Source organism: Euleptes europaea, chromosome 8 (assembly GCF_029931775.1).
Source record: "Euleptes europaea isolate rEulEur1 chromosome 8, rEulEur1.hap1, whole genome shotgun sequence".
Classification (NCBI taxonomy): Eukaryota; Metazoa; Chordata; class Lepidosauria; order Squamata; family Sphaerodactylidae; genus Euleptes; species Euleptes europaea.
The window spans coordinates 97,670,452-97,803,404 of NC_079319.1; the positions used below are offsets into that span (position 1 = coordinate 97,670,452).

At 46.9% G+C, this 132,953-nt stretch overlaps 2 protein-coding genes across 2 annotated transcripts; both read left to right on the forward strand.

Moving 5' to 3' along the window:
* Nucleotides 1–13,109: 13,109 nt before the first annotated feature.
* TNFRSF11A (TNF receptor superfamily member 11a) lies at nt 13,110–55,814 on the forward strand (the record flags this gene model as incomplete). Its single annotated transcript, XM_056854989.1, has 16 exons — nt 13,110–13,135; nt 19,757–19,842; nt 23,461–23,586; nt 25,224–25,367; nt 26,139–26,232; nt 27,270–27,364; nt 28,353–28,460; nt 35,470–35,522; nt 38,247–38,831; nt 38,943–39,069; nt 47,191–47,594; nt 49,688–49,794; nt 53,414–53,441; nt 54,028–54,179; nt 54,671–55,064; nt 55,650–55,814. Coding segments are annotated over 16 exons (2,694 nt in total), but the record flags the coding sequence as incomplete, so codon positions are not given.
* Nucleotides 55,815–87,894: 32,080 nt separating this feature from the next.
* ZCCHC2 (zinc finger CCHC-type containing 2) lies at nt 87,895–130,886 on the forward strand. Its single transcript, XM_056854990.1, has 14 exons — nt 87,895–88,707; nt 91,685–91,790; nt 94,452–94,528; nt 100,653–100,724; nt 102,252–102,364; nt 103,638–103,732; nt 105,422–105,505; nt 107,103–107,160; nt 107,912–108,044; nt 108,172–108,236; nt 117,680–117,774; nt 122,220–122,348; nt 128,327–129,790; nt 130,731–130,886. The coding sequence occupies exons 1-14, from the start codon at nt 87,895–87,897 to the stop codon at nt 130,796–130,798; spliced, it is 3,372 nt and encodes a 1,123-aa protein (XP_056710968.1). The 3' UTR covers nt 130,799–130,886.
* The last annotated feature ends 2,067 nt before the right edge of the window (nt 130,887–132,953 follow it).

Sequence of the window (132,953 nt, forward strand, 5' to 3'; positions counted from 1 at the left end):
TTCCTGGGATAGTTCTGAATGTCCCCATTTAACTGCAGTATCGTGGCATTCAGCCCACATGTAATGGGGTGCGATAGCCTTCTTCCAGCCATGACAGCCGTGCTTCTGATTCGCGTTTCCTCCTCCTTTCAAAAGGCTCAATGACGTGAGCTCCAGAACACAGAGAATATGCTCCGCCTGCAAAACATGGCATCACCACAGAGCAGATTAGGATTTGGGAGGCCCCAAGTTCAAACCCCCCTTTCTGCTATTTGACTCAGTGGATGGCCTTGTGCCAGTTACCTCACTACCCTGAGTTCCCTGGAGGAAGAGTGGGGTAAAAATGCACTAAACAGGGGTTATGTATGTACATAGTTAGGATAGTAAGCAGGGGGAAACCTAGGAGCTTGAGTTCCAGGCGAAGGCTCCAGGTATGATAAATTAAAAATTTATAAGGCTTTTCAGCATCATATTGTTAAATCTTCATTAATTAAAATTTGGCTAAAATATAAACATCTTTTGGAACCCAGAACACCACTATGGATCTCTACGCAAGAGATGTTGACACTGAGACCATTGAGACCAGCACAATTTTTTATCTATCAAGATTTATTGGTATGGAAGGATAATAAATGTGCCCTAAAAGAATATGGAGAATTGAAGGAATATCACTTGGTTTCAATATCATCAAATACAGTCTGTATTTATACAAGATATGAAGCTAGGTTTTATTAAAGATAAATCACTTTTTCAACTAATGTTGTTAGGCAATAATGAACATTTAATATTGTCGTGGTGCAGGCGAGGAGCGAGGGCTGTAAACTGTGGTCTGGGGAACAGTCCAAGGTCATTCACAGTGAAGGCAGAGTCCGAGATAGCAATACAGGCAAGGGAAGTCCAAGACGTTAGTCAGAGCCAGTCGAAGAAGTCAGGATACCAGGAATCCAAAGGATAGCAGGGAAACAAGGCCGGTACACAAAAGGTTGGTGACAAGTTGCTTGCACAACAGCCAAGCCTAACTGATGGCTTAAATCCCTTCCCCTGCTGCTGTAGCAGAGCCAGCTGATGCTGATGAGGCTGAGTTCACAGGTGGTGCTTCAGCCCTGCTCTTCCTCATCACTGCTACTGGGGAGGTTCCTCTGTAAAGCCTTCAGTCTAGCACTCTGCCGTCTCTGCTGCATTGCCAGACGGACCTGTTTTCTTCTCTGCTCCAGTGGCCTTGGCGAGGCCTCTGGAGACACTGCATGTTGCAAGGTGTCAGGTCCAACTGGAGTCCTTGAGCTGGCAGGCTGCAGGCATGGTGAGTCATCTCCTGACTTTGGCTGATCCTCTACTCTGGCAGGCTGTAGGCCCTGTGGTTGTTCCTGTGGGACTTCTGCCTGAGGATGTCCCTCTGTTCTGGCTTCTATTTCTTCTTCGTCAGAGGAGGTCTCTGCAGGCTGAATCATGACACTAGGTTGGTATATGCTAAGAGATGGAAAATGACTGAGACACCAAATAAGACTGAGTGAATAGAAAAAATGATGGAACTAGCTAAAATGGCAAAACTTACAGCATTAATAAATCAAAAAGAGGAAATTGAATTTTTGACAGAATGGGAGGCATGGACAAAATACTGTATGAATGAATTTAATTGTGATATTAAGGGATATATTTTGATCTAATTCAGACTTGTTGAAGTAGATATGAATGATTTGTTATACAGAATTAGACAATAAATACAAAGAGAGTAATAATGGCAATAAAGAGACAGAGGAGGGGAGAGGGGAAGTTAAAGAAACATATATTAGATACGATAAGAAAATGTTGTTATATTAATGTTATATAATGTTATTAATGTTATAATGTTATATTAATGGACAAATGTAATTGAATATGAATGAATTTGAAAAAAATAAAAATTTTATATAAAAAAAAGAGTTCCAGGCGAAGGCTCCTAAGCCCTGCTCGCGTGATTGGCCTGAGCCAGCGCGCCCCATTGGCCCTAAGCCGGGTCGCACTATTGGCAATCCGGGGGTTGTTCCCCCCTATCACGGATCAGGGGGGAGTGGCCACACTCGGCCAGGGGGAATATAAGCGGGGCCGGTTTTCACAGTTCTCAGTTCTGTACGACAATAAAGTGTTGTGTTGGAACTCCATCTTGACCTCGTGTGTCCTCCACAAGCGGACTTAACATTGGCGACGAAGGCTGGTAGGCAGTCCGGCTTGCTACCGAAATCACTCTAGCTGAAATCACCTTCGATTCTCCGCAACCTCGCAGTGCCCGGTAGACAGTCCAGCTCGCCTTGCTGAAATCCCTCGACACACGAGACACAATACTTTGCTGCAATGGCCCCCCGCAGATCACTGGAAGTGTTCGACTCCGCCAACCCCAGCGAGTGGGAGAGCTACGCGGATCGCGTTGCCTGCTTCATGGACGCAAACGACATTGATGACGCCGGCAAGCAGCGATCGATCTTCCTAAGCATGTGTGGGCCACGGACCTTCCAGCTCGCGCAGTCCCTGATGGCCCCCACCAAGGTGCTCGAGGCGCCTTTAAAGAACATTCTGGCCACTCTGGGGAACCATTTCATGCCCCAGCCGACGCGCCTCACTCGCCGCCTGCCGTTCCACCTCCGTGACCAGGAGCCGGGTGAATCCGCTGCAGACTACCTTGCCGCCCTACGGCAGCTGGCCCGTTTCTGCGAGTTCCAGAACCTTGATGCCCTCCTTGACAGGTTCGTCTTCGGCCTCCGTAACGAGAAAGTACGCCGCCGCATCATCGCCAGAAAGAATGCGACCCTGACCTCCGCCGTCGAGGAGGCCACGGCGGCTGACTCTGCCTCCAGGGGCGACCGGCCCCAGGACCGTGGCGCTGCTGCACCGCCTCGCACAAAAGCCCCCGTCCATTTTGGGAATGCCAGTGACTCCGACTCGGTGGACGAGACACACAAAATGTCCGCCAGTCCGCACCGGTCGCAGGGCCCCATGGCTTGCCTGTGCGCCAGCTGCGGCGACCTGCACAACCATTTTCGCGATGCCAACTGCCGGGCTTGCGGCCGGGTTGGCCACATTGCAAAGGTCTGCCACTCCACACAGAAGGGCCGGGCCAGGAAAGATGGTGTCGCTCAGCCCGTCCATGGCATGGCTTACGACAAGTTTCCCACCTCCTACCGCTACCGGCACGACTCCAAGCTGCGCAGCATCCACGTGCACCGGGTCCACGGCGTGGAGAAAGTGTCCATCTCCGTAAGAATTGAGGGCGCCCCCTGCAACATGGAGGTCAACTCGGGCTCGGCCCTCTCCATGGTTTCCTTGGACACCTTCCGTGCCCTGGGGCGCCACACTTCCTTGCCCAAGCTGCAACCAACCGGCGTCCTGATCTCTGACTACCAGCGTCGTCGGGTGCTGGTCTGGGGCGTCGCCTACATGAATGTCCAGTTCAAGCACCACTCCAGCCGTCTCTGCCTCATCGTGGTCAACGGGCTCCATGCCAGCCTCCTGGGCCTTGAGTGGTTCCAGGCCCTTGGGCTCCACATTGGGGGCATTCACCACATCTCCCAGTCCGCCCTTGACTCCGTCTGGTCCGAGTTCGAGGACGTCTGGAAGGGCCCGCTCGGCTGCTACAAGGGGCTGCCTGTTCGCCTGCGCGTCGACCCTGCCACCACCCCCATCTGCCTCAAGCCATGCCGGGTCCCCTTCCCATTCAAGTGTCGTACTCAGGCAGGAGTGTAGCGTGCAGGCAGTGACCAGGCCCAAGGCTTGGCCTCTGGTTTCAACAACAGCAATGGGAGTACTGCGTTGACCAGAGCCTGACGCAGGCTTTTCTCTTCCCGTGGACCGGGCTAGACCAAGGTAATTAGCAGGTAAAGGAGTAGAGGCACTTACCAGTCCAATCTCCTTGTCTCTCAGATCAGGCATCAGCTTGCACGCCGGGGTTGACTGGGATGACTTCGGTTGCTGGAGCTTCTTTCAGTCAGTGGCCTTCAACATGTGTTGAACCCACAAGAGCTCTGGCAATCTGCCTGGCCTTTTATCAGCCTTGCGGTTCCAGCATTTTCCACTCCTCCCTGATTAGGCTTGATTGTCTTTGCTCTATCTCTCAAGGCCCACCTGGCCTTTTGCCTTCGTTCCCTTAATTGAAGCCGGGCCCTGATTCTCTGCTTCTCAGCCAGCTTGGGAGAACTTGCAGGCGAGGAGTCCTGCTCTTCTTGCTGTTCTGTTTGCTGCCAGAATGAGCAGCCCTCATCCCCTACCATGGGCCTTGGTGGCTCTGATGCCCGTTCCTGCTGTTCCAGTGCAGTCCTTGGAGGAACGGGCCCAGGTTCCCACTCCTCCTCTTCCTCAGAGGAGGAGGGCAGCTCAGGTTGGCCTACGACATCAAGGACCGGATCGACGCAGAGCTCGACCGTCTCATCGCCCAGGGCGTCCTGGTGCCGGTGCCCAGTGCCAAGTGGGAGACCCCAATAGTGATGCCGTTGAAGGCCAACGGGGACGTCCGCATCTGCGTGGACTACAAATGCACCGTGAACAAAGCGCTACAGAGCCACACATACCCTGTTCTGGTCGTCAGTCATCTCCTGGCTTCCCTCGCCGGGGGCCGAGTTTTCGCGAAGCTGGACCTGGCCCAGGCGTACCAGCAACTGCCTGTGGACTCTGAGTCGGTCGAGGCGCAGACGATCGTCACCCACCAGCGTGCCTTCCAGGTGACTCACCTGCAGTTCGGGGTCAGCATGGCCCCGGGCATCTTCCAAAACTTAATGGAAGACCTACTCAAGAGCTTGCCGGACGTCGTGCTGTACTTTGATGATGTCCTGGTCGCTGCCGGCTCCGATGAAGAGCTCCTGGAACTCGTCCGCCAGATGCTCTGCTGTTTCCTGGACGCCAGCCTCACGGTGAAGTGAGAGAAATGCCAGCTGGGCCTGCCACAGGTGGGGTTCCTGGGGTACTTAATAGATGCAGACGGTATCCACCCACTCCTGACAAGGTCAAGGCCATCCACAGTGCCCCGCAGCCCCGTTGCAAGCAAGAACTCCAGTCGTTCCTAGGGCTCCTCAACTTCTACCATGCCTTCCTGCCCAACAAGGCGTCGGTAGCGGAGCCTCTGCATCGCCTGCTGGACAAGTCCGCCCCGTGGTTCTGGGGCAAACCGCAACAGCAAGCATTCGATGCCGCAAAGGGTCTTCTGTTGTCTTCGTCCACTTCGATGAGCGTCTACCGGTGGTTCTGACCTGCAACGCCACTACGGCGTCGGAGCTGTCCTCAACCACCGGATGCCGGATGGTCGGGAGGTGCCCATTGCCTTCTACTCTCGGTCTCTCATTGCAGCAGAGCTCAACTACGCCCAGATTGACCGAGAGGCCCTCGCTGTCGTGGCCGGCGTGAAGAAATTTCACAACTTCGTTTACGGGCAGCCCTTCAAAATCGTCTCCGACCACAAGTCGCTTCTGGGCCTCTTCGTTCCAGACCGGCAGACTCCGCAGATCCTGTCCCCCCGCATGCTCTGCTGGTCGATCTTCCTGAATGCTTACGACTTCAGGCTCCTGCATCGCCCTGGGAAGAGCATCGCGAACGCGGATGCCCTCAGCCGCCTGCCGCTCGAGAGTCCCGACCCCGATCCCACTCCGGCCCACGACGTGCTCCTGATCGAGACCCTGTTTCAGGCCTGCTCGCTGTATCTGAGATGGTTTTGTTTTCTCACAGACTCTTCTTCAAGGACTGTTTATCTAACCGCTCGCATTCCTATTCCCTTTGAAGCTAGTAGGCGCCCGTGGGAGCCTAGGGGTTTCTAGACTGTTTGAAGTTATGTCCTGAGACTGTACTGCTGCTGCTTTTCTGGTTTCCCATATAATCAAATGCTTGCCATTTCCCCTCAATTCCTGCCTTTGGACTTCTAAGCTCTGCTTGCCTCTGTTACCAGTAAACCTACTCTTTTTGACTACTAAGTCTCCTGGTGTGGTTTTTGGATTTCTATGGACCAAGTGCTCACACCCTGCCGGAACCGCCCCTGCATGCCGCTGACGTCGCCGCTCACACGGCTAAAGACCGGACCCTTGCCCATGTTTTGAACTGGGTGGGGAAGGGGTGGCCGGCTACCCAGCCGGACGGGAAGTTCGTGCCGTTCACAGCCCGCCATCACGAACTGTCTCTGCACAAGGGCTGCCTACTCTGGGGAAACCGGGTCATTGTCCCACCCAAGCTCCACACGAGGTCCTGGAGACTACATGCTTCCCACCTGGGCATTGTGCATATGAAGGCGCTGGCAAGGAGCTACGTGTGGTGGCCCAGCATCAACGCCACCATGGAGGAATGGGTCAAGCACTGCCGTCCCTGCCAGGAGTCCCGACCAGAGATGCTGTGCATGCCGACCCAGCACTGGGAGTTGATGCGCACACCCTGGTCCCGCGTCCACATAGACTTCGTGGGACCTTTCCAGGGCAAGACATTCCTAGTTGTCGTGGACTCCTCAAAATGGCTGGAGGTCGTAGCCGTGTCCTCCATGACATCCCAGGTGGTCATCCGGGTCCTGAGGCAGCTCTTCGCAACACATGGGCTGCCAGACACTGTGGTCTCGGACAACGGGGCACAATTCACGTCGGCAGAATTCTAGGAGTTCATGGTGAACAACCTAATCCGTCACTTGACCTCCGCTCCGTTCCACCCTGCCACCAACGGCCAGGCTGAGCGTATGGTGCGCACAACCAAGGACGCACTGGGGCGCATTGTCGGGGGTGACTGGGACGCGAAGTGGAGATGGCCGAGCTCTCGGCTTTGTGCGCGGGACCCGATATCAGATCGGGGATTTACACGGGTGGGTCCCAATACAATTGTAAATCCCTGGCCGGAGCTCGTGTGCAAAACGGGGGGGGAGGAGTGCACGGAGAACTCCATCTTGTTTGCGGGGAAACCATCTTGTTTGGGAACGGAGCTGTCAGAAGCCCTATCTGGCATTCCGCCTCTCCAAAGACCCCCTCGCCGGGTTCCCAGGTTTGTCGGGACAAAACTGATGGAACTTGATGATCAGAGAGGGAGCGTTCACGGGTTCTGCAGCTACCCACTCATCATGAGTTGATTTCAAGTGTTTCCAGCGCACCAGGTACTCCAGCTGACCTCTCCGCAGCCTGGAGTCCAAGACCCTGGAAATTTCAAAATGCTGTTCCCCCTGCACCATGATAGGTGTCGCCGCCGGGGGTTCGGGGTGCCAATCGGGAGCGGGAGAAAAGGGCTTCAGAAGGCTAATGTGAAACACAGGGTGTACCCCTTGCAAGGTTTTGGGGAGGTTCAGTTCAGCAGTAACCTCAGTGATCACCCGAGATATAGTAAACGGACCCACATACTTTTGACAGTTTCCGACAAGGACGCAAAGACTTTAAATTCTTGGTGGAAAGGTACACCTTCTCCCCGACCACCAGATCCCACTGGGGCGTTCTGTGCTTGTCAGCCTGCACCTTGTACCGTTCCTTAGCCTGGTCCAACTGTTTTACTAGCCCCGGCCAAGTATTTCTGACGGTGTCGCGGTCCGTTCCGTTAAGGTACCCAGCTCCTAGAATTGACCCCTTCATAAAAAGTGATCTGTATCTATTCAGCCCGCTACCCACTAAGCAGGGATCAACACTTTCCATCTCTTATGAGATAGACTTTCTATTGAATTGTTCCAGTAAAAATATGAAAAGATATTTGAATAAAAATACTATTTATTTCACATAAAGTATATGCATGTAAACAGTTACAGAAATAAAAACTATATTAGTTAGTTCAACAGGAACAATATATGCAAGCAGTATTAACAATCTCTATGAGAGTTTCCCAAGTATATATTTCATTCAAGAAATAATACAGTTTACAGAAATCTTGTAAAATAATGGTTAGTGCATTGAATAAGTATTCATTTTATGTAAATATAAGACATACTTTACCCAGTTATGACATTGCAGAGTTTCTGTAAGGAGTCTATAAGTTCATTTAGAATAGTTAGATTTCCTTCAGGTATCCTCTAAGTATTATTCTGTTATTTCATTGAGAGATCTCTTTGGTTCCATAGTTTCATGTTAGAGCTGGTTCTATAACTCTTAACATCAGTCTATTTGTGACTGAAGGCATAAAACCATAGAGTCTCTATATGTTTGAGATTATAAAAGATTCTGTGAAAACCATACTCAAAGATGGCTTTACTGTATAGCTGAGAGCCACTTTGATGGTTTAACTATACTGTAATTAATCAGTATTTGAAGCTATGTGTAAAGCTTAACATTATGTGTAGAGTATAAGCTCTATTCTACAATCTCTCTGGCAGTGCCAATCTTTAGAGAGTATTGAATATAGTTCAGTTTAAGAGCTTAGAGCTCCATGGATCTCCATCCATGTATTTCCAATTATATGTATTTCAATTGGAGTAATTCTATGTGTTAGCCATTGTTGGCCGTGATGCATGTTCATGTATGCATGTATATGTTAGACAGTTCTGTGTGAGATCTTAGTCTTAGAACTGACTGCAGAGTATATTCAGGGGGGAAGGAGTGCACAGAGAACTCCATCTTGTTTGCGGGGAAACCATCTTGTTTGGGAACGGAGCTGTCAGAAGCCTTATCTGACACTATCACGGATCAGGGGGAGTGGCCGCACGCGGCCAGGGGGAATATAAGCGGGGCCGGTTTTCACAGTTCTCAGTTCTGTTCTATATGACAATAAAGCGTTGTGTTGGAACTCCGTCTCGACCTCATGTGTCCTCCCCACGCGGACTTAGAATCAGGTACCAAAACACTGTCAGAACAAAGCCTGAAATCCTCACTTTGCCAAAGAAGCCAGCTGAGTGACCTTGGGTCAGGCCCTGTCTCTCAGCCTACTTCACTGGCTTGTTGTGAGGGTAAAATAGAAGAAGAGAGAACAAAATTTGGAAGCCCATTGAGGGGAAAAGCAGGGCACAAATATCTAAAACAAATGAAATATTCCTTTGTCAATTTCATGGGCCCTTTCAACCAAAATCTTACTGCGAAGTATGGAGATTGGTTGTTGTTAGATACTAGTTGAGTAGAAAATGGACAAACTGCTTCTCCCTACCTGGGGTGGCTTTAAAATTGATCCCTGGCCTTGGGAAAGCAGCGTGGCTGTCTTGGGCGAGGAAGTGGTGCGGCTCACCATTCGTGGTGTCACCAGCACTGATATTTTGTGCTGCCGTATTCCATTCTCAAAGAGACTGTTTCCTGCAACACCACAGAAGAGACAAAAGAATGGCATTTAGCCAGCAGCACTATGATGGGGAAGGCGTCATTATCTAGGAATTCACATACTTTCTTGAAGGAAAGACATAGAAGCAACAGCTATACTATTGGTTGCACCATAAACCAATCACCTGGCCCTGTATCTTGTGCTGAAAAGCAGGATTATGATCAATAATAAGATGATTTAATAAAATACTTTGGTTCCATTAACTTTCTGCGCATTGCCGCAGTGTCCTGGCGATAGGCAGATTTTGAAAAAAGTGAAAGACTAGGTTTCCAAGAAAGTAAGCTGAAAACCTAGGGTCTCATCCGTCCTGGCGAATTGCTAAAAAAGAGAAGGGCATTTGCTTGTGGTTCTCAGGTAGCCACACCTGGTGAACGTTGGAGGCTGTTGCTCCTAATCCCAGGTGGTTATGGTTACCTTCATGCATTTTAAACAAATGTCACCTTTCAAAACAATGAAATTGTCTCCATGGGATAATGCACAAGAGGTTTCTGGCTATTGGTCAGAATGGATATGCCTAAAGGCCTATGGAAACCCCCTATGGAAAGCTCTCACAGCTTTCATTTTTCTTCAAAAAGAAAGAGACCTCTGCAACTCTATCCTCCGTCAATGATGTGTGTGTGTGTCTCTCTCTCTGAATAGTCACTTGAGCGCAAAGTAATTTTAGCAGTCCATGACACACAATTTCTGGTGTAGTTGGGTTGCTCAATAGCACCATAAATGAATGTTTCTCAAAACCACACTTAGAGGGAAGCCGTTTGAATTCTGCCGCTCCCTTCCAGTATACTTTTCTGTCTGTGCTTGGTAGTCTGTATACTAAAGTGAAGGGGATGCATGAGTGATATGCTTCATCTTTTTCTGGCTGTGGCTGGAGCCAGCAAAGAATCTGACTGCAAGATGGTGCAAATGCACGTGCGCGCGGAGTATCAAGCATATTACTGGGACCGTGGAAGGCAGCGGGGCTGCCGTTTGCAAGGGTGCTGCCAACTTGGGCAGTTTTGACCTTGGCAATAAAAGCGCCTTCGCATCTCTAGTGAGCTGTATTTGTGTCCATGTGTTTCGTGCAGATTTGAATTAGGGATGCCAACCTCCTGGTGGGACCTGGGGATCCCCCAGAATTACAGCTCATGTCCAGTCTACAGACATAAGTTCCCCCAGGGAAAACAGATGCTTTGGAGGGTGGACTCTGTAGCATTGTACCCCACTGAGGTCCCCTGTCCTCCCCAGGCTCCATCACCCAAATCTCCAGGAGTTTCCCAACCTGGATCTGGCAACCCTATCCTCCCCATTCCCTGCTGGTGGTCGAGGGGGGCCTAGCAACTCTAGATTGAATGCAGAAGAAAATAATGTTAACCGCCGCCGCCACCCCCCCAAACAACCCAAAACCAGTATGGCCGTGGCAAGTGTAAGAGGCATGGGAGCTGGGCAAGATAGAAGAAGGAGATCTTGGCAGTCTAGTCTAAGAATCATTTAAACATTTCAGTTAAATCACTAAAGTGCATGAAATACTTTTAAAAGCAGCCTTTCTGCAAGGCAGTATACGTGGGCCATCCCTGCCCCTTTTACCCACACGACAACCTTGTAAGCTAGGCTAGGCTGACTGAGCGTGACAAACTCAGTAGTAAAGTCTCCCCATTTGGGTGCTCTGACCACTGCACCACTTCTGTTTTGAAATGGCTCTGGTGTGCCCTCATCTTAACATTAACTTTCTCAAGCACGATGCTGACCTTTCCCTAAATGATTGCGTTTGAACTGGGTCCACCCCATGTCGGGAAGAAACTGCAACTTGTTTAAAGTATTGCTGATGTCGTAAGAACACAAGTCAAGGTCAACAAGTGCTGATTGCTGACTTGTATTTGCCGCACAATAAAAAGAAGAAAGTGGTGTTTTATTGCTTTACCGCTAGATCCTTATCCAGGAGGTGGAACAATATGGCTATACAAAGCACTCCCATTGTGGCTGAAATTGTGTCGCAACAGACTTTCCTGTTGTTATAAACTCTGAAGGATTTATAAATGTGTGTATTAGCATTAGAATTCTCACAAGGTAAGAGGAAGTGTCATGGGGTTTAAACGTATAGATTTCCTGCTTTTCTGTTCAATTTGGCACTGTGTTCTGTGACGGATTTGCATACCATTCCTTAAAAGCTGGGACTTTGCCCCTTTTGTAACTCTTAACATTTCAAATCTAAAGAAGAACTGACAGGCTGAAGCCAAAAAAGAAAGAGCGTGGCTTTTTTGTCCAATATGCGTGGGCCTTTTGACCAGGTGCTGAGTATTTACAGAGGACCGTTGGCCAAGAGCTAACTTACCGTGGTGTTTATATAACCGCTTGCTAAACCAGTTCTCTGTATGGCCCTGTCAAGCACCAGGCCTAATGTTACCACACTTTTTGCAATTGATCAGAAATCCTGGGAAGCAAGAGAAAAGTTTGCTTCAGTAAAAGATTTCCATACGGTAGGGATCTCGCACAAAATGATATCTGCAGTTAAACTCAAGAGAGGTTTAGTGGCTTTCCTTCAGTGGTCTCAAGTTACTTGCAGGGTTAAAACCCCTTACTGTATTATTTGCTTATCGGTATAATTAATCATTGGTCAGAAACCACTGTTTTTGATAAAATGTGAACATCACAATAAGGTGCCTATTCCACAAGTCAGCCACTGGACAAATCCAGTGATTATCAGCCATGAAAGCCACAACAATAGCAAAAACCCTCTCCATGTTCAGAAGCACAGTGCAAACTTACAGAGCTTCTCACCTTCAGACCCTCCTTCTGAATTTCCAGAGGTCACCTGGCTGGCTGCTGTTGCTAACAGGAAGCTAGATTAGACGGACCTTTGGCCTAGTGCAGCAAGGCGATCCTTGAGCCCAATCTTGGTTAGAAAAGGCAGGGTTAAACTGTGAAGTAGCCAAGTTTGCAGATGACACCAAATTATTTAGGGTGGTTAAAACAAAATCGGACGGTGAAGAGCTCCAGAAGGATCTCCGCGTACTGGAAGAATGGGCATTAAAATGGCAGATGAGATTCAATGTGAGTAAGTGTAAAGTGATGCATATTGGGGCAAAAAATCCCAACTTCACATATACACTGATGGGATCTGTGCTGGCAGCGACAGACCAAGAAAGGGATCTTGGGGTGGTAGTGGATAGCTCAATGAAGATGTCAACCCAGTGTGCGGCTGCTGTAAAAAAGGCAAATTCCATGCTGGTCATAATTAGACGAGGAATAGAGAAGAAAACTGCTGATATCATACTGCCCTTGTACAAATCTATGGTGAGACCACACTTGGAATACTGTGTACAGTTCTGGTCACCACACTTAAAAAAGGATATTACAGAGCTTGAGAAGGTGCAGAAAAGAGCAACCAAAATGATTAAGGGACTAGAGCAACTGTCCTATGGGGAGCGGTTAGGACGCTTAGGCTGTTTAGCTTGGAAAGAAGGCGGCTAAGGGGAGACATGATAGAGGTCTATAAAATTATGCATGGTTTGGAGAGAGTGGACAGGGAGAAGTTTTTCTCCCTCTCCCATAATACTAGAACGCGGGGTCATCTGCTAAAGCTGGAGGGTGAGAGATTCAAAACAGATCAAAGGAAGTATTTTTTCACACAACGCATAGTTAAATTGTGGAACTCCCTGCCCCAGGATGTGGTGATGGCTGCCAGCCTGTAGGCTTTAAGAGGGGAGTGGACATATTCATGGAGGAGAGGGGTATTCATGGCTGTACGTTAGAATGGATACTAGTCATGCTGCATACCTATTCTCTCTAGTATCAGAGGAGCATGCCTATTATTTTGGGTGCGGTGGAACACAGGCAGGATGGTGCTGCTGCAGTCGTCTTGTTTGTGGCTTCCTAAAGGCACCTGGTTGGCCACTGTGTGAACAGACTGCTGGACTTGATGGGCCTGGGTCTGATCCAGCAGGGCCTTTCTTATGCTCTTATGTTCTTATGGTAGAAGTCTAATAAATAATATTAAATAATAAATAATAATATGTTCTCAAGATAATGGGTTGGATCCAGAGTAAATGGGCAATTGCTATTCCTTCCCCCTTCCAGCGTGAGAAGCCAGTTTGGTGTAGTGATTAAGAGTGGTGGTTTGGAGCAGTAGACTCTAATCTGGAGAACCGGCTTTGACTCCCCACTCCTGCATGTGAGCAGCGGACACTAATATGGAGAACCGGGTTTGATTCCCCATTCCTCCACATGAGTGGTGGATGCTAATCTGGTGAACTGGGTTGGTTTCCCCGCTCCTTCACTTGAAGCCAGCTGGGTGACCTTGGGCTAGTCACAGTTCTCTTAGAGCTCTCTCAGCTCCACCTACCTCACAGGGTGTCTGTTGTGGGGAGGGGAAGGGAAGGTGATTGTAAGTCGGTTTGATTCTTCCTTAAGTGGTAAAGAAATTTGGCATATAAAAACCAACTCTTCCTCCTCCTCCTCTTCCTCCTCCCCCTCCCCACAGTGGTGGTGGTGGTAGGAAAGTGCCATCAAGTCACAGCAAACCTGTGGCGACCCTGTAGGGTTTTTTTTAAGTAACTAAAAATATGGCTTTGAAGTGTTCCTGTATTACTTAGCAGCCAATGATCAGCAATACAGTCGGAGGTTGGAAGATTAACGATCTGTTTATTGAGGCCAAAATAAATGCAGTCGGGTGTGTTTACCTCAAACAAGCAGGTAAATTCACACACCAGAACAAAAGATTGCAACAACATTTATAACCTCTGGTCAGGGGTGTTACAATACACGCAATACAGAGCATAGACATACAAAGACCCAATAATGGACACCTTTGGATTAGCAGACGCCCATCGGTGGGGGTTGAGGCGGGCACTTCGGTTGCTGCATGATCTGGGACAGGGAACATTCCTTCGGCCGTAGGTAATTCCGGGCCGTGTCTTGGTGGAAGGCTGTACCAGACGCAGAGAGCCTGATTTCCTGACTCAAGGCTCCTGGGTGCCACCTTCCCAAATCCCTCATGTGTGTGTGCACATGAATGCATAGTGTTTCAAACCTGCTCTTATACTTTAGGCCTAGCCTTTCCATAAGAGCAATTATGCAGACTGAACCCAAAAGCATACATTCAGATAATAATAATGATTACAGGCATTACAGCTTCAGTCTTCTGAACCCTTAGAGTTGTTCTAGACGAGTGGTTCCCAAACCTTTTGGGCCACCGCCCCCCTTGGTTCCACAAACTCAACCCCAGCACCCCCTACCCTATCCTGTGCATTATAAAAAATAGGGGTTTGCGTGACTCACTAAAGAAGATAATAACAATAAAATTTCAAACAGTGACAATTAATTGCACATTATTCAAAATCAAATTAAAACGTTTTAGTTGAGATTTATTCAACAAAACTGATGAACTTGGTCCAATGGTACCAGCTCTTCAAAGTCTGGGGGGAAAATCAGATAGTTTCCACCAAATTTGCCAGGATGGTGCCATAGCTTGATCTATTGTAAATTAGCGAACAACACAGTTGAAGGGGCCCACCTCTAGCACCCCCCTGCTGCCCCCTTGCCTATTAGTGCCCCCCTAGGTAATCCCACTGCCCCCCAGGGGGTGGTACTGCCCAGTTTGGGAACCACTGTTCTAGACAGTCTTCAGAGGATTGTTCTCTTTATTTATCAAATTCTGGTTTTGATGCATTGTTCTACAATTTTGTAATCCTACTCTATTATTGGTTCTTGTAGGTTATCCGGGCTGTGTGACCGTGGTCTTGGTATTTTCTGTCCTGACGTTTCGCCAGCAGCTGTGGCCGGCATCTGTCCTTCAGTGTTCCTCCTCTGAAGATGCCTGCCACAGCTGCGGGCGAAACATCAGGAAAGAAAATACCAAGACCACGGTCACACAGCCCGGATAACCTACGAGAACCAATGAACTCTGAGCATGAATGACTTCGACAATATTTCTACTCTATTATATTACACTTTCTTGTGTGTTCTCTATGTGGGCAGTGCATCTTTGTTTGTCTGAATTATACTGTTTCTATTAGGTAACCAAGAGACTGAGAAAAACCAAACCAAATGAACAAAGTACCAAGATTAATACTGGAAAAAAATACTGCATAAATTTAATGGAATTTAGAGTAGTACATGGCAACGGCCACACTGGTTTGCCCTGATCAGGCCTGGAAAGGTACATGGGACATTAGAAATATCACCACCCCTTTTTTCACAGCATAAGCATACCTGTTGATACAGATATTCATTATATGTGGTGGATATCATTTTAACCCATTCCATGACAGCTTATAGTATATTTGATTGATTCTACACCTGGTCAGATCTATTGATGTCTATATAATAAATAGAAAAATGGTGTATAGCAGTTTATCACTGACCACTGAATAAGGCTTTAGAGGCCAAAATGCATATGGTCTATTGATTACAGAATTTGTTCTGGCCATTTGAAAAGTAACTTATTAGATATCCTCATGTTTGTCATTATCCTATTTAATAATTTTTCAACATAAGAGGAAGATGCCATATTGAGGTGCTATGTATATGTGGCTTTTTAAAAAACCTTTACTTTATTGCTCTGTATTCCATTAAAATGTATGCATTTTTTCCCCAGTATTAGTCTAGGTATTTTGTTCATTTTGGTTTGTTTTTCCCCAAACTCTTGGTTACCGAATTCATTTCAAGGTTGGTTTCCCCCCCTTAATTTTTCTTCATGGTCTTTATATTTATTTATTTATTTATTTATTTATCGTTTAAAACATTTATTAGCCTTTCTCCCTTGCAAAATTCAATGTGGCTTACAATATAAATAAACAATTGTAAAGCACACAATACCAACCACCATTTTTATTAACCTTGAAAAGGGCAACCAAAAAAGGTGGCCAAGCTCTTGCAAAGAGCAGGAATCCGCAAGGGTTGAGGGAACTGGCGTGCATGGGTGGCCATACAGCTGTTGAGATTGCGGGACAGTGTGGAGGTATGAAAAATTATCTCTTCTGGCAGGGGGCAGTTTTTTGGCAGAGGGCAGGATGAGAGTAGGGTTCCCACCACTGTCTCAGCAAATGCTGGCAGATTTTGAGGGCAGAGTTTGAGGAAGATGTGATGTCACTTCCAGGTGATGCTCTGTGTTGCCTCTCCTAGTCTCTCTGGTCTTTACCATAGAGACTAAGGGAAATTCCTAGAGTGTTACTATGTGGAGGCCATTCCTCCTGCTTCTCAGTTCCTGGGAGCAAGAAATTGAAGCTGGATGCTGGTAATTCCTCATCCCAGGTGGGTAAATGGGAGGGTGCCATCCCACCAAATCTTCAGCCCAAGGAAAGTCACCTCATTAGAGAGCCAGCCATGCAGATGGTGATGTGCTGGAGCTATTGCCACAGGTGATGTATGCACACTCCTAGCTGGAAGCCCATTGTTTTCCCTAGCTCAGTGGATTTTACAAGTTTCTCATACTTTCACAACAACGTGGAGGAAAAAGCTGCTGGAAAGGTGATCCAGAACAGAAAAACAACAGGCAAGGGAAGGATTAAAAATACATACACACTGCTTTTCCTTGAAAAATCACAACCTCCCAACGCCATTTTTGAGAACAAAACTACACTGGGGCATTGTTACATGTGTTTCCATGTCATACGTTGTTGGCCATTGACTGTGACTTGATCTGCAGGTCTTAGCAGGTGATAAATACTTATGAAAATAATTATAAATACTCATTAAAAACTTCACTGGTTGATTTCTACAGGCTGTTTAAAAATTCAAAAGGCCAAGGGGTTTTTGTTGTTGTTGTTTTTTGCCTTCAGCTAGCTGGCAACCTTTGCTGCCAACGCTTCAGCTATTTTTATCAAAATGTAAATGACATTTTGACATATAAAGGCTTCTCTGGTGTTCTTATTCTTTCTTGGAACATCCGTTTTATGCCTTCATGTCTCAGACCAGGTGCTCTAATTACTTCTTGGGCTGTGCTGGCAACCTCTGAGCAAGTCAATATACAATAATCTAAAATGTCACAAATGGATAGTTTAGTTATCAAGCTTAAAAAGGAATAGATTGGATTGCTTCAAAGTGCTGTGAATTCCTCTTAAGATATCTCCAATTGGATTGTTTTAACTAATCTTTCTTAGCGTGGAAGCCTCTCTTTGGAAAGAAAGTTTGTCTGTAAAGTGAAACAGCAGTTGAAGTATGGTTGCATATGTGGTCTTTCGATGAGATACCAGAGACAAGAAGTTTCTTGCTTCGTGGTATGTACATTGTGCCCACCTTGTTTTGCCTCTAGTGCAGGGGTGGGTGATGGAAAGGGTTGTCAAGTTGCAGCTTGCTTATGGCAACCCCATAGGGCAGGGGTGGGGAACCTCTGGCCCACGGGCCATTTAAGGCCCGCGACATCTTTGGCTGCAGCTTGCGGACTCTCCCGTGGAAGCTGCCGCCATTGTTGCCACAGGGCTGCACACATGTGGGGGTGGGGGAAAGCCGGGAAGGCTTCCCCCGATCGCGTGTGAGCGTGTGTGTATGTGTGTGTGTGTGTGTGTGGGGAGGGGAGAAGGCGTGTGTGCACGTGTGTGGAGGGAAGCCTCCCTCCCTTTCCTTCCTTCCTTTCTTTCCTTGCTTCCTTCCTCCCCTCTCTCCCTTCTCTGCATAGCCTCTCCTAGGGTTGCCAACCTCCAGGTGGTGACTGAAGACCTGGCAACCCTATCCTCTCTTCCCCCCCGCCGGGAGATCTACTACTGGTATGTCCCCTGAATGATGTTATAAATGTGCAAATGGCCCTTGGCAGGAAAAAGGTTCCCCACCCCTGCCGTAGGGCTTTCAAGGGAAGAGGCCAAGTAAAGGTGGTCTCCCATTGCCTGGCTTTGTGTGTTGACCCCTTGTACTTTCTTTGTGGTCTCAAATCCAAATGTTAACCAGGGCCAACCCTGCTTAATTTGTAAGACCTGATGAGACTGGGATGGTCTGGGCCATCCAGATCAGGATGGTACAGAGTTACCAACCTTTCATTTACTGAGAGCTACTTATGAGTAATTTTCAAAATCTCAAGCTAGACCCCCAACCCCAGCACATTACCAAGTTTTTTCTGCCTAAAAACAAGACTAGGAAAACCACTAGAAATTGTTGTTGTTTTTAAAAAAAACTGTAAAACCCACTTAATCAGAGTATTAGTAGAACAAAATGAATAGCTGTTTTAAAGCTGTTTTAAACCACTTCCAACTTGGCTGCTGTAAAGTCAGAGACATGGAAGAGATATCTGGCTTTATGGTGGCCAAACCATTAGGGTTGCCAACCTCCAGGTGAAGCCTGGAGTTCTCCTGGAATTACAACTGATCTGCAGACAACAACATTCAGTTCGCCTGGAGAAAATGGCAGCTTTGGAGGATGGACTCGGTGGCATTATACCCCGCTGAGGTCCTTCCTTACCCCCAAACCCTCCCCTCCCCAGGCTTCACCCCCAAGTCTCTAGGAGTTTCCCAGCCGGTAGTTGCAACCCTAGAACTATACATGGTGTTAGAGACTCAGGATCAGATCTCCTGATAAGGCTCTTGATCCTAAAATGCAGCCGCCAAGGAGGATTTCAATTGGGGGGATACAGCACCAGGCATGAGGGAGTTTTTCATTCCCCGTGCCATTTCCACAATTGCACCTACTCACTTCATTGCAATTCCACCACATGGGCCAACCTGCCAGGGGTAACCGAAGGTAGTTTCATTTGGGAAAACAGCACAGGAAACGATTTTCTTAGAAATTTTTCTCCAATACCTCAGCCACAATCTGAATCAGGCTTCCTACTGGCTGTTTTTTAAGCTTAGAAAAAAGGCACACTGAGAGATTTGATTGTGTATTTCCAGTGTAGCATGAAGTACCGCAATTCAGCTCTAGCCTTTACTTCCAGGGTACAAAGCAGAAATTCAGAGCAAGAGGGGTGGGAGGTGGCTCAGTGGGGGAGTGCAGCAGACCAGGGGTGCGCCAACCTCTGGCTCCAGGACCATTTGTGGCTCAATAAGGAACCAAATATTCTTTCTTTAAAAAGAAAATGAAATATTTAAGGCATACTGAAGGGGTAAGTGGGATGCAAGAATAAGCAGTGTGTGAAAATAATGGCAGGCAAAGATTTTTAAGGTACTAGAGGCCTTCTTACAGATGCTTAATGGAAATGGAAATTGTACAGGTAATCCAAGGGTGCCCGTGTGCAGATTTACACCCGTCCGTGCACTAAAGCAAACAGGATGCTCCTGGGTAGACGTATAGCTTTTTGTGAGACCGCGCGTGTACCACTGCTGAAAAACCAGCATGTGGGCTGAGGAAACTGTGGATTTATTAATGCATGTGTCAGTTATCAGTAATGTGAAGCTGTATATCTACAGTTATGCAAATGGCTCTTTTTAAACACTGGCTTTTGGTAGAACTCTTGCTCTGAACTTGGACGAAGTTTGGATGTATAAAAAGGATGCTGACCCAGGCAATAGAATTTTATATCCCACCTTTTATGTCTGTCTTGCCAGAAATGATAGGAAATGTCCTTTGCCAGTAGTGAAATATTTATTAAAACCATATCTTTATAGCCGCTGTACAGCCACCGTCAAGCAGAACCCAGGGGGCACCTTCTGAAATGCTTCTCTTTTTCTGTCCTCCAGTTATCCCTCCAAATCACCCCTCCTTGTAGCAACGAGCAATATTATGAATATTTGGGGCGATGCTGTGCGAAATGTGAGCCAGGTAAATGTTCTAGAATATTCTTCTTATTCACTAGTCCGAAATCTTGTTATGAATAATTAAATGTCTCTGTAGCTGGGAAGGTCCGGGGTGTGTGTGTGTGTGTGGCCCGCTCTGGGTGGGGAGCAGGGGCGGAGAGGCAGGCACCAGGACCTCTGGGGTTGCCAGGAGAAGCCCGGAGAAGACCAGTAGCGGGGCAAAACCTTGAAGGACAATCGGCAGCCCTGTTAATGGGAGGCATGTGGCTGGACACCCATGTTGTTGAGTTGGTTGGCAGTGCTGGCAGCAGTTAGGGGCGAAGGTGTGCCCTTAGGCTTGAGGAGAGCCTGGAGGTTGGCAGAGGGTGGAGTGAGGCTCAGTGGGGGGGTGGGGATCCGCATGTAGGGGAAGGCATTAAACGCAGTGATCAGCAATGCCATAGGGTGGGCAGAGGAGGAAGGCGTGGAGAAGGAGTCTACCAGTGGGGAAGAGTAAAGGAAAGCAATTCCCTGGAAGGCTGGTGAGGCAAGCCAGTGTATCTTGCCCCGAATGAAGGCTACTTTGAATCACATGTTGGCGTTGCATGTGTGCTTTTGGGGCGAGTAAAGGCCATGAAGATAAGACCTCTTCCCAGTGGACCTCCAAGTGACTTGGGAGGCACTGACTACACCTACATGAACGTTGTGCCCCCCCCCAGACTGTTGCTTTACAGTTTTCTGAACATACATTATGATTTTACATCAGTCAAGAGAATTCTGTGTGGTAGGTGAGATATAGCAGTAAACAACATGTACATTGTCTGAGAATGATGTTCTTTCCCGTCCATAATGATGTGAAAGTCATAGAATCATAGAATCGGAAGGGACCACCAGGGTCATCTAGTCCAACCCCCTGCACAATGCAGGAAATTAACAACTACCTCTCCCCACATCCCCAGTGACCCCAACCCTTCCCCCACCATGCAGGTTCCCACAATCAAAGCACTCTCGACAGATGGCCATCTAGCCTCTGCTTAAAGACCTCCACCACCCTCCGAGGCAGCACATTCCACCGTCGAACAGCCCTCACCGTCAGAAAGTTCTTCCTAATGTTTAGGTGGAATCGCTTTTCTCTTAGTTTAAATCCATTACTCCGTGTCCTAGTCTCTGGAGCAACAGAGAACAAGCTAGTTCCCTCATCATGACATCCCTTCAAATATTTAAACATGGCTATCATGTCTCCCCTCAACCTTCTCTTCTCCAAACTAAACATACCCAGCTCCCGAAGTCTCTCCTCATAGGGCATGGATTCGAGACCTTTGACCATTCTGGTCGCCCTCCTCTGGACACGCTCCAGCTTGTCAAGATCCTTCTTAAATTGTGGAGCCCAAAACTGGACACAGTATTCCAAGGGAGGTCTGACCAATGCGGAATACAGTGGTAGTATTACTTCCCTTGATCTAGACACAATTACTCCTATTGATGCAGCCTAGAATTGCATTGGCCGCCATATCACACGGTTGCCTAGTTCTCGCTGAGGTGATAAACCTATATCTGAGCTGTACCATTTCAAACATTTTTAGTTGTCAACAGCAACTGAAGACCTGAGGCATGGCAGAGGTTAACTCCCTCCCCCCCCCACACACACACCTTTCCCCCATCTTCAGTTGGCCCCAAGGAACTGCTGTTTTCCCCATAATGGAAAGATGTAGGTCACCTATGTACTGCCTATATGTTTTCCCCACAGGGCAAATAGCAGCAGTAAGATCAAGTAAACGGTACAAGCAGAAATATCTGCATTAGGGGACACCCATGGCTGCTACTGGAAATAAGAAATACTGGCCAGGCCCAGTCATAGACCTCCCAGCGTCTCCTCTGGTTTTACCTGTAGAAATCCCAGGGATAGGGTGCCAGACTAGATCTGACATGCCAGTTTTTTAATCATAAGAAACGTTCTGTTCTGCCTGCCCTGATCTGCAGATGGCACAGCTCAAGACATGCTCGGCCAGAAGCAGATCTCCTCCATACAGCACTTTTAAGTGTTAAGAATGGAGAGGATCAAGACAAAGGAATCAGAGGACCTTTGTGACACATGGAAAGGGTGGTGCTCAAAAAGAACGCTTTGCTTTACAAAAGCGAAGGAGGGAATAGGTTACGAAGTAAAGGGAGAGAGGAGAACACAGTGGGAATCCAGGGCCGGCACCCACCGGTTCTGTCAAGGTTAACTCACCGAAGAAGGCCATGCAGGCTATGGAAGGAAGAATTAGGGGAGTGAGTGGAGCATTTAGAAATCACACTTGCTCTTTTTAGTCTGAAGTGGAACGGTCTGTGGCCCCAGAAGGCTGGACCAGAACCAACGGGTTGAAATTAAATCAAAAGAGCTTTCGGCTGAACATTAGGAAGAACTTTCTGACAGTCTGAGTGGTTCCTCAGTGGAACAGGCTTCCTGAGGAGGTGGTGGGCTCTTCTTCTTTGGAGGTTTTTAAGCAGAGGCTAGATGGCCGTCTGTCAGCAATGCTGATTCTATAACCTTAGGCGGATCATGAGAGGGAGGGCAGAAGGGTTACATCACAGTTTTTGAATCTCTTGGCCCTTCTTACATACCCTGGGGAATGCTGATTGCCACTTTGGGGTCAGGGAGGGATTGTCCTCCAGGACAGATTGGCCAGGGATCCTGGAGGTTTTTTGCCTTCACCTGGGCTAAGGAGTGTGTGTGTGTGTGGGGGGGGGGAAGGTAGCTGTGAATTTTCTATGTTGTGCAAGAGGTTGGACTAGATGACCTTTTAAGTCCCTTCCAGTTCTGTGTTTCTATGTTAGTCTGTTCAACTAGCCCAGAATTCTCCTTTCCTTTTATCCCTTAGAAGCTCCTTGATCCATTGATCTTGAGCAGCATATTACTAGTGTTTGAGGGATATAAGGACTGAAACAAATCTTGCCACTGACAATGTAGCCTTGGGATTCCTATCGCTTAGTAGAAAAGGCATTATGTCAGACACAGAGGCATTAGATTTGTACGTTAAAAGGGGGGAAATAAGCCCAGAATTCTGTCTCCTAATTCTGCTGCTTGCGCAGACCAGGATTTATACTCCAGGAACAAATAATATCTATCTCACTACCTCCTGTATTAGTACCTGAGCTTCAGAGGTCTGTCTGTTTGCAGTCCCCATTACCTGGCCACCACAGGCTTCGTGTCAGAGTATACCTTGCAAGACCAGGGCCATCTCCCTGTTTCTTTTCTGCATGGCAACTGAATGCATACCGTTTTCCTTTTACAGACTGATGGAGACTTGTGCTCTTCATCACATCTGGTTTGGCTGCCAGAGGTAGTCCCACAAAGACTTTCTGGTATCGACCCCACTCTCTGTGTCATTCAGGCACCACTCGTGAGCAGCTATATTCTGTCAGCATAGTGTACTGGTTTAAGAGCAGTGGATTCTAATCTGGTGAATCGGGTTGGTTTCCCCTCTCCTCCACATGAAGCCTGCTGGGTGACCTTGGGCCAGTCACAGTTCTGTCCGATCTGTCTCGGCCCCAACTACCTCACAAGGTGCCAGTTGTGGGGAGAGGAAGGGAAGGCGATTGTAAGCCACTTTGAGACTCCTTAAAGGTAGAGAAAATCAGGGTATAAAAACCAACTCTTCTTCCCTTTTCCTCTTTCTCTCAGGAAAGTACATGTCCTCAAAATGCACTGCCAGTTCAGAGACTAAATGCCAGCCCTGTGGCCCCAATGAATACATGGACATCTGGAATGAAGAAGAAAAGTGCTTGCTGCACAAAATATGCGATCGTGGTAAGCCTAGTGCACAAAGGTGCTATGCAGACTAAGCTTGATCCACATGGTCAGATTAGTAGTACTAAGTGTTTATTTATGTATCTGTTTACTTCATTTGTACCCTACCTTGCCTCCAAATGGGAGCCCAGAGTAGCTTGCATTATTCTCCTGTCCTCCATTTAATCCTCACAAATACCCTGTGAGGTAGATTGGGCTGAGTTTGTCACCCAGAAAGCTTCCATTGCAGGGGATTCGAACCTGTGTCTCCAAGATCCTGGTCTGGCAATCTGCAGGACTGGCTTTGTATTACTTGTTTACGGCGCCTGGCCCTGTATGGACTTCAGAAATATACCAATTATTCTTATATAAACCAGGCTCTTTGTCTCACTGTAGCAACATCACAGTTCCACCCGTAAAACTGAAGTCAAGAAACTGGCTTCGTGGTGGGTGTAAGGAGACGATGTGTCATCACACCCCATCTTAGAAATTAGCTTTGGACAGGGGAGGCATAAGCAGAAGGCAGATAGTCAGGGGGGCGGGGGGGTGAGGCGGGAAGAAGAGTCCCGTCTGCCTCTAAAAACACTCCCCAGCCCTGCCTGGGGAGCAACCACTGCCGTCTGCATGTCTGGAGCAACCACTGCATGTCTGGAGCAACCACTGCCGTCTTCCCAGGCAAGATGAGCAGCGGCATACCCAGGTGCGATTTGGGCCCCATGGAAGAGTTCTCCATCCAGGGCACATACTACGTTCTGCTCAGCATCCAGCATCCATGGGGTGAGGTGGCATTTATAGCACGGCTACTATGGCAGAAGCTTTCAAATACTTTAATTGTGGGGTGGTGGTTAGGGCATCAGACTAGGATCAGGGAGACCCAGGTTCAAATCCCTACTTGGCCCACAGAATCTCGCTGGGTGACTTTGGTCTGGTTGGGTCACACACTCTCAGCCCTGGCCTACTGCGCAGGGTTGCTCTTCTGAGGAAAAAATGGAGAAAGGGGATACGATGTTTCGAGCTACTTTGGGTCCCCATTGGGGAGAAAACTGGGGTTTAAACCGTTAAATAAATATATATATTTACTCGTTTCTCTATAATCTCCTCTATAGCACTACTGATAACCAGCGTTAGGCGGAGGAGGGGGAGTGTTGCATTGTTCCTCACGCACAGAGAGAACTTTCCTTGTTTTGTGTCAGCGGGAATCACAGGGCAGGTGTGTTTCAAACTCAGACACAAATAGGGGACTGGCCACGCAGTGTGAGCAGCAACCGACATGGATTTTCAGGCTGGCGTATCTGTGGTGTGGAGACATTTTGCATCATGCTGTGCATTCTGAAGGAAGGAGGGCACACGACTCTCTAGTGTCTCTCTAGCTGAGAGCCAGCATGACGTGGCGGTTAGGAGCTGCTGACTCTAATCTGGAGAACTGGGTTCGATTCCCCACTCCTCCACATGAAGCCTGCTGGGTGACCTTGGGCCAGTCACAGTTCTCTCTGAACTCTCCCAGCCCTACCTACCTCACAAGGTGCCTGTTGTGGGGGTAGAGGAAAGGAAGGTGATTGTAAGCTGTTTTGAGACTCCTTAAAGGTAGAGAAAAGCGGAGTATAAAACCCAGCTCTTCTTAACATCTTCTGTTTGTTTTTTGTCATTTTTTTTTAAAGGAAAAGCTTTAAGAGAAGTGCATCCAGGAAACAGCACGTTCCACCGACAGTGCGCCTGCACAGCTGGCTACCACTGGAATGAAGACTGCGACTGCTGTCGGCGAAACACAAAATGTCCTCCAGGTTTCGGAGTGAAGTATCCTGGTAAGACTTTGATGCTGTTGTTGACATACAAGGTGAAGACAGACGCGGAGAGAAGCATTTTCAAGTGTGAGAGAGCTGGTTTGGAGCAGGCAGCCACTGCCTTCCGTTGCCGTGGTTTTCAGAGCAGAGGATGCATGTTCAGAACTCTTGCCTCACGCTCCAAAACGTCTGTCTTCAACTGGGAACTCAACAAAACAAAACAAAATCCCACAGTTACCTCTAACTTGTAAAAAGTCCCGGCTTCAGTTCATGCATTGAATAGGCTTTTGTACCACTTTGCATGGTGGAGGAATTTTCGTTGTGGAATTGGAAATCACCTGGAAGTCTACTAGTGGTCTCTAGACCGCTGTGAACATAGCTGGGATGGTGGGGGGTAGGAGGAATCTCATGCAAACTGATTGTCAAAAAGCAAAGCCAGGTTTGCCACTGCAGTATAAGTAATGCCTTGCCAGTATGTGGAGGGGCTGTGGCTCAGTGGTAGAGCATCTGCTTGGCATGCAGAATATCCCATTAAACAGATCAGGTTGTAGGTGATGTGAAAGACCTCCACCTGATACCCCAGGCAGCGGCTGCCAGTCTTGGTAGACCATAATAACCTTGATGGGCCAATAGCCTGATTCAGCATAAGGCATTTTCAAGTGTCCATGCGTGCAGAAAAGCTCAATAACAATTTATTTATTTGAGGTATTTCTTCACCATCCTTCCTCATGGTGCGAAACATTTTGTCTTATCTGTTCTACTCATCACTGTTGTTTATCATTTTTCTGACAGTACAAGAGGGCAAGGATGCCGTCTGTCTGCCATGTCCCACAGGGCACTTTTCTAATATCACTTCCTCAACTGATGAATGTAAACCCTGGACTAAGTAAGTGTAATGACCCAGACCAGGAGTCCCCAGCGTGGTGCCTGTGGGCGCCATGGCATCTGCCGACACTATTTTTTTTTGTTTGCACCCAGAAAGAGGGTGGGGCCAGGTAGGGCTTTTGCCCAGGAAGGCTTCTGTTTGACTGTTGGAGATTTAATTGGCTGTGCAGATTTTTTAAAATGTTGCTTTGGCAGCAGGTGCCACCAGACGACAAGGATCGGCACTGGGTGACGGACGTTAAGCTGTGGCAGCCGTTATTGTGGCTGGCTCCGCCTCCTGTCGTTGCGCCCACCGTGCTGGGTCAGAATTCCAAATGTGCCTGCAGGCTCAAAAAGATTGGGGGCCCCTGACCTAGACCTCATGTACTAAAATAGCAGTTGTTAAACATGCTGAGCAAACTTCACCATGTTGGGTTCTCCCCACCCCCCATGTTATATTTTGAGGCTGCGTGTAGAATATCTAATAATCTGCCATTGATAGTTGATGTTAGAAAGGTAAAATGCAGAAGGCAGTATTTTGCATTAATCTTGCATATTTAACCCATGGGAATTTATGCAGATTTTAAATCGCAATGTCTGTTCTCCATAATCTTGAAATAAATAACATACAGCATGACGACATCATGTCACAAATTGCATTTATCTAGACATTAGCAAGGAAAAAGAGATTAACAAGATTCATGTGCCTTGTGTCAAGTGCTGTCAAGTCTCAGCCCACTTATGGCAACCCAGTAGGGTTTTCAAGGCAAGTGACAAACAGTAGTGGTTTGCCATTGCCTGCCTCTGCGTAGCAACCCCGGACTGCCGTGGGAGTCTCCCACCCAAATACTAGCCAAGGTCGACCCTGCTCAGCTTCGGAGCCGTAATGAGATGAGGCTAGCCTGGACCATTCAGGACCAGGCAAGGAGATGCACGTGTCCTTCAGTTAAAGGACACATATCCAAGAGGCACCATCTGTTCTCATATTTCAGTAGCCCTGTACTGTGTGATTCATCATGGTATTTCTTTCTCTCTCTTCTTTCTCCATTTCTTTCTAAGCTGTACAGCACTTGGAGCTGAGGAAAAAATTCCTGGCAATGATAGGTCTGATGTAGTTTGTGAGAAGCTTCTGAAGATCATAGATTCACAAGATGGTAAATTTAATAATATATAAGCATCTGTTGGTCGGTAGTAGGAAGTGATAGGTAAAAAATAAAAGCTCTGTGTTATTCATAAGATTTATACTAATTTGTCTTAAATGGGAGCAGAATTTATGTCGGATCTGCAGTAAGATTTTGGTCTTGCAGTTAGATACATACTTTTTCTCAACTGGAAGTTGCCGGGCCACAGATTAGTTTTGATTAGGAGTGTGCTCTTAAAAAATATTTTAATTTTGTTTCAGTATTTCAGAAAGCTCATTATTATAGTTATCCCAAAAATTCAGTCGTATGGATACTGTTCTGGGAATCCGTTCCAGGTCATTTTTTCTGGTTCAAGAATACTGAGTTTTGGTAGACAAAGGCCCGGTCTGCTGCTGCTGCTGCTGTTTTCAGTGGGCAGACCTCCCCCCTCCCCCCCCCCGCGCTCCGGATGCCTGATCTGCGGCCCATCGAAAACACTGGCAGGAGTCCTGACTTCATGGCTTTGATGCCAGGTTCCCCCCCCCCCTTTGATTCCAATGCAAGTTGAAATAGCCACCAGCCTGAAAAATAGCTTATATTTTGAGATATAAATTTCAGGAATCCTGAAATTTCCAGTGTCTTATCCCATTTCGACTATCCTCAAGCTGAAAAGAAAGAGCAAATTTGGGTTACAGTTTCAACTTAGAAATATCCAAATGCACACCCCGACTGTCAGTTTTTGGGGGGCTTCCTCTGGCAAATCAGGATTTATGTAACACTGGGATACGTTGCCTTAACGTACTTCCCAAAATGCTTGCAAAGCATCCAGCAAAGAAAGATCATGAAATGTAACAATTTGATTCCAACATGAAATTTACCTATGAGGGATCAGTCAGAGCTCTAATCGTTTTTCTTTTTCTTTTTTTTACATTGAGATATTAAGCTGTCCAGCAACTCTGTTAGTATAAAGCTTATTTCCCTGCAAGCCCCTAATACAGGCTTTTTTTGGTTCATTTTCCAGAAACAAACCAATTATTTTATATGTTGGTTGCTCCACTCCTCCTTGTGGCCGTGGTCAGTACTGCTGCCCTCGCTGCGTACTATCGGAATAAGGGGAAAGTATTGACAGGTATGTAGCATCTGATGGGGCTTTCTTGTGTGGCGGTGGCATTTTAGCTGTGCATTTTTTTTTTATTTTAGCCACCTCATTCTCCTCCCTTTAAATCAGGGTAGAGTGGTTTGTTTGTTTGTTTTTCCAAATTAATCTGTGGTATTGGTTCTTGTAGGTTATCCGGGCTGTGTAACCGTGGTCTTGGTATTTTCTTTCCTGACGTTTCGCCCGCAGCTGTGGCAGGCATCTTCAGAGGAGTAACACTGAAGGACAATGTCTGTTGGACAAGACCATGGTTACACAGCCCGGATAACTTACAAGAACCAATGAACTCTGACCGTGAAAGCCTTCGACAATATTTTAATCTGTGGTATGTTTTCCAAGTTCTGCATTTTCACAAATATGCAATACTGTTCACAAATACACTGTTAACCTGAAGCTATATCCCATCTCAGAACTGTCACACAGAATAGCCTCCCCCAAATCAAACTACTAATACAAAAAATGGCATTTATACAGTATGGGCACAATTCATCAGGAAGTTATCTTGTGCCAGCTCATGGTCACTCTGATGCTCTGTTCATTTCAATGGGGAGACTATGTGTGCGCTCCCTTTGTCCTTGCAGAAACGGTTCCTCCATTGAAATGAATGGGATTCCCTTGTGGAAGGGAGCTCCCTGTGTCTATCACACGTGAAATTGCCTTATTACAAGTCAGATTGTGGATCCACATTGGTCACTTTTACCCGCTGTGACAGCAGCCCTCGGAGGTCACAGGCACAGAAAGCTCCTTCCTGTGGCCTCCTACCTGAGATCCTTTAACAGAAGACACAAGAGATTGAACCTGAGGCCTGTTTGACAAGTGTGTGCTCTTCCCCTGAGCTTTCCCAGAGTTCCCATGTTGGATTGGAGCTCTTGGCTTCTGTGGCAATCACAGATTGATATGCATGTGCATGTGCCTTCAAGTCACACCGGACTTGTGGTGACCCCAGCAAGGGGCTTTCAAGGCCAGTGAGAAGCAGATGTGGTTTGCTCATTGCCTTCCTTGGCAGAGGCTTCCTTGGCGGTCTCCCATCCAGATACTGACCCTGCTTAGCTGCTATCTGATAAGATCAGGCTATACCATGCTGCCTTCCCTCCCACAGATTGACATACAACTCATTTGAGTTAAAAACGCTGGAAGTGGAGCTGGTTTGGTGCTGTCTCAGTTGCTCTTAAAGAGACTTACTTCCAAATATTTTGATTTTACTGGATTGTGGGTGAGGCTGTGAGTCAGTTTACATGCATGCAGGGATGGTTTAAGTGGTTTTGTGGGCAGCAGTAATCCGTCAGACGGGATGGAAACCAGTGAGAGGCCCGACTCCAAATCAAACCTTTAAAAAATCTGGTCACATCAAGGATAAATATCTAGTCTGGATTATATCTGTCTACACCTGTTATCTAGGTTTGATTTAAGTGCTTTTACCTAATGGAAGGTTTTATTTTTATTTGCATATTGCTGCAAACAGAGAGACATAATATTATAATGAAATATATATTTGACCGTGACCATAAACAGACATACTGTTCTCCACACGTAGTAGCTACTAAACAATGTTTTCCCCAGTAAAAGACAAGCATGGGATGTAGAATAATAGAGTTGGAAGGGGCCATACAGGCCATCTAGTCCAACCCCCTGCTCAATGCAGGGTCAGCCTAGAGCATCCCTGACAAGTGTTCATCCAGCTGCTGCTTAAAGACTGCCGGAGAGGGGGAGCTCACCACCTCCCTAGGCGGCTGGTCCCACTGCTGAACAACTCTTACTGTAATCCCCCCCCCCCAGTATCCAGCCGGTACCTTTCCACCCGTAATTTAAACCCATTACTGCAAGTCCTATGCTCTGCTGCTAACAGGCTGCCCTCCTCTAAGGGACAGCCCTTCAAATGCTTCAAGAGAGCAATCCTGTCCCCCCTCAACCTCCTCCAGACTGAACGTTCCCAACTCCCTCAGCCTTTCCTCGCAGGGCTTAGTCTCCAGGCCTCTGGTCATCCTCGTCGCTAGGGCTGTCAAAAAAAAAAAAATTCGGTACAGTTCGGATTCGGCCGAATTTGGCCCTTGTGGGTTCGGTACGTGCCGAAGTCCGAACTCCCCCACTTCGGATCCGTTCAATTCGGCGGGAATTCAAAGTTCGGGAAAAAAATTCGGCCGAATAAAGCCATTAAAAACACAACCGCGCCTTTCCGCGGCTCTGGGGGAGGCATTTTTGGGCTTAGAGGTCCCAAACTTTCAGCAGAGCTTCAAAGGACGTATATTGAAAGACTCCCCAAGTTTTGTAAAGATTGGGTCAGGGGGGGCTGAGATATGGGCCCTGAAAGGGGTCCCCCCCACCCTTAATGTGGATCTCTCCGCAGAGCTTGCCGCCCAGGCACAAAGCTCCCGGCCCGACAAACAGCTGATGAGAGCAAGGGCGGGGCAGGTGCTAAGAACTTTGCAAAGCAACACAACTGCAGAGCAACCCCTTTGCAAATATGCAAAGGGCGGGGCAGGTGTGAAGAATTTTGCAAAACAATACAACTGCAAAGCAACACAAGCACGCAATGCAAAACCTTTGCAACAGTGCAAAGCAACACCTGCCACCTGGGAGTTTGCAAACCATGGAAAGGGACAGAGGCAGCTAGCGATGCATAATGAGCAGGAGGGGGTGGAATGTCTCCTTTTGCATTGGACTTGGGACCAGGCAGATGCATTCTTTAAGTCACCATTTGAAAACCAGTTTTGAGCAAGCATCAATAACCTAACTGATCTTATGAATGAGGAAAAACCTGAAGAATAAAAATGAAGCCCCCCCTCAAACCAGGGAGAGAGAGACTGGAGGGGGAACACACACCCCAGGCAGAACCGGCAAAAGCCCCCTTTGGCTTCCCCCACCCACCCACAGAAACTGCTCCCTCCCCACACACACACACAGACTCTGCTTTCCCCCCCACACACACACAGAAAAGAAAAAATATAGATTAAAGCCCCCAAAGGGGTCTTACTGTGGCTGTCTTCTGTTCCAGCAGGAGGGGCTGGGAGGCTGGGTAATCCAATATGATTCCATTTGTATCCAATATAAGATCCATATGTATGCATCTCTCGAGGGTGATCCATTCATCCCAATAGGGGAAAGGGGAAAGCCCATATCTCGGGGGGCCCTGACCCAATGTTTACAAAACTTGGGTGGTCTCTTAAAAAGCCTTGACTGAAGCTCCGCCGAAAGTCTGGGATCGGCACACCCAAAAATGCGCCCCCTGCAGCCATGGAAAGAGAAAAGGGGGGAGAGCCAATATTTCAGCCCCCACTGAACCCATCTTTACAAAACTTGGGTGGTCTCTTAAGAGGGATTCTCTGAAGCTATGACAAAAGTTTGGGGGCTGAACCCCCAAAAAAGCGCCCCCTGCAGCCACGAAAATGGAAAAGGGGGGAGAGGAAAAAGGGGTGGAGCCCATATCTCGGGGGGCCCTGACCCAATGTTTACAAAACTTGGGGGGTATCTTAAGAAGCCTAGTCTGATGCTCCGCTGAAAGTTTGGGGTCGGCACACCCAAAAATGCGCCCTCTGCAGCCATGGAAAGAAAAAAAGGGGGGAGCCCATATCTCGGGACCCCCTGACCCAATGTTTACAAAACTTGGGTGGTCTCTTAAAAAAACCTGTCTGAATATCCCCTGAAAGTTTGGGGTCGGTACCCCAAAAAATGCGCCCCCTGCAGCCACGGAAAGGAGCGAATGTGCACAAGCACCCCCTCACACACACATGAGGATTTCCCTCTCTCTCTCTCTTTCCCCGGCCGGCTGCACATCAGCTGATTCCTCCAGTACTCAATCCTGACTGATTGGCCAGAAGAAGACCCAGCTTGGCCACCGATTGACCGGGGGAGGAGAATGCTGCTTACTGACGGTTATGCTGCTTACTGACGGCCGAATTGGCCGAATTTATTCGCCGAACTCCCGAACTCGCTGAATTCGGCCCCCCCGGTTGCCCGCCAGTTTTGAGTTCGGATCCGTCCGAACTAAAAACCGCCGAATCAAGGGAAATTCGGCTGATTTTCAGTTCGGGCCGAACCGAATTGACAGCCCTACTCGTCGCTCCTGTCTGCACCCGCTCCATTCTGTCCACATCATTTTTTAAGTGAGGCCGCCATCATTCATTGAGACGCTATTTCTGTGGAGTCATTTTGCTCATTTAATTGGGAGGGGTTTTTTTTTTGTTCCTTTCAATTCTTCCCTATGCTATATATAACTGTTCCTTTGGAAGTTCATGTGATAGTTCTTGAAACAGAATAACCAGGCCAGTCGTTAGCCCACAGCACCATCACTGACAGGTCAGTCATAGCCTGATGGCGCGTGACACGGAACAAAAGGCCCAGCTGGCGTGGAATGTTCTATTTTAGGCATGGACGGTTGAGACAGACACATCTTCCATTTTTTAAAAAGTTGCAGGAATGTTTTAATGAGGAGACTCCCTTTGCACAAAATCTGGGCTTTTGAGAAAAGGGAGTTTTTAAAATAGTTTCCTCTAAACTGAATTTAGGAATGAATTCAGTTTGGATCCTACAAACACTGAAGAGAAGGGGTTTATAGAACACATATTTCCTCTTCCTCCTTCCAGCTTCTGTAACTCCCCCCCAAAAAAAAATGTTCTGAGGAGTCAGGGGATCTTTAGAGATTGAGTGGGATGCAGTCTGGGGACAGTTGCAACTTGAAGGGGAAATGGACAGGTGCTGTTCCCTCTGCTCTTCCATGAGCTTTTCCACAATAGAGCAAGGGTTTGTGCCAGGGGTGTGTGGCTTCTACTGATCTCTGTTCTTAGAATCATAGAGTTGGAAGGGACCACCAGGGTCAACTAGTCAAACCCCCTGCCCAATGCAGGAATTTCACAACTACCTCCCCCCACACACACCCAGTGACCACTGAAGCCTCCCCACCACCACCACCACATTCCTCTCCATCCCAAAGGTTCCCCTGCCTTCTAGGATAGCTTTTTAAGGGGTTCAGAGGCTGTAGGAAAAAGCAGGATAACTCATTCATGGTTCATAAGATCTAGCCATATGTCTGCTGTTCCGTGAGTTCGTATGTTGAAATGAGTAACCACAAACAAATGCATCATTGGGGGGCTGCGTGGGTATGCTACATGTGCAGCCAGTGGGGCCAGTGCTACCCTTAGGGCTATTTTGGGCCAGGAAAGTGTCTGAAAGTTAAAGTACCACCTTCAAAGTCCCAGTCTGAATTGGGGTTCCACATGATGCAAAACTGAGTTCCTGGAGGGTGATTAAAGCTGCCGCCTTGCTGCAAGTCCCTAGTGATGATGACATGTTGAACATAGCGTCTTTCATGGGTCAACCTGCTGAGACCTCCTCAGATGAAGGGGAGGTGGAGGGAGCCAGCCTCAGAACAGAGGAACAGCTGAGAACAGAGGAACAGCCACAGGCAGAAGCTCTTTCACCGTGCCCAGATCCCTCCAGCTCAGGGACCCCAGCTGTGCCTGAAACCCAGCAACGGTCAGCTTCACCTTGAGGGCCGCTGAAGCCTTTGGAACAAAGAAGGAGGCTACTCCAAAGAGAATTTCAGGATAGACTGCGGAGCACACGGTTGCGAGCCCAGCATAAATCACTCCCTGACAGCAGTTATGAGGCAGAAACTCCACCTGGCTTGGAATGCCAAGGCAGCCTAGTTAACAACAGCTGGCTTATCTATCCCAGCAAGATAAGTGTCTGTTTAAGCAGCCAGCAAAGCATGGCTGTCGAGGGAGCAACTTGTCGCTACTGTGTACTTATTGGCCTTTGTATCTGTGATGCATTTTGGACTCCTGATAACCTGACTACTTCAAACCGGACCTGACTCATGGCTTGGACTGTCCTCTCTTGCGTTGATGCTTTGGACTCTGAAGGAACTGTGTTTGGCCTTGGATTGCCCTAATGACCATGCTTCTTGCCTCCGGCCCTAGTTATCTGCCTGCTCCAGGAGAGTGTCTAGTTTGGATCTGAGTCCACTGAAATCAGTTGGCTTTGGTATTTAACTTTGTGATGGAAAGTTCAGCTGGCCTGGATACAGGATCAGATTATGGTTGTTATCCACCAATCAGCTTGGCTTAATTACTTGAGTTTTAGATGGTTTAAGAATGACATATACATTATCAGCTGCAGGGTGAGGTAGGACATTTATTTATTTGATTATAGCCTTTATAGTCCACCTTTAGAAAAAAGACTCAAGGATAACAAATATTTAAAACCAACAACTAAGAAGAATGAAATATTAAACCTAATAAATGGCAATAGAACATCTATGAAACAAGATGTATGAAACAGCAAGCCACTTTACAAATATACCCCCTTAAAAGATACTTTTCCAGGGCTTCTCTCTATGCTATTCAAGTGACATTTGTATCCAGGAAACCCCCCCTCCCCAAATCAGGAAAAAGTAAGAGTTATTTTTCTCATTTTTCTCAAGTAATGGAAGGAGAAGTGAGAAGAAAAAATAAGAACAAGTTTTTTCTTCCTTCCTCAAGTTTTTCTGCCCCCACCCCATCCCAAACCTCCATATCTGTAATCCAGGAAAAATGTAGACAGGGCAATAGCTTCACCTTTGTGATTCCGTGATACAAAGGTAACTGGTGTTGTGTGGGAAGAAGTTCCATCCCACACAACTGCCAATACTGAATATTATCGCTTTCACAGGATGAACATTCTTAAAATATCAGCCCTCTAGCAAAAACTGCATTGCACAACTGACAATAAGCACCTCTTGAAGATAGTGTGTTCTCCCCGCCTAAATAATATATCTATACCCCATTCCCCCACTAGAGCTGTGGGAAATGAAGAGGTACCTAGCCACCTCCTTGAGGATTTTGAGCTGGAAACACAGGACCTTTGACACAGAATTTAGCTCACAGCCACCGCCACCTGATCCAGATCGAGTAGCTTCCCTTAAAAATGGGCGTATTTTGGTGGGTATATGGCATAATTGCAATTTGCTTAAAATCTAATTTGTCCCAATCTTTGTTTCTCATTCCAGCAGATCTGCAGTACTGGGTGAATGAAATCTGCACGCAAATAAAAGGGACAAAGGTAAAAAGCCAAGGCTGTTTATATTCCCACACTCTTTGATGCTTTCTGTGGTCTCTGCTTTCCTTGGCAGCTTGAATGCGACCAGTGGTGAAATAAGAGCACAGATTTGTCCGCTGCTGTTCAGTGGCTGCCATACCGCACAAGGAACGGCAGGCGCGGATGGCGAGATTGCAAGGAACAGGGAACCACAAAGGATCTCCTAGTTATAAAGTCCTGGAGAATCAAGTTTCATTCTGTGTAACATCTTGTTAAGATCAATGGGATTTTACATAAATCGATCATCAGGGTTTATACTGAAAATTTGTTGTCAGCTTTGCTGAAAGAGACAGAGATAATTGGTTCTCGTAGGTTATCCGGGCTGTGTGACCGGGGTCTTGGTATTTTCTTTCCTGACGTTTCGCCAGCAGCTGTGGCAGGCATCTTCAGAGGAGTAACACTGAAGGACAGTGTCTCAGAGATAAGTTGTATGGAATAATATGTTTTCATTGCCCCACTAATCTATTTCAGCTGTATTTTTCATTGTGGTTTCTTTTTTTAATTGGCACCTTTTATTCATAAAACAGCAAGTGTTCAAAATATCTCTAAACATGAGCACAAAAGCTTTTACATAGCATGTTAGTCTTTGTGTCTAACAATCCTTCTGTGCAGCCAGGGAAACTTACATGCCGTTTCAACACTAAGATCAATTTTTCATGACTTGCAGTTTTCCAGTGTAGAAGGAGGGGGTTTTTTTGTATGGAATGTTTCATGCATTGACATCTGAAGGGATGCCGTCCAAGCACGGTTATGCCTCTTCAGTGAGGACCAGGAGTAGATTTTGACAGAAGGGGAGTCGGAAAAGAGAAGGTGGGGAACCAGGAAAACGGGAGGGACTTGCTAGAAAACTGCAACGTTTTCTAGTGTATACCTGGGATTCCAGCCTTTCAATCTGTCTGGGGCTGGCAAAGTCCTCCCTGCACTTACCTGCAGCTCTGTGGGCTGGCTGAGAGGCCTCAGTGATGTCATGGCGGGAGCCCCCCCCCCAAACCACCGTTAGTGCCAGCCCCAGGCCAGGCGGCTGCAGCGTCACCAAGGCAGGAAAAGCCCTTCCCACACCAATGGGACACAGCAGGGCAGCAGTGGAAGCAGCCTGGGAAGGCAGGCAAGGTGAGCCCAGGAAGACTCACCTGCCAGGAGCAGCGGGGGGCGGGAGGAGCATGGAGGGAGCCTCGCCAGCACACCCAGGGACCGCTGGCCAGGGTGACGCAGCCGTCACTGGCCGGGGGGGGGGGGTTGGAGCAGGTCTGGGGCAGGAGCCACAGGAGGGGCCTGGAGTCAGGCAGAGGCAGGGGGGACGTTGACTTCCTGGGAGCAGCACCAACAGCAAGAGGTTTTTTTTTTTTTTTTAATTATTTTATTTTTCCAAATAATCATTATACATTCCATTGCGCATTTTAAAAAGTATAGTTCTTTGACTTCCCCTCCCCCCTCCTCTGATCTTTTAGTTAACATTTTTTTCCTCTTTGTATTGTTTTTCTAATTCAATTATAACAAAGCCATCCATGCCCAATACATCCTTTCTGAATTAGATTAAAATACATTTGTTAATATCACATTTAAGTTCATCTCTACAATAATTAATCCATGCCTCCCAATCTTTTGCAAATTCATTATCATCCTTTTGATTTACCGACGCCGTAAGTTTTGCCATTTCTACTAATTAGCAGGAGGTTGTTTTGAAGCCTCAGGTTGGGCTGGGCTGAAGAGGGAGGGGAGCACAGAGGGAGGGGGCATTGGCTCAGAAACTGAGCCTTAATTGGAGGGGCGCTGGCAAAGCCCGGGCAGGCCTTTATTAGGCATAACCCCAAGGCAGCTGGGGAGGGCAGGCCCAGCCACATCTGAGCAGCCAGAGGGTGGGCCAAGGGCTGGGGAGAGAGGGCTAAGGGTGTGAAGTAAGCCCCCTTCCTCCCCTTTGGCTGAGCTGCGTGTGGGGTGTGCTAAAGAAAGAAGAAGGCTGGAGGGCGCATCCACCCCGGACTCTGGACACCCAGGAGTTTGACACAATCCTACACCGAATTACTCCAGTCTGTGCCCATAGATTTAGGCTGGAATAACTCTGCATTGTTAAAATCTTCAGAATTATTGGTGTCATCCTTTCCCAGATGTCTGACATGTGCCATAACGTATCCACAGTAGCATTTGTATAGCTCTTCATGGTTCAAAGCATACCACATGCATTGTTCAGTAATCCCTACAATAGCCCTGTAAAGTAGACCAGTACCTTTGTTTCTGCATTGCAGCAGCAGAGTTGAGGCTGATAGAGAAAGGCTTGCCTTGGGGCTGGGTCTCATGGCTCTGTTCCACTAGTACAGGTGATCTTTTCTGGCGGAAGGAGGCTTCTTCCCGTACTTGTAAGCCGCCTTGAGTTCTGTAAGAGAGAAAGGTGGCTGATAAATGTTTTAAATAAATAAAATCAATAATGCAAGATGCTCTTCTGAACTTTTTGCCTCCGAAGGCCCCTTTTGCCAGGGGACAGGGTCTCTGCTAGTGAAACACAATTGCAGGATCCAACCCTAGTGATTTCATAGCTGTGTTAAGATTTGTATACGGGGCTTCCTAGAACCACAGTTTACATTCTTAGCCTCTGTGATAAGGCAGCCAAGGAATATAGATGATATTCAAGAACAGTAAGTACTCAGATAGTTACTCTTTCACGTTCAAGATTTTTCTTTGGATTCCTTTTAGGATCCCCCCACAGAAACATTTGTAAACACAAATATGGAGAGTCTTTCTGGTCTTCGGCTTTTGAGAGGAACTTATCTGCTGGACCTTGATGAATATTCATTTTCTGACGACCTGTGTTTCCCAACGGGTCACATCGTGTGTGAAAATGCTGACACTGATACGATCCACTATGAATCGGGAGAGGACTTCCCAATGCTGTCTCTGGGGAGTGAGAAAGAAGACGACCACCTTCGTCCGGTTCCCACGGAAGATGAGTATTTGGACAGAATCCCCCAAGGCTGTGGTTACCTGCCTTTGCTGAGTCAGCCTGACAGCGCACCTGCATTGCTCTTATCGGAGCCACTGGAAGTGGGGGAAAACGATAGCTTAAGTCAGTGCTTTGCGGGAACTGAAAGCTTGGTGGACTTATCGAACTGCTGCGGGTCCAGCCTTTCATGGGGAACAGACTCTCCCCGTGCTTCCTCTGACAAATGCCCACAGAATTCTTGTCATCTCTGCGGCCGCAGCACCATGGGGGATGCTGGGAGCCAGGACACAGGTGGCTCCCTGCTGATGCCCACAGTGACAAACTGCCCTGCCTGTGGGGTATCTTCTAGAGAATCTCCCAGAAAACCTGGCAGGGCCTCAGAGTCTTTAAAAGAAAGTGGACCTTTGCCACGGGCCCCCTGTACCTTGCACTCCTCCTCTGGGAATCAGAATGATCCAACAAGCACTCCGGGGGCCAGAGGGGAACCATCTGATGGAACTGAGGCAAAGGACCAGAATGCAAAAAGGAGCAACGCCGGATCAAAGTGCAACACTTCCGACCTTCCAGCAGCATCTGGTGAGTCTACCAAAGCTGGACGTTTTGCTTTCTGTATGCTGTTCAATGGCTGTCTTCATCATGTTCTGTTTGTTAATGTCTCTGAGGCACCACTGGTGTACGTGAATGTTGGGTTATGTCCTGCTGAAGTTGGGCTCTTGTCTGTTTCCCTCTATAACCAAAAAGATGCCAAAGAGAGGAAGGAATCTTTGCCCTCTCTCTGTTTTAGCTTCGTGTCAACACCACGTAGGCCACAGAGATTTGGCCTCTGAAGCCAAAACAAGGTGAGGCCGGGGCTTACTGCTCTCACTTTTGCATCATTTGTGGAAAAATAGAGGAGAAACATGGCACCCGGCCACCTCAGGGATGGCAAAGAGGGCAGAACGGATGAGCAGAGGAAAGCTTTCCTGACCCTTCCCCCAAGCACAAGAAGGGCCCCTGTTTCAGGCCGTGGATCCGCTGCGGAGATCTTTCACTTTGGCCCTAATTCTTATTGGTGATGGGCCCACAGCCGATCAGATAATTTTGATGGAACTGAAAAGCAATATTCCAATAGTAGGGAGTCCCCACCAGGCCTTCTTTTTAAAACCCGTATTTCCCCCAACGTTTCTGTAGCAAGAGTGCATTTTTCAATAGCTGACCTTTCAGTGTGGCGAGAACTGTTGTGTTCTGGAGTCTCTTTAATGGGTGCCCGGGTTTGGCGCACGCGCACACACACCCTTGAAGGTGGGCTTTAAATGGACAACTGGAATGTATAGCAGGTAGTCCAGTCTGTAAAAGTGCCTGTGGCTATTACAATGCAATCCTATTCAGAGTTACTCCAGTGAAAATCAGTGGGCTTAGACTGGGGTAACTCCGCATAGGATTGTGCTGTGAGAAGCTCAACTCTGGTTTCCCCAAAATGTGAATCTGCCTTTTTTTTTTTCTGTAAAAGAAGGGTAAGATTTTAGCAGTTTTGGCTACAGATAAGATAATACCGAGACACCGCCAAAGAAGATCCACAGCTTTGGCTGTTGCCTTGAAGCGGTGTGTGTGTGTGTGTGTGTGTTTCCATTATCTTCTCGGTCTACCAGTTTGAAGTTCGGTGCTGGAGGAAAGACAAGCCAAAATGAAGGTTTTTGAAGCTGGAATGCAAAGTTGGATGGCATTTGTTCAATTTGAAATAAAAATCCTGTTCAATTTGAAATAAAAATTTAATACATTTTAAAATGTGATTCCCCCTCCCCTCCCCAATGCTGTTTACAATTAGGGGTTGGAAATATGAGAGTGGAATTCCTTTGGAGGCTGCCACCCTAAGCAAGATGGCTCCATGTTGCTTTACGGTCAGGTTTGCCCTCTTCATTCATCTGGCACTTAATCTGCCAGTTTACATGACCGAACCAAAAGGAACCAGCCAGGGATGTTTGTTTTCCCTCTGATTCTGGAAATGGGCTAGACCCCATGTGGTTACATGCTGGTGCCAGTGGTTTCTCCCCACCCAGCAACGAAACCTCCATCTTCTGGCACTCTCCAGTACGGTTAACTGGCTGCCTGGCCAAATATTGTGGCAGCGGTAGAGGAATGAAATGCAAATGCCTCCAAACGCCAACTGTAAATGGAGTTTTGCAGCTGACCTGATGAAAACATCGGTCGCAACTTCTGTCTTAGTATCCTTTTTGTTGTGTACCAGCCCTTGGTGAACTGGATTTGTTTCTCCACTCCTCCACATGAAGGCAGCTGGGTGACTTTGGGCTAGTCACAGCTCTCTCAGCCCCACCTACCTCACAGGGTGTCTGTTGTGGGGAGGGGAAGGGAAGGTGATTGTAAGCCGGTTTGATTCTTCCTTAAGTGGTAGAGAAAGTCGGCATATAAAAACCAACTCTTCTTCTTCTTCCTCCTCTTCTTCTGCTTCTTAAAAATAACTGTACCTCAGCTTGACCACATCATTATTTTACTTCCCTTAATGGTGACCCCAATTTTAGAGTATCTTTTGTTAATAATAATGTTTATACAATTTAGAAGAAGAAGAAGAGTTGGTTTTTATACCCCACTTTTCTCTACCTTAAGGAGTCTCAAGCCAACGTACAATCACAATCCCTTCCCCTCCCCACAACAGGCACCTTGTGAGGCAGGTGGGGCTGAGAGAATTTGGAGAGACTTATTTACTGGCCCAAGGTCACCCAGCAAGGAGGAGTGTGGGGAAACAAACTCGGTTCACCAGATTAGAGTCAGCTGCTCTTAACCACCACCCCACCCTGGCCCTCTATACCTGAAACACATTCTCTTAACACAGAAATATAAATTTGGAAAGATATTCACAAGGAAATTTCTAAAATTATGGGAGTAAAAATTCCACTCCAACCGGAAATATATTTACTGGGTATCTTAGATAGGATATTAGAAAAACAGTTGGGAGATACCCTTAGATATTTGACAACAGCAGCAAGAATTGTATGGGCGAAAAAATGGAGAACAAAAGAAGTACCCACATTGCATGAACGGCACCAGACAGTTATGGAGTTGGCCAAGATAGCCAAGTTAAGTAAATATATTGAAGACAGTTGGGTTTCCGACTTTGATATAGACTGGAAGGTATGGTCAGTATATATAAATCAATATTTTAGGGATAAAAAAAATGACCTTAGGTTTTAGAACCTAAACTTATTAAACAGTAGACTAAGATGGAAATAGCTAAATAATAATTAAAGTAAGAACAGATAAAATCAAAGTTATTCACAAAATAAATAATATATAATAATCTGTTCTGTATGAGGAGTTGGAGGTCGGTTTCTGTATTGTTTTATATCTCACTTTTTCTTTTCTTTTTTTCTTCACTTTTTTCCTTTTTGTGTATTATGTCTTTTTGTATGTTTTGTATATTTTGACATATTCTGTAGTGTTCTGCATATTTCAATAAACCTTAATTTAAAAAAACACAGAAATATTTTTGATAGGATCACATTCAACCTGACAGCATCTATATGCAAAATTAAACCTTAATTTTAACTATAAATCAAACAGCTAGTGTTAATTCAAAGTATACTGCCCCACTCCAGCTCATTTGCATTATCTTTTGCATAAATCTCTCCCCCCAACCCCATCTGGGAATGAGGGTGTTATCCTAAATGGATGCAGGAACTGCTGGGAAAGTATCTGTTCTTTTTTCAGAGGGCCTCAGAATTCTTATTGCCTTTATTCTTTTAGCTGTAGCAGAAGGGGAAAAGTGAAGGTTCAAAGTGTATTTCTAAATTAAGCGAAATACTGTCTTGGTGCCTGAATGATGAAATGTTATTACTCTCCCATATCTTCACATCAGTTAGTAGAAATAAATGTGATGGCACCCAGCAGCTTTGCTCCCACAAAACTGGAAAGTTATGTAGCTTCCCAGCAAGGACTGATTTAATAGTTGAAAATAGTTATGCCTAAGTACTATAGAAGATAACAGTAAACAAGTTAAATGTTTAAAGGGGCTTCACCAAAAACAAAATATCACATGCTCCACACAATTTGGAACTTGTTACCAAAGTATATTCAAACTAGTAAAGTCTTCATTTTTCTGATGCACTCATAATTTCATAAATATGTAATTCTCCTTGATTCTCCTAACAATTCTCCTAAGAAGGATTTTCTAGATGGAATTGTTTTTTGTTTCTATAATTTAGCTAACATTAACCTAGCAGCTGTAATAGCATGTAGGGAGAACACAAGGAAGTTTGCAAAATCAGGATTGTTCTTCCACCGCTCTGAGGTGTACCAGAGTTTTGAGAGGGACTGCTGGGAACATCCCATTTGTGACACTAAGGTCACAGGCTTTTTTGAAGGATACCACCATGCATGTATGATGCATCTGGAGAAGCTGGGCAACATGAGAATGACAGCTCTCCCCTAATTCCTTGCACCTTCGGATGCATCATGTTTGAAGCAAGAGCATCCAGTACCTCCCAGAAGACGGCAGTTCTTGTTCTGTATGTTGCCCCTTCCTCTGGCAAGCAAAGGAAGTGAAGGTGGCAGAAAAATCTAAAGCCAGGAAACCCTGGCAAGTAGCAGTGCTTTTGGTGCCTAGAAGCCCCTTGGCTGACCAGCTGTCTGCGGACTGAGTCTGGGCCATACTTGGAGCATGGATTTATCAGCCTTCATTGTTTTCTGTATCACACTTGATGGAGTTTTCTGATCCCCACTATTATTTATTTGTATCACTGACATTTAAACGCCTATTACAAACTAAGGGCCCTCTGCCTCTGGAGTGCATTAAAAAGGCCGAAGGGTCTCAGCGCTTGCAGAAAAGAGCATCTCATTCCTTTGCACTGGCCCAAGGACCTGCTCCGAGGTGCTTGTGCTTCTGGCTTCTACACAGGTTCTTCCAGGATTCAGATTGTCATGCAGGAATTGATGCACTGCGGTAGCATGACACAGGGGAAATGTCCCCCTCTGCCTCTTTGCAATTGAGAACTTAGCTCAGTTCTGCAGGGCCTGCAAGATGGAGGGTGTCCCACCAGGCCTTCGGTTGAGGGCAGCGGCAGTTCCACCAAAACTGGCCTCCCTGTTCCATTTCTGCCCACCCAGCCTTCTCTCCTGACTGTGTGGGTAACTGTACCATTATGAATGGCGCCATATGGGTCTTCGGTTTATCTGTGAATTTTTAGACTTTATTAGATTGGAACGCAAAAGTAGGAAACAAAGCAGAATCAAATGTTGTTGGCAGATTTGGGCTAGGAGCACGGAATGAAGCAGGAGAACGCCTCATAGAATTCTGTGAAGACAACTATCTGTTCATTGCAAACACATGTTTCAGGCAACCAAATAGACGATTGTATACATGGACATCACCAGACGGCCAGTATAGAAATCAAATAGATTATATAATTGGAAGCAGAAGATGGAGAAGCTCTATTCTCTCGGCCAAAACAAGACCAGGAGCAGACTGCGGTACAGATCATGAATTGCTAATATCGAAAATAAAGATAAAGCTTAAGAAAAACACCAAAACATTCATAGCACCAAAATACAATCTAAGCAATATTCCGGAAGAGTTTAAAGACCATGTAAGGAACAGATTTGCATTACTAAGTTCAAGTGAATGTAAACCTGAAGAACTATGGGTGGAAACTAGAGATATTATCAAGGAAGAATGTGCAAAGACTATTCCTGTAGCCAAAAGAAAAGAAAAACCTCGATGGATGTCTGAGGAAACTCTTAAAATTGCCAGAGATAGACAAGAAGCAAAAGTAGAAGGTGACAGAAATAGAATCAAAAGTCTAAGTGCAACGTTCCAGCGACTTGCACGTAGAGACAAAGAGACCTATTATAATAACCAGTGTAAAGAAATAGAAGAGAACAACAAAAAAGGAAGAACAAGAGATCTGTTCCACAAGATCCAAGAAATCAAAGGGAAATTTAAAGCACGGTTAGGCATGCTGAAAGATCAGCATGGAAATACATTAACTGAACAAGACAAAATAAAGAAAAGGTGGGAACAATACACTGAAGAACTATACAGAAGAGATGAAGGATAAAAGATTCTTTCCAAGAAGAATCTTTTGAAAAAGAACCTACAGTTTTAGAAAGTGAAGTGAAAGCTGCATTGAGAGCAATCGGGAGAAACAAATCACCAGGAGCAGATGGGATATCAATAGAGCTATTCCAAGCCACAGAAACGGAGTCCATCAAAATCTTGACAAGAATATGCCAACAGATATGGAAAACAAAACAATGGCCCACAGACTGGAAACGATCCATTTACATTCCAATTCCCAAGAAAGGAGACATCAAAGATTGCAACAACTATCGGACCATTGCATTAATTTCTCATGCAAGTAAAGTGATGCTCAAAATCTTACAACAAAGGCTGTTACCATATATGGAACGAGAAATGCCTGATGTTCAAGCTGGTTTCAGAAAAGGAAGAGGCACTAGAGATCATATTGCAAATATACGCTGGTTACTGGAGCGTACGAGAGAATTTCAGAAGAAAATCAGCTTGTGTTTCATAGATTACAGCAAAGCTTTTGACTGTGTGGATCATGAAAAGCTATGGCTGGTTTTAAAGGAAATGGGTGTGCCACTACATCTGATTGTTTTGATGTGCAACCTGTACTCTGGACAAGAGGCCTCAGTTAGAACAGAATATGGAGAAACGGAATGGTTTCCAATTGGCAAAGGCGTCAGACAAGGATGTATTTTATCTCCCTATCTCTTCAATCTATATGCAGAACATATAATTAGGAAAGCAGGATTAGATTTAGATGAAGGTGGAGTGAAAATTGGAGGGAGGAACATTAATAATTTGAGATATGCTGATGACACTACATTATTGGCAGAAAATAGTGAAGATTTGAAACAACTATTGCTGAAAGTTAAAAGAGAAAGTGCCAAAGCAGGACTACAGCTGAACATCAAGAAAACAAAAGTAATGACTACAGGACAATTACACAACTTTAAGGTTGACAATGAGGAAATTTAAATTGTTCAAGACTTTCTATTCCTTGGCTCCACCATCAACCAAAAGGGAGACTGCAGCCAAGAAATCATAAGATTGAGACTGGGAAGGGCAGCCATGAAGGAGCTAGAGAATATTTTGAAGTGTAAGGATGTGTCACTGGCCACCAAGACTAGATTAATTCATGCCATCATATTCCCTATTACTATGTATGGGTGTGAAAGCTGGACAGTGAAGAAAGCTGATAGGAAGAAAATAGATTCCTTTGAAATGTGGTGTTGGAGGAGAGTGTTACGGATTTCGTGGACTGCCAAAAAAACAAATCAGTGGGTTATAGATCAAATCAAGCCTGAACTGACCCTAGAAGCTAAAATGACTAAACTGAGGCTGTCGTATTTTGGTCACGTCATGAGATGACAAGAGTCGCTGGAAAAGACCGTCATGATAGGAAAAGTTGAGGGCAGCAGGGAAAGAGGAAGACCCAACAAGAGATGGATTGACTCAATAAAGGACGCCACAGCCTTCAATTTGCAAGATCTGAGCAAGGCTGTCAAAGATAGGACATTTTGGAGGACTTTCATTCATAGGGTCGCCATGAGTCGGAAGCGACTTGACGGCACTTAACACACATACACACAGAGGTTTTAACTGTAATTTATTGTGTGCTATAATGCTATTGTTTTAAATTGAAATATTGTTGATGTTGTGTTGGATGTGGAGCCACCTGAGCCCAACCTTTGTCTGGAAAGGGCAGGATAAAAATATAATAAATTAACTTCTGCAAATCTGTGCTGAAATAGAGGAATGAGTAAGACTCATTATGAGAATTTTCTCTGGTTCAGGATCACTGTTGCCCAGTGTAGTTATAACGTTGCCCTGGGCCCAACCTCCTAATCATGATTTGGAGATCAGGTGTGCCCCACAAGCTCATGCTTTCTTCCCTCTCCCTCATGGTTCCTTTTCACAGCTAGGCATGGTGACAATTATGTGGGCATTGGCCTTGGTGCTAAGTATGGTAAGCGTTATGCTACTGTGGTTTGTAACGAAGGTTAGAACTAACCATGGTTAGCGTTAAGTTTGGCCAACCATGGTTAGCGTTAAGCATTCAAGAACGCCGCCATGCATGTATGATTCATCTGGAGAATTCAAGCAACATGAGAATGACAGCTCCCCTGGATCCTGGAGCCTTTGAGCATTGGTGTACATGATAACACAGACCAGGGTTAGAGACCAAACGAGAAAGGAGGAGTATTAATGCCCACAGGCCACTTTGGATATTCTAAACGTAACTAAGAGATTGTGCAGTATTAGGTCTGCGCCAGACTACAATAGCGCAAGTCATTGCTCACCTCCATGTAGGTTAAGACACTCACATTGCTGCTGGTTGCCAAGGCTGTTACTGCTGATCTGTAAGAGCTCTGCAGTTATGATTGGAAGTGGAAGTTTTCCAGGAAGTCAGTGCAATCCTAAACAGAGTTACACCCTTCTAAGTGTATTGAAGGTTAACCCATTTAGGTTGAGAAACCCATTTAGGATTGCACTGTCAGAATTCCAAGTGAAGGCAGAATAGATGTTGGGATGGAATTGCGCATTCTGATTTTTCATTGATTGCTTGTTTCCCTTGCAGTTTGATGGGCTGGGTGCTACCGTCTTTCTTTACAAGCAGACTTTTTTTTAATGGCACATGTATATTTATTAAGCATCTCTCTCTCCTTTACACCCTCTAGGAAATGTGACTGGAAACAGTAACTCAACATTCATCTCAAGTGGACAAGTCATGAATTTTAAAGGCGAAATCATTGTTGTCTACGTTAGTCAGAACTCCCAAGAGGGTTCAGCGTCTCCTGGGGCGACTGAGGGCAACTTGGGCAGTCCGGTGCAAGAGGAAAACCTGAACCGCTGTGAGACATTTGCAGGCAACGTTCCCCAGTATAAGGAGAAATGTGCAGAGATGGATTCCTATCACAGCACCGAAAGCGAAGGGGGAGGCAGTGCTGTGGAAGAGTACAAGAGAACTTCAGGGCCTGTAGTTCAAGAAGAGAATCAAGACTGTCCAAAAACAAAACACTTTGGTAATGAAGCCTCCCAACCGGTACAAGAGGAGGGGAAACCAGAACAGTTCCTAGAAAAGGTATTGCGCTGATGGAAATGCCTGCTTGCTAACTTCTAGCAATGGGCCATGGAGCACTATCCTTGAAAGGGCTCTGGAGACATTATTCGGATTGCACTAAATAATCCCAAACTTCTGTTCACTGTTAAGAAATCAGAGGGTAGCATATGAATCTGCCTTGTACTGAGTCAGACTAGCTGTACATCAAACTTAGTATCATCAGCTGCTCTCCTGGATCTCAGAGAAGAATCTTTCCCAGTGCCTACACCAGGGATCTTTGAACTGGAAAGGCCAGGGCATGAACCTGGAACTTTCTTCATGCATTGAGCTTCGTCATGCTCACAGATTGGCCAGAACTGGGACCTTTGCTTTTCTTGGGGATTCTTTGAAGCCCTGTATGTAAGGACAGGGTATTATTGGATGCCTCAGCATTGGGTGGTGCATCTCACAACTGTCAGGGAACAAACTGAAATGCTAGGTAATCTGGGCACAAGATACGTTGCTAGCGTTACACAGGTACTGAGAACAGGGTGCTAAAGCTCCTGCACATCTCGGACAAGCTGCTAAAGACTCCAGTCAACACACTTGCCTTTTGTTATAATGGTGGATTTGGGCGATGTACACATGTAACATGAAACCACCGTTTTTGCAGAGCCAGCTGTATACTGGGGCAACCTAAATTAGTCACCTAACTCAACAAATTTTGTCCTGCCCTCCTGCTCCCCACCCCAAGGACTGGAGGAGAGCCCTTCCTCACCCCCCCCCCGCCCCTGGCCTCTCCAAAAGCAGTGCAGCAAACCACACGCACCAGATCCCAAACTCTTAGACTAGTCCTTTGCCTCACAAGACTTCAGCCACCATTTCCGGGCGCCTGTTGCCAGGTCAACCAAAATGGTAACCCAGCCCTTGTGAGAGAAAACCCACCAGAGATCCGGAAGCTCTAGAGGGCGCGAGTACGAAGAGAGAAGGGACAGTGAAGAGGCACCCAGGATGATCTCTTCCAACTCCTGGGTGGAGGAAATAGCATCAGCTGTGAGGTGGGGGGGGGGAGATAGTGATGCTGGAGGTTTTTGCCCCCTCAGGCACCGAGACACCTTAAGCTGCCTCGGAGAAGATGTGTTCTGCCTCTCTTATGTAAACAATAGATCACCACAAGTTCCAGCACGGATTCAGTTGTCAGTTTCCTCCCTACTTCGGGTGGGCAGTCAAAATGTCACACATGTAAGCTGGATCCTTTAAAGGATAAGTCATTGCTGTCTTTGTTTTTTTTTTAAAGCCAAATTAATTTTAAAAGAACTGCAAAATCTCTTGTGGGATGGGAGTCAATGGGTTTGTGACCTCGCAAGCACCCGCCAGTCAGTGCTGTACACAGCTGCCTTCTGTGCAGATGCACAGACGTCGTTTCCCTTGGGTGTGACCTAGAGAGATGGTCTTTTGGTTCTTCAATTAGACCGTAACAAGTATACTTCTAGAGCGAAGCAGCTCTACCATTCAAATGGCATTTTGCTGGCACGCAGCCTGTATAAACTAACTGTTAAAGCAGGAAGTGTAAGCTTAGCACATGGTGTGAGACACCAGAAACCAAATCCTCATTTATGTGGTGAAAGTTGCCTGTGACTGATAACCAGCATCTTTCCTCAAGTCATTCAGAGCCAAAATACACAATATGAAATCCGCATGTCAGGACACAGGTTCCTAGCCCAACTCCCGGTTACCCATTCAAGCAGGGACTCACCTTTCAAAAGCCCTCAGTTTCTCTGTTTGTGTGCAAATGGGCCACCGGGGGTGGGTGGGTGGGAGGCAGGGGCTCTAGCCTTCCCTCTCATGGCATTTTTGCCAACAGAAACAGTGCTGGGGGGGGCTGTTTGCCCCATCCTCTGGCTTCTTGTGCCCAAGGAAGGACACGTGGTGCCCGAGGAAGAGGCAAACAGGCTGCTCCCCACAGCGTAGTTTCTGGTGGCAAAAGTGCCGTGAGAGGGAAGGCCAGAGCCCCTCCCTCACACCCTGTTTGCAGCTGAAGGTGGACACAGCTTTTTCAAGGCAAATTCCCTCTTGAATGTAGAACCATGAGTTGGGCTGGGAGCCCTCTGTGTCCTGATGCGGGTTCCATACAGTCTGTTTTGGCCCTCGGGCACAAACTTTGGCAAGAGGCAGTTGAAGAGGTGCCGAAGTGCAGCAAGTTCTGTCTTCAGTCAGGAGCCCAGAACCAGACGCTCCACAGGTACTGCCCCAATGCTCACGGAAGCAGTAGGCCTGCCTCTGGCCTGAAGCACTTCCAGTTTTCCAGGGGCTCGCATGAGTGGACGATTCTCTGTACAAAATAATGCCCTCCTCATAGGAAACTGTAGATCAGTTTACTCACTTGCCTTGTTAGTTTACTGGGTACAGGGTGTCTTTCCATGGAAGCAGTAGCATTCCATGTCAGCCCTTAACCTCCAATCTGGAGTGATTCAGCCTGCACAGAGATTTACCACCCCAGTAAGAACTAAGGCCCCCTGACGTGGATGGCCCAGGCTAGCCTGATCCTGTCAGATCTCAGAAGCTGAGCAGGGTTGACCCTGATTAGTACTTGGATGGGAGACTGCCACAAAAGTCCAGGGTTGCTATGCGGAGGCAGGCAACGGCAAACCACCTCTGAACGTCACTTGCCTTGTAAACCCTGCAGGGTTGCCATAAATCAGCTGCAACTTGACAGCACTTTACACACACACAAGAACTAAAGCCACTTAAAGTGTTTCTCGGTGACCTGTGTTGTGTTTTGTACACTTCAGTTGCATATTAGAATGGATAAAACCATAAAAAAGAATAGTATGGACTGAGCAGGGTGTCTGCATAACATGCAGCTGATTTAAAACTAATATGTGGTTTTTTTACTGGTGCATGCAAAGTTTGAGTTTGCTTTAGGGTTGCGTTTGTATTTTAATAGGCCACAGTGGTGCTGCTGACCCTATTAAGGACCCAGAGCCCTGGCGGGGATTCTCTCCAAGCTATTGAAATGCTACATACAGGATGTATCACTTTTTAAAAATGCTTTAAAATACACTAAAGGTTTTATGAACAGAGAAACTGGGTCCTTCACTGCACATTTAGATTGATCTATTTGCTTAAATTTCTGATTATTAAAACAAAGATGACCCTTCCTAGTGTATGAGGATGTATCATCTGTGTTTCTCTCTTTGGCCCTTTTATTAACAAAGAGCTGTGAATTGCTTCAGCAATAGATCTTGGCACAAGCTGTGCATTATTGTTCGATAGAGGTTGATGTTTTGGGAGCGAAGGAAGAGAAGTCTGGTTTGACTCCAGCCTCGTCGCTTCTCTTCTCCAGCATGGAGACTAGGGCCTAGGAGAGCCAGGCTCATATCTGTACTCTGCCATGGAAGCTCGCTGGGCAACCCCCTCGGGCCTGTCGTCCTCTGTCAGCCTGTCTCACAACAGTGGTTGTTCTGAAGATAAAATGGAGGAGAGGAGAACGACGAAAGCCGCTTTGGATCTCCATTGTGGAGAAAAGCAGAGTATAAATAAATAAATTGTAGTTTCCACCATTGCCTGCCATTCCCAAAGTCATTGTTATTTATTATTTACAGCTTTTGCCAGAACATAGTATACAACTACAATCTTAAAAAGGATTTTAAAAAGGTAGGTATTAAATCAAAAGTATCTCAATAGCTTAACATAAATACATTAAAATGCTGAAATGGTTGCAATAAATATATTATGCTAAAATGTACCTAAAAGTTAGTTGTGACGAATATTGACCATTGGTGGTCTCTCTCAAAATTCCCAAAGTCATCTATGCTGGCCGGTGGAGCCTGTGGGAGAAGGCAGAAAGAGGCTCATGTGGCTTCTGCAGAACTAGTTGGTGGGATCCAACCCTGGTGGCAGCCGCCAACCCAGACAAAAATGCCAGCCACCACCTGGGCAGCAGGCTATGGCCACAGAGGCACATAGACACAACCCTGCGAAGGAACGAGGGAGTCGGGAGGGCAGCAGGGTGAGGCACTGTCTGGGGACTTCTCCGGGAGCAGTGCTGAGTGAGCCTTGCTCCCCTCGGGGCGCCTCCACCAAGCCCCAATCCTCGCCGACCCAGGCATCATCGCTGCCCTTACCTCCAGGCACCCCTGCCTTCCTCAGCCTGGCAGGCTGCGCCTTGGCCTTTGGCAGGCGAATCCTTGGCGACCCCACACCCGGTGAGCCTGTGTCTCTCAGTAGCAACGGCAAGAGGTGGAAAGGAGGCTCAATCCAGGGCTGACAGAGAGGAAATGTCAGGAGACTGCCAGTAGCTCACAGCCACAGCAGAGCAAGAGGGTGGGAGCATCTCACAAGAAGCCCCACTGGACATTGGGGGAACGTTTTCCCCCAGAGGAAGGTGGAACCCAGGAATCCTGGGAGTGAGGGCAGATGGCAAGGTAGGGAACGGTAAGGGATTGGACGGGGGGGGGAGTCCTCCCCTGGGAAGAGAAGGGTTATGGGAGGGGCTGGTCCATTGGCGAAGGGGTAAAGGCGGTGGAGCAACTTCCCTTTAAATAAGGACCAGAGCCAAGGCCAAAGAGGAAGAGGGGCTGTGGTGCAAAGAGCCTGCCAGGCAGGGGTCAGAGCGGAGAGGTTTCTGCTGCTCCCACCCATTCCAAGGCCACTGGAGCTCGCAAAGGACCTGCTTAAGCCCGGGCGGAGGGGCCGTGATGGGACATGCCTGGGGGTCAGCCTCACAGGCCCCCGCTTTACTGGTGGGCTCCATTGATGGAGGAGCTAGCCAGCCCACTCTCCAGAGGGGAAACTAAACGGGGACCAGTGTGCCGCTTCAGTTGCTGAGGAACTGAGGAAAACTCTGCGATCTAACATCTGGGGGGGGGGAGGCTAGTTAAGCCCTCCATATTTATTTATCTAGGCATTTATACCCTCGCTTTTCTCCTCAGTGGGGACCCAGAGCACTCATTCTTCCCGCCTCTGTTTCATCCTATGGCTGAGTAACACTGACTGGCCCAGGGTGCTGTGGAAACATTAGGCTGCATCTCCAGGTGCCAGGGAGAGAGAGTAGCCTGAAAGGAGGGCAAAACCCCTTCCCCTCCTTGAGGCACTGCGAGGCAGTCCTTATCTGTCAGTCAGGGCTAAGACAGGGTGAGGAGCTGGAGCAGCCTGCTCCTGGCCCCCAAACTAAGGACTCTTCCCGTTACCCAGGTCCTCCGCCCTCCACAGATTTTGGGGGGTGAGGTGCAGCTGGAAGAGAATACTATCTCCATTGGAGACTCGGCATGAATTTGTGCATAAACCTACACTAAAATAACTGCTGAGATGGTGGGTGGCTGCAGATGATCACTGCACAGTTGCCCAGGGAGTCTTCAATCTTCCACTTCAAGCACTCTCCAGTACTACTAAAATGCACACAGTGAGTGTTTTTCTGCCCTTGGGACTAGGGTTGCCAAGTGCCCGGTGGTGGTGGGTAAACTCCCACCAATCCACCGGGCTGCCCGCCAACCAGCTGAGGGCCAGTGGGCCCTGCGTGCGAGTCACTTTTGGGTTTACCCAGAAGCAACGCGGACGCTCTGGCAACCTCGGCTAAAACTCTATGGAAACACTATGTTCAGCCCAGCAGCCCCGCAACGGACAAAAAGCAGGCCACTGCGCCTGCCGCTTCCTCTGCAGCATCTTCAGCACTGTGCCCAGCCACCCCCCTCTGCCAGACAGGGAAAAGGGGGCACCTCCCCCTTTAGGCTCACTCTGATTGGGCAGGAAAACCTACGCATGCATGCTGGGGTGAGGCGCCCCCTCCTACTCCTAGAAGCTGGAAGATTCTCCCCGTCAGCAGGCCGGTGCATGAGCAGTTCCCATGTGTCTCTGCACAGAAGACAACTCAACGGACAACAGTTACAAGTAAGTGCAACACTGGTTTTCTTATTAACAGATGGAATCAAAATATAATGTTTTGGTAGTTATTATTATTGTTAATAATAATAATACAAAATGCTCACATTGTTCCCCAGGAATCTACCAGATAATGACATTGACTCATTTCTTCATTGTGAGAAAACGACCAGAGCCAGCAAGAAATTTCCTGACACAGGCTCAATTGCTGGTACAGGGCTGTGTAAATCCTTCCATTGCAAGCCATTCTCTGTCTGGAGTCAGAAAAGGGACACAATTAGTCACGTGGCCCTGCGCTGGTCTTTTCCTTCTCAGCTGATCCAGCTGGCTTATGACTTGACACCTCAAGCAAGTAATAAAAGTTGTCTGTTGGTTCTGGGAGCTTCCCTGCCTTCGATTTGCTGCAGAGATTGTAAATGGACAGCACTAGGAAGGCAGCAGCGCTGGTTTTGTACTAGCGATGTGTGACTTAAAGTTATTAATGTTGTATTTTTACCCCAAGAGGATCACACCTGCTTAAATCTTGTGTTAATATCCCAAACTTCTGGAGGAAATGGCTTGGCTCCACAGTGCTCTTTCCACTCACAATTGGCAGTTCTGCTCACAGAAGACGAGGACAATTTTTTGCCAGTTCATCTTCGTGGCGTCCTTGCAGGCCCACTTGGGAACTGCGCACACGGAGGCCTTTGCATGCTCAGTTCCCATGTGGGACTGCAAGGAGGACCAATCGATGAGCAACGGTTACAGGTAAGTAACACTCCTACTTCTACCCCCCATGATATTCCCGAGGACACCATTTATGGGGAACAGACCACAGTAAGACGGGTGAAGCAGGAATCCTCCCTTTATGCAGTGGAGCTAAGTTGATTTCCTGTAGCTGTCAGGCACCGGCCTGTTGTTCAGTGGCTGGCTAGGTGGTTAGCCTCAAGGCCATGATGTTATTCTCTGTACTAACGTTTTGTCTTATGCCGGCTCTTCCCTGGGAACAAGACCCTGAGAACGGGGGGGGGGGGGTTGCTGTGGTAACCAAGAGCCGTTCTGAAAGTTTGCTCTTCTTTATATTTTCTGCGCCCTCAGTATTTCCCCATTAGTGTCATTGCTTATTTCTAAGTCACTTTCTGCTTACCACTGTGCCTATTTCTCAATAAACAACTTTCTATGGAAAACCTGCCTAGGAGTTCGTTTGTGGGATTTAGCTGTTGATCCAGAGCTGACATTACGACACTAATCCCACCAAGAATTTTTTTCTGTGCGTTAAACACCCGCATTCTGGCTGAGGCCGCGGGGAGGGATTGCTGGCGGTCATTCCTGGAGGAAGCACGCCGCACACGTCTGGACTCCACTGAGGTTGTGGTTCGAGCCTGGGAGGAAACCAATTGGCTTGCTGCCCTCGTGGAGGAACTTTATTTAGCCCAGCAGGATGCTGTACTCCTTGCCCTCATGGCAGAGAAGCCGGAGGAGACGATCCCGGAAAAGCCGGAGGAGACAATCCCGGAGCAGCTTCAGTTTTACCGGGAGGCGGAGAATGCCGCCGCCAAAGCGGATTTACAACTGATTGATGTGCCACCAGAAACTGTTACCAAAGCCGTGGTTTTACAAATATTGAAATATTGTTTTAACTGTCCGGTGCCGGTAGAGATCACGCGGCGGGTGCTACCGCTTCTCACTAAGCGTGGAGAACTGTTATTGTTGCTGCAACGGAGGCTGAGAAACTTTTCACAGCAGCGGCCGATGCCCAAGCCGCTGAATTGGCAGTGAAGCAGGCGGAAGCGCAGGCCGCGGGCCAGGCGGCAGCAATTGCAGCCGCTCAGGCGGCAACGGGATTAGGGGCATGTTCCAAGGTCCCAATAAATCCGGATTTATGGGAGGAGGACTGGACCGTGCCCCCATTCTCTCCTGACCCCCCCCTCTTTGAGCTCCCAAGCAGAATGACAGCTCGCATGCAGTGGCTGGCTAGGGTCAACCATCACAGCAGTTTTTCGCAAGACGGAGGGGGGTACCCCGCCGAGGAAGACCTCGGTGATTGGAATACAAATCTCCAGGCACCATGACCTGGACGGACTGGAGGTACTGCAGACGAACTCCAACGCCTGCAGTACCGGAACGAGGATTTGGAGGAGCAAGTGGCCCAGATGCGTGACCAAATGGATGTGATGTGGTGGGAGTTTGGCAAGTTGCAACGAGCACAGCCTTCCGCACTGGTCCCGCTGCAACCAGGGCTACTGGGCCTACCGGGAGCCCCATTACTGGGACAACCTGCTCTGCCACCGCCTGGGCAACCAGGCGCACCACCGCCGGGACAGCCTGCCCCGGGGCTACCCAGTGCGCCCATGCCGCAACCGATACCACGTCCCTATGCTCAGCACAGAGATCTGCGAATAACTTTTGACGGTTCGGCGGAGGGGTTACCGTGTTTCTTACATCAAGTGGACAGCTTCATGAGGGAACAAGGGCCCACCTTTCCCACAGAGGACAGCCGGGTCAGATATGTGTCGTCCCTGCTGGAGGGAGCAGCAGCGGAGTGGATGATTCAACTATTCGACTTGCGGGCCCGATCCATCCTGACTTTAAATTACTTCATGAGGGCGCTGCGGAGGCGCTTTGAGAATCTTTTCCGGGGTAAGAAGGCTAAAGTGACCATTCTCCAACTACGCCAAGGCACCAAATCTGTCAGAGAGATTGCCAGTGAATTTCAATGACTCACTAGCAAAATAGCGGACTGGAGCGAGGCCACACGGATACAATGTTTCCTGGAAGCACTGAATCCCGAAATCTTGTACTGGGGATTCATGCAAGGAGACCCACTGTCATGAGTCAGCCTGAACTCTCCTCGGAAGAAGAGGAGGAAGGAATGGCAGAGCAGGGTGATGCACCGGTGGAAGTCTTACCAGGGCGACTGGACCATAGGTCTGAACCAGCAAAGACGACAGATGCAGAAGAAGGTGGTACATATTGGGAAGGAGCAGAGGAACAGAGAAGGTTATCACCTCCAGACCCCCCCAGCCCAGTTAGCCGTCAAAGATCAAAGGTTCGGCTCAGTTTGCAGGAGAGGCGTCGCAGCGCGAGATTGCAGGCAATTGGTCGTAGGTGTTTGCAGGAGCCAACACCAGTGAGTGATGCAGAACAGCTGGCCCAGGAAGGGAATGAGGAGGAACAGCCATAAATCTTAGGCTGGCTAGTCAGTCAATGTGGGAACAACTTTGCTAATTACTGCAAGCTCTGCTGCTCGTGCTGAGATCTCTGCGCTCAGTATTATCTCGCTTAGGTGCCAGCTACCAGCTCCGGCCCTTCTGGTATCCCTGCAGAACCTGGGAGGACCGAGCCTAGGCCTTGATGCAAAGGAACTCGTACTGGTAATTGAACCTGTTCCTTGTTTAGAGTGCTGCCTTGGTTACACACTCAGTCCACCCACACTACCGGGAAGAGTAAACCGCAACAGGCTCTGCTCCCCCCAGTACTCTCCATTGCTGGGAGTGGAGTCAGAGGCCAAGCACCTCTGCCTGGTCCCTGCCTGTACCAACACCCACCTACCCTTGAAGGGTGGATACTGCTTGTGGAGGAAGTAGAAAGTCGTCAGCAACTCCTTGCCCTTTCCAGACGCAGGGCTAAGGAAACAGCACCACGGCAATTCCGCGCACCGCCAAAACCAGCCCCACGAGCACCCGCTCCATCTCCCAGGAGGCTGGCTCCTGACAGTGAGTGCACCAAACGGTTCCAGAGTGGAGCCTGCCTCGTGTGTGGGGACCACGGCCACTTCGTGGCAGCTTGCCCAATACGACTGGAACAGCCAGTTTTGAGTCCCCGCCCTGGGGGTACAACTCGGGCGGGTAGAGACAGCCACCGGAGAAGCGCTACTACCGGATATGCCACCACCACTGGGCGCAACATCCCCCCTGCTCTGACTCTTGATGCAGGGGTCCCCAGGGATTCCACTACCCAGATACTCGACCCCTCCGGGTCACGGATTACAAATACGCCTTTGCTTACCCCATCGGGGGTCCGGATTACAAATACTGCCGCCGCAATTGAGGACAGCACTGCCTCATCAGAGGAGGAGGCGACCTGGGAAACACTTGTTCCCGCTCTCGAACAGCCAAAAACGGACTGGGTCTGTGGGAGAGGGAGCGCCACCACAGACCCCTGCGCCCGTGCAACCCAAAGCTCCACTAATGGTGAGAGAAGTGGAGGACACAGTTTTTCTGGATGTGGTTTTACAACATTACAAGGGGGGGTGTCAGGACCAGACCAGCCTGAGAATGGAGTACTGTGGTTTGGCCAGGTGCTAATCCAAGGTCACAACTGTTATGCTGTCATGCTAATGTTTTGAGAGTTGTATGTGTTGTCTTTGCCCTAGCAACCAGAGGTGGCCTGACTTTGTAGCCTTTCTTCTATATATACGATCCTCTGTAGACTGCATCTCCATTAGAGTCCTTCTAGTTTTCTGGCTTCTGCAACCTGTTGTATATTTCCAAATAAGCCAGCTTTCTTAGGATTTCCTGCCTATGGGGTCTGTTTATGGATTTGCCAATGAGCACAGAGCTTACATTAGGACTCTAATCTAAATTCACTTTTACTTCAGTGGTACCCTGGCGGGAGCCGGGGAAGGACCATTGGGGAACCTCCAGCGGGAGCTTCTGGAGGAAGCACACATCAGGAGGCTCATCGGTTGGCGGTACTGGTGGCGGCGCAGTGGCTTGTGTTGTCCAGAGAGGTTGCAGCAGGCTGCGCAACGTGCCTGGGAGGAGGCCCGGTGGCTCGCAACTCTACGGGAGGAGGCCCAGTTGCCGCAGGAAGACGCGACTCTGCTGATCCAATTGGTCACCTGGATGGGGGATTTGGTGGTCCTGTTGGATGGGACTAGTACGTGTGCCCAGCAGTCCATACCTCAATCCCTGATGGAAGAGGGGGTCACGGTCAGTGACAGTAGCCGGCAGGACGCTGAGAATGCCGCCGTCAAGGCCATCCTGAGTCTTATGGATCTACCACCAGCAACGACTACGGTGGAGGACGTCCAACAGGTCCTGGAGAAGGAGTTTGGACCGGCGTCCGCAGACATGGCGCCTCAGGTCCTACCGCTGTTGGCAAATCGTGAGGAGCTACGGTTGTTATTGCATCAAGCAGCGGAGACACTGCTAACTGACGCGGTGCCCAGGAGGATGCTGCCCCGCAGGCAGAAGCAGCTCGGGCGGCAGCAACTGGAGCAACAGCCAAGGGAACTGTCCCCTTGCAAGGACCAGGGTAGGGGGGGAAGAGTGGTCGTTTCCTTCATTTCCCCCCTCTTCATTTCGTGCCCTCCCGAGAGAGACAGTTCATCAACAGAGGGCTACTTTCCGTTACGACCTCGCGCTGGACGTCCGAGAATACCCGTGCGGGGAAGACTCGGACGATGACGAGGTCAAAGACTGGAGTACCAACATAGGTGTTTCCCATGGGTGGCGGGCCGGTGGTGCGGGAGACGAGGTCCAGCGTTTGCGGATTCAGAATCGGGACCTCAAAGAGCGAATGGCCCAACTGTAAGATCAAATGGATGTGTTGTGTCACGAGTTTGGACAGTGGCAACGGATTCGGCACCTCCCGCGCAACCTGTTACGGTGCCCGCTCAACCAACCCCAGGAGTGCCTGGAACCCCTCAGCCACAGCCGCCAGTGGTACCCCCGCTGCCTGTTCCACCAGTGGTGCCACCGCCACAGCCCCCCGTGGTGCCAGGGCAACCAGTAGTACCACCGCCCAGAGGTGGGGGGACCTTACCCGCGCTACCAGGGGTACCCATGCAGCCGTGGCCACAGCCCCTGCCTCAGCATCTTGCCCTGCACAGAGACTTGAAAGTGACTTTTAACGGCACTGCTGAAAATCTGCCCTACTTCTTGCATCAAGTGGATAGTTTCATGAAAGAACAGGGACATACATTTCCCATGGAGGGCAGTCGGGTCCGGTTCATGCCGTCCCTCCTAGAAGGCCCGGCGGCAGAGTGGATGATTCAACAGTTTGATCTCCGGGCCCGATCCGTACGAAGTTTGAATGACTTTATGCGGGCTCTGCGGAGGCGCTTTGATGACCCATTCAGGGGGGGAAACTAAAGCCGCTATCTTGCAACTATGCCAAGGGGCATCTTCAGTTCGAGAGTATGCTAGCGAATTTCAACAACTCATGAGCAAAATTGCGGATTGGAGTGAAGCTACCCAACTATAACGTTTTCGGGAGGGACTGCACCCTGACATTCTGCATTGGGTGTATATGCAGGGAGACCCCCCGAGTCTCGAAGAGTGGATTATGTTGGCAGAGGAGGTGGAAAGCCACTGACAGTCCCTTTTCCTGATGAAGTGCAGGGCAAAGGAAGGGGGGCAGAAACAAAGTTGCGCTTTAACCAGGGTACCCACTCAGCCACCACAGGGACCGACCGTACTCCTTCCGGAGAGGGCAGAACGTTTTCAGAGAGGAGCCTGTCTCGTGTGTGGTGCCATGGGTCACTTTGCTGCGGCCTGCCCGTCACTCCAGGAACGGGCCATCCAACTCCCTTATCCGGAGAGCGTGCCGCGGGAACTCGGCAATCGACGCAGAAGCACACCAGGGAGCCGACCCACTGACTCAGGTTGAGCGGTTCCTCCTGCATTCATTCTCCGTATGGAAGAACCCCTGGAGACAGCCCCAATCCCTGACCCATCGGGGTCCCGGATTACAAATGCCAACCAATCAGGGTCCCGGATTTCAAATACTGACCCATCGGGGTCCTGGATTACAAACGCAGCCATCAAAGGCGAAGATAATTCGTCGTCATCCGAGGGTGAGGAGAAGTGGACTTCCCTTGCATTAAACTTAGATGCACCAAAGACTCAGGAGCAGCCAAAAAACGAGGCGGGTGTGCAGGTGATGGAGCGACACCGCAGACCTCGGCTCCCAGCTGGCCCACTGCTCTGCAGATGGTGAGTGATGTGGAGGACACTGTTTTCCTAGATGTAATTTTGCAGCATCCCAAAGGAGGTCCTCAACTACCAGTTAAGGCCTTAGTCGATTCGGGATGTGAGCGCACCTTGATCAGTGAGGACACGTTTAAGACTCTCAATGTAAAAGCAGTACGTCTGCCTCATCCCATCCAATTTGCCCAAATGGACAGCAGTAATATTCAGGGGGGGGCAGTTGATCGGCGCACCGGCAGGGTGGCCATGGGAATAGGCCATCATTGGGAGCAGATCCACTTCACAATAGTACTGGGCATATGCTACGCCGTAGTACTAGGGGCAAATTGACTGAAAGGACACAGCCCCATCATTGACTGGGCGGCCAGAACAATCAAATTCGCCCAACCTCAATGTGAACGTCACCGCCAGGAAGTTGCCGTTGAAACGCCTATCCTCATTTCGGCGGCTCCCAACCCCTCCCAACTGCCTCCCGAATATCAAGACTTTGCAGATGTCTTTAACATGAAAGAATGTGACGTTCTGCCCCCCCATTGCCGGTCGGACTGTGCTATTGAGGTGGTGGGGAATGGCAAATTGCCTAAAAGCAAGATCTATCCAATAAGCCCGAAAGAGAAGACGGTACTCAGAGAGTTTCTGGACAAGAATCTTGCTCGAGGTTTCATCCAGCCGTCCACCGCACCCTATTCTGCTCCTGCTTTCTTCATCTGCAAAAAGACGGGTGATTTGCGGCTCTGTATTGACTTTTGCAAACTCAATGCAGTCACCCTCACAAACGCCTCATCTCTGATTTATTGAGCCAGCTAAAGGAGGGACACATTTTCACCAAACTAGACTTGGTTGAAGCCTATTATCGAGTGAGAATTCGGGAGGGGGATGAGCCACTGACTGCCTTTTCTAGTTGTTTTGGGATGTTTGAGTACCTAGTAATGCCCTTCGGGTTGAAAGGCGCCCTGGGCGTCTTCATGCAGCTGATTAACAAGATCCTGCATGACTTGCTGTTTAAGGGAGTGGTGGTTTATCTATATGACATCCTAATCTATTCTAAATCTCGCGAAGAACACATTGCCCTGGTACGGGAGGTATCACAGCGCCTTAGAGCAAATCAACTCTATGCCAAAGTGTCGAAATGCGAGTTCCAATAAAACCAATTGACTTTCCTTGGCTATGTAATTTCCCACCGAGGGTTAACCATGGACCCTGAAAAGGTGCAAGCAGTAAAAGACTGGGAACCGCCTACAACTCACAAGCAAGTTCAAAAATTCCTCAGGTTCGCCAATTTTTATAGAGGGTTCCTCCCCAGCTTCGCTCAAATTGCACTGCCTATCACGGACCTACTCAAAACTAAGGGGAAGGGAGATGCAGCTACGCAACCGTACGCCCAGGTAGAATGGACCCCCCAATGCCAAACCGCTTTTGAGAGTCTGAAGCGCTCGTTCACCTCCAAACCCATTTTAAAACACCCTGTTTGCAGCCAACCATTTGTAGTGCAGGTGGATGCTTCTGAAGTTGCCATGGGAGGCGCCTTGCTGCAACAAGGAAAGGATAATCAATTACACCCATGTGCCTATTTCTCCAAGAAGTTTGCCCAGGCTCAACTAAATTGGCCTATTTGGGAAAAAGAGGCTGTGGCCGTGAAACACGCGCTCACAGTGTGGAGACAGTTTTTGGAAGGGCCTGACTGCCCTTTCGAAGTCTGGAGTGATCACAAGAACCTTGAAGCCCTGACAGGTGCCCGCAAACTCTCCGCAAAACAGGTGTACAATGGGCAGACTTCTTTTCCAAGTTTCGGTTCGTGCTTAAACATGTTCCAGGGAAGCAGAACCTACTGGCAGATGCTCTGTCTCGCCTACCCCAGTATCCAAATAAAGTTGATCGCCCCACAGAGTCCCTCTTCACTCCCGCCCAAAGGGGTCTCACCCCTATTTTAACAGTCCAAACCCGGGCTCAGACCCGGAAGCACACACAGGTGTCCCCACAGGTTGCAGAGGAGCAACCTCCGAACTAACCCTCCATCCCACCTGCACGGCTTCCCCCAGCAGCAGTGCCCGGAGAGCCACCAGCCGCCCCCCACACAGCACCCACACCAGCAGAGGAGCCCGGGAGCGCCCGGTCTCCACAGAGCTCAGCTTCCAGAAGATCCGATGAACGGAGGCTGGAAAGATTACCTGACTCTTTCAAAGACACGCTTATTTGGGGTTACCAGTCAGAACAGTCCTCAAATGTTTTCCCTACTGATCTTGTCAAGCAAGGGGACTTATGGTACAAAAATGATAAATTGTATGTGCCTGGAATGTTGAGGGGGGAGGTGTTGGGTCTCGTGCATGGAGCTAAAACAGCGGGCCATTTTGGGTTTGTAAAGATGTTACATTTACTGCGCCGGCAGTTTTGGTGGGCAGGGATGCGATCGAATGTGGACTCCTTTATCCGCAGTTGCCCCATCTGTGCCACTGCCAAACATGTTCCAGGGAAGCTGCCTGGATTGCTCCAACCCTTGGAAACCCTGCAGGACCATGGGAAGTAATCGCCATGGACTTTATAACAGACCTCCCTCCCAGTCAGGGGAAAACTGTACTTTGGGTGATCACGGACCTGTTTTCTAAACAGGTACATCTCGTACCATGTACAGGTGTACCCTCCGCCCCAAAACTGGCCCGCCTTTTTGTGTCACATGTCTTTAAACATCATTCGTTTCCGTGTAAGGTGCTCAGCGTCCATGGGACTAGTTTCGTGGCTAAGTTCTGGAGAGCTTTTCTCAAGTTGGTGGGGGTGGAACAAGGGTTGTCATGTGTCTTTCACCCCCAGACGGATGGACTAACCGAACAGGTGAATGCGGTTTTGGAATGTTATTTGCGATGCTATGTTAACTATCATCAAGATGATTGGGTAAACCTGTTGCCTTTTGCTGAGTATGCTTACAACAATTCTTTGCATCAGTCCACAGGGTTCAGTCCCTTTCACATTGTGTATGGGAGGGAATTCAAACCCGTTGCCCATGTGGATGTCTCCAACGAGGAATGGGTGGATATTGTAGTGGAAGTAGTGGAATGGGTGGATATTGTACAGACAACCTGGCCGTGGCTGGTAAAAAATTTGGAATGAGCCAAACATGCGTACAAAGCTCAGGCAGACCCGGTGGCCGGGTTGGGTAAGCAAGGTGGGGGACCTAGTCTACTTGTTCACCAAAAATGTACGGTCCCTGCGTCCATGCAGGAAACTCAGCGCCAAATATATAGGACTGTTTCCTATATCAAGAATCATAAATGCTGTCACAGTAGAACTCACCTTGTCTAAGTCACTAAGGAGAGTCCACCCAGTATTTCATGTCAGTCTGCTAAAGCAATATGTACCCTCAGCAGAGTGGCATCCTGAACCTCCTCCCGAGGTACCACAGATGGTGGGGGGGGGAACACTTCGAAGTGTCCAAGTGTGAGGGTCTCTGTTGATGTGTCTCTGCTTCCCATCACCTGCTATCAGTGAACTCGTAAAAGCAGTTCACACCTTCTGGTCTCAGGCGCCAGGCCTGATTGCCCCGAGTATCCCCCCCCGCTGTTCTTCCTGTCAGTACTCCCTCAGGCCGATGCGGCCTTGGAAGTGTGATAGCTTCACCAGACTTCCTGGGACTCGTCTGATGTTTTGTATTATGCCAAGCCTGTAACTTCCCATAACAATAAGTGTGAACCCCAGTGCCCCAGTGCCCTGGAGTCAATATATTCTGTAAACCCGATTAGCCCCTCACTTGCAACTTGCTACCTGTGCCTGTCTCATCTCCTGATGTCTTCAATAAATCCTTTGTTTCTTTATCAAAGTCTGAACATTTGATTTGGAGAAGTAAACTCAGAGAGAGGGGATCTCTCACATTAAGTTGCAAGTCCTTGCCTCTCGAACTGCTGCTGTACCTTTTGGGACAGAATGTCAGGCGACGAGGAAAACACCCCTACTACCCCTGACGCACCGGACGGACCGGTGGTACCGGAGAAACCGGACCCCAAGGAGGAGGGTGCCAAGCCAAAGAAGCCTAGGGATCCCATCCCCGACCAAGGCCGGGACGGACGTCCCCGAGGACTTTTTAACAATTGGCTGGACTCCCCCAAGGGTTGGTCTCTCTCCCGAACCGCGGCGAAGGATCGCCGTCTGGCCTTCCCTAGCACGGGACTTGAGGGGGACCCGGCGCGCAAGGAGGCCCTGATGGAAGAGGAACGCAGGCAGTGGCTGGAGGATCGCCAAGCCATGCAGGAGCAGATGGAGTCCATGCGGCTTGTGATGGGTGAGATGGCAGCGGCCCTGGACGCGCTGAAAGTGCAACCGCCTGCCGGCAACCCCCCGGACGGAACACCGGCAGCCCCTCCCGCGCCTCCTAGCCTCCCGTCCCGTCGGGACCTGAAAGTCACGTATGACGGTTCAGGGGACCAGTTGACCTTTTTCATGGTCCAAGTGGACATTTTTATGCGAGAACAAGGCCGAACCTTCACTTCCGAGGAGTCCCGGGTGCAGTACGTGGCTTCCTTACTGCAAGGGGAGGCGGCCGCCTGGATGGTGTTGCAGTATGAACTCCGCTCGCCGGTGCTGCGAACCCTGGACGAGTTTATGGTGGCACTCCGAAACCGCTTCGAGGACCCAACTCTGGGTGAGCGGGCTAAAGCCTCCCTGATGCAACTGCGCCAAGGGACCAAGTCGGTGGCGCAGTATGCAAGTGAATTCCAGTCACTGGCCAGCCGAATCCTGGACTGGAGTGAGGCCACTCTAGTACAGTGTTTCAGGGAGGGCCTCAACCCGGACCTCCAACATTGGGCTTTTATGCAAGGGAACCCTCCGGATGTGGAAGGTTGGGTTCGCCATGCTGCCGACATCGAGAATCGCAAACAACTCCTGACCTTGTCCAAACAACGCGTTGGACGAGACCCGAGACCCCGGAGTGACCGGGGCCGAGACTTCCGACCGGGAGGGAGCGGGGGTCCCTCGGCCGCTGAACGCCGCAAGCGTTTTGAGACCGGTGTCTGCCTGACCTGCGGGGGAAAGGGACACTTTGCGTCGCAATGCCCCTCTCGCTCCGGTCGTCCCAACCCCCCTCGCCAAGCCCCGACCGAACCGCAGAGGGCGGCCGCTGAGGACCAGCCCCGCCGCAGGAGCGAACCACCGGGCCGGCGTTCAGGCGCACCCTCCGCTCTCCATGCGCGTCCCCAGGATGTGATCTCCACCTCTACAGGCCCAACGGGGTCCCGGATTACAAATACTACTTTTGATTCGGACGGATCCCCGAACGCCACCACTCCGTCCCCCTCTTCCAGCGAGGAGGAAGAGTGGGAACAGCCGGCAAAAAACGCCGTCGGTCTGCTGTAGAGGGGGCTCCGCAGCAGACCGCCCCTGTCGTTGTGCAAGGAGCTCCACCGATGGTAAGCGCCCAAGAGGACAATGTATATGTGCGTGTTCACCTGTCCCTACCCAAAGGGGGTCCCAGTTTAGAATTCCCCGCCTTGGTTGATTCGGGGTGTGCCCGCACCATGATTAGTGAGGAAGCTGCCAAGAAACTGGGAGTCCGGCGCAAGCGGCTTCCGGGACCCCTCCGCTTTTCCCAGATGGACGGGAGCGATTTTAAACGGGGCCCAGTGACCCACCGAACTGCAGCCGTGATTATGTCTGTGGGAGAACATTGGGAACGCTTGTATTTTACCATCGCCCCTATTGTAACCCCAGTAGTGTTAGGGATGAACTGGCTACGGGGGCACAACCCCTCCATCGACTGGGTTAAACGGGTGCTCTCGTTTCCCGAAAGCCCCTGTGGGTTGCATGACAAGGAACGGGTACTCAGGACTCCAGCCGCCGCATTGGTAGGGTCCCCCACCCCAACCTCCGTTCCTCATCAACTGCCCACAGAATACTCGCAGTTTGCGGATGTCTTTGATGTTAGAGAATGTGACGAACTACCTCCCCACAGAGAGACGGACTGTGCCATCGAAATTGTGGGGGAAGGCAAGCTGTCTAAAGGGAAGGTCTATCCCATGAGCCCTAGTGAGAAGGCGGTGTTACGGGACTATCTGGATGCCAACTTGGCGAGGGGTTTCATACGCCCTTCCAAAGCTCCTTATTCGGCCCCAGCCTTCTTTGTGAAGAAAAAAACGGGAGATCTAAGACTGTGTATTGACTTTCGTAGGCTAAACGCGGTCACCCAGTCTAACGCTTACCCTCTTCCTCTTATTCCCGACCTTCTAGCACAATTGAAGGAGGGCCGAATCTTCACCAAACTGGACTTGGTGGAAGCATACCACCGCATTCGCATTAAAGAAGGAGACGAACCCAAAACGGCCTTTTCCAGCTGTTTTGGAATGTTTGAATACCTAGTCATGCCGTTCGGACTTTCGGGGGCTCCCAGTGTGTTTATGCAATTAATTAATGAGGTTTTACATGATTTGCTGTTTCGGGGGGTGGTGGTATTTCTCGATGACATCCTAATTTACTCTGAAACCATGGAAGAACATGTGCGCCTAGTGCGAGAAGTGCTCCAGCGGCTGCGGGAGCACAAACTGTATGCTAAGGTATCCAAGTGTGAGTTCCACCAACCTTCCATTACATTTCTTGGGTACGTGATTTCCCACCAAGGGTTAGAAATGGACCCCGCAAAGGTCCAGGCGGTGCTAGATTGGGAACCCCCCACTACCCGCCGCCAGCTTCAGCAGTTTTTGGGGTTCGCTAACTTTTACCGAAACTTCATTCCCAACTTTGCCCAAGTTGCGCTTCCTCTCACTGCCCTGTTGCGTACCAAGGACAAGGGGGCTAGCGCCGCGCTTCCCTCAGCCCGTTTGCAATGGTCCCCCCAGTGCCAGCAGGCTTTTGAACGTTTAAAGCTACTTTTTTCATCCGAACCCGTTTTGGCTCACCCGGATTGCACCAAGCCTTTCGTGGTGCAGGTGGATGCCTCGGATGTGGCCATGGGCGGGGCCCTATTGCAGAGGGATGAAGGGGGGCGGTTGAGACCATGCGCCTACTTCTCCAAAAAGTTTTCCCAGTCCGAAATCAACTGGGCTATTTGGGAGAAGGAGGCGGCGGCGGTCAAACATGCCCTCACCATATGGAGACACTTCTTAGAAGGTGCCGAACTGCCGTTTGAAGTGTGTACCGATCACAAGAATCTCGAGGCTCTCAAGGGAGCTAGAAAGCTCAACGCCAAACAAATTCGGTGGGCCCAATTTTTCGCCAAGTTCCGGTTCACTCTCAAACATGTCCCGGGCAAGGAAAATGCCCTAGCCGACGCTTTGTCACGACTCCCCCAGTATCGCAACGATTTCGATCGCCCTGTCGACTCCCTGTTCACTCCCGAGCAACGTGGGGAGGTCCCCAGCTTAGCAGTCACTACCCGGTCCCAAGCCCATCGACCAGAGACCCCCCCTACGCTCAAAGGTATCCCGGAAGCCTTCCAACAGCGGCTCCGGGACGCTTCCTTACAGGAGGAGGAGCACCACCTCCTCCCTACTGGCCTGGAACGAACCAACACTTGGTGGATGCAAGGGGGAAAACTGTATGTCCCATCCTCCCTTCGCAAAGAGGTATTGGGACTTGTACATGGTGCCAGGTTGGCAGGTCATTTTGGTTTCATAAAAACACTTCACCTGGTACGGAGGCAGTTCTGGTGGCCCGGTATGAGAGCCGATGTGGAGCTATATGTGCGCAGCTGCCCCACTTGCGCCACAGCTAAGAAACGGATGGGAAAACCCCCAGGACTTCTCAAACTGCTGGAGAACCCCTCCCGCCCCTGGGAAGTCATAGCCATGGATTTTATCACCGACCTACCTCCTAGTCGGGGAAAAACGGTTCTCTGGGTAATCACGGACCTTTTTTCCAAACAGGTCCATTTTGTTCCATGTGCAGGTCTTCCTTCAGCCCAGGGTTTGGCTAAACTATTTGTTACACATGTCCTCAGGCTACACTCGGTCCCGAGGAAGGTCCTCTCCGACCGGGGGGTCCAGTTTGTTGCCAAATTCTGGCGAGCCTTCCTAAAGCTCATGGGGGTGGAGGAACAGGGTTTGTCTTCCGCCTACCACCCCCAGACGGATGGTCAAACGGAACGAGTAAACGCGGTGGTAGAATGTTATTTGCGTTGCTATGTAAATTTCCACCAGGATGACTGGGTCGACCTGCTGCCATTCGCCGAATATGCGTACAACAATGCACCTCATTCCTCTACCGGCTTTAGTCCCTTCCAAGTAATATACGGGACGGAATTCGGTCCTTTCGGTTCCGCCCCCGTCACGCCAGAGCTCCAAACCACCCCTGATCTTCAGGAGTGGATTCAGGCAGTTAAATCTACCTGGCCATGGCTGCTCAAAAATCTTGAGAAGGCAAAAAGCAAGTACAAGGAACAGGCGGACAAACACCGGTCTCCGGGATGGGAGCTAAAGGTGGGGGAGCAAGTGTATCTGTCCACCAAAAACCTCCGCTCTCTTCGTCCCTGCAAAAAACTGAGCGACCGTTATGTGGGACCTTTCCCCATTACCAGAGTGATCAATGAGGTTACCGTGGAACTGAAACTCCCTAAAACCCTCAAGGGAGTCCATCCCGTATTTCATATTAGTCTCCTCAAACCTTATGTGGCAGCTCCCCAGTTCCACCCCCCTCCCGACCATGAGATTCCTACTGTGGTAGGAGGGGATACCCATCTGGAAATATCCAAGGTCTTAGATTCCAAATGGAAGAAGGGAAAACTGTTTTACTTTGTTCGTTGGAAAAACCTTGGGTCCGCTCACGACGAGTGGGTGGCCGCACCCCACATGGCGGCCCCTCGCCTGGTCCGAGAATTCCACCTCGCTTATCCCGATAAGCCTCGCCCTCTCGAGGACCCCGGAGGGGGGCCTTAAGGGGGGCAGAATGTGAGGGTCTCTGTTGATGTGTCTCTGCTTCCCATCACCTGCTATCAGTGAACTCGTAAAAGCAGTTCACACCTTCTGGTCTCAGGCGCCAGGCCTGATTGCCCCGAGTATCCCCCCCCCGCTGTTCTTCCTGTCAGTACTCCCTCAGGCCGATGCGGCCTTGGAAGTGTGATAGCTTCACCAGACTTCCTGGGACTCGTCTGATGTTTTGTATTATGCCAAGCCTGTAACTTCCCATAACAATAAGTGTGAACCCCAGTGCCCCAGTGCCCTGGAGTCAATATATTCTGTAAACCCGATTAGCCCCTCACTTGCAACTTGCTACCTGTGCCTGTCTCATCTCCTGATGTCTTCAATAAATCCTTTGTTTCTTTATCAAAGTCTGAACATTTGATTTGGAGAAGTAAACTCAGAGAGAGGGGATCTCTCACACCAAGATTCTGGATTCGCGTTTTCATCATAGGACACTTCAATACCTAGTTCATTGGAAACACTTTGGTTCTGCTTATGATGAATGGGTGAATAGCCGGGATGTCTCCATCCCTCGACTTGTGTGTTGTTACCATACGTCCTACCCTGACAGGCCTGTTCCAGTACAGGCGGGGAAAGGGAAGTTTTAAGGGGGGCAGAATGTCAGGACCGGACAGGCCTGAGAACGGAGTACTGTGGTTTGGCCAGGTGCTAATCCAAGGTCGCAACTGTTATGCTGTCATGCTAATGTTTTGAGAGTTGTATGTGTTGTCTAACTTCTGTGGGAACCGAAGGGTTGCCCTAGCAACCAGAGGTGGCCTGACTTTGTAGCCTTTCTTCTATATATACGATCCTCTGTAGACTGCATCTCCATTAGAGTCCTTCTAGTTTTCTGGCTTCTGCAACTTGTTGTATATATTTCCAAATAAACCAGCTTTCTTAGGATTTCCTGCCTATGGAGTCTGTTTATGGATTTGCCAACGAGCACAGAGCTTACAAGAGCCCCCCAAATTTCTGTCAAAGCGCTAGTAGACTCTGGTTGTGGCCGTACCCTGATTAACAAAGAGATGTTCAAAGCCCTAAACGTAAAAGCGGTAAAACCTGTCCAATTCGCTCGGATGGCAGCGACATACGGGGGGGTGGGGCAGTAGACCGATACACTGGCAGGGTAGCCATGGGAATAGGGCACCATTGGGAACAAATATACTTCACTATAGTACCAGGCATTTGTTATGCAGTAGTTTGGGGAGCGAATTGGCTGTGTGGACACAGTCCCACCATAGATTGGGCAGCCAAAACGATTGAGTTTACCCAGCCCCAATGCGACCGGTGGCAGCCGGGCCGAATGTGCCTCTTGACACTTCTCACTTACCATCCGAATATGAGGACTTTGCAGATGTTTTTGATGTCAGGGAGTGTGATGTGTTACCCCCACACACACCAACAATCGGATTGCGCCATTGAAGTGGTGGGGGAAGGCAATTTACCCAAGAGTAAAATTTATCCCATGAGCCCCAAAGAGAAATCTGTGCTCAGAGACTTTCTGGACAAAAACTTAGCTTGAGGTTTCATCCATCCCTCCACTGCACCGAACTGCGCCCCAGCCTTTTTCATGCGCAAAAAGACGGGAGACCTGCGTTTATGCATTTACTTTCGCAAACTCAGTGCAGTCACCCAAACCAACCCTTACCCCATTCCCCTGATTCCCGATTTATTGAGTCAACTAAGAGAGGGACGCATCTTTACCAAACTGGACTTGGTCAAGGCGTATTATCGCGTTAGAATTCGGGAGGGGGATGAGCCATTGACTGCCTTTTCTAGCTGCTTTGGAATGTTTTGAGTATCTAGTAATGCCTTTCGGTTTGAAAGGAGTCCCGGGGGTCTTCATGCAGTTAATTAATGAGGTCCTGCATGATTTGTTGTTTAAAGGAGTGGTGGTTTACTTAGATGACATCTTGATTTACTCCAAAACATATGAAGAACATGTTGCCATGGTCAAAGAAGTACTGCGGCGTCTCAGAGAGAACCAGCTTTATGCTAAGGTATCCAAGTGCGAATTCCATCGTAACCAACTGACTTTCCTGGGATACATAATCTCACCCCAGGGACTTACTATGGACTCCGAGAAGGTACGAGAGGTAGTGGACTGGGAACCGCCATCAACTCGTAAGCAAGTGCAACAGTTCCTCGGGTTTGCGAATTTTTACAGAGGGTTCCTCCCCAACTTTGCCCAAGTTGCGTTGCCCATCACCGACCTCCTAAAAACCAAGGGTAAAGGGAGCGCAGCAACTCAGCCATCCGCTCGGGTAGAGTGGACGGCGGAATGTCAAAGGGCTTTTGAGACTCTCAAATGATTGTTTACCACTGAGCCTGTGCTGAAGCATCCAGACTGTCAACAGCCTTTCATTGTTCAGGTAGATGCTTCAGAAGTAGCCATGGGAGGAGCCTTGTTGCAAGAGGGAGACAACAGGCAATTACACCAGTGCGCTTACTTTTCTAAGAAATTTTCCCAATCCCAATTGAACTGGCCCATTTGGGGAAAGGAGGCGGCTGCGGTGAGACACGCTTTGGAAGTATGGAGACATTTCCTTGAGGGAGCAGATACCCCCTTCCAGGTCTGGACAGATCACAAGAATTTAGAAGCCCTGATGGGAACTCGCAAACTCTCAGCCAAACAAGTAAGGTGGGCGGACTTCTTTTCCAAATTTCAGTTTGTAATAAAACATGTCCCAGGGAAGCAAAACCAGCTGGCAGATGCTTTGTCCCGGCTTCCCCAGTATCCCAATAAACTAGAGTGCCCCACGGAGTCTCTTTTCACTCCGGCACAGAGGGGACTGTCCTCGTTAGCCGTACAGACCTGGGCTCAAACACAACGTTCCCTGGAAGTCACGGAAGCGCCCGCTAACTCACCGAAAATGCTCACCCCCTTCCCCCAACGCCGCCAACGATAGCGTCGGGGGAAGCGCCCACTAGCTCTTCACCCAGGGAGCCTCTCGAACTTCCTAACCCAGCTCCGAGCGATCCTCTCCTAGAGGGACTACCCATTTCTTTCAGAGACGCCTTAATCCAAGGTTATCAAGCCAAGCGTTTGGCCAGTACTCTCCCCACAGATCTTAACTAGCAGGGGGAACTCTATCTTAAAAATGCCAGGCTATATGTGCCGGAAGTACTCCGGAGGGAGGTGTTACATCTTGCGCATGGAGCAAAGACTGCAGGACATTTTGGGTTTGTTAAAACACTACACCTCCTCCGGAGACAGTTTTGGTGGCCAAAAATGCGATCTGACTTGGACTTGTTCATTCGCAGTTGTCCCATCTGCGCCACTTCAAAACAGTCCTCGGGAAAACCACCCGGATTGTTGCAGCCTCTAGAAACTCCCTCAGGACCATGGGAAGTTATTGCGATGGATTTTATGACTGATCTCCCTCTCAGTAAAGGGAAAACGGTACTGTGGGTGGTAACGGATCTATTTTCTAAGCAAGTGCATTTGGTTCCTTTAACAGGTTTGCCCTCAGCCCCAAAATTGGCCAGCTTATTTGTGTCACATGTCTTCAAATACCATTCGTTTCTGAGTAAGGTGGTCTCCGATTGTGGACCTCAATTTGTAGCCAAATTTTGGAGAGCTTTTCTCAAATTGGTGGGGGTGGAGCAGGAACTGTCAAGTGCATTTCACCCTCAGACCGATGGGCAGACCGAACGGGTAAATGCTGTGTTGGAGTGTTATTTACGGTGTTATGTCAATTACAATCAAGATGACTGGGTGAATCTCTTACCCTTTGCAGAATATGCCTACAACAATGCTGTGCATCAGTCTACAGGTTTCAGCCCATTTCGCATTGTGTATGGGAAAGAGTTCAGCCCTCTGGGCAGTGTGGATGTTTCGAGGGAGGAGGGAGGTGCAGACGTTTCTGAGTGGGTGCACACAATTCAAACCACTTGGCCATGGTTGTAGAAAAATTTGGAACAGGCTAAACAAAGATACAAAGCCCAAGCCGATAAGCATCGTTCTCCAGGGTGGGAGCTCAAGGTGGGGGACTTAGTGTACTTGTCCACCAAAAACTTGCGGTCCCTGCGTCAGAGCAAGAAACTCAGTGAAAGATTCATCGGCCCTTTTCCCATAGCAAGAATCATCAATCCAGTAACGATGGAACTAGTCCTTCCTAAGGCTCTGAGAAAGGTCCATCCCGTTTTCCTTGTTAGCCTTTTAAAACAACATGTCCCCTCGCCCAAGTGGCACCCCGAAGTCCCCCCAGAAGTGCCTAGCATGGTGGGTGGAGATGAACACTTTGAGGTGTCCAAAATCCTTGACTCCCGTATCCACAGAGAGGGACTCCAATACCTAGTTCGGTGGAAGCATTTTGGCCCTGCTTACAATGAGTGGGTTGCGCATCACCACGTCTCCACCCCCAGGTTGCTACATCAGTTCCATGAGTTGTACACGGATCGTCCTTCCCTGCCAGACTCGGGGGGGAGGGGGGCCTTAGAGGGGGCAGAATGTCAGGCACCGGCCTGTTGTTCAGTGGCTGGCCAGGTCTCTGAAGTGGTGGCCTACAAATCATCTGAATAAATAATAAATAAAGCAGAACAGCATCATTTTAGGTTAACACAGCGGTTCCCAAACTGGGCGGGGACCCCAAAGTGTCTCTCCATGGGGTCAAAAAGCCAGGAGGGAGGAGAAGGCGGAGAAGGATCAGGGTGAGCTGGGGAACGACGAGGCTTTGGGAAGCTCCATGGCAAAGGCAGGCTTGTCATAGTATTATAATGTGTGAAATGACCACAGAATACAGCCTATTCCTCAGTGATAGTTTATTTATTATTTAGATTTTTCTCCCACCCTTTCCCTACCAAGGTAGGCTCAGGGGGGCTCACATCCAACAATATTAAGCATGGAAAATAAATTAGTCACTTGTTAACTGATGAAAGATACCAGCACATTTCATTACAGTGTGGGAAAGTAGCAGGGATGCCAGCAGCCTCCAGGTGGGACCTGGAGATCCCCTGGAATCACAGCTCATCTCCAGACTCCAGTGATCAGTTCCCCTGGAGAAAATGGCTGCTTGGGCGGGTGGGCTCTATGGCACAGTACCCCACTGATGTCCCTGTCCTCCCCAGGCTCCACCCACAAATGCCCAGGAGTTTCCCAACTTGGATCTGGCAACCTGCCCCTCATCTCTTCCCCCCTCCCCCAGGATGGCTAGGGGAGGGGCTGGTAACTCTAGAATGTAGGGTACAATGGCTTTGCAAAGGGGTCCCAAAAAGTACACTTAAGTTTAGAAGATGGGGAGAACCACTAGTTTAACAAGGCCATGTTACTTTTCTCACAGCTACCAGAAAAGGTCCATAGGCTCAAACAACAGCCATGATTGCTGAGGATGTGATATTTATTTTAATGACAGTTTTTAACAAAATGTGTAATGAAGGAGAGTTAAACAAAAATCCAGAGGTTAAAAAAAAACACTTGACAAGAATAAAAAGATGCCTCCTGTTTAGACTGACAAAGAAAAGGAGGTGGTTCTATCCCTGATGTAAGTACCGCCTGTCCCCCTCCACCATAGGGTTGCCAACTGCCAGGTAGTAGCAGGAGATCTCCTGCTAATTCAACTGATCTCCAGCCAATAGAGATCAGATCACCTGGAGAAAAATGGCCACTTTGGCAATTGAACTCTATGGCACTGAAGCCCCTCCCCAAACCCCGCCCTCCTCAGGCTCCGCCCCAAAATCTCCTGCCTGTTGCAAAGAGGGACCTAGCAACCCTACTCCACCACTACCCCTCACCTCTCTCTACTTCCAAGAAAAACAAACTCAACAGAAGAAGAGTTGGTTTTGATCTGCCGACTCTCTCTACCTTTTAAGGAGACTCAAACCGACTTACAATCACCTTACCTTCCCCTCCCCACAGCACACACCTTGTGTGGGGTTGCCAACCTCCAGGTACTAGCTGGAGATCTCCTGCTATCACAACTGATCTCCAGCCAATAGAGATCAGTACCCCTAGAGAAAATGGCCGGTTTGGCAATTGGACTCCATGGCATTGAAGCCCCTCCCCTCCCCAAAACCTGCCCTCCTCAGGCTCCACTCCAAAAACCTCCCACTGGTGGCGAAGAGGGGCCTGGCAACCCAAACCTTGTGAGGTAGGTGAGGCTGAGAGTTCGGAGAGAACTGTGAGTGGCCCAAGGTCACCCAGCTGGCTTCATGTGGAGGAGTGGGGAAACCAACCCGGTTCACCAGATTAGAGTCCACCCTCCCAAACAAAGGGTCCTTCATGCAAGCTGAGTGCCTAAAACCAGGCTCAGTCCTCACTTTCTACCTCTTTTCCAGCAGATAAATTGGCTCCACAATTAGGAGGACCGGCTGTAGAGCAGGGAGACAGCGAAGGGGAGTTGTGTTTATTGGCCTGGTTGCAGGAGCTGAGCATCCCCTAATGGGCTGCCCGAGAAACTGCAGTGCTCCTGGCTAAACCAGTTGGGCACGTAGCTTGTTTGACCAGAGGCCTCCTTTGAGGAGCGTATGCAGCGGTCAACGTAGGCTCCACTTACCCTTCTTGCCTTGGTGTATCGTGGGACGGACAGCTGTTGCTCCTCAAGGTAACAAATTTGGCACCTTTTCAGAGCAATCCTTCTAAATCTGTTGATTTCCAATGGACTTAGGAGGGTGTAGCTCTGTTAGGATCAGCGCTTATTTGCTGATGGCAAACGTCAGAATTCCAGTCAGGCTCAACAGATTTCACCAAGAGAGAGCTTCCCACTTTTATCCAGGAACAGGCAACCATTAAGCTAGTTTCCTTTTATCACTTTCTGCTGAAGACTACAATCCTCTGCACTAGGGTTGCCAGGTCCCCCTTCACAATTGGCGGGATGTTTTTGGGGCGGAGCCTGAGAAGGACGGGATTTGGGGAGGAGCTTCAATGCTATATCCAATTGCCAAAGTGGCCATTTTCTCCAGGTGAACTGATCTCTATCGGCTGGAGATCAGTTGTAATAGCAGGAGATCTTCTGCTATTACCTGGAGGTTAATAGAAAAAAGAGACACCACTGTACTGATACTATATAGTTAGGAAATGAGCACAGGAGCGACACAGCAATGTAGTTACAAAACGCTGACTGGGCCTCCTCCCATAGAGCCGCCAGCCACCGGGCCTCCTCCCGGGAGGAGAACCTCACATTAAGCTGCTAATGGCAACCACAACTACAAAGCATAATAGGAGGGAGGTAGCGTTCAAAGAACAAGCGGCTGCATTACAAGAGCAGCCGTTGGTGGAGGCTCCATCGCCTCGACTCCCTAAGGAATATGCACAGTTTGCCGATGTGTTTGTGTTGGAATATGAGACTGCACATGGCAAGCAGATGGCAAGCAGATGTAAAAGATCTATGTGACAGCCAGGTGATTGGTGGTGTCACATGACAGCTCAATGACTGAGCAGAAAAACTGGCTTGTACTGGACTGAGCTAGATAGTCCTGGAGACAAGGCAGCCAACAGGTGATTGGCTGAGAGACTATGCCAGATATGTATATAGGTGTGTTATATATGTATTGGGTTGTGGGTTGTGGAGAGTTGATGACCAAGCGGAGCATTCTGTCACTGTGAATAAAAGAGCACTTTTGTACTACGTGCTGAGTCTTCTGTGCTTACTCGCCTGTAGAGCTGCAACGCTTTCTAACATACGCCAACAGGGTTATGGGCCCAGTTCAGCTCAACTGCGCTACATCCTGGAGGTTCTGAGCAGAGGTATTATCTGTGGAACAAGGGCTGTAGTGAGCAGAAGGCGAGTGGATGTCTGAGGTTGAGTCAGACGGAGCAGAGGAGGTGCCCAGCAGGTCTGTCAGCAGCAGTGCGTCTGAGGCGGAGGAGGAGAGCGACACGGAGCAGGAGCAGCAGGGAGCGGGAGAAATTATGGCTCAAGCTGCAATGTCCTTGCTTGTGGAAAAGCTCACTTCTACCAACTACAATGTGTGGGCGTTACGAATGCAACACTACCTTAAAAGAGAGGCACTGTGGATTTATGTCTCCAACCCACCGGATCCTGAGACGCCGCAGGACGTGGTGAAAGATGAAAAGGCACTGGCAAGCATAGTGCTGAGCGTGGCTGACGACCAGCTTGTCCATGTGACGGGAGCTTTGAAAGCGAAAGCAGCCTGGAACTCATTATCTCAGGTCTACGTCCAAAAAACAGCTGGCTCTTTGATAGCCATAACGAGGCGTTTGTACAGAACTTTTCTTTTGCCGTCAGTTCCTGTGAGAAACCATATAAATGAACTGACTGAATGTTTCCAAATGCTGGAGCAGAGGGGGAAGACTCTACCGGAGGATGATAAAGTTTATATACTCCTGAGCTCTCTGTCTGAGCAGTATAACATGCTAATTACAGCTCTGGAGTCGGTTGAAATTGATAAACTAACTTTACAGTATGTTATTGGAAGAATTTTGGAACATGAAAAAAGATTGCTTGCAAGAAATCCTGAGAAGCCTGCCAAGCCGGAGGGAAACCTGCCAAGCCAGGAGACGCGGAGGTTTGCCGGCGGAGAAAAGAATGCGGAGCAGAGAAAGCCGGGTGATTTACAGCAGCACGTGGCTCTGAGGGTCAGACGTTGCTACATCTGCAAGGCTACAAATCACTTAAAGCGTGACTGCCCAGAAGCAAGGAAAAAAAGCCGAAGGGACCAGTCGTCACGTGAGTTTGTGAGCGGTCAGAAGGCATCATTGGTGCTGACTGAGCACAGTGACACAGCCGGTGTCTGGATTTTAGACTCTGGTGCGTCACAGACCATTTGCCGGCATCAGGAACTTTTAAAAGACACACGGGACTCAAGTTTGCCGCACGTAAGCCTCGCTGATGGAAGGAATTCTGAGGTGACACGTGAGGGGAGTGTGTGGTTCCCAGCTTTGAACTATACATTTAAAAAGGTGCTATGTGTCCCTGAACTAGAGAATAATTTGCTAAGTGTAAGTGCCCTTGACAGGGCTGGATATACTGTAACATTTACAGACAAGGCTTGTAAGATATCCAAAGGTGGGAAAGTGCTTCTTACAGGGAAAATGTGTAATAATGTGTATGTGGTAGAAAATAGGCATGTGGAGGCGAAGATGATAACTAATAAGAGCCCCCATGACAATTGCATACATCTGCTACATAGAAGGTTGGCTCATGCAAATTATGAGACCATAAAGAAAACGCTAGCCTTACTGGGGAAGGAAAAAGTTAAAGAGTGTGGGAACTACCTGGATTGTGAGGTATGCAAAAGTTCCAAATCTAAGGCTTACCCAGTGGCTAAGCATAGTGAGAGACTCTCAGACACTGCATTAAAGGTAGTGCATGCAGATGTAATAGGCCCCTACAGGGAGAGTCACTCAGGTAACCATTACGCGTTGATTCTGGTGGATGATTGCACCAGATTCTCCTGGGTGTATCCTTTGAAAAAGAAGTCACAGGTGTTTGAAACATTTAAGTATTGGGCCAAAAGAGTGCAGAAACAGCTTAAATGTACCTTGGATTCTCTCCAAACAGATTTTGGGGGAGAATTCATGTCAAATGAGTTTAAGAAATGGTTACAGGTGCAAGGTGTGAGGCACAGAGTGGCCAACGTGGCGGTGCCAGCAGAAAATGGTGTTGCTGAGCGACATGGGGGAATGCTACAAACAAAAATGTATTCCATGTTGCAGGATGCAGGGTTGCCAATGACATACTGGGCAGAAGCAATAAAGGCCGCCTCCTATGTTTCCAACAGGATCTGGACCAGGTCCATACAAGACATACCTTATAGGGTTTTGTACCAGAGGGATCCTAGCTTAGGTTACCTCAGAGTGTTTGGTACAAAAGCCTGGGTTGATGTGCCAATATCCAAGAGAAGGAAAGGAGGAGCGAGAGCTAAAAAACTAACCTTCCTTGGGTATCAGTCTGGCATGAAATCATACAGGTTTGCTGATGAACATAATTCTCTCAGCTACAGCAGAGCTGCGAATTTTTGTGAGAGCAATAACTGGGCCAGAATTCATGGACAGGAGGAGCCAAAAGAAATTGGGCTACCATTGACAGATCTCTCACAGGATGCAGATGGGGTGAAGCAGGAGGGGTCTCCTCAAAGGGCTTCATCGCCAAGGGCTGAAGAGGGGAGGCAGATTCCTAGGGTGTCAAGCAGGAGCACTAAAGGAATTCCCCCAGAGAGGTATGGTTTTGAGACCACTGATGTAAATCATGTACAAGTCAAAGAACCAAAGAGCTTTCAGGAGGTAATGGCTTTGGAAAGCAGGGAAAAAGAGGCCTGGCTAGAAGCCATGCAAACTGAGTTTGATTCCCTGAAAGAGAATAAGGTATTCTCTGTAACAAAACTGCCAGCTCAAAGAAAAGCCATAGGGTGCAGATGGCTTTACAAAGTCAAACAGTGTCCAGAAGGGAAGATACTCCGTAAGGCCAGGCTTGTGGCTAAGGGTTATTCCCAAGTTGAAGGGCAAGACTTTGATGAATTATTTGCTCCCACTGTGAAGGCTGATACTATAAGAGCTGCATTGTGTAAAGCTGTCAGAGATAACATGTTAGTGCACCATTTTGATTTCACCACTGCATATCTGAATGCAACAATAAGTGAAGAGATATATATGGAGCAGATCCCTGGGTTTGAATGCAAGGGTAAACAAGGAGTATTAAAATTGCATAAGGCTCTGTATGGATTAAAGCAGAGTGCACGTGCATGGTCCCAATGCATTAGTGAAGCATTGGCAAATCTTGGGTTTAAGCAAGGTGTTGCTGATCCTTGTATGTTTACCAAATGTGTAAAGGGCTCTGACTGTGTTGTATTTTTATATGTTGATGATCTTTGTTTGTTGTGTCATACAAAAGAACAACTAAACTGGTTTAAGGAGGCAACTGGAAAACTGTTTAAAATGAAGCATCTTGGTGACATTCAAAATTATCTGGGGGTAGAAATTACCAGGAACCCAGAAGGATATTTTGAATTGTGCCAGGAGAAAAAGATTGAACAGCTCCTAGAAAAATTTAAAATGACAGAGGCCAAAAGCACTGAGACTCCCATGACAACAGGGTATGTGAAAGAGGTGGATGATAAGGTATTCCATGATAAAAATCAATACCAATCGTTGGTGGGTTCATTGTTATATCTGTCATGTTGGACAAGACCAGACATTTGTATGGCAGTACATTTGCTTTGCCAGAAATGTGCATGTCCATACATGAAAGACTGGAATGCAGCAAAAAGGGTGCTGCGATACTTAAAAGGCTCAGCTTCAGCCAGGTTGTGTTTAAAGGCTGATGCAGAGGAAACAATCACAGTGTATAGTGACTCCAGTTGGGGGGAAAGAGAAGAAGGAAAGTCTACCACTGGGTACGTGTTATTTCTACATGGGGCACTGGTTATGTGGAAGTCTTTAAAACAGACTCATGTAGCTACCAGCACATGTGAGGCAGAATATTCTGCATTAAGCGACAGTGAGATTCAGCTGGAATGGCTGTGTCAACTGGCTAAAGACCTAAATCTTGAATGTGAAATGCCTGTAAGTGTTTACTGTGATAATACTGCAGCACAGCAATTGGCTGGATATCAAGGTATAAGAACAAGAAGTAAACACATCACAATAAGATACCAGAATGTCAGGGAAGCGGTAAACAATGGTTTAATGGTTCTGAAACATTGTGCTTCAAATGTAAATATTGCTGACGTTTTCACCAAATGTTTGTCTACTGAAAAGTTTGAACTATTTAGAAGCAAATTGGGGCTTGCAATGTCAGTCTAGGAGGAGTGTTGGAATATGAGACTGCACATGGCAAGCAGATGGCAAGCAGATGTAAAAGATCTATGTGACAGCCAGGTGATTGGTGGTGTCACATGACAGCTCAATGACTGAGCAGAAAAACTGGCTTGTACTGGACTGAGCTAGATAGTCCTGGAGACAAGGCAGCCAACAGGTGATTGGCTGAGAGACTATGCCAGATATGTATATAGGTGTGTTATATATGTATTGGGTTGTGGGTTGTGGAGAGTTGATGACCAAGCGGAGCATTCTGTCACTGTGAATAAAAGAGCACTTTTGTACTACGTGCTGAGTCTTCTGTGCTTACTCGCCTGTAGAGCTGCAACGCTTTCTAACATACGCCAACAGTTTGATGTGCGTGAATGTGATGAATTACCCCCCCCACCACCACCAAGCCACTGACTGTGCAATTGAAGTGATAGGAGAAGGCAAGCTCTCCAAAGGGAAAATTTACCCCATGAGTCCTAAGGAAAAGGCAGTGTTGAGAGACTATTTGGACACCAATTTGGCAAGGGGTTTTATACGTCCGTCTTCAGCGCCTCACTCGGCGCCCGCTTTTTTCGTAAAGAAAAAGACTGGTGATTTGCGACTCTGTATAGATTTCCGCAGACTCAATGCGGTCACGCAGACTAACGCCTACCCCCTTCCTCTTATTCCAGATCTGCTCGCTCAGTTGAAGTAAGATCACATTTTTACTAAACTTGATTTAGTGGAAGCCTACCATCGTATTCGGATCAGGGAAGGTGATGAACACAAGACAGCCTTCTCTAGTTGTTTTGGAATGTTTGAGTATTTAGTCATGCCGTTTGGCTTGACGGGGGCTCCGACTGTCTTCATGCAAATGATCAATGACTTGTTGTTCAAAGGAGTGATTGTTTATTTAGATGATATTTTAATTTACACCAAGACCATGGAAGAACATGTGGACCTTTTTGTGCGCAGTTGCCCCACCTGCGCAACCTCTAAAAGACTTATGGGGAAAACCCCAGGACTTCTCAAGCCTTTGGAAGTCCCGTCCGTTCCCTGGGAAGTCATTGCCATGGACTTTATTACGGGCCTTTCCCCCAGCCGAGGGAAGACGGTGTTGTGGGTGGTGACGGACTTGTTTTCTAAGCAGGTGCATTTTGTTCCTTGTGTGGGCTTGCCGACGGCCCAAAAACTGGCACGTATGTTTGTTACACACGTGATGAAATATCATTCGTTTCCACGCAAAATAATCTCCGACAGGGGCCCACAGTTCGTGGCTAAGTTCCGGAAAGCGTTTTTAGAGCTCATGGGGGTGGAACAAGGTTTGTCTTCGGCCCACCATCCCCAGACGGATGGACAGACGGAACGTGTCAATTCCGTGTTGGAATGCTATTTACGCTGTTATGTGAATTATCATCAGGATGATTGGGTGGATCTCCTGCCCTTTGCTGAGTATGGTTACAATAATGCCCCTCATTTGTCCACCGGGTATAGTCCCTTCCAAGTGGTGTACGGCAAGGACTTCGTGCCCTTTGGATACATTGACCTACTCCAGAAGGAGGGGATCAAGCGAGAAGTGGGTGATTGGGTGTAGGTGGTTCAAAACACATGGCCGTGGCTTCAGAAAAATCTAGAGCGAGCTAAACGCAAATACAAGGAACATAAACAGATAAACATCGTTCCCAGGGGGAGGATTTCAAGGTGGGGGATCAGGTCTATTTATCCACCAAACATCTCCGGTCCCTGCGGCCATGTAGGAAACTCAGTGACAAATATGTGGGTCCCTATGCTATCACAAGGGTGATCAATGAAGGGGCTGTGGAACTAGCACTTCCCAAAGCTCTCAGAGGGGTGCACCCAGTGTTTCACATCAGTCTTCTCAAACCCTATATAGCTGCCCCCCAATTCCACCCAGAACCTAAACCCGAGGTACCAACGGTGGTGGGCGGGGAGGTACATCTGGAAGTGTCAAAAATCCTTGATTCCAAGCTGACCAAGGGGAAGTTGTTTTATTTGGTACGGTGGAAGCATTTAGGGCTGGCACATGATGAGTGGGTGGCGGCTCCCCATGTCGCAGCTCCTCGTCTGGTTCGACAATTTCATGATGAGTACCCCCAGAAACCTCGTTCTGCCGCGGACCTGGGAGGGGGGTCTTAAGGGGGGCAGAATGTCAGGGTCCTGCCTGGAGGCTGCCCTGGTTTTGTGCAAGCGTCAGGTGTCATGCTCATTTCTGTTCACGTATATCTAATGGGTTTGTTTTCTAGTTACGTCAAGCACTCCGGACTGGCTCTTGACCTGAGTTAGGCCTGTTGTTGGTCAACTGTCATTATTTGGTTTCGTTTCCAAATGTGCAAATAGCCCACTCTCCCATCCTCCCTCCCTACTCCGACCTTGAGCCTCTAGAGGGCCACACAGTATTGTGGCTAGCTTACTCCCCTGCTTCCTGCCAGGCACTGCTATCTTTTGATTCCCAGGCCGCTCCGCTTTGCACCTGGGATGGTGTTCTTAAAGTTATGCTTTGTAGTTGTGGTTGCCATTAGTAGCTTTGTACTCGTGGATTGCTTATGCTGTGTTCCTACGTGCTCCTCAATAAACGCTTACCTGCTTCTGATTCACCTGTTTGAGCAAGTGACTTATTGGGATTGCCGTGGGCAGCTGGAGAACCTCACAGTTTCAAGGCAAGCATTCCCCTATGGTGTAGACAGCTATGTCTAATTGAGCGCACTGAGCAGATGCAAAGTGATGCTCCTAGGCTTTCAGTGTGGTAAAGGAAAGCCACATAGGCTCTTTGCTTTGGGCAAGAAGCAAGAGGGGTCCAGGAAAGACATTATCAGGCACCATGTTGGGGACCACTGTCCTAACTTATATCACAGGATTGTTGGGAGGGGGAGATAACCAGTGTGCATCCTGTGAGCTCCCTGGAGCAGCAATGGTGTGGTATGACTGAATGATTTCCCCAAAGCTACCCATACTGAGTTTTGCCGCTTTATGGATGGGGCTGCCACTTGGCAGCAGAGGGTGGGGGATCCTCCACCCCGGCTCTTGTTTCCCACTGTTGCTGCTGCCCCTGGCAGATCAGAAATAGTATTAAAAAAAAAAAACGTTAGCAATGGTGTGGCATCACTTCTGGGGGAAGACTGGAAGTGACATCACCTCTCTAGGAACCACTGGAAACTCTAGGGTTTTACTGTAGAGTTTCTCTTGCTTCCTAGAGAGGTGTGACATCACTTCTGGGTTTCCCCTGGAAATGACATCACACTGATGCCAACGGTATCCCATGCCGGGCAACCCTGGTATGGATTTAAATCTAGGTTTCTCATATCCAACTCCATTGCTTTAAAATTAATTTTACTGGTCGTTTCTTGGGCTGTTAGTGGTACCCTGTAGCAGTGATTTGGAGTAACCACACGAACCCCTTGCTTTTGCTCAATTGACATTGTTTGCCCAAACCATGTCCTTGGCAATCAGTTGCGCTTACTTAAATGAAACGGATTGCCAAGACAGCGCAGTCAGGACTGCAGCCCCAGCCGTCCTTCCCGTCCCTCCTGACTTCAGGCCAAGCTCCTCCAGGAACAGCTCTGAGTTTCACTTTCATTTCACGAGGACCACAGCAGGACAGTTTCGTTTCTCTTTCTCCACATAGGTCTCCTCCCATCATTCTCTGAACAATTGTAAAAAATGCCATGCACCTTTTGCTTAGCCATTCAGTTTCCTTTTTAACTCCTTGCGTTGCTGTTTATGATAATTACTGTTGTTAATATTACGACATAAGCGCAAGGACCTGTGGGGGATATCTCATTTCCCACTTCCCCACTGTTTCCTCTTTCCCTTCCTTGAAAGCCCTCATAGCCTCTCCCTTTTCAGGCTTCCTTCGCTCCTCTGCCCCCCTTCCCAGCCAACATTTATCTGCTCTCCCCCAGCTTCAGTTTTCCCTCCTTTCCTACTCCTAGCAGCCTCAACCCAGGACAACTGTGGCCCAGTTGCACAGTGAGCAGTCTACAAGGACTTGCGAGCCCACCCCCCACATTTCCCCTTGTATTACCTTCCCCATACTATTTCCTCTTTCCCTCCTGCTGGCAAACCCCATACCCTCTTTCTCCATAGTGGGGACCCAAAGCAGGTTACATCATTGTCCTTTTCTCCATTTTATCTTCCAAAAAAACCCATGAGCAGTGACTGACTGCGAACGAAAAACTCAGAAATATGGGCTCTTCCCTCAGCCCATCATCCCACAGGGATGAGGGAGAGAGGAAGAGGCACCTGCCTAATTGCTGGGTGCCACTTCCTTCACCGCACACAGGGCTTGGGCAGGCTGGGTGCCACTTCCCACCAGCTCAGATGGGCTGGGCGTTGCTCCCCTGGTTTCATGCAGTGCTCGGCCTGGCCAAGCTCAGCTCTTCTATCATGTGGGGGGAGGGGCTCAACCCCATTGCAAGAAAAAGTCACCCGCCCACCGGGAGGTGCCTTAATGACCAATCTGTGAGGGTACGTGTGGCTTAGAATGGGCAACTGACCCAAGGCCACCCAGAGACTTTCCAGGGCAGAATGGGGATTTGAGGTCCTACTCTGAAACTCTAACCACTGGCTTTTGTGAGGTGAGCCCATTCAGCATTAGGAAGCAGTCAGACCTAGGTGAGTCATACAAGTTGTGTGGTATCAAGTCACCCAGTGTTTCCTGCTGGGCCCCAATGAGTTCTCCCTCAAAACCAAAACAGCCCTGGAAAGGGCCCTATTCCCTCTCCCTGCTTTTTACTGAGAGAAACCAAGCCTGTGGTGGTTGCCTTTTCCAAGGGTATCCATTTCTTAAAGCTACGGCACTACTTTAATCATTTGGGGGGTATTAACTTCCCCAAGTTTAGTTTATATTTCGGAATTTTTCTGCAAACCATTTTTCAGGTTTGTACGAAGATCTGCTTTGTCCCTTCATGGGTCCAGTTTCTGGATTTAAGATTTGGCTGACCTGGCTATTAGAATACAGATAATAAAATAACAGCTGGGATCCCACAACTGATCAGCAGGAAGCACTGATGTTCCCTCCACTCAGCAGCCGTTTGTGACACCAGGGAAGTTTATTCTGGAGGCATTAAAGTTTCTCGGAAGTTAAGCATGGTCAGCCTCGGTCAGTATTTGAATAGGAAACTGCCAGGAATACCAGGTTCTCTACACAGAGGCTAGGAATGGCAAACCACCTCTGAACATCTCTTGCTTTGAAAACCGTATGGGGTCACCATAAATTGGCTGCAACTTGAGGCAAAAACAAATAAACAAACAAACTGATGAATTAAAAACTTTTAAGGGTGATGATGAAGTGAAAGTGTTAAAGACTTTCTATTCCTTGGCTCCATCATCAACCAAAAGGGAGACTGCAGACAAGAAATCTGAAGGAGATTGAGATGGGGAAGGGCAGCCATGAAGGAGCTAGGGGGAAAAATCCTGAAGTGTAAGGATGTGTCACTGCTGACAAAGATCAAGATAATTCATAGTATGGTATTCCTAATTACTATGTATCCGTGTGAAAATTGGACAATGAAGAAAGCTGATTTATTTGAAACGGGGTGTTGAAGGAGAGTTTTATGGATACCGTGGTCCTCCAAAAGATCAGGGGGTTCTACATCAAATCAAACCTGAGCTCTCCCCCTAGAAGATAAATGACCAAACTTTTGTCACCTTATGAGAAGACAAGAGTAACTGGGAAAGACAACAATGCTAGGAAAAGCTGAAGGCAGCAGGAAAAAGAGGAAGATCCAACATGAGATGGATTGACTCAATCAAGGAAGCCACGGTGGTCGCTTCGAACAACAGAAGGCTGCGAACAACAGAAGGTTTTGAAGGTCCTTCATTCACAGGGCCACCGTAAGTCGGACGTTACTGGATGGAACTTAACACACAAACACGCATCGCTGCTGTTCTGAGTGGTGGCCATGTGGCATTGCAGGGCTGGGCAGTGGAGCCTCCGCCGACATGCAGGAGGTCCCAGGTGGAACCCGCAGCATCTCCACTTACAAAGACCCCTCCTCCTGGACCCCTGGAGCTGCTGCCAACCAGAACCGGCAGCAGCAGCAGCAGCAGCAGCAGGCCACGGGTCTGTCGAAGCAGCGTCATGTGTTTCTCCACCCCGCAAAAATTATGCACCCACCCAATGGCTGGACTATTTATTTATTTATTTATTTATTTATGGTATTCTTAACCCCTCTTTCTCCCAGCCTGGCATAGCGGTTAAGAGCAGCGGACTCTAATCTGGGGAGACTAGGTTTGATTCCCCGCTCCTCCACAGGAAAGCCTGTTGAGTGACCTTGGGCTAGTCACGGTTCTCTCAGCTCCACCTACCTCACAAGGTGCCTCTTGTGGGGAGAGGGATTGTAAGCCGTTTCGAGACTCCTTATGGTAAAGAAAAGGCGAAAGTAGTCCCCTGGGCTAGCACCACGGTCATTCCTGACCCCTGGGGTGGCGTCACATCCCGACGTTTCCTAGGCAGACCGTGTTTGCCACGACCCCCCCCCCCAAAAAAAAACCGGTGCAGAGGTGCTTTAGGACCCAGCGGGAAGCTCGCCGCTTCCCTAACGGGGGAGGGGGAGGGGGAGAACGCTCAGCTGTTGGAACCCTGACGCCGCCCACGGACCCGCCTCCTCATTGGCTGCTTGAGGGGAGCCCCGCTTGCCCCCCCCCCTCCGGCTCTTTTTTAAACCCCCCTTTTTTCTTGCTGAGGGGGCGGGGGGAGGAGAGGAGCGAGCGCTCTCGCGCGCCCTTCCCCCCCCCCCCCGGGCCCGCCGAGCTGAAGGGGGAAGCGGCAGCGTGACCGCCCGGCCGCCATTTTCCTCGCCGTCGCCTGAGGCGTCCCGGCTCCTCCCTCCCCCTCCTCCGCGCCCCCACCCCCCAGAAGCCGAGCGGGGGAGGCGGGGATGGGCGGCGGCGGCGGCGGCGGCTCTTGAGGCGGCTCCGGATTGGCGGCGGCGCCGGTCCCGCCCTCCGGCTCCCCTCCGCTCCCGAGGATGCTGAAGATGAAGCTGCCGGGGAAGCCGCTTCAGCCCCCGCCGAGCCGCCGGGAGGCCGGGGGGGAGGCGGCGGGGGGGCCGCGGGGGGCCGGCGTGGCGTGCGGGTGCGCGGGGTCGTCGTCGTCGTCCCCCCCGCCGCCCCGCGAGGCGGTGTACGAGTGGTTCGGCCTGTCGCTGGGCTCGGCGGAGCGGCTGGAGTTCGCGGTGGGGCTGCTGGACCTGCTCAACCCGCTGGAGCTGCGCTTCGTGGGCTCGTGCCTGGAGGAGCTGGCCCGCAAGGACTACCACTGCCTGCGCGACGCCGAGGCCCGCGCCAACGACGCCGCCGCCCGACCCCCCACGCCCGACCCCCCACCCCCGCCCGCGCCAGGAGGGGGCGGCGCCAACGCCCACGCCGGGCCCCCGCCGCCCCCCCGCCCCTCTTCCCCGGCGGCCCCCGGCGGCGACTTCCGCGACCCGGCCGCGCGCTCCCGGCTCATCGTGTACTTGGCGCTGCTGGGCTCGGAGAACCGCGAGGCCGCCGGCCGCCTCCACCGCCTCCTGCCCCGCGTGGACGCCGTGCTGCACAGCTGCCGCCCGCCCGCCGCGGGGCAAGAGGGGGGCGCGCTGGGGGCCGCCGCCCGCGAGGAGCTGCTGCTGCTCTTCACCATGGCCTCCCTCCACCCCGCCTTCTCCTTCCACCAGCGGGTCACCCTCCGGGAGCACCTCGAGACGCTGCGCCGCGCCCTCCGGCGGGACGCCCCCCAGGACGACGACGACGAGGAGGAGGAGGAGCAGGGGGGCGGGGGCTTCGCCTGCCACGGGGACCGGGTGAGCCTCCCTTCCCCCCACCCCACCCCGATGGCCTGCGCAGCCCACGGCGGTCTCCCCCCCTCCCCCCCTCCCTCCCTCCCCCCCCCATTAGGGCCTATGCCAGCATTTCCTTAAAACGGCCCTCCCATCACACCCGCGGATGGGGAAGGGGGTTGCAAGTTGGAAGAAAGCATTTTTTGCAGCTGCATTCACTTGCTTCTCTAGCAGTAATGCTGGGCCTGGTATACGCCCTAGGCTCTTCACCAAGGCATGGTCTGTTGCTTGCCATTCCCAACTTAGAAGCCTCTGCAAGAACACATCCAACAGTTGGATGTCTGTCTGAGATGTATGGGTGCAGCCATCGTACCTGGTCTCCATATTTAAAAGGTGGTGCCCAATCTGCAGCTTGCAGATTTGCCATTATCATCAACCGAAAGAGCTACACTTACTTCCATCCCCGGCGTTAGGCTGACACCTCAGGGAGACTTGCAGATTACCTGTTCTCTTGGCGGCAGCTGTTTCAAGGTGGAAACCACCTGCTGACCACAGGCGTCCATTTGCCTGAAATATGGGATGGATCATGCCACATCGGAGAGCTGTGCTCAGAAGAGCCACTAGTAGTATGCCAGAGCCACATGTAGCCCAAGCTGCCGCCACCTACTGCCATAAATCTAATTCTGGATCTGGACCCTAGTGTGTGAATTAAAAAAAAAATAGCTAAAATCTATCCCTCTACTAAAAATGAAAAAGAACCCTTAGAAGCCCTGCAAGTCCTTACAGGTTCCCCACTTCTTGAAACAATTTCCTGTTCTTTCTGAGGCAACATGCATTGCTGAAGGCACACAAATATTCATAACTTGAGGTGCTGTTTTCAGTTTGTGTTTACATGTAGGTGTAAACTAACAGTAGTAACTTCAAAAGTTCGAGTGGACTTGAATCTTGGTTTTTAAACTGCAATTACACATCTGACTGGTTAGAAAACGGCGTGGTCAAATATTGGTCAAGAAATGTCTTAAGCATTTAAGTATATTTTTGTTATACTAATATCAAAATACTTATGCTGATTACAAAAACAAATTACCTCTTATGGAATTTAACATTTTAACAAATGCAATACGTTACCATAACCCTTAACAACATTAAGTAATGCAAAGTAAATGCGAACAGTTTTATAGAAAGTGGATGATAAAAGCACATCCACAAAAACGAACGCCAGAATATCTCTGTTGCAACGAAAATAGCAAAGTCTTGTAGAAAACTCTTCTACAATTTACTGCACAGTATGTTTCGTTTTTAAATGGCTACCTTATTCTCTCAGTGCCTCAGACATTCACTGGTGAAACATTTGAAGCTAAGGGGCTTTGTTAGAATTGCTTGTCAGTGTTTCTTTGGATTTGCATCTGGTCACTTTTGTGCTACAAGTGTGTGTTTATGGGCTGTGTTCTCAAAATACACAAAGAGAAGTAGTAGAATGCAGATAGGGAGAAAGAAAATGGCTCTTACTGATAGCTCTAACTCCCCACTTTTTTGTTGTTGTTATTGTTAACGCTGCCGAGCTTTTAATACCGAGATGACCATGATGACTGAATCATGGACTGAATCAAGTTTTGGGGTTTAATAAGTTGTACAATGTAACCTCCCTGACCTGGATAGCCCAGGCTAGCCTGATCTTCTCAGATCCCGGAAGCTATGCAGGGTTGGCCTTGGTCAGTACTTGGATGGGATACCATCAATGAATATCAGGGTCCTGGCGCAGAGGCGGGCAGTGGCTCTGAACATTTCTGGCCTTGAAAACCCCATGGGGTCACCATAAGTCAGTTGTGACTTGATAGCAAAAAAAAAAACACAGAAAAACCAACAACCAATGTAACCACATTATTTTACATTGAGGCTGCTTCAAATAATGTGTAAGCGGTTTCTGTCTCAAATAAATTGGCTGTAAAAGGGGATTAGACAGATTGATGGAGCATAGCTCTGTCAGTGGCTACTAGCCTTGGTGACTAAAGGCAACCTCTACATGCAAAGTACTGAATAAAAGCGCTAAGTGGCAACATCAGGGCCTCTCTGCTCGGTTCTTGGCCCTCTAGGGCAACTGGTTGGCTACAGTGTGAAACAAGATGCTGGACTAGATGGACCACTGGGCTCCTCTTATGTTAAGTTACCATCTCCCTTCCTAGTGGTATAATTACTGCAGCTTTCTATATTCCTGCTGACTCCTCTTAGCCTCATACCCACCACAGGGAATTCCTAAGGGCTAGCTTACTGTTCGGAGCCCTCTTAGAAAAAGGAACTGAGAATGTATTAGAGGCAGATAGTGGACAATGTTCTCACCTGAACACATGAAATCGCCTTATACTGAACCAGACCATTGGTCCATCAAGGTCAGTATTGTCTACTCAGACTGGCAGGGGCTCTCCAGGGTCTCAGGTTGAGGGTTTTCACCTCCTACCTGGTCCTTTTACTGCAGGTGCTCTAGGGATTGAACCTGGGACCTCCTGCATGCCAAGCAGATTCCTCCCCATGGCCTTCTCTCAGGTCCTATGCATGCTGAGAAAAATAAGCATGAGGAGACGGTTGTTATTCACCACAAGTGCATCAAGGCTGAAGGCAAAAGATTGTTTCTATAAGTCTAAACTTAAATTTAGAAACATACTACATGAAGAATCATAGGTACTACTGTCAAACCATTCTAGATGTTTGACATACATTAAACTGACAACATTTTGTTCCCAGTTAATACATTTGTTCTTTAAGGTGCTACAAGACAGTTCTTAACTTTTAAATCACTGGTCCTATTTAAAATTTGTTGATCACAGTTTTGGTAACGCTGTAGAGATTCAGCCGTATTCTAAAAACTGAAATGTTCTAAATTGTATACAGATAGTTTTGCAATACTTGCCTTCTCGTATGCTCATTACTTAAGAGTCTCTCCATGATCAGATTTTGATGCTTCTAAATACATTTATATTTCTTGGTTTTTCTGTCTTCACTTTAGAACTTTTCCCATAACTGCTTGCCAAGTGATGAGAACAGTTTGTTTGAACAAACTGCAGCGCTTCATGATAAACTTATGATGGCCTCCCACAGACCACAGCAAGAAGGTACGTTGACAAAAAAATCCCACACTTGGTCTGCAGTATGCCTTTAGTTGTCCTATTCGATAGCTATAAGCACAGCTCCCTTTGCCACTTGCATACAAGCAGAATGGGCTAGGGCCAGTGCAAGCATAGCTTGCTGGGGGTGGATTATAGGATTTTACGCTCCTTCCCCTCATCTCTTTGCTCCTGGACCATGAATCCCCCTCTACTGTTTCAAATAATGGCTAATCCAGGCTTTTGGTTTAACCAGGATATAAAAAGAACTTGCAAGTCTGGTTTGTTTTAACATCAGTGCCAGTGTAATGCTCAGTTGTTACCACATGGGATTTCCCTAATGGAAGGAGGGACAGTGGGGAAGGAAGCATGCAGACCTGTGTCCCCTTCTCTTTTATCCACTGCTAAGGACTGTGTGTGCTTTGAGTCTGAGTAGATTATCATAGTTCTTGATTTTTGGGAAACGTCAAGGTGATTGTCACTGCCTGGACAGTAAAAATTGTTGTTCCCTATCCTGAGAGCCAGAGTGGTATAGTGGTTAAGAGCGGTGGTTTGGAACGGTGGACTCTGATCTGGAGAACCGGGTTTGATTCCCCTCTCCTCTATGTGAGCGGCGGAGGCTAATCTGGTGGACCGGGTTTGTTTCCCCACTCCTACGCATGAAGCCAGCTGGGTGACCTTGGGCTAGTCACAGCTCTCTTAGGGCTCTCCTCCGCCCCACCTACCTCATAGGGTGTCTGTTGTGGGGAAGGGAAGGGAAGATGATTGTAAGCCGGTTTATTTCTGCCTTAAGTGGTAGAGAAAGTCGGCATATAAAAACCAGCTCTTCTTCTTCTTAGTGGTTTGAATGTATGAGAATCTCTTGGCAGCTGTAGCAACAACCCTTCAAGATAAACCAGTATGAGCACTGAATATGCACATTCATGTGGGTTAGATTTAGAGTAAAGGGCTTAACTAACCTTCCCTTCATTCCTTAGAAGCCCATTGATCTTGAGCAGCATAAATCTAATGTTTGAGGGATATAAGGACTGAAATAAATCTTGCCACTGACAATGTAGCCTGTCGCTTAGTAAAAAAGGTATTATGTCAGACACAGAGGCATTAGATTTACATGTTAAAAGGGGAGAGATATAATGTGATCAAAGTTCCTCATAAAAGCGGCATTCCAAGAGGGCATGAGCTAATGCATCAATAAAGCCAGAAGAGCAAGGACAGGTCCTGTCTGGGGATGGTATATTCAAAATTCTGCCCTGCATAACCATAGAGGGGTTAGCATTCAGTCTAGCTAAACAGAAGGCTCTAGAAAGATGAGGAGTTATCAAATATTAAGTATAAGCGGGCAAACCGTGTGGTGGTGATGGTATTTCGAAAAACGGAGATGAACGAACACAGCGAGCACGAAAAGTAGTGCTGTTATAATCAAACTCTTTAATGCATTTTTTAATTTTGGTGAAAGCTTCAGTTTCCCCAAAATCTAATAACATATCCTGTGAGAAGCCCAACAATGACATTTTGTCATCTAAGATTTTTTGCCATGAGGATTGGGGCTTAACTAACATCACCCAGTGAGCGTGTGGCCAAGCTGGAATTTGAGTAAAGGACTTCCTCCTTGAAGTTTATGCCATTAAAATGGGATGTTATACCAATGTTAGGTCACAAATGATATGTGTTAGCAACTGTTTGTAACCTCCCCAGGCCTTCCTCCTGTTTTTACTCCCCTAATTACACACACAAGCATTTTTGTTCACAGCAAATAGTGAAAATCAGATACTTCTGCTAAATGTATTATTAAATGTAAATATATTAAGATGAAGGAAGTATGGCTCAAATGTCAAAGGCTGACCTCTCTGTTGTCATATAACCAAGCTAATTATACTCTGTAGAGTGGTGAAGAATGTAACGCTACAGTACCATTAGACAAATTGTATCAAGTAGTATAATACGTGTTAATTACCAGAAGAGAGGCCATTAAATCTGGTTGAAGGGTGCATTCCCACTTGCCTCTTTTTGCAGTAGAATCTCGGCTGATTCTGCTTCTGTAGTGACTACCCTAAGTGTGTCTCCTCATCTAATTGTTCTAATGTAATTTGCATAACATGTCCCTTTCTGGGCTTCATGATGGAAATACATGTTTCATTTTCCTTAGAATGAGTAACTGAATGCAAAGACCATTACATTTTGATGAAGTCAACATATTGCTGTTTAAGAAGATATAAGAAAGTAATTCAAAATTGTGTGTTGCCCTTTTAATGCTAATTCTCCAAAATGCCTCAAACTGTGGCAGGGTCCTTGACATGTGGTTCATATTTAACTCCAGCCTGCCACTGAGATAATGCAGTAGTGTACAAATAATGCTGTTTAAGTAAAGCGCTGAAGAGCCTTGTGACCGATGTCTGTGTCCCTTTGCCCATTGTATTTGCTCAAGCTGATCAGAGGACAAGGAACAGAAGAACATCTCCATTGCATAATGGTATTGATTCAGTTTTAGGATGATACTGATTCTCAAGGCTGTCATTATATAGGGTGACACTGATGTGTTGGTAGTATCCAGAAATGTTGCTGAAGGTCTCAGGACTGCAGTGTACAGGCAGAATGAGGGTTACCTAACAGGTGATTGTTAATTGTGGAAAGTACTTCTAATTTTACATCTTTAGCTTGTATTTCTTTCAGCTGTACACATTGAGAAGATAATGCTGAAAGGTCCACCAAGGAAAAGGGCTGACAAACATCTAGAATACACTTTCAAAGTGAGTGATCTTTCTGTGTTTACAAATGTGTGGTATTCAAAGTTATTTGTGGTATAAAATAGCAGTGTACAAACTAGGAACCTGTGAAGATTTGTAGGGAAGGGAATGCCTATATTTCCCATTTCCCCCCTGCCAACAGCTGCCTTTCTGGCTTAGTTCTGCTTCCTCCTCTCCTGGTAGTGCCCTCTGTTGCGGGGAAGTAAGGTGTACTTGTGAGTTTCTACAGCCATCCAAAGTTCTGCCTGAAATCTGGAGTGGGAGGAAGGTTGCAACATCAGATTTTTTAAAAAAGAAATAATTATCTGTGTGCACAACTTTGACTTTGAGAGCCAGCATGGTGTAGTGGTTAAGAGCGGTGGTTTAGAGCGGTGGACACTAATCTGGAGAACCAGGTTTGATTCACCACTCCTCCACATGAGTGGCGGACGCTAATCTGGTGAGCCGGGTTGGTTTCCCCACTCCTACATATAAGGCCAGCTGGGTGACTTTGGGCTAGTCACAGTTCTCTTACAGCTCTCTCAGCCCCACCTACCTCACAGGATGTCTGTTGTAGGGAGGGGAAGGGAAGGTGATTATAAGCTGGTTTGATTCTCCCTTAAGTGGTAAAGAAAGTGGATTTGCCTATCTGCACATTTACCGGCTCTTGGCTATTAGATGTAGGGATGGTAGAGTTTGAGCTAAAGATTTGAGCTAATGATAGCCTTCAGTGTACTTATAGCCTTAAGAATTTATTTACTTACTTCATTTCTACCCCACCTTTCTCCCTAATGGGGAACCAAGGTGGCTTACATAATTCTCTGTTTGATCCTAACAACAACCCTGTGAGATAGGTTAGGCTGAGAGTGTGTGACTGGCCCAAAGTTACCTGACAAGCAGCCATGGTAGAATGGGGATTCGAACCTGGGTCTCCCAGATCTTAGTCTGACATTCGAATCACTGCACCATGCTGGTTATATTGGAGGCAGATGCTTGTAGCTGTTGCTTGATGCATGTTGGTGGTCTTGTCTTGTTGGATTTGAGACAATACCTGCATTTGTATGAACCTGACAAAAGGGATTTGCAAATGGTGGCCAGAAATTGAATTCTGACAGCAACTAAATTACCTATACCCCAAAAGTAACATTTTGAAGAAGCTACAACAACAAGAGAGTGTCTCTTCCTAAATGGCTTCATGCTTGTTCTCTGTTGAGATTGCAGCATCAGTTGTTGCTTGGAGTTTGAGGGACTGCCACCCTCATGCACATCTTCTGTTTTGTTCTTCTACAGTGGGTAGAAAAGGGGTTGTGACCAGTTTGCCTCTGTATATTGTCGAAGGCTTTCACGGTCAGAGTTCATTGGTTCTTGTAGGTTATCCGGGCTGTGTGACCGTGGTCTTGGTATTTTCTTTCCTGACGTTTCGCCAGCAGCTGTGGCAGGCATCTTCAGAGGAGTAACACTGAAGGACAGTGTCTCTCAGTGTCAAGTGTGTAGGAAGAGTAATATATAGTCAGAAAGGGGTGGGTTTGAGCTGAATCATTGTCCTTCAAAAAGTGTCAAAGGTAATGTTCTAATCATTGTCCTGTAAGTATCAAGATAATGTGCTAATGAGGGTGTGGTATGTTAATATAAAACCATTGTATCCTGAAGTGATCTGTTAATGTGTGTAGTCCAAAGCTAATCTGCATGGCTATTGTGGACTGTAGTCTTTGTTAGTCTGGAGGTTTTCAGGACAGGAAGCCAAGCCTTATTCATTCTTAAACTTTTCTGTTAAAGTTGTGCTGATGTTTATGAATTTCAATGGCTTCTCTGTGCAATCTGACAAAATAGTTGGTAGAATTGTCCAGTTTTCAGTGTCTTGGAATAAGACTGTGAGAGATCCCCTCTCTCTGAGTTTACTTCTCCAAATCAAATGTTCAGACTTTGGTAAAGAAACAAAGGATTTATTGAAGACATCAGGAGATGAGACAGGCACAAGTAGCAAGTTGCAAGTGAGGGGCTAATCGGGTTTACAGAATATATTGACTCCAGGGCACTGGGGCACTGGGGTTCACACTTATTGTTATGGGAAGTTACAAGCTTGGCATAATACAAAACATCAGACGAGTCCCAGGAAGTCTGGTGAAGCTATCACACTTCCAAGGCCGCATCGGCCTGAGGGAGTACTGACAGGAAGAACAGCGGGGGGGATACTCGGGGCAATCAGGCCTGGCGCCTGAGACCAGAAGGTGTGAACTGCTATTACGAGTTCACTGATAGCAGGTGATGGGAAGCAGAGACACATAGACAGAGACCCTCACAAAGACCCTGTGTCCTGTTTGTGTCAGTCCATGTTCAGCCACTGCTGATTTCTCAGGTTGGCCAAGTCTGCAGTATCTTTCATGTTCTTTTATCCTTGTTTGTATGCTGCGTTTTGTGGTCCCGATGTAAACTTGTCCACAGCTGCAAGGTATACGATATACTCCTGCAGAGATGAGGGGGTCTCTTTTGTCTTTTGCTGATCGTAGCATCTGCTGTATTTTCTTGGTGGGTTTAAACACTGTTTGTAGGTTATGTTTTTTCAAAAGTTTCTCCATCCTATCAGTGACTCCTTTAATAAATGGCAAGAATACCTTTCCTATGGGAGACTGTTTTTCCTGAGTTTTCTGATTTTTGTTTGGTTTAATGGCCCTTCTGATTTAATTTCTGGAATAGCCGTTTGCTAGCAGTGTGTGATTTAGATGATTAATTTCTTCCTTGAGAAACTGTGGTTCACAGATCCGTCTTGTACGGTCCATTAATGTTTTGATTATTCCTCTTTTCTGTCAGGGGTGGTGGTTGGAGTTTTCATGTGAATTTGGTAAATCCTTTCCCAATAACAAAATATTGTCGTAAATGGAAAATGTGAACTTGAAATACAAATACTATGGAAGTGTATTTGAAAATGTTGGGCTGTTTTGTACTTAAAGCTGACATTTAGCAAATTTCCGTGCCCTAATATTGTCTGAAATCACCTAGAAATAATATTTGATATTTCAAGTTGCCTCTTGCAGTGTCAGGGTAATGGGTAAGAAATTACATATCAACATGGAAATGGGCACAGATACGTTCCTTGTTGACTTCCGCTAGAGACGCTGATCTGAGTGCCACGTTCCTCGGGAGCTCCCAAGGGACCCAAGCAACGTTCAAATTTGGGGTGCACCCTACACCCCTACCCGGTTCCTAAATACTGGACTGGGAAACAGGAACTCTCCTGCAGCCTTGAAGAGCGGTCTGACCCCCATTTTTCTGAGAGTGTGAGCTCTAGCCCTGCGGCAAACACATAAACAGATTCCAGCAGATGGCAAGTCCACGAAAGCAGTTTTATTGGTTAGAATCGACAGGTTACAGAACCCATATTCAGAATGACACTAGTAAGGGGCTAAGGCAAGGCACATGGCATATATGGAAAAGCAAAAGGAGATAACCAGTAGCCCAGGCAACCCCCCTCCCAGAGGCAGGAAGGAGTACTTGGCAATTCCCACACTAAAGGAATCTATGAAGGACTCTATGAAGTTTAAACACGGGGCACGGACTGGCCTTGGAGAGAACTGCAAAACAGCACCTGGGAGCACAACCATGAACTGTCTTCGTGGCCTGCTCCTGACAGAGAGGAAGACTCTCGGGGAATTGGACGCGGTCCCGCCAGCATTGAGGGGAAATACAATGGCGCGAACGTTTCTTTGGAATCAGGCTCAGATATCCTCTACCTATTACCACCTAAGCAACTACATGGAAGCAAAAATACCTACTCTTCTAAAATCTGAGTAAGTTACAAAAACTCTTGTTTTACCTGTATCTGGAGGTTCTGAAGGATTGCCAAATACACCTATTAAATCCGCGCCTCCCCACCTGATGTATAAATGACTCTTAGAAAACAAAAAAAATCAGATAAATCGACAGGAATCCCTTCAATTTGATCAGTGGGTAGACATAACAAACAGGATCTTTTGAAAGACATTAGAACTACCAATCAGATACTTCAACGCTGAAAGGGGAGGGAGGAAGAACCCCCCTCTCCTTAGGTGTCGTCTTTCCGTCTTCAGTGCCTAATGCCATTGTGAGACTACCATAGATTGTGAGACCGGAAGTGTGGCTCCCTTGTGTAACTGGCAAATAATTCCCAAGTTCCTGGACAAGAGGAAGTAACGGAAGGTCCACGGTCCTGCAACCTTTTGGGTATATCCTGTTCTCTGCAGCAGCTCTGTACTAGAGTGTTTTTAACTTGATGGAATTCTAACATTAAAGTACTACCCACAATACAAGAATCCTGTTGAATTACCTACAATTTTTTTTAATTTTTGGGTGTAATTGTCTGGATTTTACCAACTAAGTTTCAACAAAACCCTTAAAAGCAGCAAGCATGGAACATGCGATTAAACAGATGGATCAACTACTTGCCATGATAAACACCCAATATCAGTCTATTAACCAAAAACTGGATACTATTCTGTATGTAATTAAAGACATAAAGGACCAAGCTACTACGACGATGTCAGACGTGAAAGCAATGGATTCTCCAATTCAGAAGGCGGCTGAAGATCAGAAAATCCCCATAAAGGAAGTGGAGAGCCAGGATAAACTATTAGACTCTGTATCCTCTCAACAAGAAACTGCAACAGACCAGCTGCTTACGATGGATATGAACATGAGAGACTTTGATTTCTGTCTTTACTATTTGCCTGAAGAATTCTTTGATATTAGCTTGGAGGACTTGAAGGGTGGAAAGGCTGGAGCTACTGGGATCTCTCTTTATGATTTTGGAATTGAAGAAATTACAATGCAGGTTTACTATGAGAACTCTTTGCTTGCAGAGGGAACTTTACCAACAATATCCAAGGATGCTCTTCGGTGTTTGGTGTTAATGAGGAAAAGTGGAAGACGCTAGAAATTCCAGACAAAAGGACTGGCTAAAAGAGTCTAGATTTTTTGGAAATAGACAAGGAACTGGTTAAAAGGTCTGATTTTGGTAATAATGGTATAATTTACTATATTAATACATTAGAAAGACAATTTATAATGAATAGGTGTTGGGAGACATGGAGGGTTTACGGAGAAACTGTTTTATAAAATAGTTGATAATTGTTACTTATTGATCTAATCCATTTACTATTAATGATATTTATTAACTTTCTTTTTTTTCTGTGTTAGTATTAATTATTTTCTAATGATTATATTCAATGCTATATCTTTAAAACTGTATGAGATTTAGTTTAATTAATGTAATTAAAAATATTAGGATTAGGATTGTTGATACCAAAGAGTATACAAGTTTATCAATGGATGGAGGAAGATGTAGGGGAAGTCCTGTTTTATTTTTTGTTCTTTTTTTTTTAACCTTTATATTAGATATACTTTCAATAACAACATAATTTTTTGATGGTTTTTAACAAATGTAGAAATGTATATGCTAACTTGTTTCAGAAAAATAATAAAAAATATTTTTTTAAAAAGATACGTGCGTTGTTGATTACAATGCTTCTGAAAGCCAAACATTTTGTGTAAGTGATGATTATGACTTACTGTTTTAGTATTAACGTGTGTCATTGTGAAAAGAGCCAGTGTAGTGGTTAGGGCATGGGATTAGGACTGGTCTGGATACTTCTACAGCCATGAAGCTCGCTACAGTCTTGGGCCAGTCATACTCTCGCCCTGGGTGGTTGTGAGGAATAAGTTGTTAGTGGGGGGAACAATGTATGCTACCCTGAGCTCCTTGGGTAAAAACATTTAATCACTTCCTCTTCACAGACCTACTTAAAGCAGCTCACGAAATAAGAAATAAAATCATTAAAATTTACAACCATTAGATTTAGCAGCCTAATTGATCTTCATAAATCCTCAAGCTAGAAGCAGATTGTAAAAGCCATTAAGATAATCAGCCACCTAGTTAAAAGCCTGGGTAAAAACAGCTGTTTTGAAGCAGGGTAGAGGCCAGGTAAGGCTTGAGGGGGAAGGCTTTTCACTGGTGAGGAGCCCTGTCTCTGGTTACCACCCTTCTCCCCTCTGCAGGTGGGTCACAGAGGGCAAGCCTTGTAAAGATGTTAACTGGTGAGCTGGATAGCAACAATGTGATAGACACTAGTCCTGCACAGGACAAGTGTCAACTTATAACTGTTTTTGTTTTCATCAGGTAATCTGGTCCGATCATTCTGTGTCCTGTGTAACAAAAACACACCAAGATCTACAGGAATTTCTACTGAAGGTAAGTATTTAAAGAAGATGCAGTAGCATAGCCTTGCAGTAGCATAAGGGGCAGCGCTAGCTGAAGATAAAATCTATTTGCATGCTTTGCAAGGTAAATGCGAAAAGCTGATATTCTGAAATAATTGTTTGTCCTACTTGGACATATGTACTTGCAGATATTATATACACTTTGGGCTTGGTGTTTCTTACAGAATTCTGAGCAGTGTATTAAGGTTGGTTAGGAGGTAATTATTTCAACATTTACAAGAGCTAGTTGCTCCCTGTTGCGTCTGCTGCAGTCACAATCCAGCTATGCATGCTGCTTCTGTTTCTTCCAGTTTAGAGGGGTGAGGGTTCATTCAGTGTGGCCCTTCTACTCCAACAATGTGGCCAACCTTCTTAATTGCAGTGGGCCTGGTCTATACCACCCTACATGTTGCAATGTTTTCAGCTTTGGCTATTTAGCCAGAGTGTAAGCAAACAGTTTGGGATACCATATGGAGATAGTGGCACTGCAAAGAATGTTATATATTGGTGGTGCAGGACTGGTTTATGATAATGGGGTGAGGGAGCTTCCTATGATGTGTGAACATATTATGCATTTCCTATATCTGAGTTAGCTTTTGGTTAGTTGTGATTTTTATGAGAGAAGTTGATAATCTCTGCAGAGTTAAAAATATTATCTTGGTCATCACTGCAATGGCTGCTTTGTAATAGGAAAAGCCTTCTTGTTGTTCTTACGATATATCATCTTAATAGAGTCCATCCTATATTTACAGCTTTTTAAAGCCATCTGTTAATATTCGAGTCTAATACGATATGACTATGTCAGTATTAATGCACGTTAACATCAATGTAATCTTGCTGTAGAACATGGGAAGTGTAGTAGCAACGATGATCATGAAATAAATCAAAATATTTGTGAAAATAGTATTTGCATTATGGTTGGTTTTACCTTGAGTAACATGTACATACAAATACTGAAAATCAGTGAAATGTTCTTTTGCTTTATCCTCAATGCCTCTGTCATTTCCTGTGTTTTTAAGACGTCTGTATTCATAGTGACTTATGCACAGGACCACTCTGAGATTAAAAATATTTGTGAAGTGGGAAATTTAGAGAGCAGTTTCTTAATATGGTTTCAGACATGAAATTTTGCTAACTGTTTTTTTGAGGTGGGTGGTGGTGGTTCAGTCCTGTTGCTCTGTGAAAGGTATAAACTAAAAACAAAATTGGCTACAAAACAGGAAAACTGTTAGCTTTGTCTTTCTTGAAAGGAGTTGTATTTGTCATGAAAACTTTGCAGTTAACCAGTGGTTAAACATTAATTAACCTAATCCTGTTTTTAGTTGTAATCTAAGAGATTACTGGTTTTGTTGTATGGGACAGTTTTTTTTTAATATTGTCAGTCACTGATCTGTCTTGCTAGAGATCCAGGTGGTACTGAGCTAGTTGAATAGGAGGTGGGAAGCCTTTCCTCCTTAAGGCTTTTCATACTAACTACTTGATTGATTTTATTTGTCAGTAATTAACATTACTTTCTCAGCTTCCAAAGGAACTCTCTTCTGAAGCCTTTGACAAGACAATTTTAGGAGCACTAAATCAGGGGTTCCAGAAACAAGAAGAAAGACGATATCCAGATTTAGAAACTATGATAAGGTAACAGAATGGAATGAAGGATATAACTGTGTTTACTAAAATACTCAGTTTGCCTTGCTGTCAGTTGCTGTGTCTGCATGCAGTTAATATATTTAATACAAATCAGACTGTTTAAACAGGAAAACATTGAGTTTGCATAGCTGTAGGGGGTTACCGCATTATATATTCCCAGCGATGTATTAAGAGTTTGAAAATGTCATAAAAAAGTTCGCACTTTGTTTTTGGCCCCTTTAGCTGTGAAGACGTCTTCCAACCATTTTTTAGCCGTGGCATCCAAAAACCCTTTTAAAGTGATGTTTTTTATAACATTTTCAAACTCTTAATACATCGCTGGCAATACATAATGCGGTAACCCCCGTAGCTGTGTTTGATAGCTCAAAACTGGTGTTTCCAGAATTAGTAAACTGTATGTGATATATTTCTGGAGGTGGGTTGGAGAGCAGCATGAAAGCAAAGGACAGTAGCTGCCTAAAATGTCAGAAGTGGCCATGATTTAACAGAAGATGTACTATTTGTACGCCAGCTTTCGTGCTTCTGCTTTGGCATTTCTGGGATGTATGGCAAGAAATGGGGTAGGGAGGCATGTTTAATAAAGGACTGTAGACAGGAATGACTCTGCCTAGGATTGCATTATAAGCTTATGTGGGTCATGCCAACCCTGCCCATCAGTTTTGTTTACCCCTCTTCTACTTGTGTGTTGACTGTAATGTTTATACAGGACCTACATGGGTAAAACTTAGCACTTGAGCTAAGCAGGAAGTCAGCTCCCCATATATAATTTGGGAAACAATTGCAGATTGCGCTTTTTTGAGTTTTGCCACTGTGTTTTACACACCATTGTGTTTTATACACCATTCTACAAATGTTTTATTTAACTTCCTGGTGATCCAAGATTGGACAAGCACCCTCAGTGGGTTATGCACCTCATCCTATTTGCCCATTATAGCATGTGCAAAATTAAAGTTATCACTTGTGGTTATTGTATAGTTAATTGTTTTAAAGAAGATGGAAGCTCTTTACCACACATCTGCAGTCAAAAGCCTCCCTCTGCTACCACATAATGTGTGAAGTAACCCTTATTCTGGGTCAAGTAATAGCCTTATTCTCAAACTGTAGAAATTAATTTACCACCCTGGAATAGGGTGTGGATTACTACTTGGGGTGTTTGGTTTGCGTTGACAGAGAGATTAGCCGAGTTAACAGAAAAATAATACCTTAATCTTAACCTTAAATGCACTTCTTTCATGTAAGCAAATTTCCCCTTTATTTTTAGGCAGCTGTTTTCAACGACGTCACAAGCTTTCCTACAGAGCCAGAGTGTGAATCACTTCTTTCAGTCTCTGGCCTCAGAAACTTTGCACAGCCACAGTAAGACATTTCTAATGTTCCCCTGATTGTATAGCCTGTGCACATGAAGTCCCCGTTAACTCAGTGTATCAGAAGCCTGATGCATGAGTCAGATTACCGGTAGCTTGACTGTCTTAGACTTCAGATACAATTGACAGGACTTCAACAGGACTGTCAATTTAAATCCAAGTAATCCTCTTTAACTGAGTTGTCACTAAGGCAGTAAGTGTTCTTATCATAATAGCCTTTATGCATCAGCCTGCTGTTAGATACTAACACTGTTACTAACACAGTTTTCTCTATCTCAGTTTTAAATTTGAGTTCCAAGCACACACTGCATAGAAAGTCACAATCTGCTAAGCTGTTGATCCTGGGGACAATGCAGGATGCAGTTTACTTACTGTAAGGCTGATCTGGGCCTCTGGATCTGATGCCAGGGTCCAGTAAATGATATCATGTAGTTTCTTAGCGCAACTGGCTGATCTGTTGGGCTCAAGCTTTTCTTACAGTTGATAACCTAAGTTCTTGGTCTCAAGTGATGAACCTTTTTTGCAACTCCTGTGGAAAAAATCTGTTCAGTAGCTGCTACTCCATGTGTGCTGAAAAACTACCATTAAAAAGTGCCAGTGGGAAGAAAAGAAGGGAATTATAACAAAATAAGCACAGCTTATTCAAAATTGTGTTGTTTAAATATTGCTTCAGTGTCCTTGGTGGTTATACTGCTGACAGCGGATGCATTGAAATATGCTGATTTCATTCCCATTCTCTTATAGTGAATGGATGGGAAGATTTTAGGTGTTAGCTCAGAGGAAGGTAACTTAACTCCAAATAAGCCCCAGTTTTTTCCTTTGCATTAATAAATCGTTTCTATGCCCAACACTGTGTGTGTGTGTGTGACTGTTTTTCACACAATTTCCCTCATGACCTTCCCCCACCACCAAAGGGTTTGTTGCCAGTGTCAGACCAACTTGCCTGCCAAGTAGAAATTCCCAGAAGTAAAACCCTCAAGACACCCGGTGCTCATTGAATAATGTTTAGGTCATCTGAGTATGTGTTACACCTAATTAGAGGACTTTTAATTATATGAGGAGGATGTGAGTTAACAATGAAAGACTGTATACATGGTCTCAAAACATCAACTGTGGGATATATTTTGGTTGTGGTTTAGTATGCTTATACATGAATACATGAAGCTGCTATATACTGAATCAGACCCTGGGTCCATCAAAGTCAGTATTGTCTACTCAGACCGGCAGCGGCTCTCCAGGGTCTCAGGCAGAGGTCTTTCACATCACCTACTTGCCTAGTCCCTTCAACTGGAGATGCCGGGGATTGAACCTTGGACAATGTGAAGCCCAAAAGCCTTGGCCAGTGTCTTCTTCAAAGCACATGACTATGCTTCCTCTTTTGGAGAATACTAAGCAATATGAAGAATCCATATGAGCTGCTGTTTTAAAGAAATTTGGCTGCCAGCAAAATGCTGCATTATTAAATAATACTTTCCTGTTTTGGGGGGTATCAGCTCTTTGTTACACTGCTTTGTTCAATATATGAAGGTAGCTTGAGCTATATGGGGGAGGGGGAGTCCTATGCCCAAAAGCTACTTGCTGAAACTTTCAATTTTCATAGTTCTTTGCAAATCTAATTTTTTTCTAATTTAAGCTAACTGTTGTAATGTGTATCTGAAACTGTGCAATGATTACCTTTCAGATAACATTCAGTCTTCTTTAAAGGCGTTTAAGACACCAGAACACTTCAAGGAGGATAGTTCAGAGGCTTCAAGTCAGGAAGAAGGTAAAACTATATGTTAAAAAGTTGAAATGTGTGGTTTATTGGTATACGAAGCAGTAGGTGCTTTTGTGAAAGTGAAGATTTAGGATTTAAAAGTACTGTGGATTGAAGTATTTATATAGTTTATGTAGAAGGGGAGTTAAAGTAAGGCAGTACAGCAGCTGTGCAAATCAGAAGTTTGTACCTGCAAGGTTGAGTGTGTTGCTGTAAAAACAGAAAAGTGGGGCTTGGATCAGTGCAAGAACAAATATGCTCGTGGAGAACTGCCATTTTGCCTTATAAAATATCTGCATAGGTTTTACAAGGATTGTCAAGACAGCTTGGCATTAGTTAACCAGTCTGAATACATATTTATAAAACTGTAGTGCTCTCTTCCAGCCCCTCCCCTAATCAGGGGGTCCAAGCAACTTGCTATCAATCAGTTTATATATATATTACAATTAATTACAATTACTTACAATAAATTACAATTAATAAGAATCAATAAGAATCTAAACAAGAACACATTACCATCTAAAAACAAAGATCCTCATAATATCAGTTGGAAGAGGAAGCTGAACATACTTTCTCCTGAAAAGCTGGGTTGAAGAAGAGTTCTTAGACAGACCAATGGGCTGGCTTAAGTCGAAGGCAGCTTTATGCATGCTTCATCGATCAGGGGTATCACACTTATTACGAGGGCCGAATATGTCATAAATGTCATCTGGTTGGGTCTAGCCATGTGTACCAGCCCAGATCGGCCATGTGTGCCAGCCCACAGAAGTGATATTAGGGTTAATAGCAATACATAGTAATAAAGATAGTAAATTACATCGTAAATAATTATTTGTAATTTTAAAAAGATAGGCATGTTTTATTGGGTTATTATGTCTTTTATAATTCAATTTGGACTATAATTAAGTTTGTGCAGTAAAAAAAGAAGAAATGAAGATAAGAAGAGAAAGAAAAAAGACAGGATAAGAAATGTGGAACATATTGGATATTATTTTTTGTAGTTAGTTTGTAATGTATTAGTGAGTTTACTGTAACATAACCTGGGTGCCAAGGAAGAAATGTATGTAATTTTATATTACCGTCTTCTGTTTTCCCCTCCCCTCTTGTTACTTTAAAAAAATTTAAAAAAAAGAAGTGGGGGGTGTCCTTGGCTGGCAAGCCCACAGTGGCCTAGCCAGCCCAGAGTGGGAGCGGGGGTAGCTGCCTCAGCTGATGAGCTCACAGTGGGCTTGCCAGCCCAGATTGTGGTGGTCCAAGCTGGCAAGCGGCATGGATCAGAAGGCCCCCCACAGTCCAGGAGTAGGGTAGAGGGAGTGGCTGCCTCATCTTGCAGGCCATAAAACAGCGCTCAAAGGGCCAAATCTGGCCCACGGGCCTTATCTTTGACACCCTTGTTATGAATAATCAGGGGGTCAGACCAGTTGTGGTTTGGAATAAGAGAATGCAATGCAAAACTAATTAATCAAAATGCCCCATTAAATGGCATTACTTATCTTTTGGCTTTCTGCAGACCTAGTTAGTGGAGGACAACTTTCTAGTTGGTTAAGAAGTTAATCTTATCAACACGTTTTTGTTCTGTTTATTCATACTTTGTTTTTTCCTCCAGAACTAATACAGCACTCAGCGGTCCATAAGAAGCATAATGGAAAATGTTATGTTGCCAAGTAGGTATATTGTTTTGTAGAAAAATGCATTGGGTTTATCATTATTTTGATCCATGTATCATGATGGATTCCTTTGATGGATTTAGAATAGTTTACTCAATCTGTTAATCTAGAAGTCAGAATTTAGGCCTTTGTAAAAGAGGGGGTGTAGAATGTACAAAGAAATGGCTATAGATAATATTCTTCCACAGCTTTGCCTGTAGCTTGAGTGACAGAGTGCCCAATTTTACCTAGAAGGCATGCTCTTTTAGTTACCTTTCTACTTACCTTCTGATGTCTTCAGCATGATTTCAGGTCTATCACTCATTATTGTCTGCTTGCAGCAGCTCTCCAGTGTTGCAGGCAGAAATCTTTCACCTCATCTGCTATGTGCTCCCTGTGGCTGGAGATGCTGGGGATTGAACCTGGGCTCTTCTGCCTGCCAAGCAGATGCTCCACCAGTGAGCCCCAGACTCTCTCCTCAGATGCACCTTGGAAAATGATTTCTCCCTATGTAACTTTCTGTACTTAATGATCAGATGGTAAAATCCAAATCTACATTTAACTGGGTAAATTTCTGTTGAGTCCTGTAACAGATTTCTGTTGACCACTCCCTGTTAGTCCTGTGTCCGCAGATGATTCAGAAACATGATCTGTTTTGCAAAGTATGATGAAAAGAAGTGGTCTTTGGAAAAGCACACAATGGATTCTTTGCATTTTGAATTGGAGGCATGACCGTAGTGAGAATGTTGTGTGTTTCTTTTGTTAACAGCACAATAAACACAAAATGCTCTGCCATGGATGGCTTTGATACAACACACTCTGAACACAATGGTATGGCAGACTGGAGAAGGAAAAGCTGTGTTATTCAGCAGCACCCAGAGCACTGCACACTACTTGATCAGGTATTTATTTTCATAACATTTATGTAGTTCTAAATAGGTAACTGATTTTCATGCATGTGTAACCTGGTGTCAGTACTGTTACTTTGGCCTAAGCAGAAGGCTCCTGATCAGCTATTTTGTTGTCTAGAACCCAGGAGAGAAGAGGACCTTGCCTGTATTAAGTAAGAAGAAAGGAAAACCGCAGTCAGAAAAGTAGGTATTAACTTGCAAAGTATACTCAGTATTGCTTGTGCATTTAGCAGCACTGTGGCTATTTAAAATGTAAAATGAATCTTCTTGATTTCTGTTAGTGTAAAAACTGAACTCTTGTGATCTTGTTACATATTAAAACCCATGGATCTGATGCTCTTACAGCGCAATCCAGGGGCAGGATCCACACCATGGCCGGGGATAGTGCAGTGATGGCACAGCCAAGCCACCTCCTAAGAAGCTTGCTGCTCTGCGGCCAACAGCCTGATGGGGCGTTCCCCTAAACCACGTTGAACTGCTGAGTGCAGCTTTGTGGGCTGTGCCTACTTTTTTGCTGGTGTAGGTTTGCACTGGCAAATGTGGTTTTTTTCGTGCTGAAAGGGCTCAGAGACCTAACTAAAGCCAGCTCTGCCCCGTGGCTGTGCTGGTGCCTGTGCGGGATACTGCTGCACTGCTCCCCGGGGCCGGGGCAAATGGCATTTACACTGGTACCAGGGTCACGCCTCCTCAGCGTTTTTGCCCCCTCCCCTTGTGGATTGCGCTGTTAGTTGGGATCTAACCTACCATCAGTGGCGGACGTGTGGATTTTCCCTGCCTCCCAGCTTTGCTCCATTCCCCTTCTTCTGGGCAGACCACCCTGAGCTGTGCGGCTTTTTTCTCCATGTGGGTCCTGCACTTCCAGGAATCATTCAGGAGTTGAAAAAGACTGCTGAAGGGAAGGGGGTGTGGGGAAAATCTGCATCCACCCATGTTTTCTTCTGACAGTTGGATCCAAGCCTGTATCTTTAACACCTTCAAGATGACAGACTGAACACAACTAAAATGATGTGAGCACCCTTAGATGTACAAAAATTCTAGACGTGGTTTGGAATTGTGAAAAAGGTATAAAGATCAGAATAGCCTTTTAGTGGTTTCCATGTATTTGGAGCACAAGGAATATGCATGTGTTGCATAATTAGTTGGCCAGAGAGTTGTTTTGGCTTCTTCAGCCCCCCTAGTTTTGGAGAGTTGCTGAAGTGTCTGGAGTTTTCTGTTGTTGTTGGTTGTGTTCTGAGACAACAAACTAGTTACGCTTAAGGCTGCTGAGCTTCGTTTTTCCACTTGCTCTATGGGTCTACCTCAGTTCCAAGGTCAGAAACAGTCCTCTGTTGATCTCAGCTCCAAGCCCTCTTGTGAATGCCTGGTGCTAAAGGCTGACACACTGACCTCCGTTCCACCACTTTGCTGCACTCTCTCAGCACTGATACTGGATCCTAAGGGGTTTGCAGGTGCTGTTTTAAGCAGAGGCAGGGCTTGCTCTTGCCATCTCCATGGGGAACTCAGAACTGATCGGCAGTTATGCTTTTTGGATTCGAGCCTGAGCAGTGCACCCGTCCTCCGGTTCCATGGTAACCTTCAGAACCGTCAGTAATGGTTTGGGGCTCCTGGGCTGCTGCTTCTATGTTTCCATATTGATGATAAACCTGCACTTCTAAGCCCGGTCCTTCTGTAAGCAAATTTTCCCTGTCGGTTTCCTGTATGCCCACACTCCCTTCCTACCAGTGAATAGCACTGACTCTCCCCAGGGTTCTCAATCTCACTGCTGCTTCTGGGAAAAAGTTCTTATTTCAGCCTGACCTGCCTCGCAGGGTTCTGGTGAGGATGAAATTGAAAAGTATAAAATGTTACAAGCCACTTTGAGTCCGTATTGGGGAGTAAGAAGGGATAAACTCCATACCCATCTTTTTAAAAGGACTTCTTTTGTTTCTGCTCAGAACAGTCTTTGACATGTAAACTCTCATTGTTGCAGTCTCTACTACAATCCTTTAGCAAGCATATGCTTGATTACACTGGTCATCTCTGTTGTTTATGGCCTGCAGGTTAAATAGCACTTAATCTCTAATTCAGCCATTGTGGAGCCTGAGTGCTGTAAACTGTAAGACTGGGTGGGAAATGGAATATCTCTGCTGCCCTTTCCCTTCAAGTTGTGAATCAGCAGGTGAATACGGCCCTTTTACTATCCCCTTTAAAGGGAGCTTGACACACCATATCTCACAGCCTATGCTGGTGGTTCTGGGGGAAGGGCATCTTGTAGACTTGTGGGTATTACCATCACATGCCCAGGGAGGCAGGACCAAAAACTAACTTCCTGTCTCCCTGGGCAGGAAACCCGCTTGTTCCAGTTTCCGTCCTGCCTTTGTCAGGGAGGCAGCATTGTCGTTTGGCTCAGAGCTGATTAGGTTTTTTCCTCTTCCTTTCCTCTTGTATTTGTCTACCTTCGTACTCTTCCCTTGGAACCTTTTTCCCTTTGTCTGCTGTCTGCCGTTTGTCTCTCCAGCCCTCCGTTGTCCTTCGCTCTCTCCCCCGCCCCCGTTCCGACTTCACCCCGCTGGGCAAGATGGCGGACGAAAGGAGAGAGTCCGATTCTGACCTCCTCTCAGAGGAGGATCACGACATTGCCCTCGTCGCTTCGATAGGGCAGAGTTGCAGGGAAAGCTCCAATGGCCGCAGCTGCAGTTCCGCGGAGCATGGCACAGAGGGACCCAGCGCGTCGAAGAAGGCACGCTCTAACAAGCTGCCTAAAAATGGCGCAAAAAGTGGATTCAGCGAGAGAGGCAGCTGTGGGATGTGCAGTACTACAATCATTATTTCGGCGATTGTCCCACACCCACCGTCCTGGTAAGCGAGCTCGCTACTCTCCCAGTGTGGAACTGCATAGAAGCCATTCAGATGAAAAACAGAGTTTCACTTACCTGTAACTGTTGTTCATCTGATGGTACTTCTGTGCAGTAACACATTCCCTCCCTCCGTCCCTGCTGTGGGACCGTTGGGCTAGTCCTAATGAATGGTTCCGTGGCGGCAGGTTGGAGAACGAGGGAAGAGTGCCCCCTCCCCCTTGGGACATGTGACCCAGGGGCAGAGAGATTGCATGCCCCAAGGGGAGGGGGAGCACTCTCCTAGATTGTGCTAGAAGCTAACAAATCTTATCTGTGGCTGGCCTGCGCCTGCGCAGTCCCAATGTGTTACTGCATAGAAGTACCATCAGATGAACAACAGTTACAGGTAAGTGAAACTCTGTTTTTCCTCGCCAAACTCATGGGTCTAATGGTGTCCTGTCTAAGTTGTGTTCCCTGGGCCAGGTTTCACTCAAGACCGCTGCAGAGTCTTACCTCATCAACATCTGATCGCCAGGAAGATAGACAAGACTATAACCTGGAATCAAGACTTCCGACACAGTCTCTCGTGGTGCTGCAATCGCAAGAACCTCGGCAAGGGTCTATTCTTCCTAGCAGAGGAACAAGTCCAACGGGAGTGACGTGCCAGTCCCACATAGCTCAAGGTATCTGGTCAAAGACAGAGAAGGAGCTACACATAAACGTCCTTGAGCTCAGAGCCATCCGTCTGGCACTTTCATTTTCAGGACTTACTTCTACACAGTCATGTTCTTGTGCAAACGGACAGTGTGTCTGCCAAGGCACATCTAATCAAACAGGGGGGCTCCAGGTCATCAAAGCTTTACAGGGAAGCAGTCTTAATATTGTTTTGGGCAGAAAAGCGAGTAATCTCCATCTCGGCGGAACACGTCAGGGGAGTCCTCAATCTCCAAGCGGCTGAGCCGTCAGACCTTAGACGAAGGGGAATGGTCCCTCAACAGATCCATATTCCTACAGATAGGAGAGAGGTTCGGCCAGCCATCAGTGGACCTGTTCTCTTCGGAGAAAAACCATCTTCTCCCCCGCTTTTTTACGAGGTACTTCCATCCAAAAGCAGAAAGGATGGATGCTCTGATGTCTCCATGGCCCAAGGAACTTCTATTTGCCTTTCCTCCTTTTCCCATTCTACCGAAAGTGATCAGGAAAATAAGACAGGAGAGGGCTACAGACATTTTAATAGCTCCCTTCTGGGCAAGGAGGCCGTGGTTTCCCAGCCTCAAGGAGATGTCAGTAAAGCAGCAGTGGGAACTTCCTCCGATTCCAGACTTACTGCTTCAGGGTCCCCTATATCACCCAGACTCACAATGGCTTCACTTGACCGCCTGGAAATTGAGCAGAGCAATCTCCTAAGTCAAGGATACAATATCGGGATTGTTAACACCATGATTGAGTCCAGAAAACAATCAACTAGAAGAATATATATTACTTCTCGTGGAAAACTTTCGTCCTTTGGTGCAGACGAAAGAAAACTGATCCCTTGACACCAGACGTCTCCAGGATTTTGGAGTTCCTACATGACGGGGCAGAACAAGGTCTCAGGGCAGCCACATTGTGTAGGCAGGTGGCGGCCATATCTACAGTTATCCCATCTATTGACGGTATCATACCTTCCAGACATCCGCACATACAGACATTCCTAAAGGGAGTGATCCAGACCAGCCCCCCGCCCATCCACCGTTTTCCTACGTGGCGACTTAACGTAGTGCTAACAGCAACACGTCCACCATTTGAACCCATTAGGGAGATTCCGCTGAAAATGTTGAGGATGAAGGCAGTTTTCCTGACGGCTGTTACCTCCGCTAGGAGGGTCTCTGAATTAGGAGCGCTATGCGTACGCAAAGGCCTTTGCGTTTTTCACAAGGACAAAGTTGTTCTTCGGCCTGACCCTACCTTCATTCCGAAAGTGAACTCCATATTCCACCGGAAACAGGAAATTCACCTTCCATCCTTTTGCTCCAATCCCAGCCATCCTAAAGAGAGAGAATGGCACAGATTGGATCTCCGTAGGACCCTCAGGGTATACATTAAGCGTACCTCACACCTTAGGCGTTCAGAGTCACTGTTCATCTCCCTAAATAACCCGAACCAAGGATTTAAGATGTCTTATGGCATAACTAATGGGCAGCCATTAGTTATGCCATAAGACAATGCATTGCCGAATCCTACAAGTCCAGTAAACTTCAGGTACCAGCCGGTATCACAGCTCATGCTGTAAGGAGCGCAGCCACTTCGGCGGCTTTTGATCGACAGGCCTCAGTGGAGGAAATTTGCCAGGGAGCTACCTGGGCCTCGGTGTCCACCTTTACTAGGCACTATAAAATAGACTCCATGGCCTCTGCTGATGCAGCCTTTGGCAAAAAGGTCCTGCAGCACGTCGTGGAGGAAACATAAGCCCACTCAGACTACCTAGCTCTTGGAGATCCCACAGTCTGCAAGATGCCTGGAGAGCCCAGAACGAAAACAGAGCCTTGTTTACTTATGTGAGGGCTCCTTCTGTTCTGGGATCGAAGGCATCTTGCCCACCCAAGAGTTTTGACCTCCAAGACGTTAGCAGTTTTCTGTAAGGCCATTAAAGACTGACCAAATTCAATTTTTTTCCGGTCATGTACTATTATTCTCCTTTGGCCGCCATCTGGCGCTTAACAAGGAGTTTTCCTTTTACCTGTTTATATGGTTCTTAGTTTTTTCGTGCTTCTAGTTCTCATTCATACTACTTGTTTCTGTAGTGTTTGTTGTTCCTTGCACTTACCTGTCTCCTTTAGCTTGGCGAGTCCGAAACCTGGGATTGGGAGGTTTTCCCTCCCGGGAAGAGAAGTTTTAGTCCTGCCTCCCTGGGCACGTGATGGTAAAACCCACAGTCTGCAAGATGCCTTCAATCCCAGAACAAAAGGAGCCCTCACGTAAGTAAACAAGGCTCCGTCTGATGTGCATCATTCTGGTGGTCTGCATTTTCCTCTTAGCACTCCTTTTGGCTCTGAGCCTCCGGGAAGTTGGTGTCATCTCAGATTCCTCCTCCCATCTAGTGTGGGACCCAGCTGTGAGCATGTGTCTTCCAGTGGCTCCTGGCCTTCTGCAAAATTAGTTTGTCATTTCATTACCTTCACCTAGAGCACTAGACATGCTCTATTTTAGTGCTTTTATTTTAGTGCAAACATTCCACATAGTTGTGGAACTCATTGTAATGACGTTTTTGTCAAGCCTTCACTGGTTCAGGCTCTTGCTCCTGACATGACTAGGCCTGATGGCCTTGGTTCACATGCTTTGTGTCAGATGGCCTTGGCTCTCATGCTGGTATAATCTGTACAGTTTCATCCGTCCTGTTTGCTGCAGCTGTGGGGATAATTGGGCTACACTGCCTGGGAATCTCTTATCTCGGGTTTACCTCACCTTGTTTTGGTTTCACTAGCTAGAGTGTTCTTAAGCATGTACTTTCTTCTGTATCATTGTTAACAGCCTTCTTCTGTTTGTAGAAAGTCAGTTCTTTTATTTATCTTTTTTCTCCTAATAAAGTATTATTGCTTCAGGACCACTTGGCTGGATGAATTTGCTTTTAAGGGATGCTAGGGGTAAACGTCAGGAAATGGATTGACTCAATAAAGGAAGCCACAGTCTTCAATTTGCAAGATCTGAGCAAGGCTGTCAAAGATAGGACGTTTTGGAGGACTTTCATTCATAGGGTCGCCATGAGTCGGAAGCGACTTGACGGCACTTAACACACACACAGGGGTAAACACCTGATCCTGACAGTTTTCCTCAACAGGAAGGGGCCAACTCCCAGACACTGTGACTGGAGGCCCTGGCTTTTTGGCCTCGCCCCCACGGTGGGGCATTCCATTGCCTGACCTTTTCTGCTCCTTTCCTGACAGGGACCCCTGTCATTGGGAAAGGCCTTTCTAATCCTTCGGCGAGGTAATCTGTTTTTATGTTTTTCGCTGGCTGTTTTGCTGCGCAGATTGCTCTGCAAGCTGCACACAGTCCATTTATGGTGCATGCCGTCCATCCCTTCTTTGGCCACATTAGGCCTGCTTCACTGCTTTCATTATTATGGTGTGGATCTATTTATTCTCCCACTGAAGCCTTCAGTGGTTTCGATCAGCTCCTTTCCTGCATTGTAGCAGTAGCCTTAGGTTTCTCTGAGCAGCAAGCGCCGCTCCTTAACTACCAGCTCTTGTACCTCTAAATGGCGAAGAATGTCTGCTGAGGGTGTAACAGAGTTTGGAGCCTGCTTCTTTGCTGTTGATTTATGTTTTGGCCACTGCTTGGGACTGAGACTCTCCGAACTTTCCTCTTCCTCATTGGATTTCTAGAGATTTTACAAATAGAGGTGTAACACCTCAATGATTTTTGCACTTCTCTAGTGCTTCATTTATATATTTTCATAGTATGCAGCATTTCCAACAGTGGAATGAGAACATGGTGGGTTCTGACTTATGCCGCCTCCATTCACAAAGTTTCACAAGGTTAAGGTGTCTGGTGCGCTGGGCAGGATTCTCTCCCAGGGATTGTCTGTCAGTCCTCATGTCTAACAATGCTATCCTTACTCTTGTTTCCGATGCCAAACATCTGTGCACTCCTTACATTCCTTGCAGGTTACTTTTCTTAGGTTTTGGTCTGCTAGGGACCCAACAATAATTTGTATTGGTCTCTCAGGCTCCAAGAAGGGCTGGTCAGCATCCTCATACAACCTGTCCTTGAGTGCATGGCTCTTCAATGCCACTTTACGTATCACTGCTCTCTCCAGCAGAATGCTGTTTGCCATTTTCCTGTGTGTATTTCAGTCGGGACACTTGTAGAGAGCTCCCTGCTCCTTTATAAGGCAGTTCTGGGTGAATGTCAGTATGGGACAATAAACAACTGAGAAGGCAGTCCTCCATGGTCTCTTCCTTTGAGAGCTTTACACCCATCTCCTTCACTTAGTGAGCTTGCTAATCTCCCAATGTAGAACTGCACAGAAGAAGCAACAACAATGAAAACAGGGTCGCACTTAACCTGTAACTGTTGTTCAATGAGGGGGTCTATTGTGCAGGCACGCACACTTCCCTCCCTCCTGCCCCACTGTGAACGCTCTGGAACCTTAGTTTCTTGGGGTCTCCAGCAGCAGCATGGAGAGGAGTAGCAAACCTTCTCCTGGTGGGAAAGCTCCAGAGGAAGGAGGAGTGCTCTTAGTCTACTAGACAGCTTTGGAAATCTTTTCCACAGCTGCCCTCACACACGCAGTCCCCCAAATGTGTTCCTGCACAGAAGACCACTTGGTGAACAACAGTTACAGGTCAGGGTAACCCTGATTTTCTAATAAAATCACCCAGGGTTGTTTTGTTTTTTTAAATCGTAAGGGACTTTATTCTGTGGCCATGCAGTTAGTCAGGTGTTTCACGGTTCCTGCAAGAGTTCAGTGGTTGTGCGGTTGCTTATTAGTTATCTTCCTTGTTCTCTTTTTTGAAGAAAGATTTTCCTAGGCTAGCCACCACTGAGCTTCCTTCAGTTTCTGTTTATACTCGCTCAACAAATGAGATTAAATCGAGCTGAAAGAGCCTTGGAGTTTCTTAATAACTCTCCCTTATCCCAGGATTGAGCATCTAAAATAGCAGCAGCATTGTCTGGTAATTCATAATGCCACAAGTGTTCAATATCCAGGAGAAGTAAGCAAGAAGCACCCTCTGATTGCTTGCTGGTTAGGTGGGGGTTCCTGTGACTGATTTGGATAGATGAGCAATCATCTGTAAGTTATCCGGGCTGTGTAACCGTGGTCTTGGTATTTTCTTTCCTGACGTTTCGCCAGCAGCTGTGGGAATCATCTTCAGAGGAGTAACACTGAAGGACAGTGTCTCTCAGTGTCAAGTGTGTAGGAAGAGTAATATATAGTCAGAAGGGGGTTGGGTTTGAGCTGAGTCATTGTCCTGCAAAGTATTAAAGGTAATGTGCAAATCATTGTCCTGTAAGAATCAAGATAATGTACTAATGAGGGTGTGGTATGTTAATGTGGAACCATTGTGTCCTGAAGTGATCTGTTAACATGTGGAATCCAAGGCTAATCCGCATGTCTAATGTGGACTGTAGTCTTTGCATGGTGAAATGGAGGCTCTCTTAGGAGAAGCATAATGTTGACCTGATTTTCCACAATAGACCCCACACTTCCCTTAATGGAAGGTCTTTCAGGAAATTGAAAGAAGGGCTTCTCAATTCCCATGTATTTTTGCCATTATGAATAGCTGTTGAGAGAGCCAGCGTGGTGTAGTGGTTAAGAGTGGCGGACTTTGATCTGGAGAACCGGGTTTGATTCTCCCCTCCTCCAGATGAAGCCTGCTGGGTGACCTTGGGCCAGTCACAGTTCTCTCTGATCTCTTTCAGCTCACATGGAGATAGGCAATGGCAAATCACCTCCTAATGTCTCTTGCCTTGAAAACCCTATAGGGTTGCCATAAGTCAGCTGTGACTTGACAGCACTTTATACACACGCACGTACCTTGAGGTGTAGGAGAAAGGTTCTTTGTCTGAACTCACTACAAACCATATTTGCAAAGGAGGTGCTCCACGGCAGATAGATGCGGACTTCTTATGCAGTGTCCTAATTGTAGTTGTGAGGTTTCTACCAGCTCTGTCCACATACTGAAGCTGAAGCCCCTCATCCCCCATAATGTAGTACTTTCTGTTCTGGCCTCAGCATCTTGCTACCTTGAGCTTAATAAACTAGCATCATGCTACCATGAGAATTTGTTATTAATCCCTTTGACAAATCTTTGTTTCCCACCTCAGAGATAAAGTAAAGAAGACTGACACCAGGTTAACCATCAGAGCTAACTGTGTAAGAGTTGCAGAAAGTCACCACTTCCACCCAGGAACAGCAAAAGGTGCGAAATTTATTTGAAGAACCTTTTAAATATAATGGGGCACTTTATGCCATTAAAGGTTGGTAATGGGACACTTCATAGTAATCTGTTTCATCTGTACAGTGTATTTAATGTGTATTAAATTCGTGTTTGGAATAGTTGTGCGGTATGTTGAGAACCATTATGACTAGACGTAGTATCCCATTAATTGAAATAAAAGTCTGCTTTCCATAATTGGAAAGCACACTGTTAGTCTTCTGAAAGACTACCTACTATGTTCTGCATTAGGGGGTCTCTGTAGTCCCACTCATGCAGAAACATTCGTGCAGAAACTCTCCAACATTCTAAAGTTTTAGCCAGGAACCTAGTGGTCATCCCTTCCCTTCCCCTCCCCACTCCTGTTGTTTTAACTGTGCAACTTCTGAGGGGGAAGGATAAGCCCTTTCCTGCTCAGTCCTCTTCTGGTCACTGTGATAGCAAACGCTTGGGGAATTTTCCCTGGGCGGGAGCCGTTACCAATAACCTGTTCAATCATTTTTAATCATTTAGTAGTGGCTTTCATATTTCTTCCAGATAGAGGGGCAACGCCCTTCATTTTTCTTGCATTGATGTTTTCTTTTAGTGCTGAGTGCGTATGGCACAGGGGTTCCCATTTTTTTTAAAAACCTTGGGAATGATTTGTCTTTGTCAGTAACATAAGGTAGGCTGTTGTCCATGTTAGAAATCCTTCATGCATAACCGACATAAGAACATTAAAAAAGCCATACTGGATCAGACCCAGGCCCATCAAGTCCAGCAGTCTGTTCACACAGTGGCCAACCAGGTGCCTCTAGGAAGCCCACAAACAAGACGACTGCAGCAGCACTGTCCTGCCTGTGTTTCACGGCACTTAATATAATAGGCATGCTCCTCTGATACTGGGAGTCTCCCACATGCAACCTGGGAGCAGGTCCAGGTGTTCAGAGGGGCCACGTCCTGGGGAAAAGGCCCGGGCTGGTGAAAAGAAGCGCCAAGCACAGGCAAGAGCCAGGCGGAGAGACACGGCGAGAAGCTGCCCTGTGGCCCCAATTTAGGGCCTTGCTCTGGAAAATACCTTAGTAGGCAGGGCCCTGTTTGACTTTGGGAGCTTCTGGTCATTCCTGCTAATCAAGAAATTACATTGTGTCTCTGCCTCATCCATACTTCCCACATTGATCGCCAGGTCCAATGTACAGCCTGTTTCTGAGGGGATGGTACCAAAGCAGTTGATCATAGGTCTTGCATCTTCAGGAGCTGAAGAAGGAAACACATCATTTTGATGCACTGATAATTTCTGACAGTTTGCCCTTCCTCTGGTTGTTGTGTAAGCAAGTCTCACCTTAGTTCCTAATCAATTACAATTGTACCTTGGGAGTGAGAGACTTCCGTTCAGGTAGTGATACTATTCAGTCCCTCTTGAACAATCCTTTTAGGCTTGAATTCTTATTGCATTTCCCTCAAATACCCTCTCCAAGATGCAGTATTGCATCAGGATGAAGGGTCCTTTCAAAGGAAAAAACTGATGATAAAGCCATCTTTATTTTCCCTGAGGTCCCCTCTCTTCCTTGTGCCTGGGTCTCCCTCATGGGCAGGTACTTGTTCAGCTCATCTATATGAGTTGACTCTTGGCACTTGTAATTCTGGAATTAGAAATGCCAAGAGTGTAGTGACTGGGGGGGCACATACCACACATCATAACCCCACATAGATGTCCATGACTGTTAACTTTGGAAGGATGTCAAGATATATGAGTGGAAGGGGTGTTCTTTTGCAGACTCACCCTTGGCTCTCTGCACAGAAAAGTGTTACCCTTGGCACCATCATTCCTTGCTGTTTATTACATCTATCTAACAAGAACTTCTGTTATGATCAACCTTTCCCTGGAGCTCCCTTGAATTCTGCATGTTCACAGCTCTGCAGAAGTCTCTTCAGCACCATTTGATTTTGTAGATCACTTCCTGATTTAGTGACTTCAACACTGGCTTATAATATATAAAACAGCTATTGCTGGTTTAGAACAACCCTCTGCTTTTAGAACTACGTGGCCATCTGTGTGGTTGTATCACAGCGACCACTTGGGTTGCCGTTCTTGCGGTACAGCCTCACACCTTCTACACCAAGGGCCTCCCTATAAGGCAGCCTCTTTTGTCATAATTTGGGCTCTAGTTCAAATTAACTGTAAACACTTCTAGGCGAGAAGCTTAAGAAGTTTGACAAGAGTAAAAAGTAGAGCTGAAAGAAGCTTTTTGTACGTTGAAGTGGAAGAGGTGCCTGATTGCGTGAATATCGCCGATATGCTGCTGTACCAAAACTTGTAGCATACCTATTTACTTTGAGATGTCATCACTTATTTTCTTCTCTGATCTGCAGGATGGCAAAAAGCAGGCCTTGCACACTCTAGATGTGCAAAAAAGCCCTGGCTTTCTATTTGGTGGCGCTTATCAATTCAAGAATAGGGATGTGCAGCTCAAAAAAAAATTGATATTTTTTTGGATCCAGATATCAGGGAGCCAAAAAATATTAGTATTCCTGGTTTCCCGGAGTCCAAAACTGGTTTAGTATTCAGATCTGGGTTTTGTTCTGGATTCCAATGTTTTTTGGCTCTGTTATTCCTTATGGGGAATCTTTCCCATGGGAGGCTGGATGAGCTGATTATAAAGTGACTGGTGCCAAAATTGCTGTGGAGCTGCTGTTGCCTGTCCAAATTACAAGTGAATTGGACCAGGAGGTTCAATTCTTTGGGCCCCTGAATGAGGTGCCCCCAGCCATCCTCCTATAGGGAAAAAATGTTTAAAAATATAAAAGAGAATCCATGTCAATGTACAACCTAAGAATAATCCAAACCGAATATAAATATTTTTGCAAACCTGGCAAATGTAAAATCCAAGAATCCAGCCAATGTGCAAGCTCTAAAACTACAGTAATGTCAAACCCAAGAATCGCTGTCAGTGTACAACTAGCGAGAATTGCCTAACCCCAATTGAACAGGAACTATTGCAAGCTTCGCACGTGTGAAATCACAGAATCTTGCCAATGTACAACCCGAGAATCTACAGCAATATCAAGCCTGAGAAACCACTGCAAAAAGTAAATCTGACATGAAGCAGTTTCAGCAAAGAACACAACTTTGCAAAGTAAATAATAATAATAATAATCTGAGTAATCTAAGACAAATCTCCTGGCAAGCCAATACCAAGCCTGGGAAGACACAGGCACTCCAGAAAGAAAAAGAAGCAGTCCTTGTAGCCTTCAAAAGCTGGCTCCCAATACTGCCAGTTAATCCTGGATTTACCCGTACCTGGGAAAATTCCAGATACCATCTAGAGACCCAAATACATCTGAAAAATGCCGATAAGGTATTTTTTGGATATATACCCAACTTGGATATATCCAAACGCACATCCCTGTTTAGGAATGTTATTTTTTTTTCCTGTACTGCTGTAGTATCTATTGCTATTCTAGTCCTGTGGAGAATCTGCAGGGTCCCCCCCCCACACACAGATTGCCCTGAAAGCTGGCTGCTTCTATTAGAAGCTTTGCCAAGCCACTGATCCACCTGGAGTCGAGGGCCATTCTACCCAGAGCAATGGTTGTACCATCTCCAGAGGTAGAAAACAAATACCACTTCAAAAGGTAGAGCAGCTGCCTAGTTCATGCCTCCCACCTCAGCCAGTTATGCATTAAACATGCAACATTTGGCAGAGCAGTTCTCACCATTTTCTACGGGCACCTGTGATATTTTCCAGGTTTGTCACTGTATGTGAGATTGTGAAGATTAACAAAGGCACTAAAATTTCAAAAAATATGCCAAATAGTGCGATTTAATCGTGTATTTTATCAAAAAGCAATAAAAATAAGCTTAGGCTTCTTAGGAAAGTTATTTAATATATTTCTGTTTTCCAAAACTTTCCATTTTCCCCATGGCTTTAAAATTTCCAGAAGTTTTACATTGTTATCCATGCCGTGGGACAGGCAGCTTTTGAATTTGTGTAAGTTGTGGCAGAGCTGGTGCTACAGGGAGGTGGCAGATGTCTGCCATTTTCTCCCTGTAGGCTGCAAGTTCTCTGCAGTGCATCCAAGACCTTTCTCTTGAACGTTGGGGGTGGCATTTCAGGAGGCAGAAGAAACTGTGGTGCAAAGGGGAGGCCATCGGATTGGGTGATCCGAGTTAGAAATCCTACTAGGTATCCCTGATTTTTTGCTTGTGCTTAAAGTAACTCTTTGAAGCTCTGACATAGATGCTAATGTGTCATAACAATGATGTGAAGCACTGTAAGGGGTTTTTAAATTTTTTGCTGTGGGGTTATATTTACATGTGTTAACTGTAAAATACAGTCACATTAGATAGATGCTTAGGTAGTGGGTGAAAGGTTAAGAAAGGCACAACTTGATGCATACTAATCTTGTAGTGTTTGGCAATAACCTTGCTGATATCAAATTTCTTTTAGATTCAAAATTAGACATTACAGTTGGACATGACACATGTGGAGAAACCTCTTCAGAGAGTTACAGTTCTCCTTCTAGTCCACGGCATGATGGAAGGGAAAGCTTTGAAAGTGAAGAAGAAAAAGACAGAGGTTGTATTTGTGGAGCATGTGTGTGTTTACAATAATCTTGACACTCACAGATGGTGGTACATTAGGAACATACAGAATCTATTTAGTACTCTTCTCTTTTCATTTGGATTTGTGTTCTCGGTAAAACATCAAGGATAAACTTCCACAACTTTGACTGTGGTAACATTAGTTAGAATATGATAATTTCAAAATCTAGAACCTTTATGTACAGAAGAAAAGTCTTATTCTGAGATCTACCATGTCTGCGTCACTGTCGGTAGCCCCTCTCTCTAGCTTAGTCATTACTGTCTTTGCAAGAACTGCATATCTTCAGGAAACAGGATGCTGCATCTAGCCTCTCATAGAGTTCCTGTTGTCCTTTGGGGTCTTTGTGTATCATGCTGATGGGCGGAATCAAGCTTGTGCAGATTCAAACTGGAGAAACAAGGCTCTGCCTCCACATACCTTACTTAGAGGGTGGAGCCACAGGTCTTGGTCAGTACTTCTTCATTCACCGCACTGAAGACATGAGGAATTTCTGTCCATACCTTCTTGTGAGCTAGGCTGTTTTTCCCCTACTTAAAAGGAAGAGAGCAAAGAAATCTGTTTTGGTTCAGTGGTTTCTCTTTTTCCAACCCAAGTCTTTGCCTTCGGAACTCGGGGGTGGGGGGACCAGGTTTCCCCCCTCCATCCCCCTTTTCTTCTTTCCACCTTTTTTCTGTGCCTGTTTATGGGACAGAACTCTGCTTTGAAAGTGTTGTGTCTCCTCCCAGGGCAAGTTGCCTATTAGTGACAGACATGTCAGGTGTCCCCTTTGGGAGAATAATATCAGATTGGTTCTTGACCTCATTAAATTCATAACTCAAGCTCATCATATTTGACTCTACCATCTTCATCTTCTCGTTGAAACTCCCTTGACACTGCTCAGTCCTGGCATCACCTGCCTCCTTGAAAGCAAATGGTAAGTTAAATCCTTGGCTTTAGAAATGGCTGTCCCCTCTTCATCAGGGAAGAATCCAGTTAGCTGCAAACATCCCTCTAAATGTAAACCTTCCTCTTCCTCTGATCCAAAGCAGGAGAAGAGGGGATGAGGACCATAAGAAGCAGACTGCCTCATCTTTCCTGTTGTCCACACCAGCCCCCCTGCCCACTCCCCTGCTTTCAGCTCAGGATCTTTTGACCACTACAACTACTCTCAACCAGTCTGTGCACTCCTCCATTGTGCCCATATTGAAGAGGTTCTAGACTGCCTTTTCAACTGGTGGAAGAGTATGTTGGTTTGGCTTGTTGAGGGCTTGTTGACGGTAACAGCTATTGATATCGCCTTCTTCCCGGATGCACTGATGCCACTCCCGGGAAGAGACTAGGGAGTGTTCCTATAATGACTCTTCCCTTAGAGTGTGAGACCATCCTGTTATGGTTGATTGTAATCACAACAGACTTCACCTAGAGGCAGACACCACACTCGCAAAACTGTAGGGACTGCTAGCACTCAAGAGTCTTCACAGTTCACTTAAGTACTGGGTGAGGTCCTTGAAGGTTCTTGGGTTCCCTGAAACAAACACTACGGTGCCACCTAAAGAATACTGCTCTCATTAGAATCAACTCTCAACTTGCTCAGAATACCTTCCTCCCTTTCACTGCTGTTATGCCTCAAAACAACATGCTGTTTCTTTGAGGAAACCCTTTGGGACTGACTGCAGTTGTTTTGCACACGCCCCCATCTACCAACCAGAATGCCACTTGTTGAGGTTGACTCTCCTGCACCTCCTGCACCTCTGCACCTCTCCTGCACCCTGTCAGCTCCCAGCACTGACTGAAACTTCTTGCGATCAACACACCTGAAAAACCAGCCATCTCGATCAGGTGCCCTTTCAGTCACAACCCTCGTCCCTGCCTGCAGACAGAAGGCCTGTTCCTCTCCAACAGGCAGGGAGAGCGCTTGTAAATCTTACTGTTCTGAAGCTGTGAGCCTCAAGATACCTAGCTACATTATTTGTATGTCACGCTGCTGACATCTCTGGGAAAAGAAGACACTGTTCCTTGACCATCTCCAACAGAACAACCCTTGGCAGTACAGAGGGAGGCTTTCCGGGTAACAAAACAGCAGCTCAGCTATTCTTCCCACTCTGAAGATTGTAGAGGCAAGTCACTGTCAGGCGCTGTCACTTTATGCTGCCGTGCTTAGCTGCATTCCATGTCACTACAGTGGATGCCCATACCTGCATACAGGACTTTCCATTTTAAGGAGAAGGCCTTTTCAGCTCCAGAATGGATGATGCCTTCAAGAAGTTCAGGAACTCAGGTCCACTGCACATTCTGTGGGGCTGTCATTTGGGCCCTGACCTCAGTGGCAATGCTCTTTTCATTGCCCATGTCAGACACTTAACCTTAATCTCCTCCTCTTGCTGTTCTGCTACTTTTCCTGGGAGACTGTAAGTTGCAACTGGCATTGCAGTGCTCCAACACTGCAATGTCTTCCAAGTGCAGTTCTTGACTGTTTCCCTCACTCCCCTTATACAGTCCCATGCTACACAACCACCTTCCAGCGCAGGAATGCATTGCTGATGATGCATGGGTCCTTAGCATTATTTGCATCAGTTACACCAGAGAGCTTCAGGCCATGCCATCCACCTCGTTTGTTACTCTGCCTTCCCCTCTCTACTCTCAAAGGATGCCATCAATCCTGCTTCAGCCTCTCAAAAGGGATTCTATTCCCACTGTTTCATGCTACCCAAGAGAGATGGTGGTCTGCCACCAGCCCTGGACCTCAGGTGGGTAAACTGTTGCATCCTCCCCAAAAAGATTTGGATGGTCTCCTTGGGTACCATTGTACCCCTGCTGGCAACTGGATCTAAAGGACACATACTTCCGTATTGGAATTCAACCCCAGCATCATAAGTTCCTGCCTTTTGCCAGAGGTCCTTCCCGCTATCAATGGAAAGTATTTCCATTTGGCTTGTCAGTGGCATAGTGCTTCTTCACCAAGTGTATGGTGATGGTAGCCCCTCACCTTTGTCCGTTAGGAATAGGCATCCGCACTTATATTGGTGATCAGCTAGTTGTGGACAGACCCCAAATGTTTTTTTGTAGAATCATAGAATTGGAAGGGACCACCAGGGTCATCTAGTCCAACCCCTGCACAATGCAGGAAATTCACAACTACCCCTCCCACACACACCCAGTGACCCCCTACTCCATGCTCAGAAGATGCCCTCCCTCTCATGATCTGCCTAAGGTCATAGAATTTTCTGCAACACCTTCACCCTCTTCCTTCACCTTCTCTTCCAACTAGGTCTAAAGATGAATGCTGTAAAATACCAACTCTGAATGACCTGGCAAATCAAGTTTGTAGGAACTGTCATCTGTTCCGATAACTGATTGAGCCTCTCTTCTGTCAGGTGGAGCCCTCATGATTATCCACCTGGCACTCTGTTTCATTCAACAGCCCTTTTAACCAACCCTGCTGATGTAGCTCCTGCTGGGTTTCCTGTTGGCTGCGACAGCACCTCCAGCTCCAGTTCAGCCTTCAGGCCTACGTTTCGCAGCCAGTCTTGAATGCTACACAGTTCCTGCCATGGGCCTCAGCTCGCTACAGTGGTGAACGTAATCCAGGCACTTGATGAAAGGGTTTTTGGATGCCACGGCTAAAAAATGGTTGGAAGACGTCTTCACAGCTAAAGGGGCCAAACAAAATGCAAACAGTATTTTTTATACAGTATTTTTTATAACAGTTTCAAACTCTTAATACATCGGTGGGAATACATAGAAAGTGCGAACAGTATTTTTTATAACATTTTCAAACTCTTAATACATCGCTGGTAACAGCCTTTGTCTAGCCAGAGGGTTTTTTCTCAACCTCCTACATCTCAGGTGTGTTCCATCCCAGGACGGAGGCCTGATTCTACAGCTAGACATGATCAAACTGAATGTGAAGGACCTGATCTACTGCTACTCTGCCTCTACTCTGTCCTTCTGAATTCCAGAAAACATTCTACAAAGCTTTCTTACGCTACCAAGTGGAAGTGTTTCTGCTTGTCCTCTACCAGTCTGGACCCTGACCGTTATGTAGTGCACTGTATGCTGGGCTGCCTTCTTTCCAATGCCATGGCTGAGGTGTCACGGTCTCCTCCCTGTGTGTGCCCCTTCTGGCACTTCCTATATAATATTCTGCTTTTACCCGCCTTTCTGTTCTTTCTTCTTCAATCTATTACAGTTTTCAAAGATTTTCTGACCCTTTATACTCCTGTTCCTAAGGTTCTTCCTTCAGATTCACCCAGTGTGCGAGTGAACTCTGCTCTGTGAGCCATCCCTCTGCATCTTTGTTTGCACCCGAACAAAGTTATCCTATACCTGGTCCCACCTTTCTTCCAAAGATGCACCTCACTTTTTGGTTCAACTCATAGTTCTGCTGGTGTTCTTCAAAAATCTTTCCTCAGAAGGGGACATGTACCAGGCCCTCACCTCCTTTCTAAACACAACAGCAACCTTTCGTCAGTATCCCCATCTCTTTATATGCCATGATGGCAAGAAAAAGGGAGTCAAGGTCTCCAAGTGGATACCTTTGTGCATCTCACTTTTCTACCAACTGGCAAAGCAGCTGTTAGCTGTCCACTTTACAGGTTGCTTTACTTAACGGATACCTATCTCAGATGTCTGCAAGGCAGCAACCTGGTCACAGTCTTCAACCTTTGTATGTCTCTACTTCTTAAACATTCAAGAGCCCAAAAGGACATGGCTTTTGGTCAAGCTGTACTGAACACCTTGTTCCAGTAAAACATGCCTGTTTCCATCTCTACTGGGAACTGATAGGTCAGTTTGCTAGTCTTATCCTATCAGCGTGATTCACAGAGACCACAAAGAAGAACAGGTTGCTAACCAGTAACTGATGTTCTTTGAGTGATGGTCATCTGTGCAGGCGCATGACCCGTCCACCTTTCTTGCAGCAGGTGTTTCTTTTTTCTCTCCAGCTATGTTTTTGAGGAGAAGAACTCGGTGGGAAGTGCAGCTCCGCCCTCTCGGAGTATGAGTATTGCCAACAGGTACTCCCAATGAGAGCAGCCAGTGTCAAAGGCTCTCTTTAATCTTAGCTCTAGTAGTTTCTCCAGTTTGAATCTGCATGCTCAATTCCTATCGGCATAACTGCACAATTCAAAAAACACAAGTTACACGTAAGCAACTTGTTCTTTTCTGCAGTTTTTTTTTAAATCATGCACCTAGGTTCAGAGTGAATTGCCTTTGCTTAACCCTAGAGCAACAGCTATCTTCCTGTTGGCTACAGTGCCGTCTACCTCCAGGTAGTCTTCAGGGTTTCACTGGCTCTTACTTTTTATTAATCTTGATTTGTTGTCTGAATGAAGAGAAGAGTACTGAAAGGAGAAAGCGAGTAATTATGAACACTTGGCTCAAAGCTGGGTTTCCTGGCTTGGCTCATTTTACAGATTCTGGCTGTTCTTGAATTGATGCAACTTTAACATCAAATATTTTATATTTCAGTTTTTAAAGAGAATAGACTTTCATCAGTAAATAATTTTAGGTTTTTTTGCTTGCAGCAATTAAAACTGGATTCTTATATATTTGTACATAACTGTTTTGTAGCTCACCCACTGGATAGTTAATGCATTGGATACGACTGCCCAGGACATTTCAAAAGCATTTCAGTGGTGACACAACTTTCCTCATAATCATTATCTTTGTGGCACAGAGTAGTAATACCTCTGAAAGTTTTATCTGTACATTTTCTGTGGTGCTTGTTCTGATTCATTTTTAGTCTGGATATATGCAAACCACCATGAATATTTCATTCAGGAGATTGCAAGGTGAATCAGAAATCAGAAATGTGTAAGCAGTTCTAGTTCACACAAATAACAATCTTTTGACTTTTTTGTCACTGTTGTACAATATCTCATCTGATATTTCAGCAGTTTGATGGGTTTAAGCCTGGGAAACTTCTAAAAACTAGAATGTTAATAGCTTAATGATTCCTTGTTTTCCCACAGACACAGACAGCAATTCTGAAGATTCTGGGAACCAAAATGTGTTGAGATTTGCTGCTTATAGCCCTGGAGATATCAATAAATCACCTGCACATATGTCAGTGAGATCACAAAATGGAACTATCATAGAAGATCCTCTAAGTTCACAGGTTCAACATATTTCCTTTATGCACTGCATGATGCCCAGTGGTACACAGAAACCTGAGACGGCAATTCCATCGCGTATATCTGCTGATGGAAAAACTTTGGGCATGGTTGGTAGTGGTTCTGTTGCCCTTTCCCCAATGAGAGAGCCTGTGAACTCAGCTGTTGGAATGGGCTCAGCTGGTGAATCTGAAAAACACATTGAACTTCTTTCTTCCGCTTTGCCGGCCACCTTCCTTCCATCCACAATCCAGCCTGGTAGCCCTGCTTTGCAACCAGCAATACATAGAATGAAAATCTGTTTGCCGCAGGCCTCATCTGAAGGTTGCACAGTGAGCGGACCGCAGCAGCAAACAGGGAATTTAAGCATTGGATCACCAAGCACTGCCTTCCTCCCAGTCCACAATCCAGGTAATTTTCCAGGATCCACAGTTTCTACTACAGATCTATTGTCAAAGCCTGCATCCCATGTTGTGGGCCTAAATCAAGTGGTGCCTCATGTTGAGGGAAATACTGGAGTGATCCCTCAGCCTTCCAGTCTAAAAGTAGTAGTTCCTGCAGCTGGCCTCTCAACAGGACTTCCACCAGCTCCTTTTACTGTACCGGTGACTCTTCACACTACCAGTGTGTTACCCAATCAGAGTACAACTGTGCTGAACACTGTCGCATTGACGCCACCTCCCTCATCTGGCCTGTGTGTTAGTCAGGTCCAGCCTACCGTTCCTCCTGCAGTACCGACCCACACGCCAGGACCGGCCCCTAGTCCGAGCCCCGCTCTGACACACAGCACCGCGCAGAGTGACAGCACGTCCTATATCAGTGCTGTTGGGAATACTAGTGCTAACGGGACTCTACTACCTCCGCAGCAGCAGCTGGGGTCTGGGCCTTGCGGGTCCTGCGGTCGCAGGTGCAGCTGTGGGACCAGTGGAAATCTTCAAGTTAACAGTTACTTTTATCACAACCCACTTCCCGGACAAGTCTACAGAGCTCCACCTTTCTTTCCTCTGCCGTCACTTTGCAATGGTAGCTACCTCAGCCAAGCACATCAGACTAACGGAACACAAATTCCTTTTTACTTGCCTCGGTCCCCGTATGCAAACGGGATGATGCATGACCCAGTAATGGGGAGCCAAGCCAACTATGGTATGCAGCAGATGGCAGGATATGGGAGGTTCTATCCTGTGTATCCAGCTCCAAATGTAGTTGCCAATGCTAATGGATCAGGGCCCAAGAAGAATGGGAATGTGTCCTGTTATAATTGTGGTGTAAGTGGGCACTATGCACAGGACTGTAAGCAGTCATCCATGGAGGCCGGTCAACAAGGTAATCACAACTCCCAACACAGTTGCTTCTGAGTTCACTTCTCTTATTGGTCCTGCTGACACCCCCCCCCCCGGTCCTGCTGTCCGTGGTTTGTATGGCCTGTGTGATTGGCTGTGATACCCATTTAGTACTTTGTGATAGGCCCAAATAGTGACATCTCCCTAATGGAACAAAGGGAATTTTCATTGACAGCCAGTCAAGCTTGGCTGTAGCCTATCTGAAGGAAAAACAAATCAGAACTAGCTTAGTATACTTCCCTGGCTGTTAGAAGTTGTGCTGCCAAAATGTGGTTCTGTGTTAGAGGCAGAACCCAGAGAAGTCAGAAATAAAACCTCTTGGCTTTTAAAATGATCACTCACACGTGTGTCATATGTTGTGTGCTTGATCAAAGTAAAATGGGCCATTTGTACCTATGCATAACTAGATATTCTGTTGTCTTCCTCCTCTAGCTTGGTAGATAAAAGATATTTGTTACAAAGGACATAGATGTGCATACGTGTGAATAAGCTATTGAAGTTAAGGAGTGCCATCATTTGCAAAATTTAGATGTTTTATAATTGCAAATGTTAAAAATAATATTTTCTTCCCTTTACTTTTTCTGGCATATTTGAGTCTTGTGAAATTTAAGAGAAAAATTCCAGTTTGATAGCCCTGAAATTCTGAAGCTGTTCTTAGTGCTCACAGCTTCAGAATTTCTGCATGTCATCGAAATGGGTGGAAATATTTCAGAATTTCTGTTTGTTTGATGTTCATTGTGGAGAAATGTTTTTACAGTGACTTCCTTTTTATTTACATACCAACTTACAAGTAGGCTATACAAGAAGCCTCCTATGGATAGTAGAATAACATTTTGGGGAGAGTATGTTTGCTTCTTTGTAGCTTTTTATAATTTTATTCTGAGTGTAAGCAGTGACTTAGTAAGTTCTTTTTCCTGTTCTAGGCACTTACAGATTGAGATATGCACCTCCCCCACCCCCTTCTAATGATACGTTGGATTCTGCTGACTGAAACCAAGTAAACATTGCCTACGTACCAAAATGAAGGTTGGGAAATCTGGGGAATTCTTTGGATTTGAGAGATTCCGTGTGTGTTTTTTTTATATTCTGTTGCATTTTCCCCCCATGCTCATGAACTTCTGTTTTAATACGAAAGAAGGAAGCAGTTTTGCTCGTGGTCTGACTTGCATAAAGCTTGTTGCTATTTCAGCCAATCAATCCAATGAGCATTTGAATGAATAGACTTTTGCACTGAAGACATAACACATGCAATGTTTACAGCATTTTTTTAAGTCATTTGACCTCATTTGACATTGCTTGAACAGCCATATGTTTGAAAGGAGAAACTGGGTCATGTGCTCCCTTAAAGTCATATTTCCCTTCCCCTCCTCCTGCTCATGCTGATATGAGTCTTCTCTCCCTCCCTTGGCTGGGTCTGCGTGTCTCCATGGGACTGGATGGGATGTTCAACAGTTTAAATAGATCCTGCCCATAACTCGAGTAACTAAATTCCTCTGTCTGTGAACTGATGGGGGGTTGTTGATTTCTTGTTAAACTGAAAACTCTTCAACAGTGTGTATGCATTATCTGACAAATATATAGCTCTTATGTGCCTAAATGAAAATTCATAGGATGGGGAAAGCTTAAAACAGTGTGAACTTTAAAACTGATTTCTGAAATAGAAATAAGTTGAACGATTTTACTTCTGTTGTAGTTTTGTGTTTATTTTTTTAAGCCTGTTGATTCTAAGTCAAAGTGGGGGGGGGAACCTGATATGAATGCCTTAGCTTGTGTGTCTGCATTTGTGATGAAAGTTGGCAGTAAGTACCTTTGTACTCTAGTTTGTCAGTACAAAAGAAACATGACTTGATTTTAACTTTTCCCCTTTAGGCTGTTGCAGTGTTGTATTTAGAATGTAAAATGGCTTTTCAATCTGGACAGAAACCTGTGTGTATTCTACAGAACCGAGATGGGTATTTCTATACCAGAACCAGTCTACCAAATAGCAATGTCACTTTCTTATGACAACTTACCACTGTGTGACCACAGTATAATGTGAAAGTCTCCAATGAGTGTGAAGACTGATCATGTTCGTGTCATGTTACCAAGTTTAATGCTGCTGTACTTTATTTCTAAAAGCCAATATGTCCTAAATTGCTTCCAGGTAATATTTTTGATTTTTTAAATGCACTGAATTTATCTGGAAGAAGACTTCTGACTGTTGAAATGAACACTGAACTACCACAATTTGTGTACCCATAGGTATTTACATTCCTCACAATTCATAGCAGAAATAGAGATTTTACTTATTTGGGAAAGAATTAGATATAAATGCATCAGAACAAAGTCCATTTTGAGTTCAGTCAACTAACTGCTAAAGGAAAAAAAACTTGAAAACTTGATTTACTACATTTCTTCATAGATAGCATTTATATTTATAGCACCAATATATTTTGAGATTGGGGAGCTAAAGGGGTAGATGAGAGCTTTAATTTAAATAAAATTAGCATAGGAAATTATTTTGGTTAAAATTTTATTTGCGCTGGGTATCTTGGACCATATTAAAATGTAATAACTGCTTCTGAGTTTAGTGAGGCTGTGGAAAGCACCAGTGGACTCGCATTCTGAATTATCTGCCAGTTTATGGGGCTTATTTTATGATTTAAGATACTGTACTGTAAATAGGAGGTACGTTGCCTTCTCTTTATTCGTATGTTTACCATATACTTTGATATTTGAAATGTTATGTACTGGAAAGGTCACTTATATTTCTAGAACAGATTGGATTTTATGCAGCATTTTTCCTTGAATGAACAGCAATAAAAAGAAGGGGGAAAAGCATGCTTGCAGATTCTGTACTTAATTATTCTTGACAGCAAAATTGCCCATTTCCTGGATGAAGGCTGAAAAGTTATCATCAACAACTTGCTCCCAAGATTCTAAACAACATAGCAGCCATTGGTTGGAAATATTCACAAGTGAGTTGGGAAAAGCAAGAATAGTTTCCTAACCAAGCTAATGTCTAGCTCAGGCCAGGCTAGAAAAACCCTAAAAAGTAGCTGATAGTTAAAGCATTACACACGATGTGTAGTAATTGAGCCTCATTACTGGGGTGGGGGGTTGTTCTCACACTGTTTCTGGTTACACAGACAGCTTCCACCCACACT

Coding starts and splice junctions, on each gene's coding strand:
- ZCCHC2 (XM_056854990.1), top strand. CDS start 87,895: ATGCTGAAGATGAAGCTGCCGGGGAAGCCGCTTCAGCCCCCGCCGAGC. Junction 88,708..91,684: donor TCGCCTGCCACGGGGACCGG/GTGAGCCTCCCT, acceptor TCTTCACTTTAG/AACTTTTCCCATAACTGCTT. Junction 94,529..100,652: donor ATCTAGAATACACTTTCAAA/GTGAGTGATCTT, acceptor TGTTTTCATCAG/GTAATCTGGTCCGATCATTC.